This window comes from Mesoplodon densirostris, chromosome 14 (genome assembly GCF_025265405.1).
Source record: "Mesoplodon densirostris isolate mMesDen1 chromosome 14, mMesDen1 primary haplotype, whole genome shotgun sequence".
NCBI lineage: Eukaryota > Metazoa > Chordata > Mammalia > Artiodactyla > Ziphiidae > Mesoplodon > Mesoplodon densirostris.
The window spans coordinates 88,750,411-88,874,008 of NC_082674.1; the positions used below are offsets into that span (position 1 = coordinate 88,750,411).

At 48.2% G+C, this 123,598-nt stretch overlaps 1 protein-coding gene across 6 annotated transcripts; it reads left to right on the forward strand.

Annotated features, from left to right (window-relative positions):
* The first annotated feature begins 5,408 nt into the window (after positions 1-5,408).
* TET3 (tet methylcytosine dioxygenase 3) lies at positions 5,409-110,542 on the forward strand. 6 transcript variants are annotated; one of them, XM_060116618.1, is made up of 12 exons: positions 5,409-5,485; positions 6,302-7,027; positions 21,663-21,719; positions 59,284-61,408; positions 83,198-83,288; positions 90,566-90,659; positions 98,277-98,485; positions 99,685-99,835; positions 102,381-102,470; positions 103,157-103,294; positions 106,843-107,179; positions 107,783-110,542. In XM_060116618.1, the coding sequence occupies exons 2-12, from the start codon at positions 6,725-6,727 to the stop codon at positions 109,588-109,590; spliced, it is 5,403 nt and encodes a 1,800-aa protein (XP_059972601.1). In that variant the 5' UTR covers positions 5,409-5,485; positions 6,302-6,724; the 3' UTR covers positions 109,591-110,542. The 6 variants fall into 6 exon arrangements, with proteins under 6 accessions (XP_059972601.1, XP_059972602.1, XP_059972604.1 ...); XM_060116619.1 differs by lacking the exon at positions 21,663-21,719; XM_060116621.1 differs by lacking the exons at positions 5,409-5,485; positions 6,302-7,027 and adding an exon at positions 21,261-21,349.
* Positions 110,543-123,598: the final 13,056 nt, after the last annotated feature.

Consider the following 123,598-nt stretch of genomic DNA (forward strand, 5'->3'; position numbering starts at 1 on the left):
AAATATATGTCCCCAGGAGGGAGAAATGCTCTTGAACTGGGCAGAACTGATTGCATTAACACATGCCTCAAACACACACACACACACATCCACCTCACACATATGCACACATACTATTCCCTGTGTATTAATTATTAGTGCTGTTAACCAAATATTTTTGCTTCTCCTTCCAGGCACATGGGAGCATTGCACCTATGGCATTCCCCTGCTCCCTTATGACTTGCTCTGGCCAATGAAGTCAGAACAAAAGTGATGTGTGTTACTTCCAGGTAAATGTTTTAAGAGTTAGTGCTCTATTGGCCCCACCCTCATTTCCTGCCTTCAGGGTTGAGGAGGCAACATGTCTAGTTGCAGCAGCCTGAGTCCCTAAGTGGCTATGGAAAACAGAGCTCCTGTTGGTCCCCAGTAGACATATTTCATGATGGAGAAGTAAAGTTTTGTCAAACCACTGAGACCTGGGGATTGCTTCTTACTCTAGCACAACTTAACTGATCCTGACTGATACACCCAGTCAAATCAAGGTTTGGGGGCACCAAGGCCTTTATTCCTGTTGGGTATTCAGCATCTTGAGTCTCCGAGTCAATCAAAGTTCCCATCCTCCTGTCCGGCCCCCTTAGGTTGGAAGATTTCCAGGTTATTTAATCTCTTTCCCATTATGAAGGGGACACTTGCATGCTCCTTGTAAGTTATGTACCTATTTGATTGAACCTAAATTCAACATGAAGTCACAGAAATAGCTATAAAACATGAAAGCATTTGCTGAGTTATCCAAAAGCATAATCTAGATACCCTACACGTGTCGCACTAACCAGGGCATGTCCAAAAGCAATGCACTAACGAATCTCCCTTTCACCAAGAGCAAAATGCCCATTTCTTCCCCCAGAACAGCCCTGGCACTGGTAGGCTAATTTCAGAGGTCCTGGATTGCAGGCCTGATTCTGACACTTAGTAGTGAATGACCTTGGAAAAATTACCCCTCTGAGTCCCAGTTCCCTTATCTGTAAAACGGTTATAATAACAATAATAACTATGTCATAGAAAGAAAAGGAAAGTAACATTTGCACATTTGGTGTACAAGCCACTCTGCAGACAGAAGTGGACAGGGTGTGGCAGTGCTTTGCAGAGGGAAAGCTCTATGCAAATGTAAGGTGATAATATTTTTAACCAACACGTGACCTAAGAAGAACACAACAAAAATCAAATGAGCTTCCCAATGCCTCCAGTCTTTAAAACGAAGCTCAGGTGTGGACATTGGAGTATATTTACATTTCTGCAAAAGGTCCCGTAACACAAAGCTCATTCTTCAAATAGGACAAGTTGCTTATTAGCTAACGGGAAGGAGTGGTGCCAAGGGCCTCAGAGGAGGTCAGTCACGTTCAGTCATTTGCAGGTTGGGCAAACACCCGGCAGTGGCGGCTCCACGCAGTGGCTTCCTGAAGAACCACACGCGCGCACATCCAGTTACACTTCTTGTGCCCTTTGCCCAGTGCGGAATGAACTTCAGTTCATCAGTGGAAGCCCTGCTTATTCCCCAGCCCCACCTCCGTCCCCATCCAGCGAAACGCCCCCTGCCAGTTCTGTAGCGCCTGCAGTCCCTCGGGCTCTTCCTTCTCGAGACGGGATTTCCCTTTCTAGTCCTCGGGGCAGCAGCGCAGCCAGGTCCTAACCTCACCGGAGCAATTGACTAAAAGGCTCTGCCCTCGGCCGCTGGGGGTAGGGCCCGCCAAGCCGATTTATAAAAGGAGCCTCCCTGGGTCCGCCTTCTCTAAGCGCCTCCGGCGTGATCTTGGCCGGCGCCTAGGTGCTGAACTTGCTTCTCGCCCGCTTCTCAAACTTGAGGGTGCAACGCCTGAAGGGCTTGTTAAAACAGAACGCTGGGCCCCACCCCCAGAGTTTCTGCTTGAGTAGGTTTAGGGTGGGGCCCGAGAGCTTGCATTTCTAACAAGTTCCCAGGGGTTGGTGACGCTGCGGACCTGGGACCACCACACTTAGTGAACCACTCACTGCCTCTGGTTTCCGGCTGCTTTCAGATAGAGAGGCTCGCTCGCCACCTCCACGCCGGTCCCAGCTGTTCTCCTGCCCTGAGCGCTGGTCCAGTAGGAATAACCCGGCAGCACAGGAGGCTGCAGACCTAGGAAGGCAGGGCCTGAGGAGTTCGGAGGTTATTTTGAGGGCCCCTGAAGGGTTCGGGCAGGTAGGAAAGCAAGCAGGAATAAACCTTGGAAGCCTGTGGGCGCTTGGTGTTACTGGGATATTTCATTTATCAGGCTCTACTGACCTCGTTTCTGCATTGATCACATACTGATCGGGTGCTTAGCTTTAGAGTTAGAAACGTGAAAAGACAGGGTCCCGGCCTTCCAAGCGCTCATAGTAACTGGGAGGGAAATGTGCAAATGATTACGGTACTGATAAGATTTTCCTAGGGCGGCAGCGTCAAGCTTCTGGGGAGGGAGAGTGTGTGGGACTCTGGAATCTGTCTGAAGAGCTGGAAGAGGTTTCACGAAGAACTGGCATTTATGCCAAGCCTTGCGGGATGAACGGGAATTTGGCGGTGGAAGGAGGAACTGGGAAGGGGTTTCCTTGGGCAGAAGGAACGAGTGACAAGACTGCTGAGATACAAGGCTCTGGAGGGAGACTGACAGCACATCTCGGGCCTGGGGCTGCTTTTCCCTCCTACCTCTCTGGCAGCTCCTTCTGTCTCCTTTGCTGGCCCCTTGTCAGCTGCCGTCCCTCATGAGCTGGTGTTGGCCAGGACTCTGGCCTGGCTTCCTTTTCTTCTCACTCTCCACGTCCGCTCCTAGTGAGGTCCTCCACACCTGAGGCCTCACGAGCTGCTCCCTGATGGGGCCCACAGCCCAAGCCTCACCTCCTCAGCTCCACACTCAGTTCCACGCAGATGTCCCCAGGCATCTTTCCTCCTGTACTCTGTCTTGGTGAATGGCACCAGCATCCATCTTGTTACCTAAGCCAGAGGATTTTGTGAAATGACCCTTTCATAGATAGCTGGTGAAGAGTAAACTGGCACAGTAAATTGCTGGCGCCATTCACCAAGATAGAAAACAGGAGGAAAGATGCCGTGCTCATATTCTGAGTCTACAGTTCACTAGCTGAGTGACCTTGGGCAAATTACTTAATCTACTTCCTTATCTGTAAAGTGGGTTTAAAGATAGTATGTATCTCAAAGGGTTTTTATGTGGATTAAACAATAATTGTTACTTATTAAGCACTATGTTAAGGACTTTACTTGGATTCCTTCCGAGATGATGAGTACCTTGTCCAAGGTCACTCTGCTACCAAGTGGCAGAGCCAGGCCTGGAACCCACAGTTCCCTGACTCCTAAGCCACCCTCTTCCTTGTCACACTATCTGGAGATTGTCTGTCAAATAGGGAAATACTTACAATATAATGTTAAGTAAAAAGTGGACAGCAAGCTGCATAACCAGTGCGAGTACAGCCATGTTATTATTTTAAAAAAGGAAATAATCTACAATAGAAAAGGCTAGAAGGAAATATAGCTAAAGGTTAAATGTTGTATTGGGGTTATTTTTGTCTTCTAATTTTCTATTGCCTTTGTTTTCTTTAATATACATAATTTTTACTAAAAATAAAATACTTAAAAGGTTAAACATTCATTACATAAAAAACAAAGTCCACAAACTGTTCTCATGTTTGACTGAAAACTGCGCTCTATTGGTATCTCTTCTCGGTTCTAGTCTTACTTCCCTGAACAGAAATTCTTTCCTACTCTCAAAGGCCAGAGTAGGAAGTAGGTATTGCAGCCATGTTCACCGCCCTCCCACAGCTGACAACCTGGCCACTGGAGCAGGCTGTCAAAATCAGGCCTGTGGGGAGGGAAGTTCCAGACGGAACCCGGGCTTCTCCTACCGCCTAGGGCTTTCTGGACAGCGCTACTTGAGATCAATTACTTTTTTCTTCTTCTTCTTTTAAATAACCGGCCGAATGCTCTTTTTCCAGTTTTGGCTGAGTTGTTAGCTTCATCCCGGTGGCGACGCCTGCCAGATACCTGGTTCCTTGAACACCGCCCAAACTGGTCAGGCCAGTCCGCCCGTGGTTGTTTCTGCCAGGACTTGCCCGTGTTTGTGTGTGTGTGTGTGTATGTGTGTGTGTGTTAGAGACCCACCCTTCTCCCCAGCAACCCAGGTAGGTGGAAGGAAGCTTCGGGGACCAGCCTGGCAGTCAGGCCCGATGGGTGGAGCTGAATTAATCTAACCTGGAATTTCAACTTGGCCTGAACAACAGGTGAGGGGAAAAAAAGCAGCAGAGAGAACCGGCAGTTTGGCAACTGGGAAATATTCTTACGCCTTGCCCCTTGGCTGGAAAATAGCCCGGGGTGACTTTTCAAAGTGTCTGCACTGGGTTACAGGGCTCGGTCGCGCCACGGCCCCCTCGGCGGCTGTCCGAGCCCCTCCTGAACGCTGTCCTCCTCGGTGACCCTCCGCGACGCGCCCGTTTCCCCTCCTCTGGGAGGCAGGGCGGGGGTATCGGATTAGTCTTTGTTTTCGAAGCGAAAGAGCCGAGAGCGGCGCGGGGGAGGTTCGCGATGGTAGGGGCCCGGGGTCCGCCTGGGTAGGGCGCTCGGCCGTCACCCCCGCGAGGGTGCCTCCCGGCTGGCCCTCGGCCTCTGCTCGCGGGTATCCCCTCCTAGCCGGCCAGGCTGACTCGGTACGCAAACGCGCGATGTACCCCCATTGTCCTGCCTCGGAATGAGCGAGCGAGCGGCTGCCAGGAGAGGGGGGTCAGTCGGGGCCGGAGCTCAGGACTCCCGGGGGCGCCGGGGCCGTCCCAGGCCGCTCGGCCCGCAGGGAGTGGCAGGAAGTGGGGACACCGAGGCCAGCTCCGCCGAGGGCCTAGACTGGGAGGTCCGCGTGCCCCACCCCGCGCCGCCCGCCGCGCCCGCCCGGGCTGCAGAAGCGCCGGAGGGCGGTGGCGGCCAACCGGAGGAGGGCGGCCGGGTCCCGGGAGGACCGACCGCTGGGGAGGGGAAGTACTGCAGGTGCAAAGGCGCGGCGTCCGGGCCGGGCCCTGCCCCCACCCGCTCGAGGACGGCCCGCGCCGTCCCCTCCCCCTCCGCGGAACTCCCCCCTCGCGTAGCCCCGAGCCCGGCGGAGAAGGCGGCGGCGGGGCCGGCGGGGCTCGGCGGGGCTCGGCGGGGCCGCACGTGCGCGCCCTCCCGGGCGGGGGAGTCCCCGGGCGAGCACGTGCCGCGGCGCGCGGGGGGCGGGGAGTCCCGCGGACGCCTTCATTGCTGCTGCTGCTGCCGCCGCGGCCGCCGCTGCCTCTTCCTTCCTCCTGCGCCGTCCCCTCCTCGGCCCGGGCGGGGGGCTCCGTGCGCCGATCTCGGCCGGGCCAGGCGCTCCAGGAGGCGGGCGCCCCAGGCGGCGGCGGCGGCCGCGACGGTGGTGGCGGCGGCGCGGGCCGGGAAACTTTGCCCCTTTGTGCGCTCCGCCCCGGAGGCGGCGGGCAGGTCGGTGCAGTCGGTGCCTTTCCGGCTCCGGGGTGGGGGAGGGGAGGCGTGGGGGGGGCCCGGCCCGCGGGGGAGGGGACGGCCCGGGGGCCGGCCGGGGGGCCGCTACTTTGTTGCGGGAGACGAGGCGGGGGTGCTGCGGATCACAGTGTAGCGGAGCCGGGCGGGGGCGGCGGGGCGGGGCGGGGGCTGCGGAGCCGCCGGAGCCGAGCGGCCGAGGCCCCAGAACAAAGGAGCCCGAGAGGCTGCGCGCGCGCGCCGGGCCTGAGCCGGAGCGCGCCCCCCTCCTAGCGCCCCCTTGTCGGAGCGGGCCGCCCTCACGGGTCCGGCCGTCGGGCGGGGAGCGCGGCTGGGCGGCCGGCGCGGGCTACCCCGGGCGCGCCCCTCTCCAGGCCGCTTCCGTGCAGGGGGCGCCCGGGCAGCCCCGCCGAGTGAAGCTCTCTGCAAACTTTATTTTGAAAGCTGTGCTCCCTTGGGGAGGGCCTAGCGACCTCCAGTTAGGGGTGTGTGGGAATTTTGGCAAAACTCTCCCAAGCCCATGGGGGTGGGGCGAAGGACAACTTTCTAAGAAATCTCACCTTGCCCACCCCGTTAAATTCGCCGTCCAGGTTTCCTTACCACCCCGTCAGGCCCTAGGCCTCCTCCCTCAGGGAGCGGGTGCTAGTGTGCCCTGCCAGAGGTTCTGGGTGGAACTTCATGAGATCAAGCCCATTCTCTTCCCCCATCTTCCCTTTTCCCAGAAGCAGGAAGGGGTAACATGTGAAAGTTGTTCCCGAGCCTCGAGTGATGCGCTTCCCCTTTCTGTCTCTTTTTCAGGCAGCGCTGCCTTCTCCATCATCCTGACCCGGGAGAAGAAATAACGGAGGAGAAACTCCTCACCCTGCCCTGCCCCCGTCACACACCTACTGGCACACCTCATGCCTGGGTCCAGAGTGGGTGAGGGTGAAGAACCCACCCATCCACGATGATCCCTTCTCTGGGGACTGCCGCTGGTGTCCTCCCCCAGATCCCGGGCCCCAGCAGGTGGGAGAGTGGCCCCCAGCTGAGTCCTATCAGACTGCTGCAGAGGAGGTGAAGAGGGGTTGCGAAGAGGCGCCCATCCCGGAGCCTGGAGCTACTTGCCTTCACCCTGTAGAGTTTGACTGCTTTAGGAGAGGAGGACCTGCTGGTGGCCTCTGGAGGCAGGAAGCTGGACTGTGGCTCTGTTCCAGCACCTATGCCCCCACCTCTGGCAGCGTCATGAGTCAGTTTCAGGTGCCCCTGGCAGTCCAGCCAGACCTGCCAGGCCTTTATGACTTCCCTCAGGGCCAGGTGATGGTAGGGGGCTTCCAGGGGCCTGGGCTCCCAATGGCTGGGAGTGAACCCCAACTCCGAGGGGGTGGAGATGGGCGGAAGAAACGGAAACGGTGTGGTACTTGCGAGCCCTGCCGGCGGCTAGAAAACTGCGGGGCTTGCACCAGCTGTACCAACCGCCGCACGCATCAGATCTGCAAACTGCGCAAGTGTGAGGTGCTGAAGAAAAAAGTGGGGCTTCTCAAGGAGGTAAGCTGGACCTCGCGTGGCTGCTCCGTCCTTTCCTTGAGGGTGCTGTGTTCACAGGGGTCTTGCTGAAGCCAGTTAAGCCCATTCTCCCGTTTTGGTTCTCCTGGTCCAACTTTGAGTGGCTCCATAAATAGGAGTGTTGCTGTCTTTGGAAGCTGTTTCAGGCTCCTTTGCCGGGCCGACAACTGATAGGAGAGGAACCGGGCTGTAGAGGGCTCTGAGCTAGAAGTCTCGTCTCTGATGTTTGCATTTGATGCAGGACAGTGATATCCAGCTTTATCTCTAGAAGTTTCTTGTCCTGCTTGAAGCCTCAGATGTGCTTCAAGGTCACACCAGTGCCTGGGTGATGTGGGGAGCGATGGTGTCAGGTAAGGGTTGGAGGCTGATGGGTTTGGAAATAAAAATTTGGAGCGACGGTGTGTGCTTTATGCTGCCCTGATGGAGTGGGGTGTTTCTTTCCCTAATTCTTTTTGGGTACCATCATTTTGGGGGTGATACCTGAAAGTGTTTGGGAATTTAATGAGACACCCGTGATTTGGGTTTCCCTACTAGACAGTACTTCTTGAGGTCAAGGACCATTTATCTCTGTGTTCTCAGGGCCTGGCTCAGTTCCTTGGCGTGTAGTAAGCACTCAGATACTAATTGAATGAATGAATGATGTGGTTTTGAGACACTGTCAAACCCAGGAAGGAGTACTTCCTTAATTAGGAGTCGGGAGGCAGAGAGAGGGACGGAGCTGGGAGGACAGCAGAGGAGGAGGTGGAGAGGCAGGGACCCTGCCCTGGCCACCTTCCCTTTCAGTTCTGGTGGTGGGCTGCCAGCATGAGGTTGGTGGCAGCTGTAACGGCGGAGCGTTGACAGAGGTAGGGACGGGTGACGCTGAGCAGCTTTGGGAGGAGCAGCGCAGCGGCCGAGGTCGCTCCAGGCAGCGGAACTGGCGCTGGACAGAGACGGAGGCCTGCACCGTCTGCGGGACTTGCCCGCTCTGCCCCTGGTGTGTCCGAGGGCTCGGACCACTCAGGTCCCCTCTCGGGGTCTGTCTTCTGCCTGGGGAGAGGCAGGGGTTGTGCTTGATGGCCTTTGAAGCCCTCTCTAGCTGGGCTGGGAACCGCTGTACTTCTGAGAGCCGGGGTACCTGTGGCTTCCACGGGCTGGCGGCTTGCACTCGGGATTTCCCTGACTGCTGAGTTCAGAGCTGCGCCGCCAGCTTGGTGGGGCTGTGGTCCCGCGGCTGGGAAGAAAGAGCCAAGTGTTTCGGTCAGGAAAGTGGGGGTCGCTGGGGTGTTTCTGCCCCGTCTCACCTTGTCTTGCCCAGTCCCTGTGGAAGCTGCATATCACGGTCCAGGGACGGCGGACGGATGCTGTATTTCCCCGGTCTCAGGTTAAAGCAGACATCTGGATCACATCTGCAGCTCCCCACCCCAGCCTGGGAGACTGTGTCCAGCTCCTTTATGTTGCTGGTGTTTGGGGGAGTTGGCATCCTGCTGGCCCAGTGCTCTGTGAGTCATTTCTGAAAGAGGGGTGGGATCAGGGGTAGGCTTCACTCCTGGGCATGAGATCTCGTGTTTTGGTATAAGTACGACCTGCCTCGTCTCCCTTGTAAAGCTTGATTCCTTTGCTTGCTTCCCGGTAGGGTTTACCTCCTTCTCTTCCACCTTTCTCTCCCTCCATTCCTCTCAAACCCTGGGGGACGAAGGGGGCTGAGCTTTCTGGGCTGGAACGCGTGGCTCTCGTGAACTGTGTTTAAGCTCTTCTTTCGGCAACAATGAGGCATACCTGAGTGAAAGGGGCTGGGAGTGAAGCCAGGGGCCTGTCATCCTTGTGTGTAAGCTGCTGGCCTGGGCTTCCGGTGGTCGTGGTTAAGAGACCGGGGATCTGGCTTGGCTGAGGCTTAGAGACAACCCCGCAGAGAGATGTCTGCATCCCTGTGGACCTTGCCATGGCTGGCTGCCCCTCTAGGCCCCCAGGGTCAGGAAAATGTGGCTGGTGTCCTGTGATCCCCCCTGGACAGAGGGTGCACGTGCTGATCTGTGCACCTGTGCCGTCCCATGACAGAGTTCTCCCAGTTTCTGGAGAAACAATGGAAAGGGGACAATGGCGTGAGCTTTGTCTTAAAGTTACCTTTCTTTGACTTGAAGAGCAGTACTTTGTTTTAAGGATGGGTACTTTCTACTTCTGGATGTTTAAAAGTGTGCTTCTTTTTTAATGAAATGGAGGTGTAGATAAAAATTAGATCTATTTTTTTTAAAGTCTTTACTTGGCAAAATACAAAATGGTAACTCGTGTCTGTCTCCACAATTTTTTTAAATTGGTCCTTGAAGGCTGAAGGTGTCGGAACCACTGTCCAGGCTACACTGCATTTGACGAATGTATCTCTGGCAGAGTTGACAGGCCCAAGAGGCTGTGCCTGAGTGAGGGAGACCAGGGAACCAGCCCAGCGTTTACAGCCCCAAGGGGACTGCTGAGACCTTCACTAGGTCCGAGCAGCCATGTAGCAGAGGGGACCTGTCCCAGGATTTGGGAGGTCAGGAAAGCAGGAGACCCGTAGAACTTTATTTTTTTTTCAAGCTGTACCTGCTGTTTATTTTTTTAATTTTTTTAATTTTTGAATTTTATTTATTTTTTTATACAGCTGGTTCTTATTAGTTATCCATTTTATACATGTTAGTGTATACATGTCAATCCCAATCTCCCAATTCATCCTCCGCCCCCCCACCCCCGCCGCCACTTTCCCTCCTTGGTGTCTATGTGTCCATACGTTTGTTCTCTACATCTATGAGACCCATAGAACTTTAGAACTTGGCCCCTGCTCTTCAGGTGGGACAAGACACAGCATCCCAGGAGCCTCCTGGGAATCAGACCCTCTCTTTGCAGCCGTGCTTCTCAGCGTCTCCTCTTCTGGGCACCTTTCTTTACTTCCATCCTGTCTCTACCTCCTCCAGCTTCCTTTGGGGCTTCCTCTGAGCTATCTGCTGACAGCTGCTTTGTGTCACCCTGTAAGAGGGGGAACATTATCTTGACTCTCTTGTCTTCCTTCCCTGATCCTCACTTTTTTACCCAGTGCGGGTCGGCGGTGCTGCAGAGCCCATCTACTCAGAAAAGTTCAGCATTTTAGTACTAGAGGCAGCTCCCAGGGCTGGTCCTGTCCACCGCAGAGGTAGGAGACTACTTACTCCTCTAGGCCCTAAAGAGAGGTAACACACCTGAAGGGGTTCATTCCTGTAACTGAGGTCTTCCTTCCTAGTTCCAGGGAGGATTTAGATCCTAGGCTGATGTCGGAGGCTGTTTGACTTCCACATTCCTTTTACCTGAGTGGTGGCTTGTAGCACAACGAATGCGGCTGATTAGAAAAGCAGGATTTGGTGAGTGTGAAGATACAGAACCCGAAGTAAGGGCTGTGCCGCTGACTCTCTTGAGCATTGGTTTTTTTCGTATGTCAGATGGGTTAACCCTTCTTTGTGAGGATTAATTGAGATAAAATATGCAGAATGTCTAGCACTTGGTAGGTAATCAGCGCACGGTGACAACACGTTCCTAGAACATCTGGAAAAGAATTAATCTTTGTGCATAAAAATTGTGCTTGTTAGTCTCTGAGCTTTAATTGTTTGTTAAATGTTTGTTTCAAGACATCCCTGCTTGCTCATAGAACTGTGGGGCCAGGCAAAGGGAGGGAGACATTTGCCGGCCTCTTTGCTGGGGGAGGAGGCTGGACACCCAGGAGCAAGGAGCCGCTGGGGCCCAGGGCCTGACTGAAAAGTTGCTCATGGTGAGGGACGTATACGTCTGATAAACAGGGTAGGAGAAAACCCCTTAGTGAGAAAAACTTCCCTAGAAGTATGTATACATAAGGCTGGAAGCATGACCGAGAATGTTGCCTGTGAGAAATGAAGAGAAATAGAAATATATATGGTGTGTCTAGCCCTCAGCCAGTTGGATTTAGTGGCTGAAACAAAGCTCTGTGCCAATTTTGAGACAGGATACCTTGGAATTGGGGATCTCTCCATATCAGAACCTGACCACTTCTTGCCTCACCTGCTAACAGCTCTGTCTTCCTGAGATGGAGGCTCTGAGGCGGGGTGCTGTCAGGCTGGCACCCGTTCCCACCAGCAAAGGAAGAATTGACCGGTAAAGGAGAAGTGATGAGACTCTTTAGAGAACGGGACCCCATCTCAGCATTTGTGAATGCAGTGAGAAGCCTGGGCGAGGAGGGGTGTTTACCACAGACTTTAGAAAATTGTTTTCAGTTGTAAACAGGTTTAACCCCATGGCTACAGCCTCTACAAGGGAAGTTAGCTGGAGGGGTAAGATTGCTTTTGAAAAAGGAAATGCTGACTTAACAGTCCTAAATGGTGCCCTAAGGAGGAAGGTGGTGGGACTGGGGAAGATCTGAACCATCTCTGTGGCTGCTTGGGCTGCTGTCTATGAGTGCAGATAGTAAAAGCCCATGCCTTTTACATGGAAAGGGGTGCGGTTCAAGTGTAGTCTGACGCTTTAAGAGGAACATAAGAGAGTCCAGTGGCCAGAGTGTGCTGAGGTGGTGGAAAATGCTCAAGACAATAAAAGTCTTTTATATATTCCCAGCAAGAACATAGAAGGAAGAGACAGTCTTACAACTTTGGAGCAGAACTAGTGACAGAGAGAGAGAAGCCACTAGATCCCTGTCATGTCAGGGAGTATAAACTGGGGAGAGACCACAGCATGTGTGGATAGGAAAGGGAGCCAGCTACCCTACCTGAGTCTGAGTTAGTCACTCCCTACTGCACACCTTCAGATATACTCATGGAACGATACCGTTATGGAATTCTGATGATTGGAAGAGGGCCAAAAGACCAGAGACAGGCAGAAAGTTCCATTTTTCAAAGACATTTTGGAAAATGTAAACCAGTGTCAGTTTTTGACAGTTCTAGAGCAGATTTTTTAAAAGGTGGTCCGTGAGATTTAGAAAGACAGTGGTGAGCTTTGAGGGTCCCTGTGGTTCTTTACAAAGAAACTCAGTCAAACCAATGGGCCTGGATTTCTGCAGATAAATGATGGTATTTCCTGCCAGCTTCGTGGACAGACCAGAGGACCAGTTTTAATTTAAAGTCCTCCTGAAGAGGGCACAGGCATAACTGCCTTGTTCAAACTTTTTATCAACCAGTGTGGATCAGGGATTCCATGTTGGGATCACCTGGATCCCACCCCCAGGGATTCTAGTTTGATGGGTCTTGGGTGGATCTCTACTGGGCTGGGGCTCCCCAGGTGTATCTCATGTGTAGTTAAAGTGGACCTCCTCTGACACAGGTGAGAGCTGAATGATGGGCACCCACCTGGACTCTTTACTGCAAACGGCTCAGCTGAGTCTTAGGGCACCTGAATGGTTTACAGCCATACTTCCACCTTGCTAATCAGTGGACCGGCAGCGTTGGCATCACCTGGGAGGTTGTTAGAAATGCAGAATCTCAGGCCTTACATCAGGATTACTGAATGAGAATCTGCACTTTAACCGCATTCCCAGGTGATCTGTATGTCCTTGAGAGTTTGCGGAGCCGGGCTGTAGCACTTCTGTGAGTGGAGAAGGGGATGGGGCATGGAGAAGGGAACAGAGGTGAGTCTTGATGAACAGAGGTGAAGAGCTCCAGTTGCAGGGACTTCCCTGGCGGTCCAGTGCTTAAGACTTCGCCTTCCAGTGCAGGGGGTGCGGGTTCGATCCCTGGTCGGGGAGCTGAGATCCCACATGCCTCGTGACCAAAAACTCAAAACATAAAACAGAAGCAATATTGTAACAAATTCAATAAAGACTTTAAAAATGGTCCATATCAAAAAAAATCTTTAAAAAAAAGACGTAATGGGAATAATAATTTGATATATTACACTTAAAAAGAAAAAAGAGCTCCAGCTGCCAGCAAGGTTAAGGAGGGTGATCCAACCCATTTACCTGTACGCCAGGGAGGCAAGAACATCTTGAGATTTACTTCATGTTTATTCTTATTTTTCTGGAGTCCATTTCTTTCTAGTCTAGTGAGTTATCAATAAAATAAGCCCTTTAAGAACTTGTGTGTGTGTTCTGAGAACAGTTGGGAAACGGTTCTCAGAAGATGTTTGCTGCTCAGCAGTCTGACTTGGGACATGGGAGCCCCACGAGAGAGTAGTAGCTGGTGGTCCTTGTGAACAGGAGGAGCCACCCATAGACCCCGGGATCTCATGGAAGGGTCTGGAGGCTTAGGAGCTCAAGGGATGTGTGCCCTCTCTTCATAAGATGTAGGTAGGAGCAGGTGTGATCAGTGGGTAGGTGGGTCGTGGCGGCCGTAGTAGTGGTGATGCAGACATTTAAGTTGAATGATAGAACAAGGGGGTAAGAAGATTGGGGGCAGTCTGGAGCAATGGGCCTCAGCCAAACTCAGTGGAATTTAATCAGGGTAAATCCAAAATTCTGCACTTGTTTTTAAACAAAGAAAAAAATAGCAGGTAGGAATAGCTGAAACTCTAAAAGGTGTGTTGACAGCCTGTCTCTAGGAGCTCCGTCAGAGTAGTCACATGCAGGACAGCTGAAAAAGATGAGTTGTTCAGCTTGGAACTGAGCAGAGGAACGCAGGCTAAGACGAGTCCTGTGTGGAAGAGGGAGTCACTTCCTTTGTGTAGGGGAATGTGTGGAACTTTTATTAGAGGCTAGAAGTTAGCAGGTAGACTGAATCCATGTTTGTCTGTCTGTTTGTTTAACACCTTTATTGGAGTATAATTGCTTTACAATGTTAGTTTCTGCTGTATAACAAAGTGAATCAGCTATATGTATACATATATCCCCATATCCCCTCCCTCTTGCATCTCCCTTCCACCCTCCCTATCCCACCCCTCTAGGTCGTCAGGAAGCACTGAGCTGATCTCCCTGAATCCATGTTTGAAAAAAGAATTTTCTAACGTTTATAGCTGTTCCAAGACTGAAGAGCCAGCCCTGTGCCTGCATGGGTCTGAGTAGAGGCTGGATGTTCTGGCTGGGATGTTACAAGGACGTCCTCTGTCAGGTGGGGTCTTCCACACGTGGTGGTCTCTTGCTCAAACTGTGTAAAGTATAACATATTCCTTAGACAACTACATTGCAGAAGAAACATCGCTCTTAGGCCGTAACGTTTTTGGTCAATTTCTAGACCTGATCTCAGACCTGGGTTGGAATATGGTCTGTAAACTCTCTGAAGATTTCAGCCAGGTGTGTGAATGTGCAGGGGTAAATTTTCTCAGGGGAGAGGGACTGTGGTTTTCAGCAAATTCTCAACAGTATTCATGACCTCCCAAATTTAAGAAGCATGCTCTATCTGAGCTGTCCAATATGATAGCCATTAGCCATGTGTGGCTACAAAGATTAAAATTAATTAAAATTAAATTCAGAAACTCAGGCACACTAGCTGCTTTTCAAGTGGCTTGTGTGTTAGATCTTTTATCGATAGTAGTTCTGCTGGACATGGAATTTCCCTGCGTGGTCTCTGAACCCTCACTGAAGACTGTTTCTGGGTTGGGGAAATAGCTGTCCCAGTTGGTTATTCCTGGAAGGATTCTTTGGGTTAGGATTCCTGTTCCCGCCCCCCCCAAGGTCAGTGGTGAGGGGTATGGAAGGGGCAGTGCTCTCCTGGGTTCTAACCCACGGCAAAGCTTATCTCGTCCTCTTTTTCTTTCTTTCTTTCTTTCTTTTTTTTACTGAGCATGCTCTCTTTATTTATTGCTTCCCTTGAAGGCATGGGCCATGTTTTAATTATCTGCTGTGGGGAAAAACAATAGGAATGCGGTGTGGCTCCCCATCTGAAGGCACAGCTCTGAAGCTGCCTGGGGGAAAGTGGCTTCTCCCACCCTCACTGGTGCCCAGCAGCCCTGGTGATCCTTGCCTGAGGCTTCTTACTCGGGCACACGCCCCATCCCATGTCAGCAGTCGCCTCTCTGCCTTGGGCCTCTCATCCTGGAGGAGGCAGGGTGGTGACAGGGTGAGTTGAAAGACCACATCAGGGGTCTCAGGACTTGTCACTAATTCCCCCTCCCTTTCCCATCACTTTATAGTTTCCTTGTGGATTGAGGGCAGGATGCTCAGGAAGAGAGAAGGTGTTGGAAAGGAGTACGACCCCTTTATTTTATCTACCTTGAGCCCTGCTGCACTTTGGCTGGGAGAGCCCTTTAGGGTTGCTTTGGGCCCCTGCCTGAGTGTGTCTGTGCAGGGCCCAGGCTGCTGGCACACCTGGAGTGGACACACCCCTCTGTGGTCTTGTCTCCTGTCCTTTGCTTAAGAAATCTGATAACCTAAGTTTTTATTAGTCACTGAGGGAGGGAAAAAAAAAGGCCGTCGCCCAGTGTGGGGTAACTGGCCAGCCTTCCGGTGACCACAGGGGGTTGCTCGCTTGCTTCAGGTCGCACAAGCTCTGTTCCTGCACCGCTGGCTCTGACCTGGACATGTTCTAACTCCCTTGTGTCCTGTCTCCCCACACCCAGCCAGGGAGTTTGTGGACAGAATGCTGCACCTCCCACTGCTAGTAGAGCGGCAATTCTAGATGCTGCAAATGGAAAGGGAGCTGCAGTAGGTAGAGTCATTTGGGAGCATTTGCCGGAATGCCTGTGCCCCATAGTCCCCCACCCCATTTAATTACTGCCAGAGGAAGCCTCAGGAAGGGGTGTGGAGATGCTGGGTCAAAAACAAGTAGCAAGGTACCGGACCATAGAGTCTGTTCCCTTCTGAGCCTTGCTTGTGGGAAGGACACTGGGTGGCTTTCTCTGGTCTCATTTTGTTCTGTCTTTTTATTGGTTTCTCTGCCCTTTAAGAGTAAGCTCTGGGTACCCCAGTTCCCTGGTTGATGCTGGGAATGATCCTGGAGCCCTAGAAGAGAGAGGGAATGGCATCCCCTCACCACGAGCCTGGGTCCTGACTGGTTGGTGATGCTGCAGGATGAGGTGGGGGCGTTGGGAGCCAGTGAGAGGAGAAGAGCTGGTGCTGGGAGGATACGGAGGAGAGGCACCTTCCTGGAATGCCTCCTCGGCCCTGGGACCTCCAGTGTCCCCCGTGCCGGGGGAGGGCAGCTTCTCTCTCTGGCGTCGCTTCAGTTTCCAGAGACAGGACGTCATCTGCTCTGACTGGTAAACCTGCAAGTTGCCTTCCCAGCCTCCTTCAGCACATCTCGCCTGGGACTGGCTGTGTGCGGGGCGCCGCGCTGAGCCTGAGCCGTTGGTAAAGCGGGGGCAGCATTTGCTCTGTCCTTAATGAGCTCACGGGCTGGGGAGGGAGGCCCACGGGGCAACAAACTGGTACAGTCTGGTGGGGCTACAAGGGAGGGACGCCTCGAGGGCAGAGGCCATCCTTAGTCACTGTTAGGTGAAGAGGGACCATCGTGGAAGGGAGGGGACCTGTTCTGAGAGTTTCAGCGTAGTGATACGTGAAGGATGGGGGGTGCTTCTAGGAGGAGGGAGGCATCTCCCCTGAAACTGAGCTGTGCAGAGATGCTACTCGAGTGCTCACGGCTGGTGGCAGTGGTGTGGAAGGACGCAGACAGACCACAGGGCACCAGCTGAGGGTGTTCATGGATCCTCAAGGTGGAAGGTAAGATGCTTTGTGTTAATTATTCTTGGAAGTCTTCCCCTGGGGCTGCCCCCAGGCTTCTAAACCACTCAGTATTCCTGTCTCACCTTCTCCATGAAGGTTCTGTGTTATTTGCTTGGATCCTGGAACACTTGGTGGTCCAAGGCTATTGAATTTGGGGTAGGGAGACCGTGATGAGGTTCATGGAATCTAAGACCTTCTTACAAGCATTTAGGATGGCTTGTGAGCTGTGGGCAGAGCCACCGCTGCTGCTTGTCAGCCTGTGGTGGGGGGGGGTCCGGGTGCGTTCTGTTGGTTGGTGTGGAAGTAAGCAGGTGGAGTTGCTGGCCGGCTCCGTTTTCCCTCTGACATCCCTAGGTGCCTGAGTTCAGTCTGGCTCTGTTGCATCTCCGAGGAGGAGGAGGGGGAGGGGGGAGGGGGAGGAGGAGGAGGAGGAGGAGGACCTTTTCTTCCTTCGCTGCTCTTCTTTCACCTCCTTGTCTTTCTCCTCCCCGAGGTTGCCGTCGATACAGACTTCCGCTGCCAAAGCTAATTGTGAGGCCTGATCTGTGAATGAAGGCAAAGGCAGTTCCCATGACAACTGCAAAGAGTTTGAAATATAGGGGATGATGTGTGTGTGATGGGCTGCAATTACTTGGGTGGAAATTGATGTGTGGACACCGGTGACTTCAAACATAGGCTCTGAAGGTGGAGGGGATGTTGGGTTTCTTTGGCAGATCCTTTGTGTGGTGGAGAGGGAAGGGCAGGTCACAGATTTCCCCCACAGTCGATTCCAAGTGCCTTCAGTGTGTGGAATGCTGGGCAAACAAAACAAAACAAAACCAAAAAACCCCCGGGGCTTTGAAGAGGCACGATTCTAGCCATTCTGGTCGGAGAGGCAGGACACACAGAGAGACGGGTAGCAGTACCAAGTGTCAAATGAGAAACACTGGAAGTGCCGTCAGCTGGCAGAGGTCTAGGGTAACCTGAGAAGGCTTCCTGGAGGAAGTGGGGCTTGAACTGAGCTTTGGAGTCAAGCCCTGTGGGGAGTGACCTCCTTTAGGACACAGCCATGGCAAGAGAGGAGAAGTTGTCGTCTACCCCCTGCCAACTCTAGAAGAGGTAGGTCGATAAGAAAATCATAGAGCTACACAGAGCAGCACCAGCTGTGTTGCTATGAGTTGGGGGGGGAGGCGAGAGCCCTGCTCAGTCTCCCAATTTTTCCATCTGTAGAATGGGCATCAATAATTCCTGTCTCATTGGTTTGTTTTGAGGGTTAAGTAAGATACAGTACATCATGGTCCAATTATGGGGCCTGGCATGGGGTTGCTGCTTGGTTGATCCTCCTATAAACCCCCCCGAATCTATCTCTGGATGCATCCCCATTTCCTAGTCTTTATATACCTGTGTGGGTTCTGGCCTGTAGGTAACTGTGTTTCTTTTCTTTTTTTTTCTTTTTTTTTTTGCTGTACGCGGGCCTCTCACTGCCGTGGCCTCTCCCGCTGCGGAGCACAGGCTCCGGACGCGTAGGCTCAGCGGCCATGGCTCACGGGCCCAGCCGCTCCACGGCATGTGGGATCCTCCCGGACTGGGGCACGAACCCGCATCCCCTGCATCGGCAGGCGGACTCCCAACCACTGCGCCACCAGGGAAGCCCGGTAACTGTGTTTCTGAGGTTCTCTGTGTTGGGGTATTTTGTGGGTTCTGAGAGTGAGTTAATCCATTCACCTCTCCCTAGTGTGGAGGGCCGTGGCCCCATTCCTCCTGCTGGGAGCGCAGTGGGGTCTAGGGGTCATGATGGAAGGTGGGGAGGGACCTCCAGCTCCTATGCAGAGGGGTCCCAGGCACCTCTGGGTTGGTCACTGTGAAGCCCCAAGTGTAGAAAGAGGAGCAGATAGGGGAGGGGTCAGGTGTGAGGTGTGGAGAATGTCCCCGCTGGAGGCAGAGTGGCCCCGGCATGTGCCTCTGTGTCTCCTTGGAGCTGTAGCATTCCAGGTGCTTCAGAAAAGGGCAGGAGGCCAGGGTGGGATAGAGATGGTTGCAGGTGCCCTGCCTTGGGGACCACGGGCTCTGCTAGGGTGTCTGCAGGCTGCGGGGGGTGAGCCGGGACCTGTGGTTCAAGCAGAGGCAGGGTGGCTCTTGCAGCCTTGTGAGGAAGACGTGTGCTGGCTGAACAAGGCTCGGCCTCAGCTGTAGTGCAGATGGCAGGTCGTGTCCTCCCAGGAGAGCAAGTATCCCTCTGATCCCTGGGGACCTCAGAGAACAGGCCGACCAGGAGAGTGTCCTCTACATCTCAGTGCCCAGCCCCCTGCCTCTCCACCCTCCTTGTGTAGAAACTCAGCTCAGCACATTCCAGCTCTGTGCAGAGCCTAGTGAGTGGGGAAGACGGGGCCCCTGCCCACGTGGGGAAGACGGCCGTGTAAATAAATAACCGCACTTGGTAGTGACGGCTCTAGAAGAGGCCCCAGGAGGAGTGGGTGAAGCTCCTGAGCGCTAGATGAGCTGGGAAGGCAGCAGTGGCAGGTGACATTTGGATTAAGCCTTGTACCATATTAGCTTGCCAGGTGGGGGAGAGGGAAGGGAACCTAGGCAAGGAGCAGCATCGCCAAGTCTCTGAGGCATGAACATATTACTGTTCTCAGACCCGTAGCGTAAAGGGAAGTGGTCTGGTTCAAGAGACCCTATCCCTCTTTAAGTTTCCCTGAGGTTGGCTGGGAGAGAGGGCTTACAGAACGGGAATGAGAAACACCTGGGCTGGAATTCTAGCTCACCACTCACCAGCTGTGTGTTGATGGGCAAGTAACGTAACACCTCTAAGCCCATTTTCCCATAAGGTTGTGTGTGGACTAAGTCAGATGAGATGCTCCCACAGCATGGTTGGCACAGGGCCTGGTACCTAGCAGGGGCTTGATAAACGGTGGCAGCCACACAGCAGCAACAGTATTGATGGTTACTATCCAAGCAGTCTTAGTTGCTCTTATCCAGCAGCAGACTGTATGAGGGAGGGTGGGGCAGGGGTTTGGGGGACTAGGATAAAGGAGGGACTTCACTTGGCCTGGCCAAGGTAAGAGCCAAGGGGTGCAGAAGCCCGTGGCTCAGGACAATGCTCCTTGCCCTGCCTTGTCGCCTGCCTTTCTCCCTGCCCTGGGGAGGAGCCCAGTAGGGCTGCTCTTTGCCCCCAGAGGTGAGGCAGGTGTGGGTCCTGGTGCCTTCGGGAGTCTCCTCACCAGAGCCCAGCTTTGCTGTCTCTCACGAGGCAGCTCGTCCCATTCTGAGGACCCCCTTGGAGCTTCAGGGAGGGGGCGGTCGTTGGGCAGGTGTGGTGGAGTTGGTCGCAGAGCACGTCACTGACATGAGCTCTCCCACATCCTAACTAGTCCTGCAGGTCACATCTGTGAGTTGAGAAGTAGCACACAGTGAGCTCCCTCAGAAACTGAGTGGTAGCTAGCAGCACCCGCAGTGTGGCAGGCACTGTGTTGCATTTTTTCACAGAATCCTCACACCTTTGTCTGAGGTAGCTGCTTCTGTAAAATAGAACTGCAAAGTAGGCTAAGGGAGGTAAGGTACCACCACCAAGGTCCTGCAGCTAGATAGTGGAGCCAGGAACTGAACCAGATACATGAGTACCAGAGACCATATAAGGGTCCCCCTCCTGGAAGACAGAAGCTCTGGGGTGTTCAGCTACAGGGAGGGGATGGGGTGAAGCAGGATGTCTCCTGGGTTGCCTAGGAACTGCAGGGCTTTCCTCTCCCCGTTCTGTTCTTTCTCCTTCAGTCTCCTGGGTGTTGCAGCCTTCAAAGGCTCCGAGTCTGGGCTGCCTCCCCTCCTCAGCCTTTCCAGGGGATGGGAAGCCCTGAAGTCTGGAGGCGCCACCTCCTGTGGCCTTTCTAAAAGAGGAGGAAACGCTGAGGGTGGGGGTGGTGGTGAGGCTGTCTGGAGGGGGTGGCCTATGTTCAGACACTAGGGATGAGTGATCCTAGGTGAGGTGTCGGCGTTCGTGTGCAAGGGAGGGCGAGTCTGACTCGGTGAGGCTTTCAGCCACAGGCAGTGTTGGCTTCAAGAGGAAACCTGCTGGAGGCAGGGAGGAGCAGGACTGCGTGATGGTTGGGAGTCTGGTCTGTAGAGCCGGATAGACCTGCCTTGGAGTCCCCGTGCTGCTGTTTTCTAGCTGTGTCACCTTGGGTAAGTTACTTCCCTTGTCTTGCCTTGTTTCCTCATCTGCAAAATGGGGTAATGGTTCATACTGCCACGGCTTTATTTTTGTCTTCTAAGATTGCAGGGGCTATTGCTTTTATAGCGCCTAGCACTGTCCTAGCTGCTGCTGGGGTGAGGCAGTTTGCTGGTGTCCTAGGGCTAGAGAGTGGCCTGAGGGGGAAGCCTGCCAGCATCTGCTCGACCTCGACGCAGTCTTGTCTTTGACCCTGGAGATGCAGAGGATGCCTTGGGTATTACCTTCTGGTCCCCGACTCGGGAGTTGTTGAGGGTGTCCCGGGATCCCCAGCCTGTCGGGGAGCGGCGGCGGGCCTGGGCCACAGCCAGCTAGGCTCCGGCACCCTTGGCTGTGCCCCCGCCTCCCGGCTGGGCAGGTCCAACCCCCGGCGGCCCTGCCCCCGCTCGGCCGGCGGCGGGGATTGGCTGGCGAGCGCGCCGCCCCCTCCACACCAGCCTCGCCGGCGGCGGGGAGGGGAGCCAAGCCGGCAGCTGGCCGCCGCCGCCTCTGCAGTGCCTCCCTCCGTGCGCTCCGGCGGGGATAATGGGAGGCCCGCCGGCCGATGCACCAGAGGAGGCCGGCCGAGGTAGAGCGGGCAGGGCGGGGAGGGACGAGGCTAGACCGGACGCAGGAGGAGGGGCAGAGCCCTCCTGGATCTTGGGAGGGTGGAAAAAGGAGAAATGAAAACAAAAACACTCTGGAAGGCGAATGAGCCCGTCCACCGCGCGTCTGGGTGGCAGCTGGAGGCAGGAAGATGGTCCCTGCTGTCCTTTCTCTCCGAGGCCCCCTGCCTCCCCGTCTCCCCCTTTCCCTGCAGCGGTGCTGGGGGTGCAGCGGAAGGACTTTGCCGCTTTCCTGGTGTCAGCCTGGCTCATCAGTCTCTCCGGCTTCTTTTGCAGGTGGAAATAAAGGCTGGTGAAGGAGCCGGGCCGTGGGGGCAAGGGGCTGCTGTCAAGGTACCGTGTGTGTGTGTGTGTGTGTGTGTGTGTGTGTGTGTGTGTGTGTGTGTGTGTGTTAGAGGTGAAGTGTTTGATGGGATTGGCTACAAATAAAGGGTCTCCTCTGGTGATCCCTTAATCTCCCACTGTGTGTGTAGCAGCAGCTGAGGGGGAGGGGCGGCGGGGGTGTGGGCGGCCAATGAATTCTCAGGCCTGTGTGGGTTTTGTTTGGATTCTTTTTGCTTTCTCAGCTGGATGGTTTGGGTGCAGTTGGGATTGGGTTTGTTGAACTGGTTTTTTTTTTTTAAGACATGCAACCCACTCCCACCCTTGCCTCTGGGAATCTCTCGAGAATGTCCCTGCCACTGTTGGTTTGCCTCCAATCTGCAGAAATCCCGGGCGGGGGGTGGGGGGGGAGAGGTTAAGGGGGAGGGGGAATTGTGCTCCTGAGTCTGAAGCTGATAGGGTGTCATTAGTCATGCTGCCGTCACCATGGAGATGGCTGGAGGAGAGGAGGTGGTGGGGGTGAGGATATTTTGGGTAGGGTGGGGGCTGATGCAACATCATGACTGGGAATCCTGCAGGCGGTCCGCTGCTGTTACTCTGTGCAGCTTGGTATCTGGGGGGCTGGAAGGGAATGTTACCAGGTGCGTGGGAAGTGGAGAAGGGGGCACTGAGCTTCTCCGTGTGGTTGTCTCAGGGCCAGGGCTGGGGTATTTGGGGCAGGGCAGAGTCTGTGGAATATAAGCCATTACGAGGAAACACAGATGTTCCTCCCTGGTTGGCAGGGACCAGGATCAGTAGGTTTCCTTGGGCTTTGCCCTGTTTTCAGGGCTGGGGATCCGCCGTGAGTTTGGGATTACTCAGCAGTATCCTCTGCTGGCCCAGGGTGGAGAAAACAGAGCAAGAGGCAGCTCAGTGTGGCTGCCTCTCACGTCAAGAGAAGAGAGGCTGGGGAAGGAGTGTAGGGACAGGTAGGCGGGGCAGGACTGCATGAGACTTCTAGGAGGAGGGAGCCCATTCCTGCCCTTGCCTCAGCTGGTCCTCTCCGTCAGCCCCTGGAGCCTGTGAGGAGCTGGGGAATCTGGTTGCTTGGGTAGCAAGTGGGTGAGCTGCTCATGTCCCCAGATGCTCTGAGATCTTTCTCCCTGGAAGTCCTCCTCTAGCTTCCTGGGAAAACTGCGGGAAGCTCCCTGGAGGCTCTGGAAGTGCCACCCTCACTGCCTGGGTGGGGACGCTGTCAGGGAGGGGCCCTGCTTTCCCAGAGGGGATGGGGGCTACTGGGGGAGGCTGCGGGGTGCATCAGGAGCTGGGGTGGTTCCCTGGCTTCCTCCCAAAGGAACTTACAGCAAGGAAGTACTTGGGGGAGGGCAAGAATTTTGCTTCTGGGAGAAGGACAAGAGCCAGGTGGCATTGGCTCCCCTGGGGAGCTGGGTAAGCCGTGCTGAGGATGCTAGTGGTGGGTGACCACCTGGGACAAGTCCGTGGTAGGCCCCTGAGGCAAGTAGGGGGGGTTGATCCTGGCGATGCTGCGCGTGGGAAGGAGAGAGCTGTGAGCTCACTCCACACGCCGTCTCCGGTGAAACCCCCAGGTGTCCCCCCCACTTCCGCCTCTGGCGGCCCACTGCTGTAATCACCTGTGTGCTGTTGAGGGCCGTGGACACGGAGATCATGGAGTACACCTGTTCTGCCCCCGACCCTGGGGAAAGCAGGACGAGGGGACGAGGACGGATAGGCTCAGGGAAGCGGCAGCTCCCTCCCTCCTCTGTGTCTTTGGCCTGTGTCTGTTTCTGTGAGCCAGAGCTTCTCTGTCTGCTGGGAGGAAGCACTGCTGGCAGGTTTGTTTGCTCCGGAGAGCACCCCCTCCTGCCTAACGGTGGCTTCTCCTCAGGTCTTTCCACGTGTGTTCTCCATTCCTCCCTGCCTGCGTTCCGCTGTCCCTGCCGTCCTGCTGGAAGCTCCCAGCTTAACACCACCACCCTCAGTGTTGTGGGCACGGAGCAGGGCTGCCTGGAAAAACAGAGGACACCCTTCACACGTATCTTCCTCCTTCCCCCTTCTCAGAGTGGGGCCTGAGCTGGCGGCTTTTTTAAATTATTTATTTATTTATTTTAAAAAATGTATTTATTTTGGCTGCGTCAGGTCTTAGTTGCGGCACGCGGGGATCTTCGTTGTGGCATGTGGGATCTTTCGTTGCCGTGCGCGGGCTCTCTAGTTGTGACATGCAGGCCCTAGAGCTCACGGGCCCTAGAGCGCGGGCTTAGTTGCCCTGCAGCATGTGGGATCACAGTTCCTGCGTCCCCTGCATTGTAAGGTGGATTGTTGACCGCTGGACCACCAGGGAAGTCCCTGGCGGCGTTTTTAAAGCTCTGAGGTGTTGCTGCTCGTTGTCACTGTTAAGTTGTCTGTTGGAAAAGCCTCGCTTCCTCTCGGTCCGGCTTGCCACTGCCAGCAGGCACTTGGATCTGAGCCCCTGTTCCTGGTGCCACCTTCCCCCCAGATAGTTTTCTTAGGCGGCCAGTTGAGTGTGGTGTCCCACATACCCTGGTGGAGCAGTTTTGCTAGATCCTCTTCCGTCAGGAGGTGGTGGTGTAGGAAGATGTGTGTGGCGTGTGAGCTCATTCAGAGCAGGCAAAGACTCTGGGACACAGGACAGAGGGGTCTCCCAGTCTGTGTTCCCACAGGATGGGCACAGGGTCACAGGATGGGTAAGGCCCCTGGGTGAAGGGTATCCAGCAACCAGTGGCAACGTGCGCATCCACTGTGTGCTGCGTCCTGCCAGGGTTTCAAGAATATTCGTGATGTCGGGTGTGCGTCATGCCTAGCACAGGCATAGCGTTGAGCTTGATGAACGCGCGTGGTCGTTTACTGTCTAGTGTGTTCCGTGTCGACCCACGATACCCCAGGAACACGCCATAGCGTACGCCGTTATCACTGCCTCCCTCTTCGCAGCCCGGACAGGGGTGAGCGCCCAGTGCCGGGAGCACCAGGCTGCCCCGCTCTCGGGCTCCCACACCGCTGCCACGCTCTGCCCCATGGGAACCCTCCGCTGGCCGAGGATGTGTGGAAGCGATTTGGGAACTGGGCCCAGGACCTCTGCCTTCTGTCTCTCCTGTGGACCCCTGCGCCTTTTGTCACGGATCTGTGCTCCTCGACGTTCCGCACACCGTGGGTCGCTCCTACGAGTTCTTTCTCGCCTGCTCTTCCCACTCTCCAGCCCTCTGTGTGGGCCCAGCGGGAAGTCTTTTCTCTCTGAGGTACGTTTACAAGCAGTAGTGAACTTGGGGAGATATGGAAGCAGGTGAGCCTATCAAACGCCGGTAGGAAAGGAACCAACCAAGAGGACTTCGGAGTTGAGTTTGAGAATGGAAAGAGAGGGCTTCACCATGCACAGTAAGCGGTACAGTTAGAGTCCCAGAGCTCAGCTCCACCTCCTTGGTGATCCCAGCCATTTTTTACCGTTGGGGGACAGCGGGAAGACTTTGTAGTACAGATAGGTGAGTGAGCCCAAGGGACAGCCTTCCTGCCCACCACGGTGCAGGCCCCGGAGCTACCTGCAGGGGTCACTGTGATGGCTCCTTAGCCCCCTTGCTGGGCTGGCTGAGGAGGGACCTAGGTGCTGGGCTCCCTCCAGCTGTAGATGGACATTTCTGCTAGAAACCATCATTGTGGTCTTGCCAAGTCCCCTCCCATGCCCCCGAGGCTGTAGCACATAGTTTGGCTGGCTGGGGATGGGGGCAGGGAGTATAGGGAGGCCTTGGTTAGGCTCAGCTTTTGGGTATCTTGTCTTTCCCACCCTGACCTCCTGGGCTTTTGGCCTCGTTTTCTCTCCTACTCTGGCATCTGGCAGTCAGCTGAGGACTCCCCCTTGTTACCAGCCTGTCTGGAGCTTCTGAGGAGGAGAAAGCTTCCTTATGGATTAGTTTAGGAAGCCGCTGGGCAAATAGAGATGGGGTGGCTGAGACAATTAAAATCCACAGATTATCATGCTATCCAGAACTGTGATCCTATTCCCATTCACTTTATCTCCCTTTCTTCCTCCCTTTGTCTTTCTGCATTTACTGAGTGTGTACCATGTTCCAGGTATAGTACTAGGTCCTGAAAAATAAGAGAAATCATTATGAGTTGATATTCACAATATCACTAGAAGTAAGAGACATTGACCAAATTGCCTAAAACTGTAACACTGAGTGCGAAAGCCATCACTGGCAACTGTTGTTGTTGTTGTTTTTAAGTACAGTAAGTGCTTCTGATCTTTGTGTTGGGGTTGTGAACTAGCACGTGGCAGACCAAGCCTCTCACCCCCGGCCAGCCCTGATCTTTACATCTGCTTTCATCATTGACTTAGTGGACCTCAAAGGACTTTGAAGGAAGATCAACATGCCAACCGTGTATTCAATAAGTTAGTGTTTCCAGGATCTGGCGATTACAGATTAGGGTAGTGGGGTCAGAAATGGACCAGCGGAGACGATAGCTTAATTTTTTTTTTTTTTTTTTTTGCGGTACGCGGGCCTCTCACTGTTATGGCCTCTCCCGTTGCGGAGCACAGGCTCCAGACGCGCAGGCTCAGTGGCCATGGCTCATGGGCTCCGCGGCATGTGGGATCTTCCCAGACCGGGGCACGAACCTGCGTCCCCTGCATCGGCAGGCGGACTCTCAACCACTGTGCCACCAGGGAAGCCCCTGTTTGTTTTTTATTTTTAAAATTTATTTTTATTTTTTTGGCTGCATTGGGTCTTCATTGCTGCACGCGGGCTTCCTCTAGTTGAGGCGAGCGGGGGCCACTCTTCGTTGCGGTGCGCGGGCTTCTCATTGCGGGGGCTTCTCTTTGTTGCAGAGCACAGGCTCTAGGCGCACGGGCTTCAGTAGTTGTGGCTCATGGGCTCCAGAGCGCAGGCTCGGTAGCTGTGGCGCACGGGCTTAGTTGCTCCGCAGCATGTGGGATCCTCCAGGACCAGGGATCGAACCCGTGTCCCCTGCATTGGCAGGCGGATTCTTAACCACTTAGCCACCAGGGAAGTCCTGATAGCTTAATTTTGAAACGAAGGTGTTGGCTTTAGATGTGTTGGGTTTGAGATTCAGGAAAAGCTGGAAGAAAATACTGTGCCTGGGCAGTTTACCTTGAACCTGAAATTGTCTTCTACTCGTTTGAAGTGTGTGGGTCCTGGAGCCCTTACTGCTTTAGGAGTGCCCATGAGGCCACTGGCTGGGAAGAGGAGGATGAGAAGTGCGTTGTCCAGTTTCTTTTCCTGTCTGATCCCAACTCTCCTACTCTTGGGTTCTTTCATTAGCCATGTGGCAGTCCCTGGACTTTAGTCTCCTCTGTAAAATGAAGCGGTTGCCTCCACAGTTAGTTTTTCTCAAACTAAAAGGGGGGAAGGACCTTTTTCCTAATTCCCAAAATATTGCAGACCAAAACAGGTCCTACTTTGTACAACGAGTTGGCAGCTCTAGCCATGTGTGGCTCCCCTCAGGAGTTCAGCACCATCTAGACCAATCTGTTAGCCATCGGACGAGGTGGTCCAGCGAATGTACACTTGGACGGAGCAGCAGGTTCAACTTGCAGTGCTGGTTTCTAAAGGCTTATTCTTGGTTCCTGTGTTTATATTGTGGTGAACTGGTGATAAACAGTTCATGGGCCGTTCCCTGAACAGCATTACTTTAGAACTTTGCTTCTGGGGGAGCAGCGGGTCTCTGCTTTGACCCCCGTCTTCCATAGCCTCAGTCTTGGGGACCGAGCCGCCACTTGGAAGAGTAGAGATCTTGCTGCCCCCGAATTCTCTTGGAATACCCCCAAAGATTTCACTTGCATCTCAGCCTCTGTAGATCAGGACGCCTCCTGTCTGCCCGTTTATATCCGCAAGTCTCAGGTTCTCATGGTGGATCGTCAGAACCCGTGGGGCAGGAGTGTGTGTGTGTGTGTGTGTGTGTGTGTGCGCGCGCGCGCTGCATGACTTAGAGGAAGAGAACAGTTAAGGCTGAGGCCAGGCCCCTGTAGTTGCCAGAGTGAACTTGGGCCCTGCCAGACACTAAAGCTCCATTGCCTTGGGCAAGGTACCTTGACTTCTGAGCTTTCTGCCTTTGGTGTCTTGAACAAGTTCAGGCTGGGTGAAGAGGGTGCTGCCTGACGGTACCAGGCTCTGCTGGACCCAGAGCCAGGAGACCGTGCCTTCCCAGTTGGGATCGTTGTTGCCCTGCACCAGAACTCTGGTGGGGGAATACAGAAATGGGTTTTCAGTGGAGTGCTGGAGGCTGTGCTCAAGAGATGCCTACCCTCTTTTTCCTGGCACTGCAGATTCCTTTCTCTTCTGCACCTGTGCTCTCCATCCTAACATGCTCTTCACGGCCTCAGCCCGTCCCCATTCTCACCCCTCTTGCTTTGAGCTCAGCCCTAAGTAGACTGAGCAGAGAGAGGGCCTCCAAGCGCACTGCTTTGCAGGGCATGGGTCAGAGTTATCTAGGAGCTTGTAAAAATGCTGCAGGGCTGCCAGGCCGAGATAGCCATCTGTTGGGGTCACACCTGTGAGCTCCTGTCACATAACTAGGTAGAATGGATGCAGGATGACTCGGTGTGGGAGCCCCAGAGGTGAGTGTTGGAACCTCTCAGCAGGTGGGTTGTGTGGCGTCCCCTTTTCACTGCCCCTACCACGTGTCCCTGAGCCAGGTCCTACCTGATGACTGAGCTATACACTGACCTCTGCCCTTTTTTCCACTGTTACTTCTCCTCGGTTCCTGTTTTCCAGCTGTGGGTTCCCAGTGGTGTCATTTGGACCCTGGGTAGTAGTTAGGGCTTAGTTCTGGGGTTGTGTGGTTGGAGTGGTATATGCCTTGGGGCTGTATTGACAAGTGATCTGGAGCAGTCTGAACACCCCGCTGGGAGCCAAAGCCCAGGGTTCGGTGTCCAAGCCCCGGGAAGCCCCTCCCCCTTACTTTCCAGAGGCTGCCTCCTCCATGTGGGGGGCATTGCTCCTCACTGGGTCTCTGCTGAGGTCTGGGGAAGCGGCGTGTGGAGGAAGACCCGGGCGGGTGGCAGCGCACTTCAGCCCTAAATACCTGCTCTCCTCCACAGCCTCCACCAGGACACGCGGGGGCCACGCTTCAGCTTGCCTCCAGAGTTTCCAGCAGCCAGGCCCTCTGGTTCAACTAGTTCAGTGCGTATTAGAATCGTCTGTGGAGCTTTTGAAAAAGAAAATATCAATGTCTAGGTCTCAGACCCAGAGAATCTGATGTAATTGGTCTGGGGTGGAGCCCAGGCCCCAGCATTTTTCAAAGCTCCGCAGGTGATTTCAATGTGCACTCAGGGTGGAGAGCCACTGCTCTCATTCATTTTGGCTTTCCCCGTGTCTCCTATATCCCTGGCTTGTCCTGGAATTTTTTTTCTCATCTATTGATAATTATAGTGAAGATCTTTCCAGATGCTGTATTTATTAAGACGACGAGACACGTCAGGCAGAACACTGGATTGAATGTTCTGTTCCATGAAACTGATCCATAAGTTCATATTAAAACCAGAATTTAAGAGGGAAATTCTGTAGCTGATGATGGAAACTCAGTGTTCCCCTCTCAGCTTTTAATTTTAAAAAACTTTTATTGACGGATAGCACACCCACAATAAAAGCACATACCGTGTACAGCTTGGTGAGTTTTCACAAAGCAACTACACCTGTGTCTCCAGCACCTGGATCCAGAAATGAGTACCCTCACCCCGGGCCCTTGTTCAGAATTTCTGAGGCATTTGGGCAAAGTAGGTGAAGCTTTGCTTAGTATAGCAGTGTTTGCTTGCTTTGGGCCTGGAGGGCTTCAGCTGGGCCTCTCTCAGGAGCACCTTTACATGCCCGTGTGGGTGTTCCTGACACTGAGTGGATTTCCAGGCGACAGGGTGCGAGGCAGAGGAGTCCTTCAGGCCCCTCCCCGGTGCCGCCCTCTGTTCTGTACGCCCTTTGCTTCCTTTTCCACCTTGGCCTTTAGGCCTGCCAGTCCTCAATCTTGGCTGAATCCAGAAGTCTGTAACATTTTTTGGCTTTTTAATCTCTTTTTTGATTATATAGATACTGTTCCTTGGAAAAATTAGAAAATAGAAATAAATAGAAGGGAAGAAATTTGTCCACAACTCACAACCGGTTTAACCATTTTTAACTGGAATATCCCTCTGCACTCGGTTCTGTGCACACTGGATGCTGTTCCGTGTTCTTTATAAAAATGGAGTCATGCTGCTTTATAGCCCACTTTTCCCTACATAATAACTTACTGCAGCGCTATCTGTTGAGCACTTACCATGTGTGTGTCTCATGGGGCAAAGTTTTCATAGTTCTCTCTCTCGTAGTTCTCATGACAGCTCCAAGTCAGATGGTGGTAGCCCCACCTTTCAGATAAGAAAACTGGGATTCAGGACAGTAGTATGACCAAGGGCCCCTGTTTCATAAGGGGGTGGAGCTGGAATCGAGGCCAGGGATGTCTTCTTAACAGGGTTTGAAGATAAAAGATATTTCTCCTTCACCTACTGATAAGGTAAACTGTGTTAATACGATTCTTAATACTGAACTATCTTTGAATTCCTTGAATGTACCATGGTGGGTAATGGGGAATTTTTTTAAACATGCTGTTTTGATTTGATTTATTAATGTAGGAGTTTAGCATCTATATTTGTGAGTGAGGTTGATCTATAATTTTCATTTTGTGTTTTTATTGTCAGATGTTGGTATTAGAGTAATGGTAACTCCATATAATGCATTGTGAAACTTTTATTCTTTCTTTATGCTCTGGAACAGTTTAAATAGTCATCTTAGTCCTTAAGGATTTGGAAAAAAAAAATCTGCTGATGAAATTTTCTGAGCCTGGTACCTTTTTTGATGGATGAGTCTTTGCAGTTTTCAGATGTTTTTCCCCCTGTGGCTGTTGGTACAAAACATTTACTTTGCCTTTTCCATGAGATCTGTTTTCAGATTTATTATTGATAGCATAATGCGTATATGGTTATTGGTTTTCAATTTCCTCAGTATCTGTGATTTTTTCACTTTCTTAATTTCTAATGTATATTAATTTTGTCTCTTTTCCTTCCTTAGCTTTGCCAGTTTTATGTGATATAAAAGCAGATTTGTCAGTTGTGCTTTCTGTTTTCTAAAGCATTAATTTCTGCTTTAGTCTTTATTAATTGTCTTTTTCTTAGGTTTATTTGGTATGTACTTTTTCTTTTTCTTTCTTTAAAATATTTATTTATTTATTTATTTAGTTATTTATTTGGTTGCACCGGGTCTTAGTTGCAGCTCGCCAGCTCCTTAGTTGCGGCATTTGGGCTCCTTAGTTGTGGCATGTGATCTCTTAGTTGCAGCATGCATGTTGTATCTAGTTCCCTGACAAGGGATCAAACCCGGGCCCCCTGCATTGGGAGCACAGAGTCTTATCCACTGTGCCACCAGGGGAGTCCCCAGTATGTGCTTTTTCTAGATTCTCAGTTGGATCCTTAGGACACTCTTATTTTTTCTATCTTTGTCTGCTTTTTTCTTCTTTGATCACAAACACATTTAAAAATATGACTTTTTCTCTAAGTTATACTGTGGCCTCCTTCTCCAGGTTTTGATATTTTATGTCTGTTGGAGTTCTTGGGGAGATGCCGATGACTTATCCAACCTGAAAATACCACGTCCTGATGTAGCCCGACTCCCTTCCTCCTAACACAGGCCTAGTAGAGAATCCCTGTATGTGGAAAAATGCCAAGGCCAGACCAGTGCCTGCTTACTTTTGGGGGCTTTGTCTCCAAACCCCTAGGAAGAGACCTAGTAATAGCTTACCAGCTTAGCAGACGGGACCTGTGGAAAACTTTTTTTTAAAACCTAATAAGCAAAATCGATTTGAATTGCTAGGACCAGAGCATATCCTAAGCCCAAATTGAAGTTTTAATAGTATTTAGAAAAGCCTCACACATTAGCACGAGAGAAAATGAAGCTAGAAGCTAAGGATAGAGAGAAAGAAACGTTTGACCTAGAGCTCATGGCCTAGCTGAGCTGGCCTAGGCTGCAGGTTCAAGTCTTGCTCCCTGTTCTTTCACGCACCTCTAGAAGCTGTGGCCCAGCTGGTGTCCTTGAGGCTGTGAATAATGTCCTAAGATGGAGAGGACAGTCGAAGACAAGTGAGGGATCCATAGTGCTAGGAGAAACGGGGTGGGCATCTCTCCCCTCCTGTGCTCCGCTGAAAATCCGTTTCTGTGTTCCCTCCTAGAACTCGGAGTGCTGGCAACAGTGCTTCCAATTAGGAAGACAGAGTCTCCCCTCTCTGGGTGCAGCAGGGCCTGGTGTGGTCGGGGGAGGCCTCTGTAGCCAGCCTGAACTTGTTCAAGCCAGCAGAGAAGGACTTGGCCCAGGGGTCACACTAAGGGGAGACCGTGCAGCACCTTGGTGGGTAGAGTTTCTCACCCTTTATCTTGACTCCCTAGAGGACACTAAAGGCCAGGGGGAGGGTATGGGCAGGGGACAGAGAAGGGACGAACTTCGAGTTCAACCTAGAGACCGATGACAAAATTATTCTTCTTCTTTCTTTTTCTTTTTTTCTCCAAAATGGAAAAGAAATTTTTGGACTTTAAATAAAAGTAGTACAAGCCCATTTAAAGAAATAAAATAACATCAAAGTATGTAAACTGAAAACTGAAAATCCCTGCATCTTCTCCATCCCAGTATAATCTCTATTAACAATCCAAAATGAGTACATGAACGTAATGCCTTTCCTGCAGTAATGTGTTCGTACCATACCTTTTTGGGGGTAATCTTTTTTTTTTTTTAAATGCAGTATATTTTATTTGTTTTTAAAATTTTTATTGGAGGATAGTTGATTTAAAATGTTAGTTTCTGCTGTACAGCAAAGTGAATCAGTTATACATATCGGGCAATCTTTTATGTGCTCACAATATGTTGAGGCTATCTTTCAGTGTTGGTACACTTATCTTAGCCTTCTAAATGGCTGTGGAGTCTTTCATTTTATGGGTTAATTGTAATTAATTGTTTCCTATTGATGGACACTTATAGTTACAATCTCTTGCAATTATAAATGATGTAGTAGTTTACATATTTGTACATATATTTGGGGGTTATTTGTTCAGGTGCTTGTATAGGACAAAATCATATGAATGGAGTTTTAATTGACACCACCAAATTACCCTCCAAAATGTAACTTGATAATATCTATCAAATTTGCTCTCCTACTAACACTGAACGAGGAATTACCAGTTTTTAATTTTTGCCAATTTGATAGGTGAAAAAAGATATATCATATTAGTTTATTTAATTAGGGGACTTGAGAATGTTTTATGTATTTATTTATTTTGGCTGCACTATGCGGCTTGTGGGATCTTACTTCCCTGACCAGGGATTGAACCCAGGCCACCACAGTGAAAGTGCCGAGTCTTAACCACTGGACCACCAGGGAATTCCTGAGAGTGTTTTAAATGTTAACCATTTTGCACTTATTCTGTGTATTACCTGTTATATCCATTACCTACTTTAAATTAGATTGTCTTTTTATTGATCCATTAAAGTTCTTAATATATTATCAGCATTAACCTCTATTATAGTTTGAAAAAAAATTTGGCTTCTCATTTGTCTTTCACTGTGTCTGTCAAATGGAATTTGATTTTTGTACAATTGGAATTCATCAGTATTTTGGCATCCAAGTTTTTACTTTTTTTAAGAAGAGAACCATGCAACTCTTTGTTTTTTAAGTTAATTAATTAATTAATTAATTTTTGTCTGCGGCGGGTCTTCATTGCTGTCCGTGGGCTTTCTCTAGTTGCGGCCAGCGGGGGCTACTCTTCGTTGCGGTGTGCGGCTTCTCATTGCGGTGGCTTCTCTTGTTGTGGAGCACGGGCTTTAGGCGCGCGGGCTTAAGTAGTTGTGGTGCATGGGCTCAGTAGTTGTGGCACACGGGCTCTAGAGCGCAGACTCAGTAGTTGTGGTGCACAGGCTTAGTTCTTCCACGGCATGTGGGATCTTCCTGGACCAGGGATCGAACCCATGTCCCTGCATTGGCAGGTGGATTCTTAACCACTGCGCCACCAAGGAAGTCCCAAGTTTTTACTTTATAGTATAGTCTTATTTTACATATTTAGATCTCTTTAAGCTGAGATTTATTTTTGTATATGGTATAAGATAAGGATTGATTTTCCCCAAATAGAAAGACTGTTATCTCCAGTCTGTTTATTAAATATTTATAGTTTCCCAAATGGTTTATAATTCTACCTTATTTATTTATTTTATAAATACCCATATATTCATGAGCAAATGTTTTAGGGCCTCTCTTCAGTTCCATTGAATTATTTGTCTGATTCTGTGTCCGTATTTCATTGTTTTAATTACTGCAATTTTTATGTAACAATTCGGTTTAAACAAAAACAAACTCATTTTTTTCCACAACATTTCTTTGGCTTTTCTTTTGCCAAATAATTTCCTTTTCCAAATAGGCTTACAAACAATTTGTCAAGTTCTGTGAAAAATGTTGGGATGTTTCAGTTGGGATCACATGGAGTTTATGGATTACTTGGGGGAGAATGGACAGCTTTGTAATGCGTCTTCCTCTCCAGGGAATAGGAAGTGTATCTGTTTATTCTAGTCTGTTTGTGTGCATCACAGTTTTTCAAAGTTTCCTTCATATGGTCTTATACATTTCTCACTAAGCTTATTCCTTGGATACTGTAGATTCTGTTGTTGTCTTTGCCTGTATACTTTCTAGCCAGCTATTGCAGGTGTATTAGAAATGCTCTGGTTTTTGTCGCCTCCTCTGGGACGGCCGAGCAGCCCCTTGTTCCCTCACTCCCCGAATGCACTGTCTGTACCAATGCAGTGATACTTCAGTGCCTGGTATGAATTCCTCGTGGTGAGGTGCTCATCTTGCTCAATTTCGTTCCCCAGTACCTGGCACAAAGCCTGGCATGCAGTAAATCCTTTTAATAAATGCTGTGGAATCAAATTGATGACAGAGACAATGAGCTTCACCTCCTCAAAGTGTGACAGCCTAGGCCAACGTGAGGAGCAGAATCTAAAGCCGCCCTGGCAGCCAAGCCTGGGAGCTGTGAGGCGGGTAACAGAGATGGGGCACCTGCCCTGTTCCCACAGTGAAAAGAAGGTCCTGAGCCATTTTCCCACAGGCCGATACCAGGGAGGAGCCCTCTGAACCCATACCTCATAATTACCCTGGGGCCCACGCCCACTGGTCATTAACCCTCAATAGCACTAAGGAGTAGGGAGAGCTGCCCTCGTGGTTTCCAGACAGCTGAAGATAGCATAACACAAACGTATCTGCAACTGCTCTTTGGGGGATGAGGATTCATCAAGGCTGGAAGCAGAGCTTGTAAGACCACTGGTGAACTTGGCTCCGCGTCTGTGTGGCTGGTCTCCTTTCTCAAATGTAGTGTCTTCTCTCTACTGTTCTCCTCCAGAGTCTATGACCGCACCCCACCCCCACCCCCAGAATTTCTCGGCGAAGTTTATTCCTATCAGTGTGCTAATCCTTCTCATTGTGTTTTCATTTTAAGTTTTTACTTATAACTGGGGAACGGAAGGCACATTTCCTTGGGGGAGCTGTCCAGTGCAAGCCACTCTGCGTCGCTGCCCTGCCGGTCCTACCATAGCCACAGGTCCCTGATTGCTGCCGCCTAGGAAGGCTGGACCCACCAGGACCCATGAATGAGGGACCCCTCATCCCTGGGGCATGGGGTCTACAGACCTGGAGACACGAGAATCCCCGCTGCCGTTAAGCAGAGGTTGGGATTTCTGCCTCTTGGCCTGTGTAAAAAGGTGGGGCCGAGCCACATGAGAGCCTTCCTGGCACCACCCTCTAACCTGTGCCTTGCACCAGGTAGAAGAGAAACTCCAAGCAGCCAGCAAAAAAAAAAATAATAATAAAAGGTGTGGGGGAGGGAATCACCTTGGCTCGTGCATGTAAAAGAAATAACGATTACAGGTGGGCTGTGAGCCACTTCCCAGCCGCTCTGTACCCTTGTGCATCTGGTTCAGTGTGTCACCGCCTTGCATTTGACTGCAGCAGTGAATGGTTCTCATTTAGCCTGTGGTCTGTGCTCGCTCTCTCCTTCAATGCTCAGGGCGGCAGAGGAGAGATAGAAATTCTTTCTCTGGCTCTTCTGCTAGTTCATTTAAAGCCCTGGAAACGGTGGAACCCAGGGCACACCCATGAGGCCAAGGAGGAGGTGGGAGCACTGCTCTGGGCCCCCGCCCCCTCCGAGTCTTACTCCTTATTCCAGTGCCCAGCTGGGGTGGAGGAGGTCGCCATGGGCCCTGCTGGGGCCATGACGAGTCCTCCAGCTCCTTGTGGCAGCCCCAGCTGCATCTCTGCCAGCTCCGGAGGAGCTGCCTTCTCAGGGTGCTGAGCAGAAACTCTTGACAGATGGGCCTCCGTGAACCCATGGAGTTGGTCCAAGCGCTTCTCCCAGAGCAGAGTGCATTCTGGCAGTTAGGCTGCAACGTGGGGCTGCTCAGGGCTTTGGCTCACCTGTTGGAGAAAGCCTTTTCCTAGCCCCGACCCATACCTGCTTGTCGCCCTCTTCCACGAGCAGAGGCACTGACCCCTGACAGGTGGAGCCTGCGTGTGCACGTGGTGGGTGGAAAGAGACTGATGTTCCCTGCCAACCAGTAAGACCCTCAGTTCACCCAGTTTCTGAACTAGCCGGGACTTCCTGCTTTTCTGCACTCAGCCTCACTCTCATAGGGTTATTGGAGGGGGATTCTCAAAGGGTAGTTTGAGGACCACTGTGTCTGAATCCCCTCCATAGACACACAGGGTTGCTATCCGGGGGTGGGACCTGGGAATCTGCATCTGCGGCCAGCTTCCTACAGGTGATTCCTCTGTCCACAGGAGTTTGAAAACCTGCCAGTCTGTGGAGGAATGTAAAAGGGGCTCTGCTTATTTGGGGCTGCCAGTGCTTGGTGAGGACAGAAAAGACATGCCTTTCAGTGCTCTGATGGCTTGTGGAAAGGCATTATGCAAACACTTGTGAAAAACCAAGAGAGACGAAGTGTAAAAGCTATTAAATTTCAGATAAGATCAAACTCTAGGAAATAGTTAACTTTTTTGTTGCTTATTACAAAGAATGCAAGTTCATTGTAGAAAAATCAGGAAGTTCAGGTATGCAAATAGAGAAAATAAAACATCTGTGACTTTACCACTCAGAACTCCTGTTAATATTTTTATAGCTTTTAAAATTTTATCTTTTTATAACAGTCATATTTTTTAAAATTTAAAAGTCTTTATTGATTTTTACCCCCGATTATAAAAATAATGCATGTTTATTATAAGCTGTTTTTAAAAATAAATTTATTTATTTTTGGCTGCGTTGGGTCTTTGTTGCTGTGCACGGGCTTTCTCTAGTTGCGTCGAGCGGGGGCTACTCTTCGTTGCAGTGCATGGGCTTCTCATTGCGGTGGCTTCTCTTGTTGCGGAGCAGGGGCTCTAGGTGCTCAGGTTTCAGTAGTTGTGGCATGTGGGCTCAGTAGTTGTGGCTCGTGGGCTCTAGAGTGCAGGCTCAGTAGTTGTGGCGCTCGGGCTTAGTTGCTCCTCGGCATGTGGTATCTTCCTAGACCACGGGTCGAACTCGGGTCCCCTGCCTTGGCTGGCAGATTCTTAAACACTGCACCACCAGAGAAGCCCTAAGCTATTTTTAATTGGTATAAAAATTGGTGTAAAATGTTTTGATTTGCAAAATTTTTATCGCTATATTTAGTTGTGATCTGCACTTCTTTGTGAATATATTCTGTTTTGCTTTGCCTGTTTTTCTTTTGTGTGATTTTTCTTATGAATTCACAAGAGAGCTTTATATGTGTGTTAGTGGTATTAATGCTTTGTTGTACCTTGGCAAATATTACAAATGTCTTTTAATTTTTTAATGTTTTTGTTTTACTTTGCCAAACTTTTTTTTTTACATGTTTGTATGATTAAATCTAGTTCTAGTAGTTTATCAGGTTTTTTTGTTTTTGTTTTTTGTTTTTTCCAAAAAGAACAGGCACTGCTTTTGCATATTTTAAGAGGAATTGGACAAGATCAGACAGATATAGGCCAGACCTGTGCTTCTCACATTTTAATGTTCATCCAAATCACCTGGAAATTTCTGTACAATACATTTTCTGCTTCAGCAGGTCTGGAGTGGGGCCTGAGATTCTGCATTTCTAACAGGCTCTCAGTGATGTTGCTGCTGATGTTCACTGAACCACACTTTATTAATTATTTATTTGGCCCTGCTGCGAGGTTTGTAGGATCTTAGTTCCCCGATCAGGGACTGAACCCAGGCCTCGGCAGTGAAAGCGCAGAGTCCTAACCCCTGGACCGCCAGGGAATTCCCTGGACCACACTTTAAGTAGTAAGGGCCAGAAGCTTCCAAACCTGGCTGATCACAGAGGTACGTAAGGAGCATTTTAAAACACTGAGCCTTCCGGGCCTTCTCCTGGAGATGTCGGGCTGTGGCCACATCTGGCTGGGTGATGTAGAGACAGTGCCGTGACCCTTCTGAGCCCTTGGAGTTCTTGTCTATAAAATAGATAGTGCTTACCTCACAGGGATGTGGGATAATTAAAGAATAAGAAAGATCAAAGAGGGAAGAGATATGGGGTATATGTATATGTACAGCTGATTCACTTTGTTATAAAGCAGAAACTAACACACCATTGGAAAGCAATTATACTCCAATAAAGATGTTAAAAAAAAAAAAGAATAAGAAAGATCAGCATTTTTTATGAGCTAGAAAAATAATGTAATAAACAACTACCGGGCCTGGTACCTTTTTTCGAGGGTAGCTCTCTGACAAATTTCTACTTGTTTCCCGATTAGTATTTTTAATATTCCCACCTCTTTCCTAGAAAATCATTCTTTCATCCATGTTTTCAAACTTTTTAGTAAAGTACTTCATGTCTTAATCACTGATGATGGTTATATTCTTTTTACATTTCTAATGTAAATTTTTATGTTTTCTTTTAAAAATGATCAACAGAAGTTGGCTTATTTTATTGGCCTTTTGGTGAACCATCTATTAGATTCATTTATAAATACCACTACATTTTGTTTTCTAATCAGCTGTTTCTGTCTTTACTGATTTCTCTTTCCTGCCTTTTATTTAGTTCTTATTTTCTAGCTTCTTGGATCGAAACCTTTGTTTTCCTTCTTACTTAACAAAAGTATTATAGAAGCATGAATTTTTCTCTGTTAATAACTGTTGTTTTCATTGGTATTAATTAATCTTCAAATCTGTAATTGTGCCCTTTTTCCCAGAGAAACAACTCTATTTTTATATTCATATCAGATTATATATTAATGATGTTTAAAGTACATGCTTACCATAACAAGTACAACTAGCATAAACAGATTGGAAATAAATGTAACTGTGATTTTGATTTTTCTTTTTCCTCTTGACCCTAAAGTTATTTAGGAGACTTAAGATTTCCAGATGTTGTGTTCTTTTTGGTCAGAGAGGGCCAAAGGCCGCCCTCCCGGGGCTGTACTGCTTGTCAGCTCAGGCTGTGATTCTGTGCTCCACATGAGCCTGTGTGTTCTCTTGGAGCTTGTGTGTGTTGTGTGTGTTGCTAAAGCTTCAGGTTAGCCCTCTGGGGTGTGCTCTTTGCACGTGGGGAGCGGAGTAGCCCACATCCTGAGGCTGTCCGATTCTCCCGACAGCCAGCCTGACACCGCCCAGGTGTCCTCTTCCTTACTTGCCTTCTGCTCTGCAGTTCTCATCCAGTGCCTGGGGTAGCGTGTGGGGCTCACTGTCCTTCAGCGGTGGGGAGAACTTGGGGTCTGGTGGCGGGGCAGGACTTGATCAGAGACCCTGAGTTCTAGAGCCTTCCTCCTGCTGCCGAGAAGCCGTGCTCACCCTGTTTCCTCTTCCTCGTCTGTAAGATGCGGATAATGTTACCTTTTCACAGAAACTGGAAGAGTCTTAGAGATCATCTAGTAACATAACTCTTCTAAAAAAATATTTCGGGGCTTCCCTGGTGGCGCAGTGGTTAAGAATCCGCCTGCCAATGCAAGGGACACGGGTTTGAGCCCTGGTCCAGGAAGATCCCACATGCCCCGGAGCAACTAAGCCTATGTGCCACAACTACTGAGCCTGTGCTCTAGAGCCCGCAAGCCACAACTAGTGAGCCCATGTGCCACAACTGCTGAAGCCCGTGCACCTAGAGCGCATGCTCCACAAGAGAAGCCGCCACAATGAGAAGCCCACGCACCGCGACAAAGAGTAACCCTCTCTCACCGCAACTAGAGAAAGCCCGCGCTCAGCAATGAAGACCCAACGCAGCCAAAAATAAGTTAAAAAAAAAAATTCGATTTTGGCACAATTTCAGAGTTTTAGAAAAGTTGCAAGAATAGTACAAAGAATTCTCTTCACTCAGATTCCCAAATGTTAACATTTTGCTACATTTGCCGTATTCTTTTCTATCTCTTTCTCTATAATTTTTATTTGAATGATTTGAAAGTAAGTAGCAAATGCGACATGCTTTACTTCTAAGTACCTGAGTGTGGATTTTCTAAAATCACATAACTAACCAAAGTGCAATGATCAAAATCAGGAAATTAACATAGGTGCAACACCAATGTAGACTTAATCTTGTGAACACTAATAACACTAATCTGCAGACCTCATTCAAATTTTGCCAATCGTCACTACCTCTTTTGTAGGGGGAAATACCCCAGATCACACATATTCACTGGTCAGGTTTTTTTAGTCTCCTTTTATCTGGAGCAGAATCTCAGTTTTTCCTGACTTTTTTTTTTTTTTTTTTTTTTTTTTTTTAAAGCAAGTGAGAAATCTTTGATGCCCAAATAGATAAAATGACTTGTCCAGGACTTACTGTCAGACAGTCTTAGAAGAGCTGGGGCTAGGAATCTGGTCTCTCTGCTCAAGTGCTCCTGGTCACATGCCCCTCCAGCTCAGGTTATCACTTAACTCCTAGGACTTTCTCATTTGCCAGCTCCCCAGGCAGAGAGGTGGCACGGGGCCCAGTTCTCCAGGGAACTGCCTTCTGCACTTCCCTTTGCCCCTCTATCTGCAATGCCAGACCACAGCACCCCTCTCCACCCCTTCCCTAGCTGGTTTGGTGTTGGCCAGGGATCATGGCCAGAGGTGGTGAGAGAGAGGCACTTTAAAACTGGTCCAGCCAGCATTACCTGAGGACAAGTTACTTAACCTCCTATGCGTCAGTTTTCTCTTGTGTAAAATAAGGGATTATGAGGATGAAAAAGGTAAAGCTCTTAGAACATACCTGGGAAGTAGAAAGTGTTATATATATGTTAGCATTTGTCCAGCCTCTGAGTCAAGTAGAAAAAAATCCCCAAATATCTGAATAATTCACACTAAAATGCTCTGATAACTGAAGCCAAATAAAAATATGCGTCTCATTTTATACAAACAGAAAAACTGGTCCAGCCACTGCCACTGCCACTCCCTTTTGCGAAAAGGGCTGAAGAGCAAGGATCTTCCTGCCTTGGGTGGGGCATGGTTGCTTTCGGAGGAGTGACAGCTGGGCTGGAGGTGTGGGATTAACCCCCTTGGCAATTTTGGGGTTAGTGGCCAGACAGCCAAAAGTGGGAGCCTTGGATATGTCCCAAGGCTTGGCCAGAGCTAGCAGGTCACCAGGCCCCAGGTCCTTCTGTGGAGGTTCTGGAGTGGTCATTTGCATTACAAGGGGGACATGGAACAGATAGTTATCTTGCAGTGGCAGCACCCTCTTGTATTGTGGGTATTAAAAACATGATTCATGGGCTTCCCTGGTGGCACAGTGGTTGGGAGTCCACCTGCCAATGCAGGGGACACGGGTTCCTGCCCCGGTCCAGGAAGATCCCACATGCCGTGTAGCGGCTGGGCCCGTGAGCCATGGCCGCTGAGCCTGTGCGTCCGGAGCCTGTGCTCCTCAACGGGAGAGGCCGCAACAGTGAGAGGCCCGCGTACCGCAAAACAAAACAAAACAAAAACTTAGCTTTTTAAGGGCATGCTAATTGCTTAATACATATTCTCTCTTATTATAATTTTACTGAATCTCTTGCAAACTTCTCCCCCTCCCTTTTTAAAAATAATAAGGACCTTTTGAACCATCCTACATTTCTTGTCTGACTTATCTTTGACTCTGTTCAGCTGCTCAGCAGGTTTTATGTCAATGGTTCTTGGTTTGGGGGACCTTGGCCTATGCATTTTCAGAGCTCATCTCTTCCTCAACCCAGAGCTCATGGCCACACCAGCTTGCTTGCCGTTCCTCTCAGAAGTTATAACCCTGCTGTCCTAAGGGGTCTTTCCCTTCAAAACTTGGCAGTGGAGTGGGAGGTGGTCTCCCCATCTTGACCACCACCATTTTCGCTGAGATAAGGCCTCTTGTTCTCACTTTCATTTGTAACCCAGTGGGGAAGTAAGAGGAGTGATGAACGCTCATGTGAGGGAGGTACTAAGAAGAGATTTTTACAAGATTCCTGTCATTCCTCCATCCTTTTCCCTCCACCTTGGGGGTGGGCTCACCAGCTCAGCTCTCCCCTCCTGGAGCAAGTATTCATTTTCTGCTTTTGTCTTAAAGCTGCTTACAGAGATAGAAATGAAGGTTTTCTCTAAAGGTTTTTTTAAATTTCAGTTTTATTGAGATTTAATTCACATAACATACAATTTCTCCATTTAAAGTGTACAATTCAGTGGTTTTAGTATATTCATATATTCACAGAGTTGTTCAACTGTCAGCACTACCTATTTAAGAACATTTCTGTCATCCCCAAAAGAAACTTTACGCACTAGCATTCACGCCCTTTTTGTTTCCCCCAATCACCACAGTCTTAGGCAACCACTAATGTTTTTGTCTCTATGAATTTGACGAAGTTGGACATTGTTTTTTTTAATTTTGGCTATGCTGGGTCTTCGTTGCAGTGTGCAGGCTCTTCGTTGAGGGCTACTCTCTAGTTGTGGCGCGCAGGCTTCTCTAGTTGTGGCGCACAGGCTCTAGAGCACGTGGGCTCAGCAGTTGTGGTGTGCAGGCTTCTTTCTAGTTGCGGCACACGGGTTTAGTTGCCCCGCGGCATGTGCGATCTTAGTTCCCCGACCAGGGATTGAACCTGTGTCCCCTGCATTGGAAGGCAGATTCTTAACCACTGGACCACCAGGGAAGTCCCTAGACATTTCATGTAAGTGGAATCATATAATATGTGGCCTTTTGTTTCTGGCTTCTTTCCTTTAACATAATGTTTTCAGGGTTCGTCCATGTTGTACCATGTATCAGTACTTCATTCCTTCTAATGGCTGCATAATATTCCTCCCCACGGGCAGACTAGAGACATACCTTCTAAGTTGTCACCCAAACGAGATGAAACCCTTGTGCTAATGTGAGTGAAATCCTACCGTTCTTATCAAGGTTGTTACATATACAGCCTTTGGGGCTGTTAGAATCCATCCATTTAGCGGACCAGAGCCCTGACTTAGTGCCCAGTATTCCATCCCTGTCCTCAGAGAAATCACAAGCCCAAATAGAGGTGGGAGGAGGAGGAAAGAAACTACCCTGACAGTATGTGTCATGGGAACGTAGCAAAATGTGAGAGAACTAGATATTCAACATCAGGGGCTGTACATGTGCTATATATGTACCAGGGAAAGCAGTAGAATTATTAGGAATGAAATTCTGGAAGAAGAGTTAACGCTATGGGAAAATACTTAGGATACAGTAGGGAAGAAGTTGTCATTTAAAAAGACCCAAATATACTCAGTGACCCCAATTTTGTGCATGTTGCATAGGAGAAAAAAGGTGCCAGATGTAAACTATGGTCATCTCTGGGAAGTAGTAGTTTCTTGTTTTGTTTTGTTTTGTTTTGAATTTCTTGTTTTTATCTCTTCGTTTAAAAAAAATAAATTTATTTATTTATTTTTGGCTGCACTGGGTCTTCATTGCTGTGCGCGGGCTTTCTCTAGTTGCGGCAAGCAGGGGCTACTCTTCGTTGTGGTGTGTGGGCTTCTCATTGTGGTGGCTTCTCGTTGTGGAGCACAGGCCCTAGGCATGCGGCTTTCAGCAGTTGTGGCACACGGGCCCCGTAGTTGTGGCTCGTGGGCTCAGTAGTTGTGGCTCACGGGCTCTAGAGCACAGGCTCAATAGTTGTGGTGCATGGGCTTAGTTGCTCCACAGCATGTGGGATCTTCCCGGACCAGGGATGGAACCCATGTTCCCTTCCTTGGCAGGCAGATTCTTAACCACTGCGCCACCAGGGAGGTCCCTCCCTCTTCCTTTTTCACTTTGCAGTGACAGAAGTTTCTTTTCTTCCATCTCTCTCAGTATCTTCTACAGCTGTTCTTTACTGTCCTTATCATTCTATTATGATCTTTCTGTATTCTCTTGGGTCATCTACCAGGGTTTTCCCTGGCTCTATAATGAGTTGTAGTGTGCCTTTGATATTCTATCAGTAATTACACAAAGGGCAGCTTCACTTAGAGATAAGCTTACAGTTAATATCAGTTTTCATTGCTTTCATCACATACTCAAAGTCACAGAGTACGTGACAGATTTATACCGCTACACACATTTTAGAGATACTGGTGCATGTTCTGCCCTGAAGGAACTTACCTTTGAATGGAACCCAAGACAAATCCAAACATCTAAAAACTCTGTCCATGAAGCAAGGACTGCTCGGTCACTGCTGTATCCCCAGTGCCTAAAACTGACACTCAGAGAGTAAGTGCTCAGTACATATTTGGAGGAATAAATAAATGAATGCATAACTTTATATGTTCATATATGAAATGTATGATTGTTAAAATGTGCTGATAGCATCTGCAGGTGAAATTTCATAATTCTTTGGGGCTACTATAGCTATTTTCACTTTAAAAACCCTACTTTCCCTCTTTTATCATTTGCATGCATGGTTTTACATAGTTCATACAGTATGGTGTTTACTTCCCACTTTACCCAATATTTTCCTTGGTGTTCATAATTTTGGGGTTTCATGAGTGTATAATATTCCACTGAGTTGTATCATAACTCATGTATTTACTAAACTGTTCCCCTCATCCTGAGTTTTCAATTTTCACTAAAGTGTAGAAAATATTTTTTGAAGTGCAAATTTATAAACTTAGGTCCCCAGGGCAGCACTATGAGATGCAAAGATCTTTATTGCCCTTGATACATTTATCTGTCTATATATTTGCTTATGTACTCGTTTATTTCTGTCATTTATGTCAAAAGACAAGATTGAATTAGTGAATTAGTGGGCACCCTGGCCTGGGAGTTGGGGGATGTGGACTCCAGGCTCAATGGATTGAATATGATTCTGAGGGTGGTGTGCTGGGGCAAAAGCAGAGGTGGGTTGGCCAGTCAAGGAGCCTCCTACGATTGATTGTCCCTGTGAGAGATAAGTAAGGAGAGAACTGAAAGAAGGCAGATCTGGAATACTGTCCAGAGGAGCAGTTGACAGGACCAGGGTCTGCTTGCATAGGGAAACAAAGAGGAGGACCTCAAAGGTGACCGAAGGTTTGAGCCAGGATACCCAAGAGGATGACTCTTTACATGAATTTTAAGAAAGGAAAGTCCAGAGGAAGAGTTGCTGGAAAAGGGGAACAGGTGCTGAATTAGGTTTTAAGTGTGTTGGACTTAAGTTGCACCCGAGTGGAAACATGTGCTGGTTGGAGAGGAGGTCAGGACCTTGAGGAGCAGCCCAGGAGAAAGGAAGCTTTTGGGTTATTGGTGCAGGCTGAGCAGTGGAACCTCGGGTGTAGGTGAGGTTTCCAGGAGGGCTGAGAGGGTGAGGGCGGAAGGGTGGAGAGCGGCTCTGTGGAGGGGACAAAGGAGGACCAGGATCCAGCAGCGTCACAGAAACCTAGGGAGGGAGGTGTGGGGGTGGGTGGGCGAATGGGGTCTGCCGCAGAGAGGGAGGGGGATTCCTACCGACTTCCTCATCACCCCTGACCTCAGGGAGGAGAAAATGGATGAGGAAAGGCTGGGGTTCCTGTTTCCCTTTTTCCCCAACACTGAAGACGGGACTTGCAGATGGACATGTACAAGAACCCAGGTTACTGGCATCCTTCCATTATCTGGGCTGACAGACCAGCAGTGACTGCAGATAACAGGACTTTACACTGAGATGTATTGTGTGATTTTTTTCCAGGGGTTTAGGATAAATAGAACTTGTTTGCAACTCCCCAATTTCCTGCCTTCTGGCTTCCCTAAATGTCAGCTTCCCCCCTTTTCCATTTCCTAGCCCACTATGTGAAGACCGTCTTAGGACTGGCCTCCACCAGCCTCCTCTGTCAAAAGTTACTTTTCCTACAGATTTTTGGGTGTTGGCTTAAAGGTTCATTTCTTTGAATGAGAACAACGTAAGTCCTCTCGAGTCTTTGAGAAAGGACTGGATGGGGGCACACTCACTCGGCAGGGGTTCACACAGGAGGCTGAAGTCCGTAGTTGCTGAGACTCTCCTGCAAATGTGGGAGCTCATTCTCTGAAAGACCAGAACCCTGGCAGCTAGGAGGCCATGGGCATCCACTGTCGGCCCCATGTTAGATTTAGCCTTTGCCGCTCACCCATTTCCAGCCTTTGGAGTATGTGAGTTAACCTCTCCATGCCTCAGTTGCTCCTCCACTAAAATGGGGGTTGGGTTGTTGGAAGACTTGAAAAGGTTCTGTTTAAACATGAAAGTGCTTCCTTAAGGCAGAGGATGGTACCCAGCAGCCAGAACTGTTAGCTGTTCTCTCATCATTGTCCTCTAGCGCTGGTCCTTTTGACACACCGGAACTGCCAGTAGGTTTTATGGGGTTTGGGGCACCTTTAGGGAGAGTGCATGGAGCTGTTAGTCAAGGATTGGCTCTCTGTCAGTGGACTGTGATGTTGGCAAAGTTTCTCACTTCCTTAGCTTTTCAGACTTTGGGGGTAGGAGGTGGGTGGTAAGAACTGAGTACGAGCAGCTGGGTGGGTGGAGCCGGGGGCTTGTGCGGCCTGGGTGGGGACTGGTGGGGGCTTTTCTGGCTGTGGGACACGCACTGCGTGGCTTGGGCGATGGTCTCGGTGGCTGTGGTGCTGTGTGTGTGTGGGGGGAGTGTGCAGGGTGTGTGGTGTGTGTGTGTGTGCTAGGGAAGACGGGCCGTCTCGCTGTCTGGCTGAGGGGCCGCCTCTGCATCCTGACCTGGTTCTCTGGTTCTCGTGCGCTGGCGGCCTCCGAGGCAGCTGCCGCTCCTTTGGCCAGGCCTCAGATGTGGTCAGCTCCATTTCCTCCCGCTGGCCTCGGGCTGGGCTGCTGCTTGAGGCAGGGGCTTCCGTCTGGAGAGCCGGCTGGGCTCGGCTTCACCCCGCCCCTGCCCGGGTCGGCCTGGTAGGGCTGTGCTGGGCACAGTGACTTACCGAGGACTTCTGATGGGTGGGGAATCTCAGGCTTGGCACCCCGCCTCAGCCAGACCCAGTCTCCCTCCCAGAGAGCTGCTCCGCTGTGTGTGTGTGTGTGTGTGTGTGTGTGTGTGTGTGTGTAACAGAAATAGCAAGAAGAAAATGCACCCACGGATTCCTCTCCGTGAGGCTCCCCTCTCGTCTTTGTTCAGAGGCCCTCATAGTTTGTGCAGGGTTTTCAGGTGTGTTGTAGGTACTCTATTCTTAAGCTTTCCCCGCTAAGTAAAAATGTAATACCTACAATAAATTCTGGAGACTGTGAACACGAGAATATACCCATTCTCTGCTACCCGGAGATGAGCACTGTTAACATTTCTGCATAATTCCTCTTGTTGTTTTGTTTGTGTGCACAGACATGCATTGTTAACAGAATTGGATTCTTAAATTGGGCAATAATTCAAATCCTGTTTTTTTCCACTTCAAGTAGTGTAAACACTTCCCCTGTCCTAAAAACCCTCAGAAAGCATCTATTTATAAGTACATTTCTTGAGTTTCTCTTTTTTATTGAAGACATTTCCCTGTGTTTTTATTCTTTATCATTTTAAGTAGCCATGTATCTACTGATGGAATATTATATATTATAATTTTTCTTATGTATTATTTGAAACATATACTTGATGTAGTGTTTCATATATGTTAAACATACTGCAATATAAAGCATAATAATAAACAGATGTAAACTCCCTGCCTACATTCACAGCTAGGATGTTGCTAACGTCAGTGAAACTCCCTGGTGTTTCCCCAACCCGGTCCCCCTTCTGCACCTCCAGAGGCAACCACTACCTTAACTTCTGTGTTTATCATTCCCTTGCTTTTTAAAAAAGGTTTAATTACATATGTTTGTATTCTTACACAATACTTTTATATATGCTTTTTTTTGAGCTTTTTAGAATTGGTCAACTATATACAGTCTTTTGAGGCTTGCTTTTTTTTTTTTACTCAGTGTAGTTTCTGAGATTCATGTTCCTATGGTTCATTCATTTGCACTGCTGTATGATATTCCATTGTCCATTCTGTGGTTGGTAAGCACTTAGAATATTTCCACAATTTGGTTTTTATGAGTAATGCTGCTGTGAACATTTGTGTACACATTTCCTGATGCACATATGCAACCTGTCTCTAGGACTAGAATCATAGGGTATGTGCATGTTTACCATTAAAAGATAGCACCACAGACCTTTCCAAAATGGTTGTTTTGCCCTCTGCCAGTGGTTCGTAAGAAAAAGTTCCTGCTAAATCCCACTAGCACTTGGTATCAAACTAAAATACCCTTTCTTGGTGCTTGTACCTGGTACTGTTGTAAGTGTTCTTCATATGTTAATTTGTTTAAGCCTCATGACCACCTGTGAAGTTAGGTACCATTATTTTTTTTAAATAAATTTATTTATTTTATTTATTTATTTTTGGCTGTGCTGGGTCTTTGATGCTGTGCGCGGGCTTTCTCTAGTTGTGGTGAGCAGGGTCTACTCTTCGTTGCAGCGTGCGGGCTTCTCACTGCGGTGGCTTCTCTCGCTGTGGAGCATGGGCTGTAGGCATGAGGGCTTCAGTAGTTACAGCACGTGGGCTCAGTAGTTGTGGCTTGAGGGCTCCAGAGCACAGGCTCAGTAGTTGTGGCACACGGGCTTAGTTGATCCGTGGCATGTGGGATCTTCCTGGACCAGGGCTCAAACCCGTGTCCCCTGCATTGGCAGGCAGATTCTCAACCACTGCGCCACCAAGGAAGCCCTAGGTACCATTATTAATCCTCGATTTACAGATGAGGAAACAGAGGCATAGAGAGGTCAATTTTTAACCCCAGATATACAGATTAAAAAACGAAGAACAGAGAGGTTAATTAACTTGTTCAAGGTCACACAGCTAGTAAGTAAGTGGTGGCGGCAAGGTTTGCACTAAACATACTTGCTCTTAAATTCTCTGTAATGGATATACAATGGACTCTCACAGCTGTCTTATTTTATATTTCTGTTTACTAATGAAGTTGAGTATTTTTTTTACTTATGTGTATTCCGCATTCTCTTTTCATGAAGAGAAACATTTTAAAACCATTCACCTATTGTTGGGGCACTTAGGTTATTTGTAATTCTTTACTACGAATGCTTCAGGGAAAATGCTTGGCACATATAATTTTAATATTTCCTCTGTTGTCTTATTTATTTTGTTTGCATTTCCTTAAGTGAGATTAAGAGCGGTTTAAAATGTCTGCTCTTTTGGGGCTTCCCTGGTGGCGCAGTGGTTGGGAGTCCGCCTGCCGACGCAGGGGACACAGGTTGTGCCCCGGTCCGGGAAGATCCCACGTGCCGCGGAGCGGCTGGGCCCGTGAGCCATGGCCGCTGAGCCTGCGCGTCCGGAGCCTGTGCTCCGCAACGGGAGAGACCACAACAGTGAGAGGCCCGCGTACTGAAAACAAACAAACAAACAAACAAAAATGTCTGCTCCCTTGGATTGCTATCTGACACTCTGTCCTCATCTGTGGAGGCAAGCCTCTACCTTCTAGGAGTCTATGATGACTGGAGGAGGTTAACGAGTATGCAGTGATGAGCATGGTACTCGGCCGCTCATAAGAATACTGCATCATAGTTGCGCAGAGCCTTTTCCTAGTCGCTTCTCTTCTTTTCCTTTCTTCCCCGAAACCACGTTACTTACTCTTAGATCCGGGGCGTGAACAGTCAGAGTCCTGTGCTTCTGCTGGACGTGATGGCCTCAGGGAATTAGGCCTTGCTTCAGCTTCTACCTGAGCCTCACCCCAACCATTGAGAGATCTGCTGTATCTGTTCATTTTGTAGTAGGAAAAAAGTTAGATTTTCAAATACGTTATTGGTGTGTACCTAGTAACCACATGAAACAGTACCTCCCGCCACCTCACACAAGGACACCCACTGCTACACACGACAGTCTCTAGAAGTTAGGTATAACTTTCTGAGATTTGCCATCTACAGAGGGAGCTCAGATGTGGAGAGTGTAGACAAGGGACTGGGTTAGCCAACGTGTGTACACAGACACACACACACACACACACTCTCTCACATTCACTCCTGCAAAAATAAGCAGATGTGTACATCCTCTGAAAGGGTTCCCCTAAAAAGGTCTCTTTCCCTACTTATAGATTTGCATCATCAATAAATCCCAGGAGGGGAGAATTCTCTAAAGAGATGAATAATTGATCAACTCTAGACAGAAAATGCCCTAAATACAACCCCTGTGCTACTGGGGGGCGGGGTGGGGCCATCCATCTGGGGGAGGGAAGGAAGGAATTGGTTTCATGCGGAGGTGGCTGCTGAGCTCCAGGGCTGGGGAGAAGGATGGAGCTGGAAGGCAGCCGTTGAACAGCTGCTGGAGTAGCAGAGGGGCTGAGGTGGTGGTGCGGGCAGCTGGGGAAAGTGCGGGGTTGGGGTTTGCTGGCCAGCTGGCTGGGGAGCAGCCACTCTTATCCTGGAGTCCCATGAGAATTCATTCTTGGCGATTCCTCTGTAGAGGATGTGCCGCAGACCGGCCCTGCGTCCTGGCCACTGGCCTTTGTGGAGCCTGCCTGCAGGCTTACTCATCCTGGCTGGACATGTTTCTTCCAACATGGTGTATAAGTGCTGAGCAGCAGGACAGACCCTGGGACTCAGCCTCTTATCACAGCCCCTTTCCCAGAGGCCGTACGCAGGGTGGTGAGTGAGGACTTTGATCTCTCACTGGAGCGGCCTTTATCTTCTGCCTTCCTTCCATTTCCCTTTCGTGGAGGATTGCTGATCTGGTTTCATGTGTTGGCATTCTGCGAGTCAGGAAGGACTCGGAAAACCTGGTGTCAGTTCCACGCCTCTCATTGTGTTATGGATAAAATGAGGTGTTTGGGGGTGGAGTTCCACACTTCTGCAGCCTTGCCTGACATCCAGGGGGCTCTGGAGCCCCTGGGGTGGGGAGGCAGGCTGTTGCTGTTGTTGGATATCTGAGGGACCAGCCGTGGGGGTGGGGAGCATAGAAAGGAGCAGCCTATAGAGGAGGAGGGATGTGGGACCTTGGGAGTCCTGACCAAGCAGGCTACAGGGACGAATCCCAGAAGGGCTCCTGGGCCCCCGGAGGAAGACCTGGAGTCTTCTGCAGGTGGCGCTGCTGTACATACATGCCAACCCCTCCTGAAGTAGGTGAGGGGTTAGGTCTCTTGGCTGTAGGAGGGCATCTCCTCGGCCTGTCTTCCAGTGACAAACCCCTGCTGCCCACCGCTTGGTGAGGGGAGCATACCCCCAGCCTGTCCTCACCAAGCCTGGGACGGGCTGGAGCTTTCCTAGTGAAAGCAGAGAAGAGACCTGGTAAGACTGGGTGTGCGGGTCCCAGTGAGGGCAGGGCGGGGTTCTGTGCCTGGAAGGGGGCTCTGAGAACGGGCAGCACCGACCCCTGTGGTGGGCCTCTCTGTGGAGGCAGAGGGGGTGCAGGCCGTCCACGATCCGTTGCTGATGGCACGGGCAGCTTTGCAGACCTCTGCGTGTGTGCACTGTGACAGGCGCCTCAGCGGAGGAGGACTACGAACTCTGCCCGGAGCTCCCGCTGGCCGCCTCCCACAGTCCGGGGTGGAGAGGCTTGTGCCCGCTCGGTCCCAGGAGGAAGAAGCAGCCGACCATTCTGAACACATGCTGGGCCCTCTGTCAGACTCTGAAGATGTGGTGGAAGCCTTGTGCCTTAGGAGTTTTTATAGTGTAACTGGTCATCCTCTCTTAGAAAAGGATCCCCAGCAGAAGGTGGCTGTATGTGGTGGCTGTGTAGGATCTGGTTTAGACCTGTGGTGAGGAGGACTGGTCCAGGAGGACTTTATCAGGAGGGGGTTGATTTTGTTCCTTGTCTCACCCCCTACATCTAATCGTTTGCGTCCATAACCACCCTTCATTCCCATCTCTCTGCTGTTGCCTTAGTTCAGGACCTTATTATCACTGGTCTGGACAGCGGCCTTAGTCTCCTAACTGGTCTTCACGCCACCAGCCTTGGAGTCTGCAGTCCGTGCTCTGAGAAGTCATTTGAGCGCCCCTCCTGAAACGTGAATTTGTTCCTGTGTGTTCACGCTACGAGCCACACGTCTGCCCTCCCCACGCTTCACGCTCAGGATGTGCCCAGCAGCTCAGCCTTCCCCTGGCCTGCCAGGCCTTCTCATGATTCTGTGCCTTTGCCTCTGTGAGACCCTCCATCTAGAATTCCTCCTCCTTCCCCTCCTCCAAAATACCTACCCATCTTCCAAGGCTCGTCCTGAAGGTCTCTTCAAGGTGAAACCTTTCTTGACAGACACGTCCACCTTCCCAGAGAGAAGTGGCCCCTATGCCCCAGGCCCTGGATGGACTGCTCTCATGGCACCAGTATGCTCCAGGGCATTTGTTTGTTTATGGGTCTGTCTCTTGCCTTTTGCTTTATAAACTTCTTGATGCTCATGAAATATACAGTCTGGTCTGTTGTAGGGTGAGAAACCACCACAAAATTTAGTGGCATGAAACGGCTATCATTTTATTACGTTCATTGAGCCTTTGGCCCTAGAAGTCAGGAAGGAAATAGTGTGGGTAGCTGGTGTCAGCTTCTTGATGTGTAGGGCCTCAGCTGGGAAGTCTCAAAAGCTAGAGGTAACTTGACAGCTGGGCTGGAATCCTTGCAGAGCTCCTTCACTCACTTGTTTGGCAGGTTGATGCCCACCGTTGCCTGGCACCTCAGCTGAAAAGGTCCGCGGACACCTTCACGTGGCCTTTCCACATGGCCTGTGTTTCCTCACAGTGTGGTAGCTGGGCGCCAAGAGTGGGTGTCCCCAAGAATCAGGCAGAAGCTGTATTATCTTTTATATCTAGCTTTGAAAATCATGACAATGGCACTTTGACCCTTGTGACAAGCTCACCCTGATTTAAAGGGAGGGAATGTAGACCCCACCTCTCCATGGGAGAAGTGCATGTGGGTGGAGGGGTTGTGGTGTCCACCTTTGGAAAGTAAACTCTGCCACACCTGCCAAGTACTGGGTGCGTGCAGATGGCACTCTTATTAAATTCTGAAGGCTGAGCAAGGGTGGCGTATGAGCAAGTGTTGTGAAGTTGGCGCTGGGAGTCTCGAGGGAGGGATGTGATCCACAGCAGATCGTAGGGTGGAGAAAAGCCCGTGGGGGGCTGGGGAGCTCCTGTCAAGTTGGACACTTAAAAAGTGTGTACGCACACCGAGGTCCCAATTAGGAGGGCAGGAAGGGAAAGGGAGGAGATGGAACAGAGAGGCGCTCACGTTTAGGATCGTTTGGACCTGGTGACTGGGCACATTGGAAGGACGTGGAGGATGTCGGGGTTGGGGACACTCGTGGGAATAGGAGTCAGGGACGGAGCTGCTGGAGGTGGGACGGGGAGTTCGGTCCGTTTTAGACAGGCTGCTCTCAGTGGGCCTGTAGCGTGTTCCAGGGGCTGGAGGCAGCTGGAGAGCAAACTTCGAGGAGCACCCTCAGAGCGGTGCTTGCTGCAGCCCAGAAGGGAGTGAGAAGTAAGGGATATAAAGTGTGGAGGGCTTTGGGGTTGGGGCACGTCTGGCTGGGACTTTGCAAAAAGCGCCTGGACTAGCCTCCGTCCTCCGCCGGCTTTGTCCTGCGCCTTGCCAGTAATCGTCAAATAACTGCTCGGTTTCCTTTTCAACACCCCCTGCTTGTTAGGGGGACAGGATTTCAGTGGATTTTTTAGTATCTCTCAGTATTAAAACTTTTCTAAATTGAGCCTAAGTCTTCTCTTCTTCCACTTCTTGGGGCCACTTGAAACAAGTTTAATTTTTTTCCCAAATGATAGGCCCTCAGATGTTTAAAGATCTTGAGTTTTGTCTTCTTCAGAACCAAAAGGGACCTGTTCCTCTTATGGTTTTGAACTGTCCTGTTTCCTTTTTCACCAGAGGGAAGCCTGTGTTCAGGTAGGGACTGGCCAGGCAGAGCAGGGCTGTTGCCGTCTGTGCTGCAGGTCCTGTTCCGGTCAGTTCCTATCTGTGTGTGTCCAACTGCAAATGGGTTGGGACCTGTTAGTAGACTGTGAAATCAACTTAGTTTGTTGCAACCTGCAAGAAAGAGGGAGGGAGGGATTTGTGTTATCTAGTAAGGGGAAATACTATTTTACAAACTTGTCACATATATAAGAATATAATGGATCACAGTGTAAAATGTATTTCTTACTGTGGTTTGTAGTAAAAAAAAGTTTGAAGAAACCTTGAGTAATACGACCTTTTGAAGCTGCCAAATCACATCATATTGAGCATACCATCAGTAAGTCGTTTTTTTTCCCTAATTTCTGGCCGTGTTGGGTCTTCGTTGCTACACATGGGCTTTTTCTAGTTGTGCTGAGCAGGGGCTACTCTTTGTTGCAGTGCGCGAACTTCTCATTGTGGTGGCTTCTCGTTGTGGAGCACGGGCTCTAGGCGCGTGGGCTTCAGTAGCTGTGGCACGCGGACTCCAGAGCACAGGCTCAGCAGTTGTGGTGCACGGGCTTAGGTGCTCCGCGGCATGTGGGATCTTCCCAGACCAGGGCTCGAACCCGTGTCCCCTGCATTGGCAGGCGGATTCTTAACCACCGTGCCACCAGGGAAGTCCCCCATCAGTAAGTCTCTTATGCCTCCTGATTTCTAAGACATTGTCATGTGCACTGCTGCCATTGTTATGTGCTTCCTCCATCTTTAATTTGCACAGATGTGGCTTAGGACCCTCTTTACCCTGTTAGATCTTTTTCTCTCCTACCTATTGACCTTTTGGCACCTGGTCCTATCACTTAACATAGTTTTATCCCTCCTGTTTTCAACATCTCTCTATTTAATAAGTGTGCCTTCACTATCATTATTAATAAAAATGTTGAACAGGACAGTTCCGAGGACAGAGCCCTGTGGCAGGCCACTACAGACCCCGCCCCCCCCGCAGTTGATATACCACTCTTACTTTGAGCATGGCATGGCCATTCAGCCATTGATGAGCCAGCCCATTCAGCCTGTCATTTTCCATAGCTGTCCCTCAAAGGGGTCACAGCCAGCCTTGTAGAACTTCAGTGTCTGCAACCTGATTCGCAAACACAGGGCCTTGGCAAGTAATACAAATGAATAAAGTGATAATTAATTCAGGCAATTATTAAATAATCCCTGACTCCTGGCCTTGGTTTCAAGAAGGCAGTGCAAATGATGTGGCTGGGGGTGAGCTGGAGCGGTAGTCAGTGCTCAGTTGTAGATGAAGTTGCCAGGCAGGAGTGTGGACCTTCAGGAAAATCTGGGTTTCATGTGAAATTTGATTTTTTTTTTTTTGGCATTGGCAAAACAAACATAAAAAGCAAAAGAAACAGATTTGTTTTGTGGCAGATTTGACCTGCAGCCCTTGATTTTGTGACCGCCTTACCTGCTGGTCCAGTGACCACACAACACAAAGCACTGCGATTAGTTGCGTGTTGATGGGTTGATGGCCTTCATTGAACCTGACTCCTTGAGGTCCCTTTAGTCACCCACTCAGGACTCTTACATGGACTGAACTCACCCAGTGTTCTGAAAGTTGGGGATGACACTTGCTCTTTTCTCACCTGTTGTTGGCACCTTCTCCTGATGGCAAGTTTCTTCCAGGATCACAGGCAGGTGTGAGGAATGTGTCAGCGGGATCCCTTGGCTGGGAAAACTGGAATTTAGAGTTTCTTAAAGTCTCCCACCCGGCTTGGTTTCACTTTCCTCTTATCTGTATCTACTCTTCCTTTTCTTTTCTCTTTGGTCTGAAGAGCATTTTCCTTCCCAGGGAATTCACAGGCACAAGAGCGGGTGTAGCCCTTCCTTGTTCTTCTTATTCACACACCAAAAATAACTTTAAAAAATCCTTTTAGGGCTTCCCTGGTGGTGCAGTGGTTGAGAGTCCGCCTGCCGATGCAGGGGACACGGGTTCGTGCCCCGGTCCGGGAAGATCCCACATGCCGCGGAGCAGCTGGGCCCGTGAGCCATGGCCGCTGAGCCTGTGCATCCGGAGCCTGTGCTCCGCAACGGGAGAGGCCACAGCAGTGAGAGGCCCGCTTACCGCAGGAAAAAAAAAAAAAAAAAGTCCTTTTAGTTGTCTTGACCATTTGGGGAAGCCTCAGCTCATGCAGCATTAGTCTTCCTGACACTGTTTTTGTAAATCCATGCTACTCTCTCGTGTTTCTTCTTGTTTATGCATGCGTCTTCTGTCTTTTATACATAAACATGTAAACATGTAAAATTTGATCACTTCAGATTTTGTAGCCTTTGCAGCCACGTTAGTTTAGGTTTTGAAGAAGGAAGGAAGGGAGAACTGGGTGATCAGCCACATTCCTGGAGGAAAGGTATTTGTTCCTAGTTTCTAGTTCTGAAAGACAGTAGTCTTCCACCAGCGTCAGGGAGAGGCTGGCGTATTCCATGGCCTGTGGGGCAGACAGACGGTGGACTGGGCGGGAGGCACAGAAGTCGTTACGACTGGACTCTTGTCTTGAAGGAACTACCATCTGGTGGGGGGAGGCAGCTGCTTGGCAGGTGATAAGTGCTAACAGAGGCATGTTTAAGGTGCCGTGGGAGCCTAGGGGAAGGAGCATCGGTTAGTCTGCGAACCAGGTCTGAGAGGAGGTGACATTGAGCTGATGCTTGAGGGATAAGCCAAAGAGACCTCACAGAGGCTGGGAAGGGCATTCCAGGCGATGAGAACTGCATGTGCAAAGCTCAGAAAAGCATGTTGGAAAAGCATGAGGGTCCTTAGTAGCCAGAATTGGGTCAGTGATGAGAATGAGATGGGAACCACAGGCTGGGGCCTCTGCTCATCTCCCAGAGGCCTGTCCCAAATCCCAGCTCCCCGCCACCGCTTTGGAGCCCATGATGGCCATGTTTGACAATCTGGGGACTAGTATCATTTAACCATCTGTTTAACATACTGTATGTTCTACCTGAGGGACTAATTTATTTTTTACAGGTCTTTTTAAAAAATTTATTTGTTTTGTTTATTTATTTTTGGCTGCATTGGGTCTTTGTTGCTGCACGCGGGCTTTCTCTGGTTGTGGCCAGGGGGGCTACTCTTTGTTGTGGTGCGCGGGCTTCTCATCGCGGTGGCTTTTCTTGTTGCGGAGCATGGGCTCTAGGCGCGCGGGTTTCAGTAGTTGTGGCTCGCGGGCTCTAGAGTGCAGGCTCAGTAGTTGTGGCGCACGGGCTTAGTTGCTCCGCGGCATGTGGGATCTTTCCAGACCAGGGATCAAACCCACGTCTGCTGCATTGGCAGGTGTATTCTTAACCACTGCGCCACCAGGGAAGTCCCCTAATTTCTCTTTTAACTTTTTATTTTGATAGAATTTAAAAACTTATAGAAAAGATTAAAGAAGAGTACCTGGGACTCCCGTATACCCAAATTGTTTACATTTTGCCATATTTGCTTTATCATTTTCTCTATGTGTATATATTTTTATATATGCATATACTTTTTTTCTGAACCATTTGAGATTAAGTTGGAGATACCCTTTATCCTTAAATACTTCAGTGTGTATGTGTTCTAAGGACAAGGACATTCTTGTACATAACCGGAGTATAGTCATCCACATCCAGAACACAGAGATCGATATGATATGATCTTATAAACATCCATATTCAAGTTTCATCAGTTGTCTCAGTGATGTACTTTATAGCTATTTCCCCCCACTCCAAGATCTAACCCATGAGCATGCATTTTGCTGTCTCTTTAGTCTTGTGTCAGCTGGGAGAGACGTTTGTTTTTCTTGTCTTTGAAATTTTGGGAGAGAACAATCCAGATGTTTTCTAGCATACCCTTTAGTTTCAGTTTATCTGACGTTTCCTATGATTAGATTTAAGGTTATATGTTCTGGCTGCACGTCTGTGTGAGTGATGTTATAGCCGCCTTCTCAATGTTATCATATCAAGAGACACATGATGTTGGTTTTATCCCAATATTGGTGATGATGATAACTTTGATCATTTGGTAAAGGTGGTGTCAGCCAGATTTATTTCTCCACTATAAAGTTGCTATTGTATTTAAGTAAGTTTTGAAGAGATTTTTTGTTGTTTTGTTGTTTTGTTTTTTTGCGGTACGCGGGCCTCTCACTGCTGTGGCCTCTCGCGTTGCGGAGCACAGGCTCCGGATGTGCAGGCCCAGTGGCCATGGCTCACGGGCCCAGCTGCTCCGCGGCATGTGGGATCTTTCCGGACTGGGGCACAAACCCGTGTTCCCTGCATCGGCAGGCGGACTCTCAACCACTGCGCCACCAGGGAAGCCCTGAAGAGATGTTTTGAGGCCATGTATATATCCTGTGCTTCATCAAGCTTTCACCTGCTATTCGTAGCATCCACTGATGAGTTTCTAAATCCTTCTATATCCTTCTCTATTTTTCATTGGCATTCTGCTGTAAGGAAGAGCTTTCCTTTCCGGTGGGATGAATTCTTGCAAACTCAGGTCTGCCTCGTATTACCTTTTAACTTGCTGGACTGGACTCTGGGCCCACTTCCTCTTGTGCTCTCCCCCGTCTGTGTGCTTTGGGTGGACATCAGATGAATAATGGTGGTTCCTGGGAAGCTTGGATCTTCTTCCAAGCAGCACCTCACTTGTCATTGGCGTGACTGGCTTGGCGTGGGGCTAAACACATGCTGTATTGGATGATCAGCGTTTCCTCAGGCCTGGGGCTGGGGTGGGAATGTTGTCTTGTCAGCTCTCTGAGTCCAGCCTGAGCTTAAGCAAGGACAGTAATGGGCAGAGAAAAGAAGTGTGGGTTCCTTCCCCTGAGCAGCCATGACTGATTCCTTGTCCAGGCTGAATTCATTAGTCAGAGCTGCTCGTTCCCCGCCGGTTCACACACGGACTTCGCACTTCTGGTGCATTGTTACATGGATGCTTAGTTAGCTTTCTTCTCCTCCTGACAAAAAAACAAAGGTTCTGGTGTCACTTTGGTCGTTGTGAGTTAAAGACCTCTTTGTGTGTCCTCAACAAATGCTTGGTTTCAGGGGAGTTTCACGGTGTGATCAATGTGAGGCTCCAAAAGGGTCTGAGCAGCATTCAGAATTCTGCGTCAGGATCTCTTAAAGACCTGCTTTCTGTTTCTGCGGAGCCGCCAGCTGAGAACTGAGGCGTCAGAAGAGGAGCTGAGGCCCAGGCTCTGCCAGACCCAGGGAGGGTTTGCAGGGAAAGCAGGCCTAGTTGTGCCTCTCCGTGGTGCGGCGCAGGCCAGTGCTTTTCAAATACTGTGGCTCATCTGTTCCCCTTTTGTTCCTCCTCCTTTCTCTCTCTTCAGACAGGCTCAGAGCTCAGCCCAGTTGATGGACCTGTTCCAGGTCAGATGGACTCAGGGCCAGTGTACGATGGGGACTCACGGCAGCTAAGCGCCTCAGGGGCGCCAGTCAATGGTGCTAGAGAACCTGCTGGACCCAGTTTGCTGGGCACTGGGGGTCCTTGGCGAGCAGAGCAGAAGCCCGACTGGGACGTGACCCCGGGACCAGCTCACACTGCTCGCCTGGAAGATGCCCACGATCTGGTGGCCTTTTCGGCTGTGGCCGAAGCTGTGTCCTCTTATGGAGCCCTCAGCACCCGGCTCTATGAAACCTTCAACCGTGAGATGAGTCGCGAAGCTGGGAACAACAGCAGGGGACCCCGGTCAGGGCCCGAGAGCTGCTCTGCTGGCAGCGAAGACCTTGACACGCTGCAGGCGGCCCTGGCCCTTGCCCGGCATGGCATGAAACCACCCAACTGCAACTGCGATGGCCCAGAGTGCCCTGACTACCTCGAGTGGCTGGAGGGGAAGATCAAGTCTGTGGTCGTGGAGGGGCGGGAGGAGCGGCCCAGGCTCCCAGGGGCTCTGCCTTCCGGTGAGGCTGGTCTTCTGGCGCCAGTCACCAGGCCACTCCTCAGCTCCGAGGCCCCTCATATAGCCCCTCCCCCGGAGGGCCTGCCCCTGTCCCAGAGCGCCCTGAGCATCGCCAAGGAGAAGAACATCAGCCTGCAGACCGCCATCGCCATCGAGGCGCTCACACAGCTCTCCTCTGCCCTCCCCCAGCCGCCTCACGCCACCTCCCAGGCTTCCTGCCCCCTTCCTGAGGCCTTGTCCCCTCCTCCTGCCCCTTTCAGATCTCCCCAGGCCTACCTCCGGGCTCCCTCGTGGCCTGTGGCCCCTCCTGAAGAGCACCCACCCTTTGCTCCTGATAGCCCTGCCTTCCCTGCAGCAACTCCTAGGACAGAGTTTCCCGAAGCCTGGGGCACGGACACCCCACCAGCAACTCCCCGGAGCTCTTGGCCCATGCCCCGCCCAAGCCCTGATCCCATGGCTGAACTGGAGCAGCTGTTGGGCAGCGCCAGTGATTACATCCAGTCGGTATTCAAGCGGCCCGAGGCCCTGCCCAGCAAGCCCAAGGTCAAGGTTGAGGTACCCTCTTCCTCCCCATCCCCCATTCTCCAAAGGGAGGCCCCCACACCGTCCTCAGAGCCCGATTCCCACCAGAAGGCCCAGACGGCCCTGCAGCAGCACCTCCACCATAAGCGCAGTCTGTTCCTGGAACAGTCCCACGATGCCTCCCTCCCCCCTCCCTCGGAGCCTCCTCCCGGCTGGTGGGCACCACCCAGCTCACCTGCCTCACGGCCATCCGACAGACCACCCAAGGAGAAGAAAAGGAAGCCCCTGGCACCAGCTGGAGGTCTCGTGGGAACAGACAAAGCTGGCCCTGGGATCAAGCCCAGTGTCCGGAAGTCCATGCACATCAAGAAGTCCAGGCCACGGGAAGCACAGCCCCTCTTCCCACCTGTGCGGCAGATCATCCTGGAAGGGCTGAGGTCCCCAGCCTCTGAGGACGTGCAGGCCCATCCACCCGCCCCCGTTCCTGCCTCACAGGGCTCCGCTGTCCCCCTGCCCCCAGAACCTTCTCTTGCGCTATTTGCACCTAGTCCCTCCGGGGACAGCCTGCTGGCCCCTACTCAGGAAATGAGGTCTCCCAGCCCCATGGCAGCCCTGCAGCCAGGCTCCGCTGGCCCTCTTCCCCCTGCCGATGACAAGCTGGAAGAGCTCATCCGGCAGTTTGAGGCTGAATTTGGGGATAACTTTGGGCTTCCTGGCCCCCAGTCTGTGCCCATTCAGGACCCCGAGAACCAGCCAACCTGTCTCCCAGCCCCCGAGAGCCCTTTTGCTACCCGCTCTCCCAAGCAAATCAAGATCGAATCTTCAGGGGCTGTGACTGTGCTCTCAACCACCTGCTTCCATTCAGAGGAGGGAGGCCAGGAGGCCACACCCACCAAGGCCGAGAACCCACTCACACCCACCCTCAGTGGCTTCCTGGAGTCACCTCTTAAGTACCTGGACACACCCACCAAGAGTCTGCTGGACACACCTGCCAAGAGAGCCCAGGCCGAGTTCCCCACCTGTGACTGCGTAGGTAAGTCCTCCTGGGTGTCAGGGAAGGGCAAGGGGATGTGGCCTGGCGGGCTTGGACTTCTAGGCACTGTCTTCTATCTGGACACCACACCGGGGCCTATGGACACAGAAGTGAGCTCCAGGCTAGTGGAGAAGACACTGAAGGAAGCTGATGGTGATGCCGTGTGGTGTACTGTGTGTCAGTGGAGGTGCTTTGTCGTACAGATTGAGGTGAAGGCATCGTGGAAGCCTTCCTGTGGGAGGTGGTGCTTGTGCTGAGGCCGGTAGGGCTGTCGGGTAGAAAGAAGACATGCTGGGAAGAGAGAATAGCCTGGGCAACAGCTTGGTGGCTGTGACGGGGTAGTCCTTACTTAGAGGGCTTTTGCTCTGGGGGAGCGAAAGGGGAGGAGTCTGTGTGGGGTTGAGCAAAAGGTGGCTAGAGAGGCAGGCAGGGGCCAGATCTCGCGGGGCCCAGCGAGCCACAGTCGGGAGTTTGACTTGATCTCTGGTAATACATCGTGAGCTCCTGAGGGTTTTAAAGCAAGTGACAACCAGTCGTCACCTTGTGCTTCTGAAAGACTCTTCCGGCTTGTGGTGGGGAGGAAAGGTTGGCGGGGGAGCCTGTAAGAAAGGTACTGTTGTGAGCCAGGCAAGAAATAACAGGGGCCTGTACCGAAAGAGGAGGTGGGCAGAGGCTGCAGAGTGAGTGGCCTCTGAGGAGGGGGGCTGTGGGGATGCAGACCGCTCCAGTCTCTGCCTCGGTGGGAGGGGGGCACTGAGAGCACGCAGGTGGAGAAGTGGTGAGTTCTGTTCAGACCGACTGAGTTTGAAGGGGCTGAGAGATTGGAGATCGGGCTCTGAGTTACGGGTTTGGATGTAGTTAGCATTCAGGTGACGGTTGAAGCCATGGGGTGGGTAAGAGCACTGAGGAATTGGGTTTGTTTCTGAGCCTTGACTTCTGGAACAGAAGTAGAGCCCCGGGCCTCCGAGGACTGCTCCAGGGGATGTCGGCCGTCTCCAGGGAGGTCATGGAAGCCTCAGGAAACTCCAGGTCCACTCTCAGCTGTGGTCCTCCGCTACTTACCAAGCATTCCATAAAAGATGTGTGTGTTTCAGATGTGGGCAAAAAACACGTTGATGCTGATGATGAGCATGTTGAATTCTTGTGATTTATACACAGATAGGTCTTATGAAAAGCCTGTCTTCTCTGCTTGTTTAAATACACTAATATCTGGTCAGTTGTGTGATTTGTTGGGATGTTGTATCCCAGTTAGTAAGGAGAAGCTGGGCTGTCGTCTCCACTCCAGCTACCCCAGAATCCTGGGGTACAAGACAGTGGGGCCAATGACAACGGATCACTTGGGGAACAAGGAAAAGTTGGCCCCAGTGCTTCTGTCTGGGGTGAGTAGGTGTGCAGCATCCTGCCAAAGGCTCACAGACGTGCTCTGAGATTGTGGTTTCCACCGAGGGCCGACCCTGTTCATTACCGGGTTTAATCATGACGTGACTTTGAGTGCCCCTTACTTCCCACCATTTGGGAGAGACTTGTTCTGATCATAGGAATTGGGGCCCCACTTTCTCTCTTTGGGTTTTTATGTGTCTGGCCTATCTTCCTGTGTTTAGGGCCTCATTTGCTCTTTCTCCCCCTCCTGGGTAGGAAATATTCTTTTATGGGGCTGAGGACATAGTTGATCCGTACTAAATATTTCAATTGTGGAATTCAATTATATAGATATTATGTTTGGTCAAGCTAGTTTTTTTTTTTTTTTTGAATTTTAATCCCATCACTTCCTCATGCCTAAAATGAAAGTGCTCATAGTACCCTTTCACCAGGGTTCATCTGAGGATGAAATTAGTTAATATGTATAAAGCCCTTAGGACTGTTACTGGCATGTCGGAAGAACTATAAGAGTGCTTAGCTGTTACCAAGCCTGTCACGTGCAAAAAAGCAAGAAAAAGGTGTAAAAACATATGTATTAGGAAGGAAGAAAAGTGTCGGCCGTTACTTTATTCATCAGTCATTTATCGTTTACCTAGCCCAGTCCTCGTGACCAATAAGATAACAATTAAGGGAAACGGTTCCCCTTCGAAGGACTCTGTGGTTTGCTTGAAGAGGCAACACGCACGATGAAATACCCAGTCGCCCATCAGCAGGTGTCTGCCAAGTGTCTGTGCTCTCATACGGAAGTGGTTGAACTGCCAGGGTGCTCTGAAATAACCAGGCTCGGTTGTCATCATGCAGGGTAATGCTTTACTTAGGAAGCTATTCAGAGCTGGGTTTTGAAAACGGTAATGAACACAGATGGGGAGAGGTGAGTAGGTAGCCACTCCAGACTGAGGAATTTCTGGGCACCGTGTAGGAGCAGACATGAGCAAGCTCGCAGGAGGTGAGGCCACTAGCACACAGTGGACCCAAACCCTCAGTGTCCTCCTGCATTCCTTAGGCCAGAGGAGCCCCCTAGCAGAGGGGACAAGTCTCAGCTAGTGAGCAAAAGAACAGGCAGTAGACCGACAGCATCAGAGAAACCCAGTGTGGCAATGCTAGCAACCTGTTGCCTCGGCCGGCAGGTGGATGGCAGGGGCAGTGGGCAAGAGGGGAGGGCAGCCACCACCACCCACCACTTGTTGCTCCCATTCGTATTTTATTTATATGTAATACAGATAAAGTATTTGTATGCTGTCTAATGCTACACAAAGAATTAGAAGCAAACCCACCTTGTGTTGTTAAATGTTAAATTATGGGAAAACGCTGAAGTGAAAACAGCAGACACAGAGAATTTAAGTGATCAGCTCACCTAGGTTAAAAAAAATAGAGAGGGCTTCCCTGGTGGCGCAGTGGTGGAGAGTCCGCCTGCCGATGCAGGGGACGTGGGTTCGTGCCCCAGTCTGGGAGGATCCCACATGCCGCAGAGCGGCTGGGCCCGTGAGCCATGGCCACTGAGCATGCGCGTCCGGAGCCTGTGCTCCACAACGGGAGAGGCCACAGCAGTGAGAGGCCCATGTACCACAAAAAACAAACAAATGAAAAAAATAGAGAAAAGACTAGAAGGAAATATATCACCAGTGGTTGTATCACTGTTCAGACTGTGGGTGACTTTTCCCTCATTACGTTTTCTGAATTTTGTCTAATGTAATATGTATTGTATAATCAAGAAATGTTTTTGAAAGTACCTCCTCCTAGAAGTAGCACAGAAGAGTGAAGAGTGATAATCTTGTGGCAGGAGATCACTTAGGAAGCTATTGAGAATAACAATAACAACCACAACAATAGTAATAGTAGTAGAATATGAAACACTTGCCCTATTCCAGGCACTGTACCAAGTGCTTTGTACTCACGACCTCATTTAATCCTCTATAACATCTATATGAGGCAGGTACTCTCAGTAGTTCCATGTGAATGATGAAGAAAGCAAAATTAGATTCAGGGATTTACCCAAGTCATAGAGCTAGCGGATGGTAGAAGTGAGATTTGAACCTAGGCAGCTGGACCACCATGTCATACTGTGATTAAAATTGTTTAGCTGAGAAATGAGTCCAACTAAAACAGCGGTATCAGGAGTGAAGAGGGCCAAAGAAGAAAGCTTTCACTTGGAAGCGGATTCTGGAGGCGTTGAGGTTGTGTTAGGGAAAGCCTCCACGTCTGGACAGGTGCTTTCATCAGCTGGTTTAGTGAACTTGTCTTTGTGAACTCAGGCTCAGGCAGGACAAGGGTTAGGAAAGAAGCTTGTTCACTCTGGGATTAATGTTAGCTGGGAACCATCTCATATTCCAGAAACTCAGCCCCTCAACAGTGGTAGATAGAAAGGTGCAGATTGTAGGTCACTATAATGAAGAATTTTCCATAGAGGCGACAATGAAATTTGGAGATGCCATTAAGCGCTCATAACAGGCGATTTAAGTATGGAAACAACTTTATAAAAACATGGAAAGGTCTTATAGCAAAAGAAACCTAATATTCAAGCTCCATGGTGATTTTTGGCAAATAAGCAATTTTGGCCAATGTGGGCATCACCAGGTAACCAAAAACTGCCAAACACCAAGAGCATTGTCTTACACTTGTATGAAGATTACAGGTTTTCTGAAGGTATGGATGGAATTCATATCTACTTGTTCTCTGAATCTTGAAATACTAGAATTAAAGGTACGCCTTGAGGCTTCAAAGAAATAAATTTAAAAGACATGAAAGGAAATGCTATACTCCAAAAGGTAGTATGATACGTACAGGCTTGAGAAAACATAGCACAAGTTGAAGTTGTGCATTGAATTTATTGGGAGAAGAGAATATTGATGCATTCCTAATCTGTAGGGGCACACATTGGAGATTCCCCTAACCACCACTTAACCTTCCTGTAACACTCCTGTCAGACGCAGGATGATGAACTGCAATGCCTGTTGGCTAAGCCCTTTATGTACTTTATCTGTTCTCAGAAATGGGGACATTCACAGGGAGAGCCAGCTTAGGACAGGGAAAGAGTCCAGATGATGTTTTAGTGGGAAGAGCATCCTTTGAGATCATCTGCTCATCATTTTATAGATAAGGAAACAGGTCTGTGTTAACTTTCAAGTCTTGTCCTGATGTCTCTGAGGAGCAGTCCACAGGTAGCTAGAGACATTTAACCACAGCAAAAGCAAGAAACTGAGACAGATTTTAGAGGTCGTTTTCATAGGAATGCTGTATTTTTATCCAGTTGATCATCCTGCCCTAAAGAAGTAGCCAAAGGTGAATACAAGAAAAACATCTCCTTTGCCTGAAGCATGGTAAAAGTTTGGGTGAGGGAGGGATGTTGCCCAGCAGACGTGGCTGATAGTAGCACCCACTGGGTGACTTCAGTATGAGCCACAGTTCTGAATAGGGAGACACAGAGACTGACCTCTGTTTACAGTAAAGTCTGTTTCCTATAGTTTTTATGAGAATGTATTTCCCCCCTTTGTATGCAGTTTGAGATGAATAGGAACTTCATGTCTTTTAAATATTTTTTTGGCAATAGAGTATTTGTATACCAGTATAAAGTGGGGAATAAGACTCTGGGTAGGAGGGTATCAGAAAGAACCTCCTGAATGAAGCGATGTCTTATGTGAGTTTTAAAGGATAAGCAGAAGTTTAATAGATTAATAGGGAGAAAGTAGAGTGTTCTAGGCAAAGGGACATGAAGATTATAGAGATGAAAAATCCATGAAAAACCACATGAAGATGTGTAGATGAGAAACCATGGAGAAATACAAGTAGTTCTGGTATGACTGGTGTGTTAGATGAAAGATTGGGAGTGGCTGGAGAGTTTCAGGGGATGAAAGGATGATACCAAAGGCAGAGAGTTTGCAAGCACAGGCAAGAAAGTATGTGTGCCTGAAGTAAGAATGGCATTAAGTGGGAGGAAGGAGAGGAGGAGTGGATAAAAGAAAGAATGAGAGAAAGAATTAACTGGTTCAGTGACCTGTTGAACGTCGGAGTAAAGAAGCAGTCACAGATGACTCCCGAGGTTCCAGGTGGGATGACTGGGTGGATGGTGGGGCCATTCACCAAGAGTTGAAATACTGGCAGGGAAGCAAGTTTGGGTATGTGACTTAGAGACGTCTGGGGGACCAGCAGGTGTGCATCCCGTTGGGTCTGTGAATCGGAGGTTCTTCAGCAAACTGATGGTAGTTGAAGTCTCAGTTATAGACATTTCACCAGGCTGACTATGTAGATCAAGAATGGAGGATACTATCTTTTAGGGTAGAGAATCTCACACAGGAGGCCATGAGGGAAGTATGGAAGAGGTGTGGGAAGGAACTGAGGAGAGGATAGGTTAGAACAAAGAGAGAGCTTGGGAGAGCCGGCAACACCACTACTGAAGACGGGTCAGTATTCAATGCCGTACGTGATTTGTTATTACATGCATACGCGTCTTTTCAGTTAAATCCCAGGTTCCTTAAGAACAGGGACTCAGTGCTGTGTTTCTAAAGCATCTAAACTGGTGCTGATCATCTGGTGGTACTCTACATATGTTTTGGTCAACTGGTCAGCCTTATTCTACCTCCACATTAAATTCTACAAAGACGTCAGATAGGTTTGGGCATGATCTCCTTACCTTTCATCTTTGTCATCAGTGAGTGTGCCCATTTTTTAAAATTTTATTTATTTATTTTTGGCTGCGTTGGGACTTCGTTGCTGCTTGCAGGCTTTCTCTAGTTGCGGCGAGTGGGGGCCACTCTTCATTGCAGTGGGCAGGCTTCTCATTGTGGTGGTTTCTCTTGTTGCAGAGCACAGGCTCTAGGCACGCGGGCTTCAGTAGATGTGGTGTGCGGGCTCAGTAGTTGTGGTGCGCGGGCTCAGTAGTTGTGGCTCACGGGCTCTAGAGCACAGGCTCAGTAGTTGTGGCACACGGGCTTAGTTGCTCAGTGGCATGTGGGATCTTCCTGGACGAGGGCTTGAACCTGTGTCCCCTGCATTGGCAGGCGGATTCTTAACCACTGTGCCACCGGGGAAGCCCGAGTGTGCCCATTGTTATGAATGTCTTTCTTCTACCAGCAGACCCAGCATGCTGCCCATGAACTCACAGGCAGATGACCTGAGATTTTAGTTTTAAAAAAGTTCACCTGGCACACCTGATCCAGGGTGGGGCCCAACCATCTACCTGCCCACGGTGTGGATTTGTGATTGCCAGGAGGCAAAGTTCTAGCAGTCAGTTATTGACTTTCATGCAAGTGGAATTAGTTATATAAACTTAAGGTGTTTGGCTTTACATCCACTAAAATTACATCAGGAAACTGGAGCATTATATAGGAAAAAGAAGATGGGTACAGTACAACCTTTGTGTGATTTTGACATCTACGCATTAATTGTACACCAGTTATCAACCGTCTCTTTTTATCAATGTCATAAAGAAAAGAAATGCCTCAGCCTGTATCTATACCTGGCTGTGAGCTTCCCCACTGGGAAAGTGTGGGTGCCCTGGTCTCTGTGTAGAGAGGTGGTAGAGAAGGTGGAAGGTTCATTTAGAAATTAAGGGCCCCTCTCTCTGCTAGGTAGTAGTGAGTAGCTTCTTGTGTTTAATATCTCTTGCTGATAGAGCACAAAGGATGCACTTCATTCTCTCACCAGCCAAGTGCAAAAGTGGAACAGATCATATTTTTCTATTTTGAGTATAAAATTAAGTGCACAGGGAAAAAAAAAAAAGCACCTAGAGCCACATAACCAGCATTTCCTCAAAAATTGGATCTTGTTCTCCCGAGCTCTACCCCAGAGCTTTCTACTATGTATTTTAGGAAAAAAAGTCACTTCCCTCACTGCTCGAAGAGAGACATAAAAGGGATTTTACTTTAGGAAGAGTTGAGCCATTTCCTTGCCCTGTCACTTAACCTCTGTGGAAAAGGAAGAAATAGCACACTGGGGACTAAAAGGAAAAATGATGACTTAACAGTAAGATAGCAAAACACTCCTGTTCTGAAACCTGGTGAAAGGGACCAAGACAAACGAAAATGTAAGAGGAAATTTCATCAACTGAAATTTGAAAATGGCCCCAGTCTTAAAGTATGAATTCCAAGTGCTGTCTGCCAGCTAAAGATCAATTTGAATTGAAAAACATGATGACATGGGGTATATACAACTCCCAGGGTTAGGAAAAACAATAGTGGAGGCTCAAAAGGACTCCCCGACTTGGAGAGATGGGCTGGAGACCACCCATCTAGAAAGCATGCACTTTGGAAAGTCTCCTTTTCCTGCTCTTCTCCAACTTCTGATGGGGTTAAGGTCTGGGGTGAGGATGGTTGGCTGGAGAAGACGAGAAGCCATCTTAGGAGCCAACTTTGTAGCCAAGGGTCAACAGCACCAAACAAAGGCCATTGTGTAGAGAAACATATTTGCTGAACCACCCAACAAAAATTCTGCAAACCATGGGGCTTTATTTTAACTTGATGTCTTGTCAGAGTGACCAGCCCACTCCCATATGAGGAAATAAACCAAAATCTTAGCATCAGGACAGAGCACAGCCCAAGCCTCCACACAGAAACATACATACAGATCGAGAGGCATTGGCCCCAAAAAACAGAGGGCATAGAGATGACATTTCCCAGCTGCAGCTGTCCACAGCCAGCCCCAGATCCTCGTAGGCCGCTGAACTTTTGAACTAATCATTGAAACCTCTACAACATCTAATTCTCGAAGCTTAATTTCTAAGGGAAGAATTTGAGTAGTATCCAGGTAAATACAGAAGAATAGGGAGATTCTACGCATTCTGCTTTTGGACAAATGAGTCTAGACCAGTGGCTTTCAAGTGAGTGCCGTTTTACCCCTCTTCACCCCAGGAGACATTTGGCAATGTCTGAGGACATTTTTGGTTATCACACCAGTGTGGTTCTACTGGCATCTAGTGGACAGAGGCCAGGGATGCTGTTAAACATTCTACAATGCACAGGACGCCCCCCGCCCCCCGCGCCCCAATAAAGAATTATCTAGTCCAAAGTGTCAATAGTTCCAAGGAGGAGAAAGCCAGGAGATAAACTCCATTGAAAGACCAGTTAACAAGCAAACAAACAAAAAATTCAACGTGCAACCCATTCAGTTTCTGTGGGGAAAAGTAGAGGGATTAAATATAATATTCAAGTGAAGACTTACATTAGGAAATACAAGAAGAGTTTGAACAACTAATTGATACCTTCAAGAAAGTTGACTAAAATGTTCATTGTGAAACCAGAAATGAAAGATGAGGTCCTAGATTAAAGTGACAAAGAAGTCACAAGAGGTATGGATTAAACTGCGGAAGTGTGCCGTTTCACAAAGCACTTACAGTGTACTAGAAGCTGCAAAAAGCAGAATCGGAGTTACAGAAAAAGCCAATCAGTGAGGAAGAAAGACCGGCTTGAAAGTCCGCTCCAAAGTAGAAGAAGAAAGTAGAAATCAACATAGTCAGCGTGGAGACAAGGGACACAGAAGAGAGGCAGGAGGATCCTCCACAGATTCATCCTGTCGGGAAAGTTGGGAACATTTGCTGGTGTTTCCAGCAAAGATCATGAAACAAATTGAACACAGGCAAGAGTCAAAGATAAAATAGAAAATGTTTTTTAAATGAGAGAAAATGAATAAAAATGGACAAATAAGGATCTGGATGAACTTCAAGATGAATTCCAAGGTTGAAGAATTCCCTACAAATAAATTAACCAAAAATTAAGTTGGCCGTACATACTTGCTTTTTTAAACTTTTTTTTTTTTTTTTTTTTTTTTTTTTTTTTTTTTTACCATTTAAGGTATACTTTTCAAAAACATTCTCTTAGGGACTTCCCTGGTGGTCCAGTGGGTAAGACTCCGAGCTCCCACTGCAGGGGCCCGGGTTCAGTCCCTGGTTGGGAAGCTGGATCTCGCATGCATGCCGCAACGAAGATCCCACATGTTGCTGCAGCTAAGACCTGGTGCAGCCTAAATAAATAAATAAAACTTTAAAAAAATTTTTTTAAACTTTTTTTTTTTTTTGCGGTACACGGGCCTCTCACTGCCGCGGCCTTCCCCATTGTGGAGCACAGGCTCCGGACCCGCAGGCTCAGCGGCCATGGCTCGCGGGCCCAGCCGCTCCGCGGCATGTGGGATCCTCCCGGACCGGGGCACGAACCCGTATCCCCTGCATCGGCAGGCGGACTCCCAACCACTGCGCCACCAGGGAAGCCCTAAAAAACATTTTTAATGTTTAATTTTTTAAAAACATTCTCTTAATTGAAACACATATAGGAAGGTATATAAATTGTAAGCATACCTCGGATATTGTGGGTTCGGTTCCAGACCACTGCAATAAAGTGAATATCACATTAAAGCGAGTCCCATGGAATTTTTGGTTTCCCAGTGCTTGTAAAATTTATGTTTGCACTATACTGTAGTCTGTTAGGGGTATAATAGCACTATATCTAAAAAAAAACCACATACCTTAATTTAAATACTTTATTGCTAAAAAATGCTATCATCTGAGCCTTCAGTGAGTTGTAGTCTTTTTTGCAATAGTAACATCAAAGATCGCAGATTACCATAACAAATATAATAATAATGAAAAGGTTTGAGATATTGTGAGAATTACCAAAACCTGACACAGAGACACAAAGAGAAGCAAATGTTGTTGGAAATGTTGCACTGATAGACTTGCTTAGCGCAGCTTTGTCAGAAACCTTCAATTTGTAAAAAACACAGTACCTGCAAAGCACAATAAAATGAGGTATGCCTGTACAGTTTTACAAAAAGCATGTACTTGTGTAACCACATCTAGATCAAGAAACAGAACTTTACCATCACATCAGAAACCTCCTTGTGCCCCCACCCAGTCACTTACACCTGACTCCCTAAAGCAAAGTATGGCCTGCAGACCAAGTCTGGCTAACATCTGTGAGCTAAAAACAAGTTTTTTATGTTTTTAAATTGTTTTTAAAAATCAAAAGAAGAATAGTATTTCATGACTCATGAAAATTATATGATGTTCAGATTTCATCGTCCATGAAGTTTTAGTGAAACACAATCACCCTCGTTTGTTTATGTACTGTCTATGGCTGCTTTTGCTCTACATTAGCAAAGATGAATAGTTGCCACAGACACTGCATTCCCTGCAAAGCCTTAAATGTTTGTCGTCTGGCCCTTAACATAAAAAGTCTACTGACTCCTGTCCTAAGGTAAGTACTGTTCTACTTTCTAACCACATTGATCAGTTTTGGCTGTTCTTGAACTTCACATGTATGTATTTTATATTCTGGCTTCTTCTGTTTAGTGTTGTATTTGTGAGGTTCATCTGTGTTGTGTAGCAATATTTGTAACTCATGCATTCTCACTGCTATATAGTATTCCATTTTATAATACGAATATACCACCATTTATCCATTAGATTGTCGATGGTCTTTTGGATTGTTTCCAATTTGGGGTTATTATGAATCATGCTGCTATAAGACAGTCTTATATACATCCCTTGGTACATGTATGTACACACTTATATACTTCTATTGGGTGTATACCTAGGACTGAAATTGTATGTGTTCAGCTTTTAGTAGGTACTGCCCATTTTCCAAAGTGGTTGTAGCCGTTTAAACTCCCACCAGCAGTACTCCACATCTAAACCAGCAAATGGTATCAAAAGGCTTTCTGCCATTGTGGTAGGTATATCATCACCTCTCATTGTGGCTTTAATTTACCTTTCCCTGATGACTAATATATGTCCTCTTTTGTAGAGTTCAAGCCATTTGCCCATTTCTCTGTTATGTTTCTGTCTTTTCCTTATTGATCAGTAATGTGAGTTCTTTGTTGGATGTATGAATTGCAGTTCTCGGGATATTGAGATTAAATGTTTGGCTTAAGAATTCTGTGCCCAGTAAAGTTGCCATTTATGTGTAAAGTCTTCATAAAAACATTTCTAAATATATTAGAACTCAAATTTTCTGGAGATGAATCAAATAAGTAACAGATCGGGGAAGCTGTACTGTGAAGGGGCTGGCAGTGAACGCTAAATGTATTATTTTTCTGAAACAAAAGGTAATGTATTTATTTATACTAGAACTTTGTTTTATATTAAATATCTCTTTTATAATGGGGGGGTGAAATATGTTCACAAGGATACCAACAAAAAGCAGGAGGTAAAGTGAAGGAAAAGGTGTGAGAAATTGGATAAGGGTGCTGACTTCTTTCTTTCCCACAGTACCATTAGCATTACTAAAAGCATACTATGGATTGGTGGGGCAGGGGGAAGTAAAAGAAAACACAAAATCTATTTTAAAAGATAGGAAAGAAAACAAGGAAACATAAACATGGAAAATGTAAAATGACAGAAGACCATGTATATGTTACAGTAATAAGTATAAATAGGGTAAACTCATCTACTGGATTTGATTAATAGCACTAAGAATGTTAATAAACCTCATTTTACTTTGGGAAAACAGAAGCATGTATTTGTCACTGATTCAGAGCATATACTATATTCTATAGAACCTTACCCCAACCTTGCAAAGTATTGTCACCTGCCTGGCACTGTAACTAACTACAAGCCCATTGCCACACTAAAGATATATATATAAAAAGGGGATATATATATATATAATGATATATATCCTCATATATATGTAAATATATATACAAATTAGGAGAATTAAATTTGGGAATGTCTGCTAGCTTTATAACTAAGCATATTAGGCTGTAAGTCCAGTTTCTTCCCATAGAATATCTTCTCCCCCATACAGACATCTAATCAAGGAAAGGGAAACGCGTGTATATGTGTATATATATGTGTTATATAATCAGGGAAAGGAATGTAATTAAGAAAAACAAGACTTCTAAACAGCTACTTGGGATGCCTTGTAAACTGCAAAAGGGAGAGAATGACTTTGGTATTGCTCGGCACTTGGAGCTGCGTCTGCCCTTTGTGTGTTAGTGGCCTTCCCAGAGGAACTTGACCATCTATTACAATTTTCAGGTTAGCTTGGTTTTGGAGCTTCATATCTTTTCCCCTAGCTGCTAGGATAGAGTTGCCAAGATTTTCTTCTGAAAAGCTCCTTTCTCTGCCGTTAACTGTAAATTTTGAGTTTTTCTGATTTGGGACAGAAGGTAATCCCCCAAAACTACATTAGATTCTAGTTCCAGTGTGACACCCTACAGTCAACCCATTCCTGTGACTTTTCTCCAGACAGTAGAAACTAGAAAAGAGCCCAGAAGTTCTGGCATATTCCTATGTTCTATTTTCCATATAGGCTGTAGTATTCTAGCACCTGTAAAGAGCTTTCAGACCACTACTTCCAACACCCATATTCTTACATTCTCTCTCCCTACCCAAACCTTGGTCTCTTTCCCTCCCCCACTTCACATACATCCTTCTATAATCCTCTCTGTCTTATGGTTCAAAATAGTGCATATTTGGAGCAAGGATTTGGAAAAGGATGAAAACATTTAAGCATGGATAGGTTGAGGACTGTGCTAGGTACCTTACGTATCATCTAATCCTCAACAGATCTAAAATAGAGAAACATTACTTTCACTGCTCTAAAGTTCATAAGGGCTGTGTAACTTGGTCACAATCATACAATTTGTTTGGCAGAGCCTAGACAGCAGCTACATACTGAGTTCATATTATACGCCAAATACTGCACTTGGCCCTTTATGTATTTTACACAAGAAGGTGTGAGGATTAGAGAGGCTGGGAAGATAACTCATCACAGTTGCCCAGGTCTCTGTAAAATCTGTGTTCATTCTGCTGTGACATGGTAACAATAAAAATGTGATACATGCTCTGATATTTTTGTTGTATGAAAGGTGCTCTGGGAGTCCAGAGGGAAAAGGAGAAGTCCAGTAGGGTTTCACAGAAAAGGTGGCATTTAAACTAGGCCTTATGACATGAGTTTTTCCAAAGAAGGAAAGAAATGAAGGCACTGTGGTCAATGAGAAAACGTGTTTCAAGACACAGGAGTATTGCATGACTGTGTAAAAGGAGCTGTGGTAGCTGTCACAGGATGCAAGGCTGGGCAGTGTGCAGAGATGGCTCCTCGGGGGCCTTATGGACTGTGTTCTGGAGTTTGGGTTCTGTCTTCTGTCTAGCACGGAGTCATCAGTGGGAACTGGTCTGATGAGATTCCTGTTTTGGAAGTATAACTGGTGGTATTAGGTAGGATGACCTCAGAGGGCTGAGACCAGTTAGGAGACCGTGACAGTAATACAAGGGGGTTGAAGAATCTCCATGAGCAGAAACCATGAGTGACAGACAACTTGCATCAGTGCATCTACTGGGCTGCACATACCACTGCCAACCTTTTGTTTGTTTGTTTTAAACCAGGAATACAACTGAACTCATTCTCACAACATTGGTCTTACTCTTAGCCTTATTCTTAGTGTGGGTAATGACATATACACCTTTATGCTTGCATATATGTATGTGTATATACTAATGTACATGTGATTGTGTGTGTATACGAACTATAGCATATTACACATGCTATACTGAAATTTGCTTGTTTCCCCCACTTAAAATATCTTGGAGGTTATTTTTTGGTCAGTAAATCTGAAGCTGCCTAACTCCTTTTGATAGCTGCTTAGTATTCCATTATATGGATGTGCTATAATGTATTTATAATACATAATGTATTATGGACATTTAAGTTTCTGATATTTTGCCATTAAAAATGATGCAGTGAGGGACTTCCCTGGTGGCGCAGTGGTTAAGAATCCGCCTGCCGATGCAGGGGACACGGGTTTGAGCCCTGGTCCAGGAAGATCCCACGTGCCGAGGAGCAACTAAGCCCACGCGCCACAACTACTGAGCCCGCGTGCCACAACTACTGAAGCCCGCGCGCCTAGTGCCCGTGCTCCGCAACAAAGAGAAGCCACCGCAATGAGAAGCCTGCGCACCGTAACAAAGAGTAGCCCCCGCTCGATGCAACTAGAGAAAGCCCGTGCACAGCAAGGAAGACCTATCACAGCCAAAAATAAATAAATAAATTTATTTTAAAAAAGATGCAGTGAGTATTCTTGTATATACAATATCACTTTGTACATATGCAAGTATATCCAAATTCCTAAAAATAAATTCTTAGAAGAATTCGACATTCTTTGAAATTACTGAGTCAAACAGATTGGGCATTTGTAATTTTAGTATATTGCTAAATTACTTTCCATACTGCCTGTTTTCCTGTACCCTCACCAACAGGAGGAGTTATCAGACTTTGATAGTGACTCATCTGAAAGGTAAAACTGGTACTTTATTGTACCTTTACATATGTTTGACCCATTTTCATTCCCTTTCAAAGAACCAATTTTATCTTCTTTTCATTTATCTCTTGTATTATTGACCTTATTTAGCTGTAGGAGTTCTTGATCTGTTAAAGAAAGCAGTGTTTGTCTGGTGTGAGTTCCAGATATTTCTCCCCAGTATTTGCCTTTTGGCTTGACTTTTGGTAATTATTACTATAAATTTTTCTTTAGGTATATTTATGAGAGTTTTTGGTGTGTGTGTGTTGGCTTCAGAATTTCATGTTATACTTAGAGAAGACCTTCCCACTTCTATGATTATTTTTAAAAACTCATCCATTGTTTTTCTTCTAGAACTTGTACAGTTTAATTTTTTGTATTTAAATCTTTCAACCACTTGGAATGTATTTTGGGGTAAGTTATTAAGTGTGGAGCAAATTTTTTCCTCAGTTGTTCCAACACCATGCATTGAAAAATTAATCTTTCCCCATTGACTGGAAATGCTATAAGGTGTCTTCTTATATATGGGTCTTACCTACCCAACTAGACCATACACTTTTTAAAGCCCCAATTAGTTTTGTCCTTTCTCGTTTTCCCCATAAAACTGAGCATGATGTTCTGCATAGAACAGGTATGACATTAATTTTTTACCTTTTAAAAATTGTGAACTCTGTATATAGGCAAGTACACAAAGCATTCATGTACAGTTTAATGAAAATTTATAAAATGAACACCTGTGTAACCATCACCTAAATCAAAAAGTAGGCCCTTTCCAGTTCCCCAGAAGTCCCCTGTATACCTTTCCCAATCGCATTCCTCTCCCGTCCCCCAGAGGCGACCACTCTCTTGACTTGTGACAATGATTTCCTTGTATTTCTTTAAGATTGAGCTGTATGAAATTGCCATTTTTTGTAGGCAAAAAATCTTTTTTTATATTTTATATTTCAATTTAATATTTTTACCACCTATGTATGGATCTCTAAACAGTATAGTTTGGTCGAACCTGGTTTTGAATATTATTTAGATATAATCTCTACTGTATTCTGTGCTGTGCTTCTTTCACTAACTATGGTGGTGTAGTATTGAACCATGTTGTTGCAGTTTGTCAATTCTCATTGCTGGATAAATGCCATTATATGATTCTACTGTGTTTTATTTGTCCATTCCACTGTTGCTGGATTATGGGTTGTTTCCCATTTTGACTACTGCAAATATGTTGCTCTGAAAATCCTTGTAAATTTTTTGATGCATGTGGCCAAGATTTCCTCTAGGACAGGATCAGCAAATTAGGGGCCCCTGCATAGTTTCTTGTTTTTGCTTGTTTGTTTTATTAACTTTTTATTTTTTACTATGAAGTAATTTTACATTTATAGAGGAGTTGCAGAGGTGGCACAGAGAGTCCCTGTATGCCCTTTATCCAGCATCCCATAATATAAACGTCTTACATAATTATGGTGCATTTAAAACAAAGACATTAATATTGGCACAATACTATTAACTATGGACTCTTTGGATTTCGTCAGTTTTTCCACTAAGGTCCTTTTTCTGTTATAGGACCCATTGCAGGATAACACATCACATTTAGTTGTATGTCTCCCTAGACATGAAACAAATTTACCCACTGTAGTACAGTATTTGTGTAAAGTTCTTTTTGTTTGTAGCCTTATCTATCCAGTCAATATAGTATTTTCCAGAGTTACTATTACATAGTCTTTTGAGTCTCATTTCTTTCACTTAGAAAAATTCATTTAAAAATCACCCATGCTGTTGTGTGAATCAATAGTTTTTTTTTAATTGTGGTGAACTTCACATAGCATAAAATTTATTTTTAACATCTTTATTGGAGTATAATTGCTTTACAATGTTGTTTTAGTTTCTGCTCTGTAACAAAATGAATCAGCTATATATATAGCTGTATACAGCTATATATATAGCTGTATACAGCTATATATCCCCATATCTCCTCCCTCTTGCGTCTCCCTCCCACCCTCCTTATCCCTTCCCTCTAGGTGGTCACAAAGTACTGAGCTGATCTCCCTGTGCTATGCGGCTGCTTCCCACTAGCTAGCTATTTTACATTTGGTAGTGTATATATGTCCATGCCATTCTCTCACTTCGTCCCAGCTTACCCTTCCCCCTCCCTGTGTCCTCAAGTCCATTCTGTAGTAGGTCTGCATCTTTATTCCTGCCCTACCCCTGGGTTCTTCAGAACCATTTTTTTTTTAGATTCCGTATATATGTGTTAGCATATGGTACTTGTTTTTCTGAGTCGTCGTGTTTTTATTGCCATTTTTTTCTAGGTATTTTTTTATTTCCTCTTTGATTTCTTCAGTGATTTCTTGGTTATTTAGTAGTGTATTGTTTAGCCTCCACGTGTTTTTATTTTTTACAGTTTTTTTCCTGTAAGTGATATCTAGTGTCATAGTGTTGTGGTCGGAAGATACTTGATACAATTTCAATTTTCTTAAATTTACTGAGGCTTGATTGTGACCCAAGATATGATCTATCCTGGAGAATGTTCCATGAGCACTTGAGAAGAAAGTGTATTCTTGTTGTTTTTGGATGGAATGTCCTATAAATATCAGATAAATCCATTTCGTCTAATGTGTCATTTAAAGCTTGTGTTTCCTTATTCATTTTCATTTTGGATGATCTGTCCATTGGTGAAAGTGAGGTGTTAAAGTCCCATACTATTATTGTGTTACTGTCGATTTCCCCTTTTATGGCTGTTAGCATTTGCCTTATGTATTGAGGTGCTCCTATGCTGGGTGCATAAATACTTACAATTGTTATATCTTCTTCTTGGATTGGTCCCTTGATCATTATGTAGTGTCCTTCTTTGTCTCTTGTAATAGTCTTTATTTTAAAGTCTATTTTGTCTGATATGAGAATTGCTACTCCAGCTTTCTTTTGGTTTTCATTTGCATGGAGTATCTTTTTCCATTCCCTCACTTTCAGTCTGTATGTGTCCCTAGGTCTGAAGTGGGTCTCTTGTAGACAGCATATATATGGGTCTTGTTTTTGTATCCATTCAGCTAGTCTGTGTCTTTTGTTGGAGCATTTAATCCATTTACATTTAAGGTAATTCTTGATATATATGTTCCTGTTACCATTTTCTTAATTGGTTTGTTTTGTTTTTGTAGGTCTTTTCCTTCTCTTGTGTTTCCTGCCTAGAGAAGTTCCTTTAGCGTTTGTTGGAAAGCTGGTTTGGTGGTGCTGAATTCTCTTAACTTTTGCTTGTCTGTAAGGGTTTTACTTTCTCTGTCAAATCTGAATGAGATCCTTACTGGCTAGAGTAATCTTGGTTGTAGGTTTTTCCCTTTCATCACTTTAAATATGTCCTGCCACTCCCTTCTGGCTTGCAGAGTTTCTGCTGAAAGATCAGCTGTTAACCTTACGGGGATTCCCTTGCATGTTATTTGTTGCTTTTAATATTTTTGCTGGTTTTAATATTTTTCTTTGTATTTAATTTTTGTTAAATTAAATAACTTTGTTTTTAGTTTTTGATTAATATGTGTCTTGGCGTGTTTCTCCTTGGATTTATCTTGTATGGGACTCTCTGTGCTTCTTGGACTTGATTGACTATTTCCTTTCCCCTATTAGGGAAGTTTTCAACTATAATCTCTTCAAATATTTTCTCAGTCCCTTTCTTTTTCTCTTCTTCTTCTGGGACCCCCATAATTCGAATGTTGGTGCATTTAATGTTGTCCCAGAGGTCTCAGAGACGGTCCTCAATTCTTTTTTCCTTATTTTGCTCTGTGGTAGTTATTTCCACTATTTTATCTTCCAGGTCACTTACCTGTTTTTCTACCTCAGTTATTCTCCTTTTGATTCCTTCTAGAGAATTTTAAATTTCATTTATTGTGTTGTTCATCATTGTTTGTTTGCTTTTTAGTTCTCCTAGCTCCTTGTTAAATGTTTCTTGTATTTTCTCCATTCTATGTCCAAGATTTTGGATCATCTTTACTATCATTACTCTGAATTCTTTCAGGTAGACTGCCTATTTCCTCTTCATTTGTTTGGCCTGGTGGGTTTTTACCTTGCTCCTTGACCTGCATATTTCTCTGTCTTCTCATTTTTTTTAACTTACTGTGTTTGGGGTCTCCTCTTCGCAGGCTGAAAGTTTGTAGTTCCCGTTGTTTTTGGTGTCTGCCCCTAGTGAGTGAGGTTTGGTCAGTGGTTTGTGTAGGCTTCCTGGTAGTGGGGACTGGTGCCTGTGTTCTGGTGGGTGGGGCTATGTCCGGTGGTGCGTTTTGAGGTGTCTGTGACGTTAGTATGATTTTAGGCAGCCTCTCTGCTAATGGTTGGGGTTGTGTTCCTGTCTTGCTAGTTGTTAGGTATGGGGCGTCCAGCACTGGAGCTTGCTGGCCGTTGGGTGGAGCAGGGTCTTAGTGTTGAGATGGAGATCTTTGGGAGAGCTCTCACCAATTGATATTACATGGGGCCGGGAGGTCTCTGGTGGACCAATGTCCTAGACTCGGCTCTCCCACCTCGGCGGCTCAGGCCTGGCACCCAGCTGGAGCACCAAGACCCTGTCAGCCACACGGCTCAGAAGAAAAGGAAGAAGAAAAAAGGAAGAAAAATAAATTAATAAAATGATAAAATGAAAAATAATGAAAATAAAAGAAGAGAGCAACCAAACTAATAAATCCACCAATGATAACAAGCACTAAAAACTAAACTAAAATAAATATAAAAATCAGAAACAAATCAGTTGCAAACAGCAATCCCCAAGTCTACTGTTGCTCCCAAAGTCCGCTGCCTCAGTTTTAGGGACATTCATTGTCTGTTCATGTATTCCACAGATGCAGAGTTCATCAAGTTGATTGTGGAGATTTAATCCGCTGCTCCTTGGGCTGCTGGGAGACATTTCCCTTTCTCTTCTTTGTTCACATAGCTTCTGGGGTTCAGCTTTGGTTTTGGCCCACCTCTGCGTGTAGGTCACCCTCAGGCATCTGTTCCCGGCCAGACAGGACGGGGTTAAAGTAGCGGCTGATTAGCGCACTCTTGCTCACTCAGGTCAGGGGGAGGGAGGGGTACAGTAGTCATAACTGGAATGCAGGGCGAACCTCCAGCAGCAGAGACCGGCGTGACATTGCAACGGCCTGAGGTGCACCGTCTGTTCTCCCAGGGAAGCTGTCCCTGTATCTCGGGACCCTGGCAGTGGCGGGCTGCACAGGCTCCCGGGAGGGGAGGTGTGGAGAGTGACCTGCGCTCGCACACAGGCCTCTTGGTGGCGGCAGCAGCAGCCCCAGCGTCCCACGCCCGTCTCTGGGGTCCGCGCTTTCAGCCGCGGCTCGCGCCCGTCTCTGGAGCTCCTTTAAGCAGCGCTCTGAATCCCCTTTCCTCGCGCACCAGGAAACAAAGAGGGAAGGAAAAGTCTCTTGCCTCTTCGGCAGCTCCAGACTTTTCCCCGGACTCCCTCCCGTCCAGCCGTGGCGCACTAACCCCTTCAGGCTGTGTTCACGCCGCCAGCGCTCCGACAGAAGCCCGAGCCTCAGCTCCCAGCCCCGCCCGCCCCGGCGGGGGAGCAGACAAGCCTCTCGGGCTGGTGAGTGCTGGTTGGCTGCGATCCTCTGTGCGGGAATCTCTCCGCTTTGCCTTCCGCACCCCTGTGGCTGCGCTCTCCTCCGCGGCTCCGAAGCTTTCCCCCTCCGCCACCCGCAGTCTCCGCCCACGAAGGGGCTCCTAGTGTGTGGAAACCTTTCCTCCTTCACGGCTCCCTCCCACTGGTGCAGGTCCCGGCCCTATCCTTTTGTCTCTGTTTATTCTGTTTTCTTTCGCCCTACCCAGGTACGTGGGGAGTTTCTTGCCTTTTGGGGGGTCTGAGGTCTTCTGCCAGCGTCCAGTAGGTGTTCTGTAGGGGTTGTTCCACGTGTAGATGTATTTCTGATGTTTTTGTCGGGAAGAAAGTGATCTCCACGTCTTACTCCTCTGCCATCTTGAAGGTCCCCCCCACAAATTAATCATTTTAAAGTGTACAATTCACTGACATTTAGTACATTCACAGTATTGTGAAATAATCACCTCTATCTAGTTCCAAAACGCTTTCATCCTTCTAAAATAAAATCCTGTACCCATTAAGTAGTAACTCTCCATTCCTCCCTCCTCCCAGCCTCTGGCAACCATCATTCTGCTTTCTGTTTCTATGGCTTTACCTATCCTGGATTATTTCGTATGAATGGAATCACGCAATATACGTGATATTTTGTGTCTGACTTTTTCACCTCTTGTAATGTTTTGAAGGTTCGTCCACTTTGTAGCAGGTATCAGTACTTCATTCCTTTCTCTTTTTTTAATTGCGGTGAAACATACTTAATATAAAATTTGCCATTTTAACCATTATTTAGTGTATAGTTTAGTGGCATTAATTACATTCACAATATTGTGCAACCATCACCACTATCTATTTCTAAAACTGTTTCAACACTAAACAGAAATTCTACCTATTAAGTAATAAGTCCCCATTCCCCACTCCTCCCAGCTGTTGGTAACCTCTAATCTAATTTTTACCTCTATGAATTTACCTATTCTAGATATATCCTGTAAGTGGAATCATACAATATTTGTCCTCTTGTGTCTGGCTTATTTCACTTAGCCTAACATTTTTCAGGTTCATCCATGTTATAGCACATATCAGAATAAATCCTTTTTATGGTTGAATAATATTCTGCTGTATGGATATACCACATTTTGTTCATCTGTTGATGGACACTTGTGTTGTTTTCGCCGTTTGGCTCTTGTAATAATGCTGCAATGAACACTGCATACAGGTGTTGTTTGAGTCCTTGTATTCAGCTTGTTTGGGTCTGTACCTAGGAGTGGAGTGATTTGCCGACCTCTGGTCTAGATTATGTATAATGATAAACTAAATTCCAGAGTGGTTAAGCCTCAGTCTTGATAGTGCATAGTTCTATCAGATTTTTAGATTTTTGCCAATTTCATCTGTGTGTAATGGTGTTTCATTGTGATTTTAATTTGTATTTCCTGATTTCTAATGGGGGTGAACATGTTTCCACATGTTTATAAGCCATTGAATTTCATGTTTTGTACTATGCCATTAATTTTCCTATTGATGATTTGCCTTCCTAAATTAATATTGATGAATTGATATCTCCAAATAATGTTTACTTTGTATTTCTGCAGAACAAATAGTGGAGAAAGATGAAGGTCCGTATTATACTCATCTGGGATCTGGCCCCACGGTAGCCTCCATCCGGGAACTCATGGAGGAGCGGTGAGTGATGCACAGATGTCCAAGGAGAAATGAGCAAGTTGTTAATAGAATATGGATTTTAAGCACCTCTCGTTTTCATTGCCTTATATTAGACAGCCTACAGAAAGGAATCCCTGATACACAGACTGAAAAGCTGAATGTGGGATTTTCACCCCCAGTGCCCCGGGTTTCTTTCTGTCTATAGGTCTGCCCTTTACAGATCCCCATAACCCCCTTTTATCTCACTCTTTCTTGAAATATTTTTTATTAAAGAAATGGGGTTAAATGGTTGTATGTCCTGTAGAGTTTCCCATGGTCTGAAGTTTGCTGCTACCTTTCCTGTGGTATTGTTTTAACAGGTTCTTCTGCCCTGTGTCGGGTAAATCAGTTAGATCTAAAGGCTTGATCAGAATCAGATTGTTTCTTTCTTTCAAAACTACTTCCTAGGTGGTGTTTTGTACCACCAGTAGGAGAAATGTATGCCTTGTCTTTGGCCAGTGGGCACCTATTCACATTGTCTCCTGAGTCCTTTTGACATGATCCTAGGAGTTCTTGATTTCTCATATTTTTATTGGGGGAAGAAATATTTAGAAAACAGACTCTGGGTGCTGGGGGTGCTCATTTTTCTAGGCCATTTCAGTAGAAAGAGCCAAGATGTATGTGTAGGTTTTTTATTTTTGCTATTGTTTAGTGATTAAATACATACACTGAGTTTATATACACTTCCAATTCGAACTCAAGACTATAGGGCTTTTACGGAACAGCTCTGTTTTGCTTTTTTAAGCAGTTTTGTACAGATAGAAACTTTAAAATCTATGTACTTGTCCACAGTAGATATTAAATACTGTGAGTTCCAGTGTGTAGAGAGGTAAAAATTGCTTGGTGATTGAGAGCATATGGACACTGGAGCTGGACTAAGGTCCAGTCCTGGCCCTTCCACTTACTGATGAGTTCTTTGGTAAGTTGCTTTACTTCTCTGTGACTCGGTTTTCTTATCTGCAAAATGGAGAAAATAAAAGTACCTACATTGGAGGAGAGTTATGAGGATAAACTGAATTGATGTCTGGGAAGCACTTACTGCTTACTAGTAAATATTACATACAGGGTGTCTACATCATATCTGCATTTACTGACTGCATTTTTACAACAAACGTTAGTATTTTAATAGTAAAGGTGTAAATTATGTAAGACATAAACATGTTTGCTCATACGTATATATAGACATACAGATGTGTGGAAGGCTGGGGGCTGAGAATTGTAGCTTAGAATTTCTACAAATTTGGGGACCAGGTTTTGTCTGACCAGGGTAACTAATACTGTCATTAATATAGCAGGGAACATGATTTTGAACTAAATAACTGTAGTGATATCCCCGAATGAATAAAAGGTAAGATGGATGGGACACAGTGATCTGCTGTAAACACTCTTAATTATCGTGTACCATCTGGAAACATTTATGTTCATAGTAGCCCATCAGAAAAGCATTTGATCCAAGACCCAATCTGTAACTTCAAGACTGATTGAAAGAGCACCTCTGAGTCCATAAGAATCATCAAAAAGTCTGCAAATAACAAATGTTGGCAAGGATGTAGAGGAAAGGGAGCCCTAGTACATTGTTGGTGAGAATGAAACATTTAAAACAGTGTGTGGGTTATTCATGCACGCCTGCATGTGCCCCATGTGTATGTGTTACAGCTTTGAGATTGGAGCGGGCATTATTTGGCCAGCGATTTTTTTTTTAAACATCTTTATTGGAGTATAATTGCTTTACAGTGGTGTGTTAGTTTCTGCTGTATAACAAAGTGAATCAGTTATACATATACATATGTCCCCATATCTCCTTCCTCTTGCGTCTCCCTCCCTCCCACCCTCCCTATCCCACCCCTCTAGGTGGTCACAAAGCACCGAGCTGATCTCCCTCTGCTATGCGGCTGCTTCCCACTAGCTATCTATTTTACGTTTGGTAGTGTATATATGTCCATGCCACTCTCTCACTTTGTCCCAGCTTACCCTTCCCCCTCCCCGTGTCCTCAAGTCCATTCTCTAGTAGGTCTGCGTCTTTATTCCCATCCTGCCCCTAGGTTCTTCATGACCTTTTTTTTTTTTTTTTTAGATTCCATATATATGTGTTAGCATATGGTATTTGTTTTTCTCTTTCTGACTTACTTCACTCTGTATGACAGACTCTAGGTCCATCCACCTCACTACAAATAACTCAATTTTGTTTCTTTTTATGGCTGAGTAATATTCCATTGTATATATGAGCCACATCTTCTTTATCCATTCATCTGATGATGGACACTTAGGTTGTTTCCATCTCCTGGCTATTGTAAATAGAGCTGAAATGAACATTGTGGTACATGTCTCTTTTTGAATTATGGTTTTCTCAGGGTTTATGCCCAGTAGTGGGATTGCTGGCTCATATGGTCGTTCTATTTGTAGTTTTTTAAGGAACCTCCATACTGTTCTCCATAGTGGCTGTATCAATTTACATTCCCACCAACAGTGCAAGAGGGTGGGTTCCCTTTTCTCCACACCCTCTCCAGCATTTATGGTTTGTAGATTTTTTGATGATGGCCATTCTGACTAGTGTGAGGTGATACCTCATTGTAGTTTTGGTTTGTATTTCTCTAATGATTAATGATGTTGAGCATTCTTTTTGGCCAGCGCTTTTTGTGAGGAGTCTTGACACTATTGTTTACAGGTTGAGGGCTGCAGGGGAGTCAAATGTACAAGTTTGATCTGGGACAGTTTTTATGTGTGTTTGGTTTTTGGTAACGATTTTACAAGATTGCTAGACAGCTCTCTCAATAACTTTTAGTTATAGAAGAGTATGTTTTGAAACAAGGATTAAGAGATAATGATAAAGTTGAGATTTGTCCTTTTTTTTTTTTGTCATTGCTTTAAAAATAACAGCCAAGTGTAGATTCTTCAGAAACTGATCCAAGGGAGGAATTCCTCTCAAGACCAGGAATACTTGTGTTTTTCCTCAGCAACTGGTTTATTTTTATCTTAAGGTCCTTGTAAATCATGGAACAGATTGTGTTTCCATCTTTATGTTGGCTGCTAGTAAGCTTAGAGCCAGATTTGTGTATCCTCATTAGGAGGAACGTAATTTCTCATCTTTGGCCTGTGGGAGCCTATTCAGGTTCACTCCTGAGTCCTTCTGACATGACCCTAAGGAGTCTTCATTAGCTTCCTTGATTTCTCATGTGATGAAATGTTCTAGGCTCATCTCTTAAAAATATGCACAAGACCCCACCATTTGCATTTTGCATAACAACATCATGTCTGTCTGTTTCCCCCTTTACTCTGATTTCATCACCTGTTATTTTTATCACATAGACATCTTTTTAAGCTCCTTCTGGAACAGGAGGGGAATGAATGATTGCTGAAAATCACCTGGAAGGGGGTCTAGTTTGTGAATGATCCAGGCCATCTCTTTCTCTAGACCTCCCGCCCAACCCTTACTCTGCAGGACCACTCTGCTGCCAGGAGTTGGCCAAGGCAAGGAGGGAAGAAAACTGAAATCCAGGGGATGTTGGTGCTCTTAGTTTATCTGGGAAAGACTGTGAAAGGAGGAGGCTGAAAGCAAGTCCTAAAATATTATCAGATTTGTTAATGGGTTCCATACCTCCTGGGTACTCAGGTCCTTGTTGTCATAGATGATTGGAGTCAGGTGTTCAAACCCATATCTGAGAATGGCCTGCTGCACAGGGCCACATGTCCTCGAACTGGAAAGGGGATTCTCCACAGCCTAGGAGTTCATTAAATGTTCATTCTAGGAATGAAAGCACCAGCACCATGCCAGCAAATCCTCTGAGTTTGGGGGAACTGGTCTCATTAATGTGTGATAGAGGTAACCCTGAAGAATCACAACTTTAGATCAGCGGTTATCAAGCTTGAGCACGCTTCAGGTCTCTGGAGGACTTGTAAAAGCACAGATCGCTGGGCCCCACCCCAGGGTTTCTGACCCAGCAGGTCTGGGATGGGACCTGAGAGTCTGCATTCCTCCCAAGTTTCCAGGGGATGCTGGTCCCAGCACCACCTTTGAGAATCACTGGCTAAGACGATCAAGTTACCCTTTAGAATCAGGTTTCAGCCTACCCTTCCAGGCTTAGTTTAGGGTCTAGGAGTTCACCTGTATGAACGCCTCTTAATGATAGGCCAGAAAGTAAGACATTTAAGAAAAAAGAACTAAATCCAGAGTTGACTGGTTGTCTTTAAACACAGAGACAGTTCTGGTTAAAAAAAAAAAAAATTCTAACTGATCAGCCAGTGCTTGGCCCTTTTATTTGCTCTCAAACGTGAAGTTCACTACAGGAAGCATTTCTCACAAGGATGGGACGGTGGGGAAGGTCTTGGTCAGAAAGCCTAGTCTGTGTCCTCAGCTACCCTCCTGTGGGGAACACGATATCCTGTCCGTTCCAGTGAGAACGGTATGGTCACCCCAGGTTGTTCTTCCCACAGTGACCCCAGGACACACTGAGTGTCCAGGCTCTGCGCTCCTGATAGATGCTTGTGGAGCTGAAAGTTTTCCAGGAACCAAACAAAAGCAGCACTATCTGGTCTTTTCCTCTTGAGCCAGACCACGCTATATAAACTCCCCAGAGTCCTGTCTCCAAACACATTCTATAAGGGACTAACATAGCCTTAGAATTTTAATGTGGCAGTTATCAGCTTTTCACCTCATTCCTGAGGTCTTGAGTGAAATAGAGAACATTGAACTCAGAGAAACCTTAGATCAGCATTTTTTTTGTTTTTGTTTTGTTTTTTGGGTTTTTTTTTTTTTTTTGTGGTACGCAGGCCTCTCACTGTTGTGGCCTCTCCCGTTGCGGAGCACAGGCTCCGGACACACAGGCTCAGCGGCCATGGCTCACGGGCCCAGCCACTCCACAGCATGCGGGATCCTCCTGGACCGGGGCACAAACCCGTGTCCCTTGCATCGGCAGGCAGACTCTCAACCACTGTGCCACCAGGGAAGCCCAGAAGCATTTTTTTTTAATATTTGTTTTCTTTTCCAATTACAAAAATAAAACATGTCTATAAAAGGCTGTTTTTAAAAAGTCTAGAGAGAATAAAGCTCTCATAATTATCCTTCTTAGAAGAAAAAATTTTTTTAAAGTTTGACGCTTACGTTACTATTTTTTCTAAGCATTTACGAAGATACACATATGTATATAGAGAAATTTTGAACAAAATAGGATCAAGCATACTATCCCCATGTTTGTAGCTATTACCCCTCACCCCACTTAATTTCTTTCGTGTCAGTACATACAATTCTGTAGAATCCTTTTTGACAACTATGTGGTTTTCCATTGCATGGACATTTATTTTATTATGTTTTATTTAGCCAGTCCTATACTGGATATTTAAGTTCTTTCTAAATTTTCTCTTGTTGATGCAACAATGAATATCTTGTTCCTAAATCTTGGTGTATTTGTACAGTTATGTCTGAGGTAGAGATTCCTAGAAGCAGAGTGGATGAGATAAAGAATGATGTGTAACTATATATGTATTTATATAACGAATATGTAAAACAAAATATGTAGTAGCTATGATAACATTATCCTCTATTAAATAGTATATTAAAATAATATGCTATGACCAAATTGGATTTATTACAGAAATATAAGGATTGTTTGCTTTAGACAGTCTGTTAAAATAGACTTGATAATTGACCAAAGGAGAAAAACCATTCAATCATCCATGTCCTTAGTTGCTAAAAATGTATTTGATAAAATTGATCGATTCTTGATTAATAATCCTTAGGACAAGGACTTCCCTGGTGGTGCAGTGGTTAAGAATCCGCCTGCCATTGCAGGGGACATGGGTTCTAGCCCTGGTCCGGGAAGATCCCACATGCCGCGGAGTAACTAAGCCCGTGCACGACTACTGAGCCACATGCCACAACTACTGAAGCCCGCATGCCTAGAGCCCGTGCTCCACAACAAGAGAAGCCACCTCAACGAGAAGCCCGTGCACCGCAACAAAGAGTAGTTCCCGCTCACCGCAACTAGAGAAAGCCCGCGCGCAGCAACAAAGACCCAATACAGCAAAAAAAAAAAAAAAAAATTCCTTAGAACAGGAAACCCTTAGCAGAGCCCTTCAAAGTAAGGGAGTCTCTATCTCTATCCCAAAGTCAACGAGCTTCATGCCCAGGGATGAGTAGTTAGAAACATTTCCAGTAAAGTCAAGAAATAAGCAAAGATGCCTGCTAGTGCTTTGGAAGGGGCTGGCGAGTACAGACAGACACGAGATGGAAGTAGAGGCATGGAAAGTGGAAAGGAGGAGGTGGCCAATAACCAGTACTTGCAGATGATACAATATTGTACTTGAAACTACAAAGCTATTAAAAATAAGACAATTCAGCAAGATGGATGTTTACAGTATTAAGAATAATTAATATTTATTGGGCTCTTCCCTCATGCCAGGAACTTCAGAGTACTTTAATGCACTCCCTGTGGATTATCTCATTTGATCTTTTCCCAAGCCTAGGAGACGGGAACCATTTTTATATCCATTTTACAGATGAGGAAACTGAGGCTTAGAGAGGTTCAGTCGTTTGGGCATGGTCCTGTAACAAGAAAGGGCTGTGCTGGCACTCAAGCCCCAGCTCTCTGACCTCCAAGGCTGCACTTTAACCGCCATTGCCCCCAGGTAGCTGTGTGGCCTTGGGCAGGTCAGTTCAGCTCTGGGGGCCACAGTTTCATCACCTCTGAATGTGGTGAATCCCTGAGTGTGTGCACACATTTATGGGCCAGGGCAGGGGTGTGTGCAGGAACCAGACGTGTTTACTGTCCAAGGGAATCTCAGAGCCAGTTTGTACTGGGTTTGTACTGGGTAGGGTCGCTTCCCCCGGCCTCAGCTAGCCGTCCTCATCTGTTCAAATGTCAGCTGGGGATTTTGTTGAAAGAGAATAATAAGGGTTTCCCCATTTGTTTTCTTTTGTCTATTGCACTTTACTGAATTTATAAATAACTAACTCTGCTAACAGGGCTGGATACAAATGCCTGTGTTGAGCCTTGGGTTTGAGTGCTCAGAGGTAATAATCAGAGACCTTCTGCCCTGGAACAGAGCGGAGCCAGGTGGACCAGAGGCCCTGGGAGTCTGTAAGTGGAGCTGTGTCCCCAGAGGCTTTCACACGGAATAAACATTTAAATGTTTCTCCTCCTTCTCTATTGCCCCACAGTAACTAGAAACCCTAGCTGAAACACACCGAGGCTTGCCTTCCTACCGAGACGTGCTCTCCTTGGGGCTTCAGCTGTGCTGATGGTGCCTTCTGTCTCCCTCTCCAGGTACGGAGAGAAGGGGAAAGCCATCCGGATCGAGAAGGTCATCTACACGGGCAAGGAAGGGAAGAGCTCACGTGGCTGTCCCATCGCAAAGTGGGTACGTGTCGAAGCCCCACAGCCCAAGCTGGGCCGGGGAGTGGAGGGTAGACGCGTGCGCCGTCCAGGGAGCTGTGAGCCAGCATGTGGTGCTGGTTAGGGGCATCTCCCCCCCGCCTCGGGTGTGCGTCCTCACTCTGTTTAAATGCCAGCCTCTGAGGTCCACGGCTGGCCTTGGAACGGCTCTGGTCATACTCTCAGCTCATACTGCCCCTGTGGTTCAGGGCTGCAGAGGGAGGGAGGAGAAGCGGAAGCTGGAGACGTCATCTTGCTCAAGGCTGAGCCCCACCACAGTCCCTGTGACTCCTCTGCCCGCTTTGTGTGCCCTGGAGCTGCAGGTGTTCCTGTCTCCTGTCCACAAGAACTAAGCCTCTGACTTAGCCTCTGACAAGAACTGACCCTCTCAGGGTCAGGGACAGCACTGCATCTGTTTTACTTCTGAGCCACTGTTTCCTATAAGGCAGCCTGTGTGTCTTGGCAGAGGGGACGTCAATGACTCAGACCCCAGTTTCACCCAAAGTTTTCTGACCTTGCCCTTCCAGGCCTCATAGAGCACTTTATTTTATTTTTATTTTTATATTTTTTTACATCTTTATTGGAGTGTAATTGCTTTACAATGGTGTGTCAGTTTCTGCTGTATAACAAAGTGAATCAGTTATACATATACGTATGTCCCCATATGTCTTCCCTCTTGCGTCTCCCTCCCTCCCACCCTCACAAAGCACCGAGCTGATCTCCCCCTGTGCTATGAGGCTGCTTTGCACTAGCTAGCTATTTTACGTTTGGTAGTGTATATATGTCCAAGCCACTCTCTCGCTTTGTCACAGCTTACCCTTCCCCCTCCCCATATCCTCAAGTCCATTCTCAAGTGGGTCTGTGTCTTTATTCCTGTTTTACCCCTAGGTTCTTCATGACTTTTTTTTTTCTTAAATTCCATGTATACGTGTTAGCATACGGTATCTGTCTTTCTCTTTCTGACTTACTTCACTCTGTATGACAGACTCTAGGTCCATCCACCTCATTACAAATAGCTCAATTTCATTTCTTTTTATGGCTGAGTAATATTCCATTGTATATATGTGCCACATCTTTATCCATAGAGCACTTTAGAACCACTGTGGAACCAGTGCCCAGAGCAGCAGCAAGGTTATCAGGTAGCCATTTGCTCAGTGCTTGGTAGGGAGCGTATACATGGAAAATGGAAAGCTCCATCCCTGTGTTCAAACTGCTTATGATGTAGAGACACAGGAAGTAAGATCATGGAGACTTGAATATTCGAGCTTTAACACTGAGAGGCAGACTTGGTGCTGTAGAGTTCAGGGGCAAAAGGGACATGACTGGCAGGAGGAGTGTTCAGGCTGGGTTCCCCAGAGAAGGTGGATATGCGTGGGGCCATATTAAATGGGCCAGGAGAAGGTAGCAGCATTCCTGGTGAGGAAAGTCATGTTGGCAAAGGCAAAAAGGCTGGGTGAACATACACACGGCTCACTTTGAGTGAGGGATGGTGGTAAGATGACCTTTGTCATCCTCCGTCCGTCTGCGCACATGCCTGTTTTTATCTGGTCTGTACCCCATGCCTTTGCACCTTTATGTTTAACGAAAATAAAAGGTGTCTGAACCTGAACTACCACATATCTATTTGTAGCAATTATCAGACAGTAGTGAAGAATTATCTGGAAAAATCTGAAATACTTAAGAGTATTCACAGGTATGTAGAAGCATGTTGTCCCCACCCTTATGAACGGTGGTCATTACAGTGGGAGGTTGACTATGTCTGCGGCTGATCAGGGTGGGTGTTATCCCCCAAGAGAACCTATTAGAGAAATGGCATTGTCCCTCTCTCCTGCTAATTCAGGCAGTTGTTGAGGAATTCCAAAGTCTTGGGCAAGAAACTGAAGATCCTTGGGGCGTAGGTAGAGATAGGGACTTCTCAGCTTCAGAAACAGCACCTTAAAGAAAGGAAACACCTGGCTGTGTGGATGGTGTTGAGGATGAGAACATGCATTTCCAGTCCCCGGACACCCATGGTCAAGCTTTAGCTCTTGACCAGCGCTTGTATGTCTCTGCTGAGAGCTGGGGAGGGAGTTGCCCAGGTAAAGCATGAAATCAGTTTCTGGGGCTGTGAGAGGAGAGCAGAATGATGGGGCCGGGGGGAGGAGCTTGGTCCTCCAGGGTCTGTGGACAGATGCCCAGAGCAGGACACATGTAGCCCAAGTGCTTTGTCCAAAAGTTGGAATAACTGTGGGTATCACCAAGTCTGGTGGGGGATGCCAGCTTTGAAAGAAAAGCTCAGATAGAAGGGAATACACAGTGACAGAGAGGTGAGGAAATTCTGTATCTGATGAGTGCAGATAAAAGGAGAGAGGAAAAAAATTTTTTATGAGAAGAGTGGTAGGTCATAGAACTGTTACAGCAGCAAGAGAAAGGCCGTGCTGAGTTGTGGTTTTTTTTTTTTCCTTCTTTTATAACCACCTCTCACAATGTGGTGGACTTCTCTTATTTTTTGCCTACACAGCCACCAAATACCCTATGTATTTTGGTTGTAGAGCTCATCTAGAGTTCCACCTCCTTGGAAGTTAGAGAAGAGGCAGGTGTTCCCTTTCTCTGCCCCCCACCCCCGAGCAAGTGACCCACAAATGCTAAGAAGGACAGATTACCCTTGGTGGCAGCATGGCATCAAGAGCTCAGGAAGTGGTCCATGGCCCCGGGGGAGTGGCAGCACCCAGCTGCCTGTGGTGGGCAGTGCCTTCTGTGGCTCTCCCCACTTCCCCTGTCCCATGTCTAGAGCCTGGGTTTTCTTTCCAACTGGGGTTCATGTCTGTGTTTGCAGCCTGAACCCCCAACCAATACCTTCATTACAAGCAGTGTACCTGACAAGTTCTAGACTTAACCGGCTAGGATCTTGGGGGACAAAGCTGAGGTGCATCATGGATGCCCAGCAAATGTGTGTTGAGAGAATGATCTAAGAAAGCAATGGGGACTACCCAGAGAGCCTGCTGGTAGTCTCTGATTTTAAGGTGGCCTGTACAAAGTATGGAAGTCACCAAGCATGGGAGTAAGGGAGTGACCCATGGAGCATTCCAAAGGCTCAGAATAAACAGAGGCATGCCAGAAGCAAACACTGCAGACGGGAAAAATGGGCTTTTGGTAGAAGAATCATGGAGATGCTGCTTCGCCAGCCTGTAAAGGTAACAGATCAGAAGGCAGATATTCGAAGACCCTTCAGGGGCATGGTAGAGTAGACTTACTGGGGAACCCCAGTGGTTGGAACTAAGTACCAAGGGTGAGAGTTATGGGGGAATAGCTTTGAGTTTCTGCCTGGTGCTGTTCTAGGTTCAGTGCTCAGGGAATTCCTGCCCAGAATCTAGGTGGTTTGTTTACAATCCTGTGATGGCATGTGAACAGTCTGTGTTGCCGTGCTCGAGTGTGGGTTTGTTCACACCTTACGTTGGCCTTTGACTTTTGCACTTTGTGTATTTCACCCCGCTGGGTTCCTTCATAGAGTGTGGATAGGGAGCTCCGCTTTGTTATAGCTTTTCTGAGTGTACCCAAAGGCCTGTGAGGGTGCCACAGGGCTGTCTGCTCATGCCTAGTCACCTTTATGTGTTTGTCACTTGGGAAACCCAAAGGGCGTGACCTCAATCTCAACTTTGACAGGTCGGGTGTCTCTGTGTGCTCTGAACGTGTGTTGCACATGAGTGTAATTAGTCAGTGCACTGCCCGGGCAATGAGCGGAGGTTGACAATAGTGTCTCAGAAACCCTAGTACCTACGATGTGTGCAGATGCCCATGAAATGCCCGGCTCAGTCTGCAGTAGGCCAATCACACAGGGATATGATTAATGGCACGTTCGTATATTTACTAAGCCACAAAAACAATTTTATAAATAATGATGTAATCGATGTTTCCACAAAGGGTAAGGGTGGTGGGCACCATTATTGCTGTGGCTCAAAACAGGAACTCTTGGCCCAGTTATATGTTTTGTTTAGCATACAAGGTGTCCTTTAAATTTTTGAAGCAAATTCTGATACATGCTGCGTCATGGATGAAACTTAAGGACATTATGCCAAGCGAAATAAAGCCAGTTATTAAAGGACAAATGCTGTATGATTCCACTTCTATGAGGCACCCAGAGTAGTCAGGTTAATAGAGTCAGAAAGCAGGATGGTTGTTACCATGGGCTGTGGGCAGGGGAGAATGGAGAGTTAGTGTTAAAGGGGTGTAGAGTTGCTGTTTGGGAAAATAAAAAGTTCTGGAGATAGTTTGCACAACAGTGTGAATATACTTAATGCTACTGAACTGTACACTTAAAATGCTAAATTTTAAGTTACGTATATTTTACTACAATTTTAAAAATTGAATTTGGTGTTCCTGTGTTTAAAAGGAGAGATTTCATGTGAAAATCTGGATTTCTCTTTTCTTCTTGCAAAACTGGAAGAGGTAGGTACACTCGGCTGGAGTTCCCACCAGGCAGTGGTCGATGCAGAGAGGTCTGGCTTCCTGCGCCCCCTGTACATCCCGCCTGCTTTCCTTATTGGCATTTCCTGCCCGGTGGCTCTCTCAGCGTCTCCCTGCACTGACGTACTCATGACCAAGTCTGTCTCCAGCCCAGACATCTCCTGACCTCCACACCCATTCTGTTGGGGCTGCTTAGAATAGCCACTCCAGTGTTCCAGAGTGCCTCTGGCCTCAGCACGCTGCCTGCTAACCTGCCAGGAAACACCGCCCACACTCACCCACTTTTCTGCGCCACAAAACATGGAAGTGATTTAAGACTTTTCCCTGTCCCTCAGCTCCTATAGTCAGGTGGTCCCAAAGTCCCCTTTCTCCTAAAGGTCTCTAGAATCCATGCCTTTTCCTGTTTCATTCCCCATTGTTCTAGTTCCGACTTCATCTGTTTTGCTTGTGTTACGTCAGTGGTCTCCCCATTTCACCCCTCTCCCGACTATCTGTGCCCCTTTCTGAAGCATGTAGCTATGTATATAAGTGAGCCCCCTGCTTATAGACCTTTGTAGAAGCCCCGCCTCGAGTCCTTGTTCCTCCTCCTGTCACTCAGAGCCCTTCCCAGTCTCCCCTCTTCACAGGTCCCCACATCTTATCTAGTCACAAAGTTCCCTGGGATTGTGGGGGGAGATTCAGCCACCTCATCCCCCACTCCTGGACCCTTTGCCTTGACACATCTTTGTGTGAGCCAGGACGGTGTTTAGGGAATGAGTGAGGAGGAGAGCAGTGCCCAAGCCCCATGCTTTTTTTTTTTTAAACAGCCTTATTGAGATATAATTCACATACCATACAATTCACTCATTTAAAGTATATAGTTCAGTGGGTTTTGGTATTATTAATTTTTTTTAATTGTGTTAAAATATACATAACATAAAATTTGGCATTTAACCATTTTTAAGTGTACAATTCAGTGGCATCAATTACATTCACATTGTTATGCAACCATCACCACAGTCTATTTCCAAAACGTTTTCATCATCCCATGCTGAAACTCTATACCCATTAAACAATAACTCCCCAAACCCTCTCCCTCCGCCATCCCAGCCCGTGGTAACCAGCATTCTACCTTCTGTTTCTATGAATTTAACACGTACAGGTACCTCATGTAAGTGGAATCATACAGTGTTTGTCCTTTTGTGTCTGGCTCGCTTCACTTAGCATAGTGTTCTCAGGGTTCACTCATGATGTAGCATGAGTCACACCTTCGTTCCTGTTTAAGGTTGAGTAATATTCCATTGAGTGGACGTGCCACATTTTGTTCATCCATTCGTCAGTTGACGGACATTTGGGCTATTTCCACCTTTTGGCTATTGCTAGGTAATGCTGCTCTGGCCATGGGGTACAAGTACCTGTCCAAATCCCTATTCTCAATTCCCTTGGCTGTATTCTTAGTTTTGCCTGGTTATATTTGTTTAAACTTTTGAGGAACTACCAAAAACTGTTTTCCACAGCATCAAGGCCCTTGTTTTTTAACTAAAAACATACAGATATGCACCGTTTTCTCTGCAGATGTTTTAGGGCAACATAAAAATCTCTGAATATATTTTGGCTTATAATTTTATCTATGTTTTGGGCTAGCCAAAAGGTTCATTCGGCTTTTTCGGTCAGTTGGCTCTAATAGCGTTTAGTTGTCTTTAACTTCATTCGAAACAACTGGATTGTATTGTGACAGCTGTCATATCGGAGTGCATTAAAAAAAAAAAACTTATCAAAATTGGTGAATTTTTGTGTAGACATTTTAATATTGAAGATGGAAGGAAAAAAGCAACATTTTGGCATATTATGCTTTATTATTTCAAGAAAGGTAAAAACGCAAAAAAGATTTGTGCAGTGTATGGAGAAGGTGGTGTGACTGATCAAATGTGTCAAAAGTGGCTTGTGAAGTTTCGTGCAGGAGATTTCTTGCTGGACAATGCTCCACGGTTGGGTAGACCTGTTGAAGTTGATAGCGAATCAAATTGAGATATTAATTGAGAACAATCAACATTACACCACGCGGGAGATAGCTGACTTACTCAGAATATCCAAATCAAGCGTTGAAAATCATTTGCACCAGCTTTGTTATGTGCATCGCTTTGATGTTTGGATCCCATAAGTTAAGCGAAAAACACCTTCTTGACCGTATCCACGTGCGATTCTCTACTCAGACTTAATGAAAACATTCTGTTTTTAAAACAAATTGTGACGGGCGATGAAAAGTGGATACTGTACAATAATGTGGAATGGAAGAGATTGTGGGGCAAGCGAAATGCACCACCACCAACCACACCAAAGGCCGGTCTTCATCCAAGGAAGGTGATGTTGTGTATGTGGTGGGATTGGAAGGGAGTCCTCTATTATGAGCTCCTTCCAGAAAACCAAAGGATTAATTCCAACAAGTCGTGCTCCCAATTAGACCGACTGAAAGCAGCACTTGACGAAAAGCGTCCAGAATTCGTTAACAAAAAATGCATAATCTTCCATCAGCGTAATGAAAGACCGCATGTTTCTTTGATGACCAGGCAAAAACTGTTACAGCTTGGCTGGGAAGTTCTGACTCGTCTGCCATATTCACCAGACATTGCACCTTTGGATTTCCATTTATTTAGGTCTTTACAAAACTCTCTTAATGGAAACAAATTCAATTCCCTGGAAGACTTGTAAAAGGCACCTGGAACAGTTCTTTGCTCAAAAAGAAAAAGTTTCAGCAAGATGGAATTATGCAGTTGCCTGAAACATGGCAGAAGGTAGTGGAACAAAAGGGTGAATACGCGGTTCAGTAAAGTTCTTGGTGAAAATAAAAAATGTATTTAATTTTTACTTAAAACCCGAAGGAACTTTCTGGCCAACTCGGTATTCTTATCCCCAAGTCTATATACATCACCAATGACTCAGGTTTTGTAGTAATGGTTTGTTTTTTTTTATTTTGCTACTGAATGTTTTTCTTTCCCTACTTGTAACGGTCCTTTAGCCTGTGTGGTTGCTGTCGCCAAGGTGTGGCACCCCTGGTAGGCTGCCCTACAGACCTGCACCCCCAGGTCTGTTGGGCAGAGGTGAGGGTGTGTGGCATCCCTGCCGAGGAGCATGGGTGCCCGGCTCCTGAGGTTCACAGCACCCCCGCCCCACCTCCCTGCAGGTGATCCGCAGGCACACGCTGGAAGAGAAGCTGCTCTGCCTGGTGCGGCACCGGGCGGGCCACCACTGCCAGAATGCCGTGATCGTCATCCTCATCCTGGCCTGGGAGGGCATCCCCCGAAGCCTCGGAGACACCCTGTACCAGGAGCTCACCGAGACCCTCCGGAAGTACGGGAACCCCACCAGCCGGAGATGTGGCCTCAACGATGAGTATGTGGGCGGTCCCAGTGGGCGGTCCCAGTGGGCGGTCCCAGTGGGCAGGGCTGGGGCGGTGGGGTCAGGGCCCCGTGTGTCCTGCGGAGTTAGGACTGTGGTGGAAAGAACGCTTACCTACGGATCTGGCCTGGGGCCTGGCCCTGGCTGGGGAGGGTCTCGTGACTCAGCTTAGCTTTGCTTTCCGCCCCAGATTGACTCTGAGGCTCTAAGAGTGGTAGCAAGTGTGGAAAAGTGTGAGTGCCCCGCTGATATAAGGCATCAGTGGTACTCACAAGACCTACCCTGATGGGGTCCCCTCCCCCAGTTTTTAAATTAAGATATTTTTACTTACAATAAAATTCATCCTGTGAGCTGTACAGTTTGAAGAATTTGACAGATGTTTACAGTCATGTAGCCACTGCCACAATCAAGATATAGAAGAGTTCCATCACCCCCCAGACCCCGCCGTGCCCCTTTATAGCCAGGCGCTTCTCCCCACCCCTGGCAAACACAAGTCCTGTTTCCTGTCCCTGGAGGGTTGCCTTTACAAGAATGTCATATGAATGGAACCATACAGCTTGTAGCCTCCTGAGGCTTGCTTCTTTCCCTGAGCACAGTGTTTCTGAGTTTCATCTATGGATGTGTGTATCAGTAGCTCATTACTTTTCACCACTGAGCAGTATTCCACTGTGTGGGTGTGTCACAATTTGTTTATTCATGCCCCAGCTGGAGGGCATTTGGGTTGTTTCTGGATTTTATTAAGTGTTGAATGGTAAAGTCAGTAAAGTAAAGTTCATTTGTTTAAAGGCCTGTCAGCCCCTGGGCCTGCAAGAAGCAGGCATGTTCAAACTCTGTGGTTCACATTCCCGTTTGTGTGGTCTGTGTTGGAGCTGGTCAAGGTAGTAGAGTTAAGGCAAAGTGCAAGCGTTATTGGGTTTTTGATTAGATCCTTCCCAGCCATCTCAAGCAACCCGTGTGCTTCTCCCCGCAGCAGACTCTCAGACTTCAGGCTCAGGGGTGGGAGCCAAACAGGCTGCTCGGAGCTGATTCTCTGCCCACAAGGGTGGAGATTTGGGAAAGGAGTTGAGGGCAGGGAAGGATGTCATGGCCGTCACTGGGAGGCCAGGCCTCAACAGGGCCTCCCCCCGAGGGAGGGGGAAAATTCCAGAACTAAAAATGTGCCTCGTATGCCTAACGTGTGATGTATGTTGCAGCCGTACCTGCGCTTGCCAAGGCAAAGACCCAAACACCTGTGGGGCCTCCTTCTCCTTCGGTTGCTCCTGGAGCATGTACTTCAACGGCTGCAAATACGCTCGGAGCAAGACTCCTCGCAAGTTCCGCCTCGCGGGGGACAACCCCAAAGAGGTGAGCACAGCCCCGCAGGGAGCATGGGACCCTCCCACTCACCCTGTGCCACCTACTGCCTTTAATAGTCCCGGTGGGACTTAGGATTAGCACACTGTGACTCAGATCTGTAGAAAATGGAACTTCCTTTCTTTTTTCTAAACTGACCTTATCTTGCAGTGAAATAAGGTATGTGGGGTGGAGTGTGGAGGGATACGATGAGTGAAAAATTAGACTCACCAATTACGGGTACCTCAGACTTGCAGTTTAGACAAGTCTCTTGAAGGTAAATGTTCAGATTCCTCACTGGAACTTGACCCTCGTAGAGGGTTATTTCTCCCCTCCATTCTTCTCAAGACATCTTTCTGGGTGTGAGGTGTGGCACCTTCTGGCCGCTGCTGGATGTCCCGAGGTGTCCCTCCTCCTGCCTGGCTGCTGGGCCCACATCTCTGTGCACTTGTCCAGTTGTCCAGGCCCTTGGTGTCTCCTTGCTGGGGGCCTGGCACGGTCCTCGGGCACTGGACTGGCATCCACCTGCTGTGGCCACTAGGCCTGAGGCCTCCTCCCCAACCCCATGACAGCAGGACGAGGGGCCTCAGGGTCTCCTCTGCAGGCCGAGCTTAGGCCGGGAACCAGAAGCGGCAGGTCAGGTCGCCTCCCACTCGGCCACTTCTCTGTTGCCCTGGTTGTGAGGGCCATCCCGAGGGGGTCTCCACTTGGAGTCCAAATGCAAAGCAGGCATAGGCCCGAGTGGTCTCTCTGTCACGTCTCCTCCAGCCTCCCTGCCTTCTGCCTCTGCTAGTGTGAGCCGGGTGCTGGATCCAGGCGATACCTTGATCCCAGCCTCTACCTTCCAAACCTCTCCAAGCTCCTGTCACCAGAAGGGCTTCCCCATTTTCCAGGGGACAGGGACTCTCCTGGGGCACATTATTTTTATACCACATGTAAATTTCTATGCTCAGACTTCCAAGCTTTGCTTTTCAGAAACAAAAGGAAGCATGTCCAAATTTAGAACCCCTTTTTTCCCCTCAAAGCCCAGCTTTCTATTACACGACCTAGTCTAAGAGTCTGATTTGACACTAGACTTTTACTTATGGCAGTGCCTGGCCTCCCCCAGAAGCAGCAAATGCAGTTGCTTCAATGAATGGAGGAGTCCCAGTGCCACCAGGAACTAGGAATTACCGTGGATGGAAATAATTGCTTTAATTTCTCACAAAGACTTTCCCTGTTCCGTCAGCTACCATTTCCCGTGCACTTACTAAGTGCGGGGTACTCTGCCCAGCACCTCCCAGCTGTCTCAGTTAATCTCATGACAGCCTGAGGATCTAGGCCCCGTTACTGCTCCCTTTACACGTGAGGCACACGGCTTGCCCGGGGCCATGTGACAGTGATGACGAAGTCAGCATTTAAACCCTGGCCTGTGCTTCCCCAGAGCTCACAAGCCTCACCCCCGTGTGGTGCCGGCTTCAGGCCCACCGTGCCGGTGGCAGCGTCTGGAAGGCAGCCAGGGAGTGCAGTGAGTCTGGCTGGTAGCTCCGGCCGCCCTGCTGGACAGACAGCTGAGCCACTGGTCCCACCCTTCCACTTCTAATCCTGTGAGTTTGGTACCTTCTTTCTTCCCTCCTCCTCTCCTTTCTTCTCCATAAACTCTTCATGCCTGTGCTCAAGGCTGGCCAGGAGCCCCCATAGCCCAACTTGTTACCCTCAGAGAGCCAGAGAGAGGCTACAGACACCTTAAACTCTCTGCCAGTCTGGGGACAACGGCTGCTTTGCCGAGGGCAGCACTATCCAGTGGAACTTCCTGTGATGATGGAAATGTTCTCTGTAGAAGACACAGCCATGGGAGGCCACATGTAGCCACTGAACATTTGAAATGTGGCTAGTGCAGTGGAGGGGCTGAGTTTTGTTTAATTTTTAAATTCAAAAAAATTAATTTCAACTTTTTAATTTTTAAAAAAATTTTATTTGATTTTCATTAAAATGAATTTATATTTCAGCAGCCACACGTGGCTTGTGACTAAACACACGAGATGGTGCGGGTCTAAAGGACAGCACGTTGCGGTCTGGCCGTGGACCTGGCTGGTGATGGGCGCTGGGCCTGGCTGGCTGTGGGGTTTCTAGCACGGGCCTCACCCCCCTCTCCCTGCCTTTGTTTACCTGTCTGGACCACTGCGAGAAGCACCCACGCCTGCCGCTCGTGCTTGTACATGCCTGCCACCCCGCACCTCTGCCCTAGGGTGTTGAGCGAGTGCTTAGCAGGAGCAGGAACCTGTTCCAGGTGTTCTGAGCAGCACCGGGGCGGGAGCCTGGCAGAGCAGGTGCTTAGTAGTCAGGGCGACCAGACCCTCAGGCAGTGTCTTCCCTGGTGCGCTTCAGCGTCTCCAGCATTAAAACAGACCTGGCACCCCTCCCACAGGGAACACCGTAAAGGTACCTGATGGCACCTTACTCCCTACCTTCCCACTGGCAACCCGGCAGTGGTTCTAGAATGGAGGTCAGTTTCCAGTGTGCAGAGTTTGCCAGGCAGGGCTGCTCGGGAGGTGTGTGACTGTTCTCCTGTCCACAGGAAGAAGTGCTCCGGAACAGTTTCCAGGACCTGGCCACCGAAGTTGCTCCCCTGTATAAGCGTCTGGCCCCCCAAGCCTACCAGAACCAGGTACTGGGTCTTGGGCTGTTCCGTGCCCACATGTCACCCACGTCTCTGCCCAGGCTCCCTGAAGTGGGGGGACAGCGGAGTGGGCTCCTTACGGGAAAAGCCCAGCCAGAGCTAGAGCAGTGATCTTTGTTAAGGTCTTTGTTAAGACCCCTTGTTTACGCCAAGCTAACCACATCCCAGGCTGTCGCTCCTGTATCCTTGGTCTTTGTCTCTCTCCCCTTAATAATCCTCCCCCTCCTCTGCTCTGGTTTCTACCGGGGAGGCTTGAGTTTCTCTCACCTGTCACTTCTGCACCCCATAGACGAGGTGAGAGGGGCTTCAGCCAGAAAACCTCCCTCCTACAGCCCAAGTACAGGATGGCTGTGGTCCTTAACCCCTTAGAGGGGCTTCAGCCAGAAAACGTCCCTCCTACAGCCCAAGTACAGGATGGCTGTGGTCCTTAACCCCTTAGAGGGGCTTCAGCCAGAAAACCTCCCTCCTACAGCCCAAGTACAGGATGGCTGTGGTCCTTAACCCCTTAGAGGGGCTTCAGCCAGAAAACCTCCCTCCTACAGCCCAAGTACAGGATGGCTGTGGTCCTTAACCTCCTTCCTCCCTCCTTCCCTCTAAGACCTGGCCTCCCCCATGCCGAATCAGGGCCACTCACCTCAGGTCACTCGAGCAGCTGTCCTTGGCCATCCACACAGGTGACCAATGAGGAAATAGCGATTGACTGCCGCCTGGGGCTGAAGGAAGGACGGCCCTTCTCCGGGGTCACGGCCTGCATGGACTTCTGTGCCCACGCCCACAAGGACCAGCATAACCTCTACAACGGGTGCACGGTGGTAAGGAAGCCTGCGGCCTGTCACAGCCCCACCTGAGAGACGGTCCTGGGAGGGCGCACACCTGTTCTCCGCAGATAGGTGGGCTCAAGGCAGGGAGGGACCCTGCCAGACGACCTGCTCCTGCCCACTTCTCTGGGAAATGCAGGGGCGAGGCTGGCTTGGGTGCTGCAGAATGCAGCCTCTTGGGCACCCAGTGTCTCCCAGTTCTCTAAAGTGTGGCTCCAGGTCTCTCTCAGCACTAGGGTTTAAGTCCAAACAGCCTTTTGATTCATTCATTGAGCGAATGTTTATTGTGCCTCAGGTACTGCTCTAGATGCCGGGGAATAAACTGGACAGGGTGCTGCCCCCAAATGTGATAGAACGCCCAGTAGCGAGGAGGGCTGTGAGCAGCAGGTGAAGTGGGCGAAGGGCTGAACCGACATTAGAGGCTGTGTCACACGGCACGGAGAGAGGCCTGTGTGAGGAGGGGCACCTGAGCACAGACGCGGAAGGAACGGGCTGACTGCGTGAGGCGGGGGTGCTCCAGGCAGAAGGAGCAGCACAGGCAGAGGCTCAGAGGAGTGAGATGAGAGGGGCAGGGGCAGGGGTGAGGTCACAGGGAGCGCGGGAGGCCGGGAGGGCTGTGGCTTGTGCTCTAAGTGTGATGGGAAGCCCTAAGGTCTCGTTGATAAAGTCAGAGGCACTCTCCTGCTCCTGCAGATGGAGAATAAAGTATGTTGGGGTAGGGGTGGGTGGGGGACCATCAGAGCAAGCAGGCCAGGTAGGAGGCTGGGACACGTGTCCAGGCCAGAGGTGACAGGGCTTGGGCAGGAGTGAGGGTGGGGCGTGGGGAGTAATTGGACAGGCTGTGGGTTGATCTTGAAGACGTAGGTGAGAGTAGTTGCTGATGGGGTGGACCTAGGATGTGCGAGTTGCTTGAGCAACGAGGCAAGTGTTGGTGTTGACTGAGATGTAGCCTATCAGGAGAGACCAGTTTTGGGGTGAAACTCAATAATTCTCTTTTGAGGTGCCTGCTAGATGTCCAGGTGGAGATGTAGAGTAGGCAGGGGAGAGGGAGGGTCTGGAGAAGTGAATTTGAGACTGGAGAGCACTGAGTTCATAGTTAGGGCCACGAGCCTGGGTGCAGGCGCCCGAAGAGTGAGTGCAGACGGAAAAGAGAGGAGGTGTGGGCTTGGCGGGGGGCACCCTGGAAGGGGTGATGTGGCTGTCTTCTCTGCTTTTTAACTAGGTCCTAGGAGACAGGGCTCCCAGGGGGGCTGTGGAAGAGGCAAGGGCACGGGCATATTCAACTGAAAGGGGGCTCCCAGAGTCGGTATAGCTTGTGTCCCCAAGGGGATGAACGGCCCAACCCGAGGATTTCATTTCTCCACCTTGTCCTCCTTCCCCAGGTCCAAGACTGAGAAGCAAGATGGGGCGGGCTTCTGTCTACACTGTGCTGTGAGGGTCTCCAGCTGAAATACAGAGAGAGAAGGGGGGGCCTCCAGGATTAGGAGAGGGGCAGGGAGGGGGACGGGGCACCGAGAGACAGGAGCACAGGGAGGCTACTTGGGTCCCAGAGCTTCCGGAGTTTGCAGTGAAGAATAAGTGTTTTCCAAAACTGAATAATATTTTTTGTTCTAATTCAACAGTTATTTGTTGTAAAAAAATACTTTTAATAATACGAGAAAGTATAAAGTAAAAATGCCTGAAATCTCATAGCTAACCTGTGTTAGCATCGTGATGACCATCCATTTCAGACACCTGAATGTACGTGTGTGTGCACAGTTGTATACATTTTACACATTATGTGTATGTGCTGTTCCATGATCTTGCTTTTCTTAACTCAAGAATATGTGGTGGACAACTTGCTGGTCAGTGGATATAGGCAGCATGTTCTAAGGCTGTGTGTGGGGCTGTGCACCACTTATCGACCAGTCTCCTATGGATGGCAGTCAGCGCTTTCGTACTCCTCTGTAAACCACAGGGAGGGCGTCCTCAGCACAGCTTTGTGCAGCGGCCCCAGGATAAGGACACTTACAGCCTTGGAGTGCTCATTGGGCAGCTCACTGGGCAGCAGTAGGGTTTGTCAGGAGGCAGAGAGGGGAGCGAATAGCCCAGAGCTTTACTGGGGATTTTGTAGAACGGAATGGGCAAGGTAGGATAAGTAAGCTGAATAAGTTGAGGATGGATAGTTTGAATAATTTCTGCAGGCTCTGGGCTATAGAGGTGGTCCCTAGTTGTCAATACCTGGCCCTGGGGTGATTTAAGGCAGAGAGAATATCTGCTTGGTGTGTGAGAGTTTTATAAAGGAGATGGTTGGGGGCGGGGACTCTGGGTGGGTTGGTTTGTGTATCAGAGTTGCACTGGCAGGGGATCATTTGCTGTCTATAGGAATTAGGTCGTCTTAGGGGAGGGACAGCCCCTCCAGGATCAAGGCCCCAAATGCCAGAACGTCAGGAATACAGAAAATAAAATATAGTCAATATAAGAGCAAAACGTAAATGAGAAAAAAAAATCAAACCTTATTAGTAATCAGAGAAACACATACCAACGACGAGATACATTCTGATAACAGGCAAAAGTTTTAAAGAAATTAATAGCAAAAGTGTCAGCAAAAGTGTAGGAAAATTGAAACCCACTCTGCTAGTGTAAGTGAAACACTGACGATAATCATTTTGGAGCGCAGTTTGGCAAGATGTGGCCTTACGGCGTTTATTCTAAGGAATCAAGTATCTTAGAAGATTCAGTGAAAAGGATAAAAGTATTATTTATGATAGGGAAACAGGTCTAAATGGTCATGAGGGATGAGTTAAATTAACACATTGATACAGTGGAATAATATTGTGTGGCTCTTAAAGCATATCGGGGAAGCATATTTAACATGTAAGAAGATATACTGTGTTAAGAAAAAAAAGTTATTCTAAAACTGTATGCATAATATAAATGATCCTATTTAATTATTAAAAAGTGAGTGTGTTCTTAACAACATTAAAGTCTAAAAGAAAAAAAAGTGAGTGTGTATATGACCAAGTATATACAAGGGTTATTTCTACTTGGTGGGATGATGGAGATAATTTTTATGTCCTTTGTGTTGGCCTAAATCTTCTACAACCAGCACATATCATTTTCAACTTTAAGGGCCAAAGGCGGCTGAGTGTTGAAGGCGGGGAGGATCGTGGTGGGAGGTCCGAGGTCCGTGTGACGACACGTAACGGCAGTGACGGCAGTGGAGGGCAGAACACGGCCCCCGGTCGTGACCTGGCCCCTTTCTGGCCGTGTGACCCTGAGCCGGTCATCTTACCCCCTCCCCCCCCCCCCAGAGCCTTGTTAGACAAAGTGAACGGATGTGCTTTGAAAACTGGCGAGCAGACTCTAAACGCTGGTGATACCGTTACTCTATAAAGCAAGACAGTTGCGCTTTTTAGATGCTCCGGAAAGTAATAGTGGGTAGCTGGGGCTGGGCCGGTGTGGGGAGGGGGCGGCCTTGTGCGCGGGATGCTCAGCCCCTCCCGCTCGGCGTCTGGCTACCCCAGCCCCAGGCACCCTCCCCGTCTCTGTGTTTGGGGCAGGTCTGCACCCTGACCAAGGAAGACAATCGCTGCGTGGGCAAGATCCCCGAGGACGAGCAGCTGCACGTACTGCCCTTGTACAAGATGGCCAGCACGGACGAGTTCGGCAGTGAGGAGAACCAGAGCGCCAAGGTGGGCAGCGGGGCCATCCAGGTGCTCACCGCCTTTCCCCGCGAGGTCCGGCGCCTGCCCGAGCCCGCCAAGTCCTGCCGCCAGCGGCAGCTGGAGGCCCGGAAGGCGGCAGCCGAGAAGAAGAAGGTTCAGAAGGAGAAACTGAGCACCCCTGAGAAGATCAAGCAGGAGGCCCTGGAGCTGGCTGGCATCCCCGCCGACCCAGGTGTGTGGGGACAGGGTGCCCGGCGGGGGTGGCGCGGGCACTGTTGGGTGGGGGGCCCTGGACGGCGCCCTTACCACCGCCCTACCTGCCTTGAGGTAGGATTCCGTACCGAAAAGTCCCGGGGTCTCTCAGCCACTGGACCATCGATTATCTTAATGTTGTCAGCCAGCGCCATAGCTGCAGCAGCCCCGGGAAACCAGGCCAGATGGGAGGCCCCCGGGAGCCGAACGAAGGAGGTCTCCCTGTCCTCCCAGCGGGCAGCCGGGCGTCCCCGCGGCTCACCCGCTCTCCTCGCTGCGGAAGGTACCGAGGCGGCGGGCGTGTGGTCTGCAGCAGGGTTTTCGGGAGTGGGGCGGCCCTCGGCCCTGCAGTGAGGCCGGGTGGAGTTCGCTAGAGTCGGGAAGAATGACAACGCCGGAGCCCTGGGCTCTGCCGGCTGCTCTTCTGGGGCTTCGAGGGGCCGGGCCGCGCTGCGCCGCACCGGGAGCAAGTCCAGCCTCGCTCGTCTCGCCCGCCCAGCAGAGGAAACCTCTTGGCCACAGGGAGCGTCCGTCTCTGTGCGTCTCTGTGCTTCTTCTCTGTCTTGCCTCCTGTCTTCCTCAGGCCTGTCTCTGAAGGGCGGATTGTCCCGGCAAAGCCTGAAGCCCTCCCTCAAGGTGGAGCCCCAGAACCACTTCAGCTCCTTCAAGTACAGCGGCAACGCGGTGGTGGAGAGCTACTCGGTGCTGGGCAGCTGCCGGCCCTCCGACCCGTACAGCGTGAACAGCGTGTACTCCTACCACTCCTACTATGCACAGCCCGGCCTGGCCTCCGTCAACGGCTTCCACTCCAAGTACGCGGCGCTTCCGTCACTGGGCTACTATGGCTTCCCATCCACTAACCCCGTCTTCCCCTCGCAGTTCCTGGGTCCTGGCACCTGGGGGCGCAGTGGCAGCATCAGCAGCTTTGAGAAGAAGCCAGACCTCCACGCTCTGCACAACAGCCTGAGCCCAGCCTACGGTGGTGCTGAGTTTGCCGAGCTGCCTGGCCAGGCTGTTCCCACAGACACCCACCGCCCTGCTCCACACCACCAGCAGCCTGCTTACCCAGGCCCCAAGGAGTATCTGCTTCCCAGGGTCCCCCAGATCCACCCAGTGTCCAGGGACCCCGCTCCCTTTGTACAGAGCTCCAGTTGCTACAACAGATCCATCAAGCAAGAGCCGGTAGATCCGCTGGTCCACGCCGAATCTGGACCCAGAGAGCCTGGCAAGTTGGGCAAAATGCCTTTGCCCGAGGCGTCTCAGAACGGGGGACCCAATCACCTGTGGGGACAGTACTCAGGAGGCCCAAGCGTGTCCCCCAAGAGGACTAGCAGCGTGGGTTGCAGCTGGGGTGTGCTCCCTCCTGCGGAGAGCCCTGCCGTCGTCCCCGATAAGCTCGGTTCTTTCGGGGCTGGCTGCCTGACCCCTTCCCACTTCCCAGATGGCCAGCATCAGTGGGGGTTATTCCCCGGCGAGGGACAGCAGCCAGCCCCGCAGCCTGGAGGACGGCTGCGGGGCAAGCCGTGGAGCCACTGCAAGTTTGGGAACGGCACCTCGGCCTTGGCTGGGCCCAGCCTAACTGAGAAGCCATGGGCGGTAGGAGCCGGGGATTTCAACTCTGCCCTGAAAGGTGGTCCCAGATTCCAAGACAAGCTGTGGAGCCCCCTGAAAGGGGAGGAGGGAAGGATTCCAACCCCGGGGGTGAGCCAGCTGGACAAAGCCTGGCAGTCCTTTGGCATGCCCCTGGGCCCCACTGAGAAGCTGTTTGGGGCCCTGAAGACCGAGGAGAAGCTGTGGGATCCCTTCAGCCTGGAGGAGGGGACGGCGGAGGAGCCCCCCGGCAAGGGCACGGCCAAGGAGGAGGGGGGCGGCGGGGGCGGCGGCGCTGCTGGGGCCGAGGAGGCAGAGGAGGAGCTGTGGTCCGACAGTGAACACAACTTCCTGGACGAGAACATCGGCGGCGTGGCCGTGGCCCCCGCTCACGGCTCCATACTCATCGAGTGTGCCCGGCGGGAGCTGCACGCCACCACGCCCCTCAAGAAGCCCAACCGCTGCCACCCCACCCGCATTTCGCTGGTCTTCTACCAGCACAAGAACCTCAACCAGCCCAATCACGGGCTGGCCCTCTGGGAGGCCAAGATGAAGCAGCTGGCCGAGAGGGCGCGGGCGAGACAGGAGGAGGCCGCCCGGCTGGGCCTGGGCCAGCAGGAGGCCAAGCTGTATGGGAGGAAGCGCAAGTGGGGGGGCGCCGTGGTCCCCGAGCCCCAGCATAAGGAAAAGAAGGGGCTTGTCCCCACCCGGCAGGCGCTGGCCGTGCCCACGGACTCAGCAGTCACCGTGTCCTCGTACGCCTACACGAAGGTCACGGGCCCCTACAGCCGCTGGATCTAGGTGCCAGGGCGCCAGGGAGCCAGCGTACCTCAGCGTCGGGCCAGGCCCGAGCTGCCTCTGTGGTGCTTTCGCCCTCACACCTGGGGGCGGGTTGGGGGTGCAGAAGTCTTTTTATCTATATATACATATATAGATACGCATATATATGTATTTATGGTCCAAACCTCAGAACTGACCCGCCCCTCCCTTCCCCCCAGTTCCCCAGCACTTTGAAGAAGAAACTACGGCTGTCGGGTGATTTTTTTCGTGATCTTAATATTTATATCTCCACGTTGGTTTTTTTCCTCCCTTGTTTGGGGGGGGCCTTTTATTTTCTCTTGTTTTTAAAACTCTATCCTTGTATATCACAATAATGGAAAGAAAGTTTATAGTGTCCTTTCACAAAGGAGTAGTTTTAAATTCCATTTAAAATGTGTATTTATTGGATTTTTTTAAAAGTGACAATTGTAATGGTAAAGGATCGGCAGGAAAGGCCAGAAGCGCTCATTCCTGCCCAGTCGTGCTGGGCCTGGTGAGCCTGGCCCTCTTGGGAGCTGACAAGGTTCTCTCAGCCATCGGCCCCTCATGAGCCAAGTGCAGGTTGTAGCCACCCACTGCATCCCTCCTGACAGACATGCCTTCCCTTCAGGTGGGGGGGGAGCCCTCAGGACAGCTTCTGTCCTCTCCGGTAGGATGGGGGAATCTGTAGAAAAACAGCTGGGGTCCCTTGTCCAGTCACCGGCTTGGAGTCGGGGATGGGGGCAGGTGCACCTCAGGCCAGGCACCTGAGATGCCGGCATAGATTTTCCCAGAAACCAGGTTGGAAGTAGACAGCTTCAAGCTTGCTAGTCTCCACACTGAATCCTCTCTGTCCCTTAGCTATCAAGTCACGTGATACCGTGGTCCCCTCGGCAGCACCTCGGGATGGAGCTGGAATCGAGAGGTTCTCAGGAGCCTTTTCCACCGAGCTGACTAGCCAACGAATACTGGCTGAAGGAATTTGTCTTAGTGGCGGTTTAAAAAAAAAAAAAAAAAAAAAAAGCCCCAAAGTCTGTGCTGATACCGAAAAGGGCTACTGTATCTTTAAAAACAGGAAGTTGAACCCAAGCTGTGAAAAGCCAGTGGTGCTGTAGTGTTGTGCTGGGACTTCTTGACTCGGGCAGGCTGCGTCTGCAGGAGCTCCACACAGCAGTGTGACAGCGGTAACGCATCTCCTTATCCCTGGATTTCACATTGGACAGTGGTGCATGCCTCATACCTGAGCCCACCCCCTCCATGCTCTCACCTGGGGGGTGGGCCTAGACTTAATGATTTTAAAATGCGAGAGTCATACATTTTCAGCAGGTAGCTATGATTTTCCTCCCTAATTGGTGCCGTTTCTCTATTTGGTCATTTTCTCCTTTCCTTCCTCCCCTCTCCACCCACTTGAACATGCCCGTTCTAAAATTCTGGTGCATTCATTCAGTTCTTTGAAATGAGAATGTGGTGCTTAATTTTTTCAACATTGTTGAGAGAGGTTGGACCTGACAGGCGGAAGCAACATGCGTTGACAGCAAGTCAGACTTCTTGGAGTGTCTGTTTTTCCTGTGGTATTAGCAGAAATTATATCCAGCTACCCATGTGGATGTGTGTGGTGAGTGGGAGGCTTCCTAAGGACACAGAGGGGACTGTGGCCCCACAGTGAGTGACAGCCAAGCCCTGAGATAGACGTCGGATATTTATTGAGCAGTTTTATTCAGATGTGGGTCTTCATAAAATGAATTTAACAATCAGATGATTATGCTAAAGGCAAGTTCCTGAGCTTCCAGGTGCCTTGTGTAAGAGCTGAGAACTGACCCGCTGGGTGTTTACTGTAACTGTTCCAGAAGCACTGGCGGAGAGTCGCTGTGAGATGTCCTGAGCATTTATGTGGTCTGGTTTTAACTGTAAATAGTGAAAAAAAAAATTTTTTTAAGCACTTTTGCCTAGATTTAAACAGCAACTTGAAAAAAAAGTATGTTTTAACATGTAATTGTGGGAGAAATTGTAAATAGTAGCTGAATATTTAACGTGCTTTGTCTATCCTTCACTTTTACCATATTCTGTAAAGTTGCATTTATTTTACAGGACAAAAATGAAATATTATTGCTTTTGAAATAAATACCCAAGAGCTTATCAGGATTTCGAATTATTCAGAACTCAGATTTATAGGAAAACCTCTGACCTTCAGTTTGACAAGCTAAAGGAAGCAGAGTCTTTAATGAGCATGCTGATTTTCTAGTTTTGAGGAAAAGTTGGGTCCTTTAAATGCTATTTTGCTTATCGCATCAGTACTTTTATGCAGGTCTCATTTGACTCCATGCTTAGGTAGATGCGGGGGTGCCTTGAAAACTTCATTTTAAATTATCTTAAGCAAGAAATACAATATTTTACAAAACATTTGGAGAATGTGACCGTCTGTATGACCCGGGAAAGCCCCAGGTTGGCTGTTGGTTTGGAAGGTCCTGAGTGTAACCCAGGTGATTCTGATGCTTGGCATGTATGAATCTCCTTGATGTGTGTTAAATAGACTCTTCCCCTCATCCCCCTTTGGTAGCAAAGCCATTAGATGAAAGAAGAAACCAATACAAGCTCCAAGCATGTGATGTCTGTCCCCCCAGCCCAAACAGCCTTCGGTTCATAAATTCTAGATCAGCAAATAGGCTGCTGAGAAGTGAGTCAAGAGGCAGTCTCCATTGGACGTCCCCATGCCCTTCAGAACGGTGTTTCAGAAATTAGGTGGTGCTGTTGCCATGCTTAAGCCCATGCTGATTTTTACACACTACATGTATAACCTACCTCAAATCTCAGTCATTAAATTAGCATGCTTTAGACGTATGTTTAAAAAGTAACTATGCACAGCTCTTTATCCCCCCCCCCTTGCTGCTGAAGGTTTCTTAAAGAGAAAAATCAAATTTTTATTTTTTACTGGCACTATCATTTTTTAAGTCCTAAAGATGATTAACAGACGTTTTTATCATGAGAAGAAAAATAAAGCCATTGCGACTAAAGAACCTAACAGCATGATCAAGTTTTAATAATAGTATAGCAGCGGAAATGATGGAGTCTTAAGAGTCATCCCCCAGTGTGCCCTGTCCACAGACGCCATCCACATGCAGTGCAGACATTTGGTTCTTCTTTTGTTTTGTTTTCCCTGCCTTGTGCTTGCAAGGAAAGTACTTGCAAAGTTTTGTGCTAAGAGGTCTTTAACATAAAAATCGCTTTGCGGCAGGTTCTCGCAAAATACCTGGTGCTAACTCAAGAAACCGTTATCTGACCATCAGAAATCTTGAGTAAGGTGTTTCGTGGATTTTGAGGTTTCTTGTTTCTGTTGTTGTTTGGTGTGTGTTTTTGGCAGGGCCTAGGCTTCCCACACTCTGGCTTCGTGGGTACTGCTTTGCTGTCACACTGAGGTGACAGGTATCACACTGAGGTGACAGGTATGCATGGGAAGAGATCATGCCCACCCCTCTTGGTCCTTTCACCAGCCTCTTTTGGAAACAGTAGTTTGCAGAACAAGGGACTTTTAAAGTGTTAAAGTAAGGAAAGAAAGAGCAGATCTTAATTGCTTTGTACCCGACAGCAGTGGGGGTGTGAGGACGGGTGACAGTGAGTAAGTTGACGATAACCTGATTCCATTGAGAGAACCCGGCCAGGCTTCATGAAGTTAACCACCGCCGGATCTCACACCAAGGCAGTGCTGTGGGAAATTCAAATGATAGCCCTGACGTGCCTCAACCAATCTCTCTTTCCTTTTGTTACTGAAATGTGTTTTATGGACTAGGAAGCATTTTTATGAATTGAAATAGTATAAATAAAATGGTGCTATGGTGTTTTAATGTGACTGTCCCTGATCCTGTCCTGCTGAGGTGCTATCAAGGTTCTGAAACCACAACCAACCAAAAACAAGGTGGGCTCCAGTCTCTCTTGGCTTCTCCCCCCCCCCCCCCGGTGCTGTCGCCTTAGACCTCTGTTTACGTGCTAGAACCTGCTCTGAGCAGTTTTTCTGTTTTGTTTTATTCTTCCCTTGCTGGCCAAATAGAAAGGCAAGTCTCGAAGGCAGCCGGCCCCCTTTCTACGACGGGGGATGGGCCTTCCTGGCTTGGAGGTGGCGGGTGCTCTCGTCTCACATCTGTCCTCTTAGGCCTGATAAGAAAGGAGGTGTGAAGGGCTCTTTTCTTTTTTTTTTTTTTGGAGGAAGGGGCGTTGGGTACTCCTGCCTCTTCTGACGTGGCAGGCACTCTCATCCCCGACACACATTTTCCTCCTGCAGCCCGGGGTGCCAAGTAGACGTCTCTGGGGCTCCCAACGGTGCTCTGCATGCCAAGGTGGGCCAGATGGGCCTCCTTCCTCACCGAGCGCTGGCCAGGACCGTGGTGGGCAGGGGTCTCACTCCTTAGCTCCCCACAGCCTTCGCCCCAGCAATGCTTCTGCTTCTCACTGGGAGCCCCTCATGTTCAAACTTAGAGGAAGGAGCTTTCTTTGCTCACTCTGTGCCACTGAGGCTCTTTTTAGTTGGTGCTATTCTAAATTCCTTCTTGGGTCCACAAAAGTTGATATTTTAAAAACTCAACAGGAAGCTCCATTTTGTGTCATCCACTGTCACAGTAATTTTTTTAAATACCTCAAAACGGGACATCATGACAACTTCGGTAAAGGAGATTCCATGAGGGTCTGATACATACAGGTTGTCCATTTGATGACATACCTGACCTTGAAGAATCTGGGGTCACTTTGTTTTTCATTCTTCAGTTAAAATGGCAGAATGCCTAAAGGAAGGACTGTGGTTGACTTTATTTCGTTTCCTTTTTTTGCTTTTGAATAAAATGTGAATTTCCCATGCCCATCTCATCGAGCTTTCTCAGTCATTGTTGCTGTCATTTGAAATGACTCCCTCAAAACCTAGTTTTATTAGCCAGCTGCATCTGCTGTAGTACACGGCCAACTTCAACATGGCCTGGACCAAAAGGAACATTTGTGGGGGTGCATACCCCCAGCATAGGTTATACAGTCCCACACCCACGTGTGCAAAGAGTTTTTCCGTGTGTGAGGCCCCTGTCTTGGCGCTCCCAGCCCTTCCTTCTGCAGAGCTGCCGACAAGAGCAAAGCAATAGGCTTCTTCCCTGAGCAGAGACTGCAGCACAGAAATGCAAAGTCTAAAGTTGCTTTTGGCCTAAGAATCAGTGAGAATTGGCCTACTTCCTTGTTTGCTTCTATTCTGATATCAGGGATGCTTTTTGTAGTGGTATTGTTTGCTCTCTTTTCTCATTTTGACTACCTGTCATTCAGGGATAACTCATCGTTATTCACATGAGGATTTAAAAAATACCATTTGGCTCATTTGAACCTCCAAATTTTCTTGGTTCCAGTACTTTTTTTTCTTTGGAGGGGAAAAAGGAGGAGAAAAACAGGAGCGATGTAATTTCTTTTTCACATATTCTAATTTAAAAAACAAGAAACAAGGACAGGTCATATTGTGGCATATTACTGCATTAGACTTCATCTAGAACCCCTGTAGCTTTTTGGTGTGTTTTATTTCTTCTCTCTTTGAATTCCTGTTTGGTTACTTGGCTTCCAATGGAGGTGAACTTAACAACCATACTTGAATATTCCGTCTTGACTTTGTAACTGTGGCTACTTGAAATGAAGTTTATCTGGGGTTGATGGATGAATGGTAGATTTTTGCAATGTCTCAAGGCAATAGGATGTGTATTATTAAACTGTAGATATTCTTAGTACAGTAAATTTATGCCGATAATTTTATTTTGTATAATTTTTACCTTTTTGTTAATATTTTTCCTCCCACTTTCTTGGTTTTGCCTCCTGAGCTACCCTCCGTGCCCTCCCTTCTCCCCCAGTGTTTCAGCAGATTTGATTTAGGGTGCCTAGAAATTGCAAGTATGTATCCTTTTTTGATTTGTATTTTATTATAATTTACACAAACAACTGGGTTTGTGAACTGTATTACTCCTGGTATCTTTAAAATATTGTGGGTGTTTTAATAAATTTTATATTTATTTTTTGCACTCAAATTCTGTGTGGCTTCTTCCCCCCACCCCACCTTGAATTGGGCCCAGATTGCGGTATTTAAGATTCCCTGTAATCCCACCCTCCCCCTGCAGGTTGTAGGTACACAAAGGAAGCCCTGACTAATGGCCTGTTCCCCTTCCACCTCCTGCATTAAGTGATGTTCAAAGACTGGCAGCTGTTAAAGCTGCTATAAAGGGGGAAGGTAGACGTGGCCGTTCACTCATCTGTTTGTCCTTTGGTTTGCTTTTCCCCTTTGATCTTTTGGTCCCCTCTTTCCATTCAGTTTGGAGACTCCCACCCCCCGCCCCCATTAAGACTGTTCACTTCTGATGTACTGTTTGCTAAGGATTGCTGCATCCTGCTCCATTCTGGTGGCCTCAGCAGCACATCCAGTAGGAGGGGTCTATCTCTGGAGAGAGGAGCTTTCCCATAAGGTCCCATGCCTGGGGCTCCCTCTTTTCTTTCAGATTGCCAATTCTGTTGATGGCTGAAGAGGGAACTATAAGTTGAAGAAAGGAAAAGAGAGAAGGGCCAATGGGAGGAGGAGAAACCATCCCTTCTGCTTGAAGCATCGGACTAAAGTGCATTCAGCGTCTCTGAGGGACAGCCAGCCCCGCAGTCCATAAAGACCAGCACCCTGTCCAGTTGATGCCTGTATCCCGTTAGGTCACGAGACAGGAAGGCTCCTCTCTGAGGACATTTGCGTGAAAACCCCATCATTCCAATAGGGGTGCCAGATGACAGCCTCGGGGGTTTTCTTCTCTGTTTCAGTTGCAAAGGAACCCTCTGGAAATGCCTGGGCAACCAGGGTTACCAGGGCTTCTCACAGATGTTCGTGTGTTTTATGAAAGTGGGGTCACACTGTGTTTGGTAACCTGCTTTCCACTTGACATCTTTGAGTTGAAAGAGACCTAGTGTCCCCTTTCCCAGCCCCTGTTGTGTTGGCCCCAATTCCAGGCCCTGAGGTGAGGGGTAGGAGATTACTGCTTCGCCAGGGACTGACTCCCTCCTGGGTAATATAAATATGCTTTCATCTCTCCTTATACAAATTCCGTGTTAGATATAGAAAAATTAGAAGACAGGAGTTTTAAAAAATTATTTGAAATCCCACTACAAGAGAACCACATATTATGGGTCACAAACATTTTCTGAGTATTTAAATATAACCATATGTGTGTATATATATTTTTTTAATGAAATAAAACAATAATACCATGTTGTGATCTTTTTTCACTTAACATATCTTCAAGTATCAGTAATACAGAACTATAGTTGACCCTTGAACAACATGGTGGTTAGGCGCACCAACCCTCTGCACAAAAAGCCTCAGATTATTTACCTGTCCACCCTCTGTATCAGCAGTTCCTTGGTATCTGAGGTTCCACGTCTACCCACTCAACCAACTTGGATCCCGTAGGACTGTAGTATCTACTATTGAAAAAAATCTGTGTTGGGACTTCCCTGGTGGTGCAGTGATTACGAATCCACCTGCCAGTGCAGGGGACATGCGTTCGATGCCTGGTCCGGGAGGATCCCGCATACCACAGAGCAACTAAGCCTGGGTGCCACAACTACTGAGGCCACGTGCCACAACTACTGAAGCCCATGTGCCGAGAGCCCGTGCTCTGCAACAAGAGAAGCCACCGAAATGAGAAGCCGGAGCACTGCAATGAAGAGTAGCCCCCACTCACCCCAACTAGAGAAAGCCCGCGTGCAGCAATGAAGACCCAGTGCAGCCAAAAATAAATTTTTAAAAATTAAAAAGTGAACCTGTGCAATTCAAACCCATGTTGTTCAAGGGTCAACTGTATATCTTTTTAAAGAGTTGCCTAGTATTTCATTGTGTGGATTTACTCATCCACACATTACTATGGAACTCCTCTAAGATTCCAACTTGTTGCAGTTATAAACTGAACTAATCTAAATCTGCCTCCATCGTCTTTCCACTAAACTTCTTTGTATTCCAAGAAGCATCTAAATTAATCCCTCTGAGCCACATGACTGCATCCTTAATTCCCTGAACCTTCTTGTGACCCTATACTACCCCCCGCCCCCATATCCCTGTTCACACCTAGAGCATCCTTCGTTATAGTGGGATCTCTAGAAATGACCACTGTCCCAGATGGGGTATGGCTGGCCTAAAGCAAGCACACAGACACCACGGAGTCCCACAATCAGGACACGCCATTTTTATTAACACACACCAAAGTTTATTAGCTTTTTAATCAGCTGAGTCAGGCGGAGGGCTGTGTGGCTCAGTGGTAGGAACATGGCTCCCTCGATTCCCAGTTGTGTGACGTGAGATGAGCTGTTTCATCTCCCTGTGTCCTTTTCTTTGTCTGTAAAGCAGGCTAATGACACCACGTAAGATGGATATGAGGATCAAAAAGAAATACTAGAGAAGTCAGAGTACCAGGCATTTGAGATGTGGCAGGTATCGAAGCTATCGTTATCACTCTGGGCACATAAGAAGCTTTAAGTCACTAAAGAGTCCAGGACTCAGTTGTGGACCACAGAGTGACCTCTTATGTGAACTACTGCCAAGTCAGGCTCCCGAGCTCCAGCCTTTATGCACTTCATCTTGTGTTTTTACTTCTACACACGGCACTTGAACCTTAACCATCCTGAATGGGCTGTTTAACCCATCCTCCCTGCCAGTGTTGAATCTTAATTTTGTCGATATTGTTTAACCCTACATAGCTATGCAAACTTGTTCGACAACCTTATCACAAGTTCTGCTGATGCTCTTGTAGGCTGCTTAACCTAGGAGAGCTGTTAGTCATTTTATGTCTCCCATTGTATTCTGAAAATAATAGGCACTCCTTGTCCTGTAAGAAGAAATGAATTGATACCCTTAGGGAGCGGGGGATCAGCTGAAATACATTCAACACATGTAACAGTGCACGTCCCCGTCAGAGACACAAGCACACCACAGAAGACACAAGAGGACCACACATAGAAGACGCCATAGAAGTCATAATCAAAGCTTCATCAAAATCCAGATCCAGGGCTTCCCAGGTGGCGCAGTGGTTGAGAATCTGCCTGCTAATGCAGGAGACACGGGTTCGACCCCGGGTCTGGGAAGATCACACATGCCGCGGAGTAACTGGGCCCGTGAGCCACAACTACTGAGCCTGCGCGTCTGGATCCTGTGCTGGGCAACAAGAGAGGCCGCGACAGTGAGAGGCCCGCGCACCACAATGAAGAGTGGCCCCCACTCGCCGCAACTAGAGGAAGCCCTCGCACAGAAACGAAGACCCAACACAGCCAAAAATTAGTCAATTAATAAACTCCTACCCCCAACATCTTCTTAAAAAAAAAAAAATCTAGATCCTTCCAATGCTACCCTGACTCCCACCTGCAGAAGCCTTGGCAGATACCTGCTCTCTTCCTCTGCCAGCAAACCCAAACCCAGGCCCAATACCCCTTCCCTACCCTTCAAACATCTTTCCTATTTTGTCTTTTTTCTTCTCACACATTGACTCCTACTCCTTGGGACTACGCCCCTCCCCGCGGACATTTTCTCTTGATTTGCACCCTTTGCTTCCCCTCTGACATGCCTCATCGACTATCCTCTTTCTGCAGCTCCTCCCCTCACCGTGCTCTCAGGACTGTCGGCCTGATCCTGCTCTGCCCTCAAGCTCACCACCTTTCTCCCTGCTTCCTATCGCCACCACGTTTCTGCAGGTGTAGACAATCTCCTGGCTTCAACATCCACACTACTCACTCACCGTGTCTTTGTTCCTCCAGAAAGAGCTGTCTTCTAGGCCAATGATTCTGTCTTCACTGATCTCTCAAAACCCTCTGCTTCTGGGATGTACCGCCAGTGACATCCCATTATCCCAGAACCCTAAAGCCCTCCGCTCTTCTCGTGGCCCCTTTGTGCCCTCATGTCCATTAAACACATATGCCCCCCAGGAGAAAAGGCTCAATCCTCACTATGACCTATAAGCTTTCCCTCAGAGGGCTTGCTCAGCCACCAGGCCTCAACCATGACCCTAATGCCAGTGATTTCCAAAGCTGTGTCGAGCCCCGAGACCCTCATGAGTTTGGGCTGCTGGATAGCTCTGGATGGCTGTTTGGCAGGACCAAAGTCTTAACACACCTAAAATTGACCTCTCAAGTCTCTGCCATATTTTCCTCTGGCTGTTGATGGCCCCATCATTCTTCTGGTCACATCCTGACACCTGCCAAGGCTGGATTTTACCCCCTTAGTGTCCTCAATCCTGCCTCCTCTTTTCACTATTATTAGCAGTCCACACTGTGCAGTTGCACAGGATGTGCACTGCACAAGTCTGGGGGGGCACCATTCACATAGACTAACATGTGGGCCTTGATCATTGGCATAGATTCCCTGTGGGCAGGAGAGGACCACAGCAGGGTCTTCTAAAGCCAGGGGCCCAGGGAAGAGGCCTCTCATACTTTGGTCTAAAAAGGAGAACTTTCTGAAAGATTAAGTGACTTGCCCAAGACCATCATCTAGGAAGTGGCAGAATCCAGACTCAAACCAGGTGTGTCTGACACCAAAGCCTGAGCCCCGTCCAAATATACCCCTGCTTCTTCTGCACCTTAAGAGCCATGTATCCAAGGGATACACATTGTTCTCGCTGGCAGGAATCTACCCGCAAGCTGACAGCCTGCAGGTCTATGAGTACAAGAGGCGTAGGACAAGGTGGCTTTGCAGGAAGACTTGTGCTTTTTAGAGCTTTTCAAAAGTATCAATACTTGAAAGTCTGCATTCTAGCCCCCATCTTATCTCCCTGCTCACCTCACCAAAGCCGAGCTCCTTACCTAGATAATCTTCCTTAAACCAAAGAGGATGATACTATTTCCCTGTAATACTCCTCACTGCTCTCCATATGGCACAGCTCTCAGGGTAAGGTGCGACACCCTAACTCCGTCCAAGGGCCCTGCAGGACATGGCCCCAGCTCACAGCCCACTCGGTGTCTTTGTCCGATGATCTCCTGCCTTCCCCCACCCCAGCCAGGTGGCTTCTCACATATGAAAGTGCTCTCAGGCTAATGATAGTGCAAATAATACCCCCAAGAACTCACTCCTTTTAAAATTCGTTAAAATATTTACGTAAACTATAAAACTACTCCAAATAAATTATCAATAAGAACAAAAAGATCAACAAGATTTTACTCAAGGAAGTATGAATAAACAGGAAGTCGAGTTTTCTGAAACCAAAGAAAAACTTTTACTGCACGAAGAACCTCAAACACTAATTCAGAGACTAGCAATGAATCCTTTGCAAGAAATACAGAAGGTTAGACAGTGATTGCAATCTATTCTCAAAAAAAAAAAAAAAAAAGCTACAAGTGTATATTGTACAACACAGGGAATATAGCCAATATTTTATAATAACTATAAATGCAGTATAACCTTTAAAAATTGTGAATCACTATACTGTAACCTGTAACTTATATAATATTGTACATCAACTACACTTCAATAATAAATAAATAAATGAATAAATAAATAAACAGAGTATGTCACCCACTCAACAAAAGCAAAATTCCTCGATAATAGACTAAATAGTATCGATGCTGAAAGCACGACTGATATGCTGAGAACGGAATAACTAAGTTAGATCAGGAAACAGCTATGTAACACAAAAGATTACATAGGGAGATGCACAAGGCCATAAAAGACTATGCGAATAGAGCAATGAAATGCCTCTTGAAAATATAGAGTTCCCAATAAAGGACACAATAAATTGTTCTGAATCAGTAATCAAAGGTCTGTGGGAAGAAAAATGTTCTGAATGAGGTCAAGTGGAATTGTTACCTCCAAGGCATTGCAGGCTGTGGCTCATTTGATCAAGAAGTCCAAGTCCTGGAGATTGACCTCCTCCTCTTTGGCTGAGGAATCATTTCCGCAAACACATTTCCACTCTTCAGCCATGTTTACATTCGGAACCCTAAGCAAAAGCTGTAGGCCCGCAGCCCACAAGTCTCAGATCCACTCAGTCCATAGCCAGCACCGAACGCCTCGCTCTCAGCAGCTACTGTGCTGGGTGCTGGCCACACACCGCCAGGCCCAGACATCCAAGCAGTTCAGAACAGAGGACCTCACTGGAGACTAAAATGTCCGGCTGGTTTTTTACTATCCCTATGCACTGGCAATTCTAAACAATGTCATTGCTAAGGCAATAAATGAGGTAAATATTATGGTACAAAAAAGGAAAAGTGAACTAATGCTTTGTTTTTAAATTAATAAACTTTATTTGTAGAGCAGTTTTAGGTTTATAGAAAAATTTATTGGTAAGTAGAGAGTTCCCATATACCCACCCCGTCCTCCCCAATTTCCCCTATCACTAACATCTTGCATTAGTGTTGTACATTTGTTATGATAGGTGACTCAGTATTGATACAAAATTATGAACCAAAGTCTATAGATTACATCAGGGATCACTCTTTGTATTGTACGCTCTACGGGTTTTAACAAATGTGTGATGACATGCATCCACCGTTGCAGCATCCTACAGAATAGTTCCACTGCCTTAAAAATCCTCTGTGTGCTACCTTGTTCATCCCTTCCTCCCCTCCAACCCCTGCCAACACTGAGCTTTTTTCACTGTCTCCATAGTTCTGCCTTTTCCAGAATGTCATATAGTTGGAATCCCACAGTGTGCAGCCTTTTCAGATTGGCTTCTTTCACTTACAATGTTCATTTGAGTTTCCTCATGTGCTTTCGTGGCTTGATAGATCGTTTCTTTTATTGCTGGAATTGACACTTTAATTGCATTAACGTGTGTTTTGTTAAAGGGCGGGAAGAGAGGGGTTTCTGCGGGTGTGGAGGGAAGTGTCTGGTGTAGACAGAGCGCCAGGCCTGAGGAAGCTCCGGGCACCCAGGTGACCAGCCTGGGGCCGAGGGCGGGGGCGGTGCAAGCGGGAAGCAGCACCTGGAGAAGAGGCGGTGTCGGGGGAACCAGATCCGGTCTGTGTGCTGACGGCGTCCCTCTGGCTGCTGGGTGAGCGCTGAGAAGCGCGGCGGAGAAACTTCACTTCATAGGCGGCCTGGAGTCCCCAGGCGGAGTCTTTGCTTTCAGCGGGCGCTTGCAGATGGCCTCCCCAAGGAGCCCACGTTGTGGGTCTAACAGTTGTTGTGGTTACTGTTTTAACAATAAAGAACCTTCAGATTAGCACTTAAAAAACATTTTTTTTGATGTTAACATTTCATTTTTTTTTTAACATCTTTATTGGAGTATAATTGCTTTACAATGGTGTGTCAGTTTCTGCTTTATAACAAAGTGAATCAGCTATACATATACATATATCCCCATATCTCCTCCCTCTTGCGTCTCCCTCCCACCCTCCCTATCCCACCCCTCTAGGTGGTCACACAGCACGGAGCTGATCTCCCTGCAGATTAGCACATTTAAAAATTACGCTTTAATAAACATTACATTCTGCAGGCAAATTAGTACCAAGTCAGCCCCTGACATGCAGACTCAGCAGCATGCTTTTTTTAAAAAAAATTATTACTATTATTTGGGTTAAAATGAGTTTTCCCCTTGGTTTCTGTTTACTTAGCAATTTTTCCAATTTATTTTTTATTGTAAAATGTACATCAAATAAAGTTTACTATTTTAACTATTTACACCTGTACAGTTCAGTGGCATTAATTACATTCACATTGCTGTGCAGTCTCCACCATCCATCCCCAGAACTTTTTCATCCTCCCAAACAAAAACTCTGTGCCCACTAAGCAATAACTCCTCATCCTCCCCTCCCGGCCCCTGGCAACCATCTTTTTACTTTCTCTCTCTATGAATTTGACTACCTAGGTACCTCATAGAAGTGGAATCATACAATAGTTGTCCTTCTGCGTCTGGCTTAATTCACTTTGCATTAATGTCTTCAAGATCCATCCATGGAATAGAATGTGTCAAAATTTTACTCTTTTTTTTTTTGCGGTACGCGGGCCTCTCACTGCTGTGGCCTCTCCCGTTGCGGAGCACAGGCTCCGGACGCG

Coding starts and splice junctions, on each gene's coding strand:
- TET3 (XM_060116618.1), top strand. CDS start 6,725: ATGAGTCAGTTTCAGGTGCCCCTGGCAGTCCAGCCAGACCTGCCAGGC. Junction 98,486..99,684: donor AGATGTGGCCTCAACGATGA/GTATGTGGGCGG, acceptor TGTATGTTGCAG/CCGTACCTGCGCTTGCCAAG. Junction 102,471..103,156: donor CCCAAGCCTACCAGAACCAG/GTACTGGGTCTT, acceptor CCATCCACACAG/GTGACCAATGAGGAAATAGC.